Source organism: Coffea eugenioides, chromosome 1 (genome assembly GCF_003713205.1).
Source record: "Coffea eugenioides isolate CCC68of chromosome 1, Ceug_1.0, whole genome shotgun sequence".
Classification (NCBI taxonomy): domain Eukaryota; kingdom Viridiplantae; phylum Streptophyta; class Magnoliopsida; order Gentianales; family Rubiaceae; genus Coffea; species Coffea eugenioides.
In genome coordinates this window covers 47,548,207-47,684,193 of record NC_040035.1, presented here as the reverse complement: position 1 = coordinate 47,684,193, position 135,987 = coordinate 47,548,207, and the positions used below count along the sequence as shown (strand labels likewise).

The window sequence follows — 135,987 nt, the reverse complement described above, 5'->3', positions numbered from 1 at the left end:
ACACTAGATCAGCTTGAAGTGCTGCAAAGTGATTTTGACAATATTGAACCTTACAAGAACATTTGCACCCTTTACTTCTGAGATTGCACAAATATATTTTCAGCAATAACAATGACCAGACACCAAATGGATGCAGTAAATCTCTAAACCCAGCCTTTCCTCTTACTTTTCCCACACAATTTATACTATCAATAGCTGCACTGACATTAGAAAAATAAAAGAATGAGGATTTCAAATGAAGGAGGCTCCTCATACAAGAATCACATCTTGCTCCAGACCTATATATCAAGTCCCTGCAGAGAAGCTACTGCAAAATGAAAATAGAGATCAAGAAATGTATTACATCCTGGGACATTAGCAACTTGTAAACACTGATCCGCCTTCAATTCATGTGAAAGGAGTGAAACAACATTGTAATCAGATTGAAATTTTTCAGCAAGACAAATATCCTAACGTAATCCAGGACACCAATGTTGTAACCATGTTTTAACGAGACAAACTCTGCGATGAACAAACTGCTGTTATAAAATAAGTTGGTACATGTTATGAATACTATAGGGCTGCCAAAGCAGTGCAGACAAGATTTTGTAAATAATTAACTACCCCATTCTAAAATAGAAGCAAACTAACTAAACTCCACAAAGGCATTTGAACTACATAACCTGATATCTCCTTGGAAAAAAAATATGCACTGTTTTTGTGGTAAGCAAGTAATTGATTCGTGAAGTCTGGAAGCTAATTGTTTACAGGGTCTAGTTTCATTGTAGATCAAAACTCTGTGCACATAATCAATATCAAAGAGATTGAAGCTTAGTGATAATCTTCCTGTCGCTCCAAGCATTTCGACATCAATGAATGCAAAATGCCAAATAAAAAACTCTGATCGTCTTGTTTCTTAAAGTTAAGTATCCTGGTTTTTCGCAGGTGATACTGAAAGCAAAGAGAAAATCCTTCTTTACGATGTGAGCTAATCTTTGCTGCTTTTAAACTACATGGAAAGTCGACTGTCTAAACACTTCTGACCTGCTGCTAGCAAGTCTATGTTTGGGTACAATAAGCATCTCCTTACCTATCATTTAAGTCATACTCCACCCATGCCAGACCAGCATGACTTGTTTGTGATGTAATATGCCAGCCAAAGAAGCATGAATTAGATATATAAAGAAAACAGTTTATGCAAATTCTCAGGCACCTAATAAACCACCAGAAGAAACAAACCACAACAAATGGACAATAAGAGCAAAAAAGTAAACAAATAAGGTGAAGTGGTATCCCTGTGCATGTGTGTGTGTGTGTGTGAGAGAGAGAGAGAGAGAAAGAGAGAACCTGAATAGAGCTCATTTTACTACATAACAGGTATGCATATGATACAGTTTTGGCGGTGAGAATGACCTAAAATTAGGTTCCTATTAGTTGATTCATGCAATCTATTGATTAAAACAAAATGAAGTATCAACTGCAAGAAAGAAAGCTGAAAGCCTTCTTGTTACATGAACTAAAATAACTCATTTAACATGACAAAGTTCTCTGGCTTTCACTACACTCTGTGCTCCTACAAATGCAGTAGTTAAGAGGATCAAAATAACAGTGGTAACGTTTACTGAAGAAACAAGATGTAATGGCACAACAGCACAACAGGAACAGTCTGCAAAATATCAGTGAGCATATGCAGATTCAAGACAAAACCGACTTTGGACATGACAAACCAATGTCCTTAAACATAATACTGAGCCAACTAAACCAAACATATCATGCACTTCATTAGAGTAATTTAGTACTTGGTACATCAATTAGGTAGATATAGGTTATCTGTACAGAATTCATCTACCAAAAAATCAGAGAGATGCATGTAGAAAACATCATCTACCTAGAAATCTAACTAGGCTATAACTAGTGATGCTGAAGAGGCTTAAAACGTGGTGTAATTATTGCGCTCAGATAACACATCATTTACCAGGGTCTCATTATTTAAAAAGGAAAAAAAATAAGGCAACAACACACACAAGCAGATATGAGAAGTGCATTCAATCAGTCAGAAAGATGCAAACCATAATCTTGATATACACCTTTGATTTTCCATTGATTCATCATGTAAGAGTCCTACTAATGAGAGTCACACACATGTTTTCTGGGCCTAGTTTTATCCTTTTCTTTCATTCTACTGAATAGATTACACAAATACAGAACAATTGTTCCACCACCCTGCCAACTCTATAAATACCAAAGACTCCTATGAAAAATATGATATATCTATGGAGGTTCTGTATTTCTATTGAAGAAACTGATACAAATGCCAAAAAACAAAAAGAGTGGGTATGGGGGCACGATAGCTTGTGAAGGACGTAGAACAAACAAAAAAACTTGGAATACTATCCCAGAAAGTAAAAATGAAAAATGAAATGGAATAAAGCAAAATCCTTTAGAAAAGAAAAGCTCTTGATGTTCATGACTTGCATGGTAGGCAACCAAATTAGGAGAGAAACTTTAAAATTTTGATAAGCTAGAAGCATGTCCTACTCATTCTACACTTGACTAGGTGACAGTTTTTCACTTCTATAAGACGTCATTCTTTTGGCATGAGAAAGATGAGTGTACCAGCTGTATTCGAGCACAATGAAGTCCTACTGAACATATGGTGATGATCCTCCAAAGGCATAGTAGTCTGTATGTTTAACTAATAGAATTTAGAAGGGGCACCTGAACTAGAACTTAAGATGTGCAGAAATAAAACACGGAAGTCATTTGTACTATTAGGAAACTAGTCCATCCATAAAAGGAAGTGCAACAGAGATTTACTGGCAAGCTACGGAAGCTAAGACAACAGGCACAGGATGTTGTGCATTTTCTTAACAACTTGTCAAGAGGACAATGTGAAGCTGCCTTAACATCACACTGTTAATCGAGCCAAGTCGAGCCAAGTCGAGTATTTGATTCTCGAACTCAACTCGTGCCTCTATCGAGCAACGCTCGAGCTCACTCGACTTAGTGGATGAGCCTTGAAGTGTGCTCAAGATCAGCTCGATGAACAGGACTTGTAACTCGAGCTCAAAATCTCAAACAACTTTTATTGTCAATTTTGGTGATATTCATACAAATGCAACAATTCAATCACACAAGTTTTATGAAATGACATATATGCCATTTCTTATCAAGCCGAAACGAACTATTCGAATAACAAACAATTCGAGCTGGCTCGGCTTAATTAATCGAGTATATTTCTAGCTCAAACTCGACTCGTTTACTGAAATTAATGAGTCGAGCTCGAGCATTATCGAGTCAAACCCATTTGAGATTTCGAGCTACTCGTTTCATTTAACAGCATTAACATCACCCGAATATTTCAGAGGAATTTTCACAAAGTTTCCAATTGGTTTTACTGAAAGTTTCTGCTTCGTCTGTGACTCCCCGGCAGCATTTAATTTAAAACTGTGAAACCTCATATTGATAAAAACTCAAATGACTTCTCTGGAGGCTTTTGATAAGCTAAATGTCAGTATGTCACCCTTTTCCTTTTTCCCATGAGACAGAAGGAAGTTCAGAACTCAAACTACCTCTGGTGAGTCAACTTTGTATTTCAGCTTCAGCCTTGACTGCAGTAGAGAGTTCTTCAAAAGGTAGGAAATTCTCTGTGAGAAGTAAATTAGCACCCCAGTTGCTTGATTAGATTACAGTTCCATTTCGTTCACATTCAAGGGCATCAAAATAACTAGTGTCTTTTAACGACAATGATTCTGAAGACCAGCAAATGCAAGTATACAACCAAACGATTTACCAGATGAATTCTGCACATATCTCAAAGTCTTTCATTAGGTCCTAAGCTGCCTGAACAGATGGATCTGGTTTCCGGATGATTATAGCCTCCTTGAGTGTAGTCCCGCTAGCCATGGATGCATATTAGTATCACTTTCATTAGCCAGAGACAGATGAATTAGTAAAACTTCCTTCTCACGTCGTGCATGGAATCAGCTGTAAAAATCTACAGCACCCAGACATGATACCTTAATGCCCAGGGAATCAGTGACAAATATTAGAGAGTAGCATCCTCCACAAATAGTAATCTTCCAGATGTGAATCCTCAGAACACTGACACTTCCATCAATGTTCAGCAAGCAGAACTGCAAAATATCAATTTTCCGCAGCCCCAGTTATTTAATGAAGGTTTCTAGCTCAAATAAAAATGTGAATGCATTGACTTTGTATGTCTAAAATTGACAGGGATTATCTACGCTCATTCCTCTTAAACAAAGCAGAAACACCGGATAAATACTAGGCATTGTGCAACGATAGCAGAAGTAGTATATTTTCTTTAGGCAACAGCAATTATGATGCAGTTAACTTGAATCCACTGCAAGTGCCAAGACGACAATAAATGCAGAGACAGCATTACCCAACAATCTACTGCTTGAATCGATATCAATAGTATTAATAACAGCCAAGTCTTTGTAACCATCGAAGAGTTCCAGCAATAGCGACAGCCCATTGCAAATAAAGGAGCAAGTAAAGCAGAAGCAGAATTTGATGGTCTATGCGTATAGTATGACTACTGTAAACACGAAGACAAGTGTTTTTTAGTTTGATCACCTGAGAAAGATATGCTGGTTGTTTATGGCCTGCGCACATTTTTTGTTGTGTTCAAGCTTTTATCCTTCAACCATGGGGGCCATTAATAGCTCTTTCTAGGGTCCCATATATAGAAATCCCAAAATGACTCTTACTGCATTTCCTAAAATGCATGGCAAAGTCGGGAACTGTCTTTGGCCCATAATGTTAATCGTTATTTTGGGGAAAGTTGTAAAGAAAATACTAGCAGAAACAATTCCGATGAATGATATATGATCAATAAAAATACGTGTCTCATACTCACTCAAGCAAAAGCTCAAACCCGACTGCAAATTACGCAACGCAACCACCAGAATGGCGTACATGGGACGCCTCTGCTTTATTATCTTAACCCGTAATTTTTACAATCTCACCGGACCATCGCTTCAATTCAACCCACTTCCTAACTTGTGCTGCCCGTAAACCCTAATCACCACTTTTGCCAAACCAAGTGCTAGTAGCTCCCAACGATTTTTGAAGACGACTACTGAAAGTGAAATAGTAAACGAAACGATAATAATATGAGCAGAACGCCAAAAATGTAATGTGTGGAACCATAAAATGCTACGAAAATTCATCATCTCACTAAAGATTCAACATTATCACTACACCTAAACCCATGTTTCAATCCCACCGTCACCGTGACTACTATATCAGCCAAAAAAAAAAAAAGAAAAACTAAAAAAATTAAAATGAAAATGTTAACCCCCCCCAAAAAAAGAAAAAAAAAACCCGGTTCTGTAATATTTTTCCTACGGGCGCAAATACGCCCACAAACATGACCACATTTACATCTCTAGCCCTACAACAAACAACTATTTTCTCCTCTCTCTCACTTCCTCCCCCTCTTGGCCGTTGCTTTCTTCGCCGGTGACTTTACTGTCTTTGGCTTGACGCTCTTTGCCGGTGCCTTCTTGGCCGGCGCCTTTTTTGCCGCCGCCTTTGGAGGTGCGGCTTTCCTCCCTGGAGTGGTGCGACTTGACGTCCGGGCTGCCTTCGCCGGCTTCTTCTCTGGCTTTGACTTGGGAGCCTCCTTGCGCTTCGCTGGAGTAGCCTTGGGTTTGGAGGCAGCAGCCTTGGGCTTTGCAGCAGCAGCAGCCGCCGCCTTGGGCTTGGCAGTGGGCTTAGCCTTAGCAACTGGCTTGGCCTTTGGCTTTGGCTTGGGCTTGGGCTTGGGCTTTGCTGCAGCGGCTTTAGCCTTTGATGAGGCCGGAACAGCAGCCTTGGCCTTTGGCTTCGCTTTTGCCTTAGCCGGGGCCTTCTTGTCCTTGGTGGTGGCAGCCTTGCTAGCCTTGGCCTTGGATGCTGGTAGCGGCTTCTTCTTCACCGGCGCAGTTGCAGGCTTGGACCGAGAGGGCGGAAGCTTGTAAGAGGCCTTGACTTTCACCAGCTTTCCGGACGCCACAAGCTTCTTCAATTGAACCAGCAACAGCTTCTTGAAGTTAGAAGGAAGGTTTTTCTGCTTATCTTCGATGAACTTCGCGATGGCATACTGGCTAGAACCTGTTTTCTCCTTCAACGTAACAATCGCATCCTGGATCATCTGCAAGGGACAAATTCGCCATAGGAGAAACAAATGTCAGATCTAAAATCACGAAATTGATTCCCCCACCCCTTCCCAGGTCAAAATCAAAACAAAAAGCCAAAGGAAGATCTAGAAGCAATTAAAGGCTTATAGTGATTAAAATGCACCACGGTACCCAAATACGGAAAACAAACATATAGGTATACCTCAAAGTAAGGAGGATGGGTCGGAGCACCGCGCTTCCTTGGAGCAGGGGGCTTCCTAGCCCTGGGCTCTTTGGCCTTCTTGGACTTTGCGGCCTTTGGGGCAGGATTCTCCTCCTGAGCGGCCTCGGCCTCCACCTCCACGGCTGCGGTGGTTTCGACCACGGTGACTGGTTCCTCGGTGGCCATTCCCAGATATCGGGAAAACTAGGGTTAGGGTTCGGGGAATTGGGGAGAGAGAGGACAAAATTCGATCTAAAACGATGAATCTAAGATGGAGAGAGTGGAATTGAATCCAGCCAACTGATACTAGCAGCCAGATTGCAGGAGAGGAGAGGTGAGGTGTGCGTCAAAGGTGGTAAAATGGGAGCATATAAATACAAAGTGTTGAAGAGCTCATATCTGATAGCTGAGGGCTGATTGGCGGAGAGGCCTTTGACGCGGATCGAGAACCTTGTGAATTTTTGAATTTAGACCCTCGGATTAAATTTCATCGACGGCTTAGGACGCGTGGTGTGCTCAGACTTGGATTTGGGATTCAAAGAAACCTGCCTGTTTTGCATTGGTCCGGTGAGTTGTGTTTTTGTGCTCCATTGTTTTGGGCATAACTTGAGATGAACTCGATGGATTTTGATGAGATTTTTTTTGAACGTTAGGAAATTTCATAAGCTTTCCGGAGAGCATTCACGTTCCCCGTGAAAGTAATCCGTTGAGGAGATATCTTGCTCAGAAGCCAAAGTGGTCGTGACCAAGGTTTACCTGGAGTGTATTGTGATTTTGGAGAATTATCAGAGAATGTTTCAAGTTAAATTCCGATTTCAAGATCAGGTTTGGTACTCCTTTAACTGAGGAATCCGTGGAATCAAGAACTGTGAATAACCGATAACATTTTGGTGGAAAATTATTCGTTTGGGCGTCATTCAAGATGAACACTTCTACCAAGTGTGTGCATGCATCGAGTTGTACCGAAGCATTTCCCATGCACTTTCTTGTAACATTTTGAGTCCGATCCCATACTTTTTTTTTCACAGAAAATGTAAATAGTCATCGCTAGATCAGTTCGTTAATCTTCATCACCCAACCCATAAGTTGAATCTTGGAAAAAAAAATTTAAAAATTTTTTGTTCCTTGTGTTATGCTTTGCTGCAATGTTACTTAGTTGTGCGACAAGAGTGCTCTGCACACAAGAAGCTGGTTCTTGCTGCTCCAATGGCATGGTTTATCTGCTAAATCTCCTACAATTAAACACCAAAATCTTGCAATAGATCCTGCTGCTGGTTGCTTTTGTGTTCGTTGATGTACTACTATTTGGTACGGTGCACGTATTTCAACAGCATTAGTCCGAGGAACGAACTCTCATTAGCAATACAATACAATACACAGGCATGAATTGTCCCGTCCAAATCAAATTCCTTTGATATTAACACCAGATTACTAGTACATCTATTCATCAACTTTTTACCAAAATCAAGACTTCATAATTCTGCTACCAATAATAATGTAAGTAGCAAAAGTTCACCTATTGGTAGCTTTTGTTCTAGGGGAAAAAGCTCTCATCTCATGTTGAACGATTCCGTTTTCACTACTTGCTCCTCTCGAGTGACAGCATAACTCCACAACATGTATGTATCATGCAACAATCTAATGGCGTTGCTAAGCGCATTCAAGGTTTTCCAAAAGAAAGAAAGATTTTTTTTGTACATGCATGGTTTTATTTTGCTAATAAAGACTATTACTCGTGGTAAAAAAAAAAAAAAAAAAAAAAAAGCATCAGCTTTATTGCTTATGGTTCTGTGAAACTCTCTTGATTACGAAATCAAACTCAAAATTTTGTGCGTTCTGAAGTTTGTTAGATGTCTGCCATAGCACTTAAAAGAAGAACCAAAAGATTAACGCAGCAAGTTTGGATAACTTCAAGTGGTTGGTCGTGGTTGGGAGTGCGTGCAACTTTGCCTATTAGTAACTAGTTAGCATCCATTGCACAAAATCACCAAACTTTCTAACCTTCATTTGTTTTTTACGTTAAAAAAAAAAAAAAGAAGAAGAACGAATGAATTAACGTCAAAGCAGTAAAAACTAAAACTTACGTAGATATCTATTTGAGTTTTAGTCAGTTGTTTCACAAGTGTAAAACTTTTTTAACTTAAACCCCAGTTTGTTTTAGTTAAACTGTGTAGAAAATCCCGACATTAAATGACAGCATTTATGCGATGATGACACATACTTGATTTGAGCAGTCAAACAATGCAAGATGCTTTTACTACAGGTTTCAGCAGATCTACTCTACTGGAACCTGAGATTATTAACTTTTAAAGCCAGTCTATATAACGATTGTTTGGTTTCCTAATTGGTTTGTGTGTCATTTCATGTGGCAAACTCTCATGAACTGGACGCCAAAATACTGCTCATAACTGTTAAATTACTCATCTAATAGCACAGAGCACCTGATATAATACTAAAGACTTGAATTTGGAAGCCAAATCTGACCCTTGAATGGCTATACTAGTCATCGTGAAGTTTTTGGTCTGTACTGCAATATATAAAGTGACTTCTCTTTCCTTGCAATGCCTACATACCATATTCCTTCCTTCCATGAAAGGGGTTTTTCAATAGGCAAATCATGGTAGAACACCAGCTAAATTTCTACATGAGCTAAAAAAGGTGCTGGACGTAACATGTTACACAATCAATATGAGCAAAACTAACATGAGTTAAGGCCAGTATTAAAAGCTTCTTGTTGAAATAGTAAGATGCATATTATTGCCATAGACTTGAAACAGAGGAATTAAGAACATCCTACCAAAACTCTTCATAACAATGCCATTGACGACATCAAGCAATAGCAATCATAGTGGTTACGCTAAAGGATAAAATGAGTATAACCCATGTTCCAAATTGTTGGGATCAACTAACTACATAGCTTAGAACAACAACTTACGGTGATTAAAACAACTGGCTCAAATAGATCTTAGAAGGCCAATAAAGTCTTTAGCATGCCCTAGAATCGCAATGAATGGTGTGGAAATCAAGAGCAACTCCTGTGTCGTGATAGCTTGGAGTGCTATGTCACCTTGTAAGTGGAATAATCGATTTTACCCTACACTACACTTGATTCCAATGAGCACAATATAAATGTTGTATGTACAAAGCTATTGTTCTTTGTTACATATTACAATGCATCACATTCCTTGTATTGCATAAACTAACATTTTTTCACTATTACTTTGTCAAATAGATGAAGAAAGAAATCAATTTTCTTGAATTATCAAACATCTGCAGGATGAGTTTTTGGTTTGATTCATCATATCACCTGTTAGTATATCTTTCTCCCACATTCTATCACACATATACCGAGCAGAGCATACTTCAAGTGTTTGCAGTTGAATAGACAACAACATATGTATTTCTCATCAAAATTTTGTACAATGTAGGTTATAGAATAGAAACCTTTCATATTAAAAGGATAAAGGCAATTTCTTAAGCATAAATGATCATACTCGAGTATCTAGTTTGAGAGGCAAAAGATAAAAAAACTCAAACATTAAGGACCATGGGTGTAATTTTCACTCTGTTTTCTAAATATTGTGAACATTACCCTCAATGTGGATGTTTGCTAGAGTTAAGCACTAGCACTTTTTTCAAATTTGGGTATATTGCCGCAATTTCAGAAACTCATGGGTCAGTTTTCTTAATCGTGAATTTTACAAGGACTTTAAGTTGGGGCCTTGCTGGAAATTTCTTTGACGGAAAGTCAAAGCTACGATAATTTATGCTACCTTGTTGAAACAATTACGCAGAACCCAAAAAATTTAAACCCCCCGTTGACAGACCTTGGGTGTGTCGCGAGTTGCTGGACTTGCAAACAGTATTGGGTTGGACAATGAGGTCACGGGGATTGATGTCATGTTTGGGCCTCACTTAAGTTTTTCTATATGTAGAGTCACTGTCATTAGTAGGGCAATGTGGACACACCTTTATTAGTAGGTCTTAGGCCCATAAAAATTTTTGAATGGACCAGGCGAAATGGCTGAGAGATTTAGAACTGGGTCCGAGGTTCCTTATGAATACACATGCCACGATTTTGAAGTGGGCTTGATGTTGAGGTTTACATTTGTGGGCGTTCCTTATGAATACGTGAATTTGTAGGCATTTGTGGGCTTTGATGAAATGCCGCGCTCACATTTGCCAGGAAACTCTGGAGAACCTCAGATGACTTTAGAGTTTAGACCAACTCAACACCGAGAAAAAAGAATAATTCGAAATTAAAAATTTGTACAAGGACCTAATTTTTGTTTGTTCCGATTTCAAACATAATGTGCTCAACAATTGAGTACTTAACTGTTATGGGGAAAAAAATCAATCGACTACTTGACACCTCATTTCAGTTCTAGAAATGGGCATGTGATACCCATCCATGAAGCATTTGACTAACCAGTTTCATATTTGCGAGTTAGTCATTTTCTGATCCTTACTCGTTTTGCATATGAATCGATATCTGACTGTCTAGTACACACTAGGAGAGGATCGGATTGGCGGGTCCTTGTCCCTCCTCTCTTACCATTGACCTTTTTTTTTAAAAAAAAGGAATAATGTATACTAATTTTGTTTTATATTTCACATGTTTGTCTAAATTTCAATAAATATTTTACGAAAAAAGTTTCGTACTCGTAAAGAAGCATCCAATAATAAAATTACATGAAAATTGATCGACCAGTCTCCAATACAACTCAAAACAATATGAATTGTTCCTCAAATTCAATGCTCTTAACAAATGCTTATACGCAAAGCATGAAGATTTAATATTAGGCGTAATTAACTAAATAAGATAAACAATGTCCTAGATCAACTAAACTTTGTTCCAAAAAAAAAAAAAGGTTATGACCTTGTGTACAAATTATAAGCTCTCCTAATTGGGTTATAATTTGATCAACGAAATTATTTAATTATATTTAAAATTGACATTTTTGTGCGCGAGGGTGTGCATATGTATATTACTGTAAACTCTGGTAGTCTGCCTGTGATACTATGGTGTATTAGATCGAGTAATGGTTGAGTTGTGGGTAATTTTATTTTACACGCTTGTCGGACTGGCCGCTGCGGGGTGGGTCCAGATAAAGAGGCGTCTGACCGTTTCCACTTAACTGCCGGCGCGCAGATCCACGTGCTCCATCCGTACTGCTTCGTTTTTTCCTACACATGCACAAGAGGACCCCACCCCCAAACACCATTCATCACTCTCTATCTCTCTCTCTCTCTTCGCTATCCCAATTAGTAGTAATTAATATCTTGTCCAAGTGTCCGATGGCTTGACCCGCAGGACGACTTTTTTAGCTGCCATACGCCGCCGCTTCATTCATTATCTCCCTCGCCGCGGGAATTTTGTCAACACTCGTTCCGCTCGACGACTCTTCTGCCTCATCGAATTAAACTACTCAATTACTACTACTGCTTGTAATTTGAATTGAATATTAGAAGTATGACAGACAACGTAATTTTTATAACTACATACATATATAAAATTTTATTAATAGTTATTAATATCATACTGAATTTTAAATATTTGCGAAAGAATCTAAGAGTTAAGGAATAAAAATATAAAAAATATGGGGATAAGAATGTAAGGTAGCGGTGAATTAAGAAAAAATAGCAGCTAAGAATAAAATGCAACTTTGAAAATCACACCATCTATCACATCTCTATTTTCCTTGTAATTTGTACTTAGCACGCATTTAGTAGTGTTATTCTTTGATGAGAATTTTTTTTTTTTCTTGGTAGTTGTTAAGTTAATTTTTGCGGGTGGTGGTATGAGTCCCTACTAGATAATTTTTTTTCATTTTTGTGCTCTTGCAAAAGAAAAAAAAGTTTTATTTGGATTGTGATTTTCGACAGAAATTTTTTTACGTTTTCGTGAACATATTTTTCAATCATTTTTTTATCTCACATGTATCAAATCGTTGTAGTGCATTTAAAAAAAAACTCTTAAAAATGACAATCCAAATAAAATCAAACAAAAAAAAAAAAGAGATTTAACTAGCACCTCATAATGTTTGCATTTACTATTCAAACTTATATCCAGCAACCTACAAATAGTTTTCTGCTTCACCTTTCATTATTGTCATTTATTCTTCACGAACATATTATTTTAAATCTTTTTTTTGGTTTCCATAAGTTCTAACAAGTAATAATAGCATAAAAATAAAATATAATAGAAATTTCATGCATTTTACGTTGTATGTTTTTCTATTATATAGTGTTGTTTCAACACATTTTGTTTTTTTTTTTCTACTTCATTATTAGTTATTTGATCTTTAGAAAACAAAATAAAAATAATACAAGGCAGCGAAATGGAGCCGGGCCGCCAAATTTTGATTGCACTGGCTCTAATACATCAACACTCAGCGCGTATAAGAGATGCAATATTCGTCATTATGACAAATGACAACAACTAATACGGTGATCAGAACTTCCTATACTTTGTTTTGACAAAAAAAAAAAAGAACTTCCTATACTTTGACTGAATATTGTATTCAACCAACTACTTTAAAATATTGACAACGTGCTTAAAATCGAGATAACAACACCATTACTGAATCGAGGAGCGTCAGAGGACCGCGCAAAGGGACAGGAACAGTTAATGACCAGCTTAAGCTTCCAATCAGGCATCCATTAGCACCACGTTTCATTAAGCGTCCGCGTACTTTTACGGGAATTGGAAGACGGAAACCATTGACTCGCTGGGAGTTGAGAGGTGTAAACTACCGAATCATGCACGTTTCCAATGCCAGCAGCCCAATACAAGGAGGGACTACAATACTACTACTACTACTTACTACTATGGCAAATCGACTTGGGCTGATTGCAAATTTTGAGGTCCCACCCTTTTCATGATTGAACGAGAGCTTAGATGGGATCCCCAACACCATGACGTATTGTCAAGCTCTCACGAGAACGAGAGCAGTCATTTTTTAATTACTTTTATATTTTACATATACTCCCTCCGTCCCACTTTGATAGTCCTGTTTCTTTTTTCACACAGTTTAAGAAAAAGTAATTAACTTTGTTGGAAAAATAAATTTAGATTGCTATTTTCTTAAAATACCCTCACATTAAATAGAGTACAACTTTATGAGAATTTGAATTGATGGCAAAAAAAGAATCAACTCTCATTAAATGGGGTAAGTTTATAGTAACAACAACTTACATTGAATAAAGGCATTTTAGAAAAATTAGAATATAACTACATTATTCAATTGAAAAGTGGACTACAATTTGGGACAGACGAAAAAGGAAAACAGAACTATCAAAGTGGGACGGATGGAGTATTATATTAAAAAATTTTACAATATTTTTTAAAAAAATTATTTCAAATAATCTACTTCCCAAGCAGCTACCTTGAGTCAACTCAGAGCCGTTGGACTAGAATTTTTGGAGTTAAACTTGTTGGTAAGGCATCCATTAATTAGCAACAGCCGTTGCAGCAGTAAAGTCAACTAACAGCAAATACTAGTGGCGCCAAAACGTCAAGTAATTGCCAATGATGACGTAAATGTAGGAGTGGTACTGGTACTTACTGATACCTACTATCTTGGGATTCACATTTCACCCGTGCGTAGAGGTGAAAACTCTCAGACAAGACGGCAGGATCGCGGTTATAACTAAATGGCTGCCTATTCAACGGCAACATCTTACACTGCAACCGTGCAGTTAATGCTATGTACCGGTTCAACAGTTTAAGAAAAAAAAAAAACAATCCAATGGTCCAAAACCAAAGGCCATTCCCCCATTCGTACTAAGAAATTCATCGCCTGAAAAGAAGAAAAAAGGCAACAAAATACCAAAATCATAACCGCAGAGCTGTCGGCGTTCTTAAAGACAGCTATATATACCTCCAAACCCTATCCCACTTTTTCCCTCTCCCAACTTTTTTTTTTCCCATGGATGTCGACAACCTCCACCAACAGCACAACAACGCCAACGCCACCGTACGTGGCGGCGGCGGCGTTCAGGTGACTCCTTCGTCTCTTCGAGTTGTCAAGGAGTCTCACTTCCGCGGTGTCAGGAAGCGTCCGTGGGGTAGGTACGCTGCGGAGATTCGCGATCCCTGGAAGAAGACTCGGCGGTGGTTAGGGACCTTCGACACCGCGGAGGAGGCTGCTTTAGCCTACGACGAGGCTGCAAGGAGCCTCCGTGGTCCTAAGGCGAAAACTAACTTCGGCAGCCCAGCTCTTACTCCCATGTCGTTTACGCCGCCGGTTATGGTGCAAGTCCCTTCCGTCAATCCGACGGTTTTAGCTGAAAACTTTCCGCATTGGTGCTCGCCGGCGTTTTTTGCCACAGATGAAGCCGATCGCAGCCCGGAGAGGGGCGCTCGGTCGGAGTACACTGGATATAAGCTAGAAACTATAGGCGTGATGATGAGCGAGAGAGAAATGGATTTCAAGGGTGAGAAGAAGCCTTTTCTCTTCGATCTGAACCTCCCGGCACCGCTCTTCTGATCGGCCGACGGACGGCTGTTTTTGCAAAATGGATCGACTAGCGACCTGGAGAACAAAAACAAAAGTAAGAACACTGAATATTTTTTAAGTGTTCGCCGGAGCAGAGATTACGGTTCTTTTCTCTTTTGTTTAATTTAGCCTCCTTTTCGGCTTATAGTGTACAGTTTATTCCAGTGGTTTTCCGGCTCCAATTCTGTCGTTGGGCTTCTCTTATTATTTTGGTCGTAATTAATTCTAGAATTTCCTTCAATCGTATGTATGTTCTTCATGCATATATATTTTGCTTGAATCAGGTAAAACTATTTTATAGAGATATCAGTGCATGCTTGAAGAAAAGCCCAAAAATATGAAAGGTCTTCGTCGTCGATCGGATAATAAGGGCACTCAACGGGTGGTTTGGATTGTTTTGTTTGGCCAAACCCCAACAGGAAAAAAAATGCAATATTGAATATGTCGAATTACTATAGGATTAATTTTTTATACACTGACAATGTATATAACATTATTATTATTAGATGCATGATAATTTATTTAATTTTAAATTTTGTTCAAGTGTCATGCATCTAATCGGAATAGTGTATACACTGTCAGTATATATAAGATTTATTCATTACTATAATGAAAAAATTTTCACCTCTTGGGCTGCTCCGTAATGAAAATATCTGTTTGGATAGAAGATCATCAAACAAAATTTTTCTAAATAGTTATTGGACCTTTTTTTTTAATAATGTAATGTAGTATATGAAATACAAATATAGTTGAAAAAGATAAAATAATAAATTGAAAATGCATTTGTGATGTGAACAAATAATAACCAATCCGAGCAAACAAGCTACTTAATTCCCAAAACAGAAGAGAACAAAAAGTAGCTGTAATAACTGATAACGTTTGGAATCGTTGTCTATGTTTTCATTTATTGGAGTATTATGGAAGCCAACGCTGGAGTTTTACGAAAAAGCTGTTCGTGTCCGAAGCCTTGCGGGTCCTGAAGTCAATAATAATATGTTTAGCTGATTACGGTTATCGAGATCTAAACCCCGGGCCCTTTAGGATCTAAATTTACAAAAAAGAAGAAAGATAATTCGGCATTCAAGTCCAAGAGATGTGACAAGTTACTAATTATAGATATATGAGATTATTTGAAATATTATTTAAAATAATTATTGTAATATTTTTTTGTGATGTAATATATGTGAAATAAAAAAATAATTGAAAAATTAAAAAGATGTATTAAAAAATTGTGTGTTTGTGATATAGACAGATAATTTTTAACCAAACAAACCAAATGACTATCCAAACACACTTGGTACCACCATTGGACTGTGATTTTTCTGTAAAATCGTTATGATATATTTTTCTACCAAAACTCTCCAAAATAGTTATCCAAACAGGCAATTGGTGCACCATTCGAGCATGGGTAATGAAACAGGTAGAAATTGACAACTCCTTGATGGAAATTAATTTGAAAGTTTCAGCCCACATAGCAGGTCGGCAACCGGTAAAAGCCTTTAGTAGTAGCTTTTTTTTTTTTTGTTGTTGTGGAAGGGATAGCTTCAAAAACCCTTCATTGAACTTTTTTGACAAATTTGTTTGGCTTCCTGGAGATTTCAAATATTACACCTACAACCCCTATTTTGACTTTTAATGCAACAATGACAACCCATGTCCATGAACAGCTAGAAATTGGCAACTCCTTGATGGAAATTAATTTGAAAGCTTCCGCCCACATTAGCAGGTCAGTAAGTGGCACAAGGCTTTCGTAGTTTTTTTTTTCTTTTTTAAGGGAGAAGGTTTTTGACAAGTTTATATTGCCTCCCTTGAAATTTCAAATATAATACCTACAACCCTATTTTGACTTTTAATGTAACAACGTCAACCCATGTCCATAAACAATTCATACAAAATGCTAAAAAGTACCTTCATTCCCAACCAAAAAAAGGCAATTCATTAAATGGTGAAGAATACAACAAATTCAACCAAAAAATGACAATTCATTAAAAAATGAGTAAATTTTATATTGAAAAATTACTCATGGCATGGTATAGCGAGTTAGATACATTTTACCTAAACCATTAGAAGGATTAATATCTAAACATTGATGCCTAAAAATACTTTATTTTTTACTTTTTTTTTTGTATAAGGGGGATGGGGGTTCAAATCAAGACCTTTTACTTATACTTTCTTCCTCCAAACCATCAAACCTATCCCTCTTTCCAATGCTTGAAAATACTTAGGATAACAAGAATTTGAAATCACAAATTCAACTTTTTTTTAAAAAAGGCTTGAAATTGTAAAAGAAAGAAAAAGAAAGGGACGCATTCCCTATTGGCAATAACAAAGTCGACCATACTACCACACTTTTTTTGGCAAGTCACATTGTCAAATTCAATAGCATTTAAAAATTGATATCTTAATTTGATGAACAAAATTTGATATTTTTCTCAAGTATTTCTTTGTGTGAAATTTTAGTTATTTAATTTTTAAATTTTCCTTTTTTTTAATTGCTTTTGTTATGATGTTAGCCTATAATAATTTGTAAGATCAGATCATTTTCTTTTTATTACATTTTTATAGTCCTTCTTTTTTCAGTTTAATCTATTATGTTAGTATGCTTGGATGTTTAAGAATGAAAATGCTTTTCAGCCTTTCGTATCATTCACATATATCAGCTGACTTTGGTACATATAAAATTCAAGATAATGTAGGTAAGTGTCATATTTAAAACTATTGGGGAGTCGAGTAAAGTTGTTGGAAACCTCGAAGGAGATCTCTGAAATTATCCTCTTTTTTTTTGGCACACCGAAACTTAAGATCCACAATGAAGGGCAAAGAAAATCGTAGCATACAGGTCCGTGAATTGAATGGTGGAAAACCCAACCAAGAGGCCCAAGACGCCAAGTCTGATCTCACCCTTCTCACTAGAAACATTCACGACTTAATCAACAGAAAATTATGCTCTCATTGGGACGGTTAGTAGGATCGAGCCGGCTCGAGATCGGCTCAAAAATTTTTGAGTCGAGCCTTAAGTTTAACTGGATCATATAGAATTTAGAACTTGGAGTTACATATACATTTGGATTTAATTTAATTGTGGGTCAAGTCTAAGCTTCACGATAAAGTACAGCCTGAATAATTTAATATATAAATATATGTTATATGTATAATAATGTAAACAGTATATAATTATGCATATTAGTATACAAAAAATTCGATAAATTTTTTTTGTTGTTTTTAAAAAAGGATCTATAGTGGTTGCTCAATTATCTCCTCAAAGACTTTGCTTGTGACCTCTCAATTACAGGTAAAATCTCTTATTAATTAGATCGCGCTTCATTGTCACAAAAAAAAATTAATGGCTTATATATTATTATTATATATATAGCTATGTTTTAATTGTGTACTTGAAGGGAGCCCGAACAAAACCCAAAACTCCAAGATATATATGTGAGTCGCGCAGCACTAGCTGTACTTGACCTGCCAGTGTGACATGGGAGTATGGGACCTCACTGACCGCCTCTTTTCAGTGTACGTAACCCATGTCTTGGAATGCAACGGAAAATGTTGGTCCAATTTTCAAACCAAATTTAACAATACTCTGTCTGGCTTTTTTTTAATCCTTTTTAGGCCCCCTGGAAGCAAGCAGTGACTAATTGGTCCATGACAAGAATAAACACGCGCATGATGAAAGCGGTCGAGTAGGTGACTATTTTTTGGGTATGGAGGAAGAGATTTGGGGCATGGATGAAAAAGACATCATCCCACGCTCAAGCGGGAATGAAGAAAAGAGGACGGGCGGGCATTTTTTCAGAATCCACCCCCGCTAATTAGCTGACAATAATAATATTCGCAGCCTGCAGACTAAAATTGTCGCCGAAAAAAAAAAAAAAAAAAAGGAAGAAGAGAATCCAATCCCACCCCAAAGCCTCCGGATTTGGTCCCCCAACCCCTCTTCAAGAGTCAGGACTCTTGGAACTATGAATATAACCGCACACTGGAGAGAACAGAAACGTACAATAATCTCGTATTCGAAATGTAATGTGTCCTAATTAATTAATTTGGATTGGGATGTAACCAACCAACTTTAATCCTCGCTCGCTCAAGAGTTGGTGTCGTCGTGCTCAGCGTTCTCACCTGAGGCTGCAGAATGTTGGGGTATTCCACTTCCATTCCACCTGATATGACGGCACCACAAACAATGGATATCGTAAGAAAATGCTTTAGCATAATGCCAATTCCACCTGGGTACAATTAAAATATTCACACATATCATACATGTAACTTACCTTGCCCCACAACCTAACTCCTCCTCAATCATCCAATTCAGGCATTTGAACCTGACTATGACTAACCATTCGCATACCAACCAACCATCCATCCAGCTTAGACAAATTCAAACATCCTTCTTCTTTTTTTTTTTTTCTCTCTCTCTCTCTCTCTCTCTCTTTTTAAATTAATAAATTAAAACTGCATAAACAAACAAACAAGCAACCTGGCTGGCATCTTAAAAGTTATTTTTCCGGTTCAAACCCGACATAATAATCGTCTGCCAGCCTCCTTGTTTTTACCTTCTCTTTGGATGTCATCGGGGAATGGAACGGAGGAGTGAGGAGGACTCTTTTGGGCATGCAATCAATTATCAGCTGTAAGGACTGCTGAGAACTAGCAGCATCTGCTAACCTCAAAACCTTCGCGCACTAGATAACCCAAGAAATAAAATACTACTACAGCCAAGTAAAACCCAACCTAGGCAGAAATTTAACATGAAGATTAATTTTTTGACAGCCTGAATTCCTTGAACACGGAGATCTTATCATACAGGACAATGGGCTATTGGTAGAAACATCGCAAATTCTCAGAAACTCGTCAAAAGAATCTGCACTAATGTATGCTCCCAGACCTAATAAGGTTCAAAATCTAACTTCCTTTTTTTTTTTTTTTTTTTTCACCAGACGCTCGCTCCCCTGTACCTCAAGCTTGAACAAGTGCGATATGATATGTAGGGGAGCAATTCGGGACAACCAAAAGCTGCATGACCACGGCAGGATAAGCTTGAACAATCTTGCTGGAGTATAACCATAAGTCTCACGTATTTGCTGATTGTGATGGCAATCTTGGATGGTTATGTTCTCCTTCGTAGGTGACAATCAGCATTGAAGGCTCCTCCAAGCATCTCTCCACATGCTTTCTGGCAGGGCAGCCTCTCATGCTGCTGCACTTGTAGTATCCCCTGCACAGAGATCAGCTAATGTTGAATCTAGGCACTTTGGAGATAAACTCCTCTCCTCAGCCCTCCCACATTGAAGGCCGAGATAAGGTTAGATGTTAGGCTCATAAAATAATTATGTCACGACTTCCAAGAAGCTCTCAAGCACACTAAGAATCAGAGAAACATAAAACACGAATAGGATTGGAGAAGAAACAAATCCTTTTGCCAAACTAAAACTGAATCAGAGACGAGCAAAAATTCCTGGCACTATAGCGTTTTCACTTCAAAATTCAAAGTGGATGAGATGCAATTGCAATTAAAAGCTAAACTATATATCACTCCACCGAGAGGGCACAGTAAAGTAAGTAGGTCAAGAAGCATAATAATCAATCACTGATGATTTTTCTATGGATTTTACTGCAAGTCAAACCAAGCTCCATCATGGAATAGCAGAGACTGGCAATGTACCTGGGATGAGGTGAACCTTTGATTGGTTTCTGGCCATACTTCCTCCAAGAGTACTCATCGGGAGGGATATCCGCAAGCTTGTTACTGATAGCAGGTACTTTGATTGATCTCTTCACCCTGTGTTTCCTGCTTAGGGAATTAAAAAAAAAAAAAAAAAGCGAAGACAGTGACCATAAATACCCCAAAAAAGACATCAAAATGAAATTTGAAAAATCCAAGAGGACGGAAAATAACAACCTTTTCTTTGAGCAGTGACACCGTCCACTGCTTCCACATTTCACACTCCCATCCTCTCCTCTTCCAGAGCATCTTCTTTTGTGCTGATATGTACTCTGATCAGCAGAGCGGGAAGCCCCAATTAAATGGAAGGCATTCCCGTCCAAGTTGGCAACACTCCCATCAATGCTCAAAGAAGATATGAACGACCTAGCGGATGACATGGTAGGAGTGCAGGTTGAACTATCGAAATTCAGGCTAATGCCGCTATTGCTACGTCGATACATCATATCAGCCTGCTGTTTCAACTGTTGCTGCTGAAGCTGATACCTCTGTTGTTGCTGCTGGAGGAAATGGTAGTTAGGTGGTGGTGTTTGTTGGGCAAGCTGAAGAGTATTTTTCCCATGCGAGATGAACTCCAATGAAGGGTTTCCCAATGTAAGGCTGCTTTTGACATTAGAACCCGAATCTTGAACAGGGTTGTCAAGAGAGTTGATGCGAAGAAGCTGAAGGGCTTTGGGTTGATCATCCGTTCTGCAAATTGAGTTCTCAAGGAGGATGCTTGGGGGAAAAGGGGTCTGAATTTTTTTGACCTTTCTGACTCTGGCATGACCCAAAGTAGAATTGAGAAGAGAAACAACTTTCTTAAATTTACAGACGGCCTCTCCAGTTTCCACCGCTAAATTCCTATACTGCTTCTGATCTTGGGGTTGAGATATCAGACTAAGAACTCTGTAACAACTCTCAATAGCTGCCTTATTAGCTTCTTCAACTTCTTCCATAACAACGCTCTCAACCCCAAAACAAGAGAAAAAAGCGAGGGGGTGGAACGGGAACCCTAATCCCCAAAACCCGAAAGGCCTAACAAGCCATACAATCAACCTACCCCTATATGCCAACTAAAGACAAGATCTTCATTCATCCAGTACAGGGAAAACGGTAGTAAAAAACAAACCAACAGCTAGCAGAAAAGGAATGATCGACAAAAATAAGAAATGCTTCCTCAGTTAAATCACATGTAACTAGCACACCAAGAAAAAGGGTTCATCCATAACATTGAAGAGTACCCAAAAGATCTGATTCAATTGGGCAACTAAAAGTCAACTGGAAACGAAAAAAAGAAAAAACCACGAGGGAAATTACCATTCTAGCAGAGACTCCATGAGATATGATAAAATCCCCAAGAAAGGAATGTTGAGAAAAAAGGGAGATCAACTGACCTTGAATGGGAGTATTTTGAATGCTGTATGAAACCCTAGATTCTTCAATATGAGTTAAAAGACTTGATACTTGAAGGGGATGCAATTGCAAGGAGAAAAGGGGGAGGGGGGAGAATGAAAGTGAGAGAGACAGAGGTTGGAAGGTGTGAAAGAGAAGACTTTTGCTTTGCCAGGGAGAGTATTCATACAACTCGAAAGAATACAAAAGACAATCTTTTGAATATTAATTACTTACCTTGGTCACACAGGGAATAAATATTAGTATTGTAGTAGTAGTAGTATCATTATTGCCTTTATATTTAGAGAGAGAAAGTACAGTGACCGAGCATATACAGACAGAAGTCATAGAACAAACTGCTACAATTACACTGGTTAGTGAGTGAGTCAGTGAGTGAGTCGTATTACTACCGTTTGATGACAGAGAAAGGTGACCACTGAGTTTAACAAAAAAAAAAAAAAAAAATTAGAGAGAGAGGGAGGCAACGGAGGAAGCTCTGAGAGGAGGCGAAACTGCCATCTCTGTTTCAGATTTCAAAGTGGGTCCCGCATTTGGACCTTGCTAATACCACTACGTACGGTATAATTAAGGGTTCATTGCATTTACTCCCTTGTAGTTTGATCAAACTACCAATTAGGCCCCAAGATTTGGTCAAATAACAGATTAGGTTAGGCCCTAGAGGTAACTTCTGTTTCCATTTTTAAGCCGTTGCAATGAAAAGACCGGATATCCAAGTCTACCTAGTAGATTTCTTGAAAGTTTTGAAACAAACAATCAAGGCAATAACTATTGGGCAGCAATAACGTCGAGATTGCCATGCTTATTGCTGCTACTTCACCGTCCGTCAACAACTGCCACACATCATTGGCCATCCATCGGTTGCACAATATTGTAAAATTTGCACCCAATCTCTTTTTTTTTTGTTTGTAAATTGCAATTTTTGGATAAAACTTGAGCCAAAAGTCAACATAATTTGTTAAATGAGTCTAAAACGATCACTGCTTTTCTTTTTATTCTCCTGCCAAATCAACAAGAATATATGAAGGATTCATGAATCAACTCATAGACTCTAGTCCTCAAACCTATCTAAACAATTTCAAATACAAAAACTGTTTTCCCCTTTCTCTCTCCGATTCATGATGAAAGTTCCAAATTTCCACCCTCAATTATGCCCAAAAGCCCATCAATAAAGCTTATCATTGCACCTTATTTCTTATCAAATCTTTGCCTCAATTTCTCAGCCTCCAACTCAACATTTTGCCATTCGATTCCTAAACTATACTCCAACTAAACCAAAACATATACCTCTAGCCATATTTCACAACTTTCGTCAGATTGATTTTGTGATGTGAAAATTAGTATGCGGTATTAAATTGATTACATTTGATTTGCAAGACATGCTTGTTAACTTTATCTCAATTGTTCTTGGGCTCACATGTACTAGGGTTATAAAGGAAATAGAAAAGGAGAAGGATTTTGAGATGGAAAGAAAGAGGTTGTGAGAGATAAAAAAAAAATGACACTGTAATTTAATTTATTCCCCTTGATTTTTGTTTTTTGCCCTTTTTGAGAAAACATAAGAGGTAGGGTATTTTTTGGGAGCATCATAACATTATTCCATCATTTCTACATGTTACTTTTCTAATGAGAAGGGGGTAAATGTTATTGGACCATCGAGTCAAAGAGGATTGCTCGTAATATTTCAAACTTTAGGGGGTGTAAAGGCGTTTGATAAAACTATAAGGGATATAAATATAATTAATCCCAAATTTAGAGGAAAACCATCAAAATAAATGAAACAATCTCCATCCGTTGCACCACTTTTACCACTTCCAAGTTTCAATAGGACTCGTGTCTTGTCCTTTTGCTCCGAAAAGCATCTATGACTTTTGAATCCAATGCCTGCATTATTCTACTCGCACCATATTATTGTTTGGAATGTGAGTGCACCCGTCATCGTCATCCCTCGCATAATATTATTCATGCAGGTTTGTTGGGATAGAGTATTATTTTAAATAATTATTATAATATTTTTTATGATTTGATGTATGTGAGATAAAAAAGTAATTGAAACACGTGGCTGCGATGTGAGGGTGATTATCATATAAAAAGATGAGTTGAGAAATGTGTTTATGATACAAGCGAAATATTATTTGACATATTTGTGCTTTCCAAACACTCTTCGTGCTTACGTATATTGCAATATTTTTCTTTGTTTTCATTTTGCACACGAACTCGTCCCAGTAAAAAATTTTTTTAAAAAAAAAATCCCAAAAACGAACGATCTGTACCAAAATACCTATCAATGCAGTAAATTTGCAGTTGGAAATAAAAGTTGACAAGGGTTTAATGCGTTTCACCCTAAATATAATTCAATCAATTCACACAGATATGGCATTACTCATCATAAGGAACTTCCAGCAAGCGGCCACGGTTTTTTGAAAATTTTAAGTTGCTTCATAAGCGAAGAAGTCCATTCCATATGAGAAGGCCTTCGTTTTCTGCAATTAAAAAGTAGTAGCAGCAGTAGCAGTAGCAATTGACTAAAGAAGTTAGCAAGGGACTGTTTGTCTATCTTATCTATGTCTATATATAGATATCTATGCATAGATATAGATATGCCCGCAGTCTCCATATTTCTACTGCTAGTCCACTAACTCCATTCTCTCTCCTCTTTTTTGTTCCCTTGTTGATGGAACTAGTCGATCAAAAATTTGTTTTTCCTTCCCTGTTCTTCCAATCAAACACTGCTACAGTACTACTAACATTTTCAGTCAGCTGGTTGGGGTAATTTGCTTTTTTTAATTTCCAAATTTCCATTTGGCTGGCACGTTTTTTACTTGAGAGACTCAATCCACGCGTGAAGACATTACTCGCATAAATATGTATTAATTTTCTATACACTGTGAGTGTATATGCTTTTATTATTAGATGCATGACACATAATTCGAATTTTAATTTTAAAACCTAAATTTTGCAGATGTGTTGTGCATTTAACGATGACAGTGGATACACTGTCATTATATATAAAATTTACTCTATAAATATTAGTAACACAGTCAAGAAACTTTTAATAATTTAACTATCTTAGTTGCCAGAAAAAAGACTAAAGACTAAATAAGATCATTTTTTGTTTGTTTTAAGCTAATAAAAAAGATCAAATCATCAAAAAAAAAAAAACTAAATAAGATCAAATTAAAGTCATGGATTATTTCATGACTAAAGACTAAATAAGATCATTTTTTGTTTGTTTTAAGCTAATAAAAAAGATCAAATCATAAAAAAAAAAAAACTAAATAAGATCAAATTAAAGTCATGGATTATTTCATGACTTTAATGCTGCTTATGGATCATGCGTATGATAACACATCCGAGCCGTTGTAAAATAGAGAAATTAGTAACATCTAAATAATGCACCCTTTAAGGTGCGTGTATCTCACCTTGGGCCGCCATTGGATTTGTATTGTGCAGCCATTGGACACCGTTATGATCTTTACGTTCCCAGTGCTCACAACGATTTCTTTTTATCAAGTCTCATCGGCGCACCTTATCAAAATGTGCGCCAAAAGTGGGACCAGTTTCATCACAGCCCGAGGAGCATCCCATCGAGCCGTTGCAAGAATTTAGCCACATGAGATTCCCGCTCGCTAAAGCCGACACGTGCATCCGATATTGTTTGAATGGTCAAGATTTAGGCACGTTATCGTGCACTGGAATTACACCTGATTTATACACGATCTGTGGAGCCCCACATATGTGGGAATAGTCGTTGACTTAATCGATCGTCTCCTGCGTGCGTGATCGTGCGTTTTGTGTTTGAGTTGTTGGCACCGATTGGACATTGGAGTGGAATTCCTGGTCCTATTTAATAGATGTTCTTTTCGGTCCATTTATTTGGGGGTGGGCTGAAAGTGGACAACCATAGTTTAGCAGTCAATGCATTCTCTTCGACACATTTAATGCACTTCCAATTTACGCCTTCCTCATTTGCTGAATATGGATACGAGCCGCTATCCCACTGTAGTGAAACAAATCAACATGGGATAATATCAGAAGCCTCCCCTGAAGTCTCTCTTAATAGCACTTGATGCTTTCGATGTTTTGAAAAATATCACTTACCGCCCTTGATAATTATAAAATGACTATGTATTACCCTCACTTCATGCATAACACACATAAAGAAAGTAATAAAAGTCGCCCATTAGTTTCATCTCTGTTCCTCTTCTAGCCATCGCCCACTAGTTTCATTTATTTGCCTTATCGTGGTTATCTTCTTAATTTCCGTCTAATCTGACTATGAAATTGTGTTGGCTCCCTCAACTTGAGATTTTAACAATTCAATTTTGATTCTTTAACATGTGCAAGCTATATTGAGAGTAGGAAAAAAAGTGGCTGATAATACGATAACAAGGAAATGGAGAAGAAAATAAGAAACAAACACTATTGGTGGCGGATTAGCATAATAGTAGGTTTTGTAGATGGAAGGGACGATTGCATTAATGGGTGAAAAGAAATAGAAGAGAATGGAGAAGATAAAAGATATTTGCATCAAAGGAGGTTAGTGTAATTTTCTAAACATGAAAACAGCAAAGTGCAATTATCAGAAACCTCTTTGAGATTTCTAAAATTATCCCAATTATCTTTGGGAAGATGACAGCGAATTACAAAGGAAATTTTCATTTTGCACTTTTGCACTCATTTTGCATTTTGCATTTTGTTTGGATACCTCAATTATCCCAAATAATATTTCGCTTGCATCATAGACACATTTTCCAACCCACCTTTTTATATTTCCAACCCTTTTATCTCACATACATCACATCACAAAAAATGCTACAGTAATTATTCCAAATAATATTTCAAATAATACACTATCCAAACACTCTAGGCAGCCAAAAAACGAGAAGAAAAGCCGATAAAAAGGAACATCCAAAAGCGACATTTATAATCTCATTATAATCAAGTTGACTAAACAACCTATCTACACAAAGCAAATCAAGGTATGCTGTGTAATGCAAGAGGCATAGACTTCATCAGGTTAACTTCTTGAACTGGCTAATCAAGTTAATTTTGCAAATGATTAATTAAAATGGTAATTAGTTGAATCAGATGATGACAATAAACTTTGAAACTTCTAGGATTCACTCAAATTCTATTACACTTTGCTTTTGTCCAAAATCTTCTATAGCTGCCAAATGTATCATTGTTTCCTTCCCCTCCCTTTCTTGGCTGGCTGTGCCTCCATATGTTCTTTCCCACTAACTTCTGATATGTCAGCTGCAGAAAAGGAAAATCCATCAGTTCCTTGAACAAAATGAAAAGACATCTAAAAAAGATACTAAAACGAAATCTGAAAGAATCTCAACCAGCAGCAAAAAAACACGGTGGAGAAAGAGGTAATCTATGGTGAAAAGGTTACTTTAGAGTCGAGAAAATATTAAGACAAGGTGGTTTTAAAAGTCCAACAAATGAGAAAAGACTTCTTATCATTCTCAAAGAAAGATGCACTTTGCAACAGTTTTTAAGCAAATACAATCAACATGATGCTGGCACTAAGACATCATTACAACTTAAATGAGAGCAACAATACCTTCAGGTCCACGAGCCATCAATGTGAAGAATATGTTATTGAGCTTCTCCATCTTCTTGGCATCCTGTGCTTGGTCTGTCTTAAACTTGATGCACTAATTAGGAAGTAAGAAAGGAAAAAAGTCAACATCACAAGAGGAGATAAACACCGCAAAAACTTTAAAACCTGAATTTACAAAAACTTCTTCAAAATGTCAAGAGTTATAACTTGTATATTTGATTTAACATTCCATAATCTTCCCCATAGATTAGTGAAGCCCCTTGAGATCCTTCCTTTCCTTTGTTTTTTTATTGCAAAGTAGCCTGGGATGCCACGCATTCTGGATCTAGCGATCATTTATGCAGACATTCAGAAGAGTAAACTGGAAAGTGATTGTTAAAATGCATCTAGATCACTGCACCTAATGGAGCTCATGGTTGAGAAGCAGGGTATGCTGCTTCAGGTACATGAGCAACCACGAACAGTAGACAAAGCAATGATTCAGGTTTTCACATGCTCTTTAGAACAGGCACCAACATTTTACTAATCGCATACATAAACAATAAGAGCAAACATCAGGACGCCCATATTAAACGGCCCCAGAGGAATGTAAGAAGCCTTAACATGCATAAGAAATGGGGCGGGGCAGATAGTTAAACACAGATGCATAACTTTTGAGCCTACTTTAAAGCATGCCTCTTCAGAAATTTCTTTAAAATGCTTCAAATTAGATTCCTATGGGGAATTTAAGAACAAAATCAACCAGCTGTGTAACCTGAAATCATCTTTTCCTTGTTCTTCTTTTTTTAAAGCATCCAAAAAGTATATAATTTAGATATGCAAAACCAGCATCAAAAGATGCATAAAAGACTATGGATGAAGATCTTAAATGTCCCAAGCATTTGCCTGTAATATATTTTGCTCTGACAATCTTTTACTCCAACAATTACTTCTAGGCTGTTTTCGGTTTGGCAGCATGCAGAAACCTATAATCATTAAGGACATACAGATACTTTGATCCTAATATTGAGCATGTGAACTGACGATCATATCCATAGAAATGAGGGTACATCATAACAAGTAGAATAGATTGCATAATCTATGATGCATCGGTATTTAGGAGATAATTAAGAACACATTTTGTTTTTGACTTTAGCAAGACATTGGCATGATCAACCATGTAGTTCTTATTTCCACGCCAGATAACAGGAACTTACCCAAAACTAGTACCACAAGGAAAATTTTCCCTCAACTCCCTGATGTTTTATCCCACTTATATTAAGATGCCAACATGAAAGCAATTCATGCAGTCAAGCATCACAGAAATGGCCTTTGGGACAACTATGTCTTATTGAACAATATTTGGGAAAGGCAACACATTTCCTTCCCTCAACCAAGAACCAATTAAAACCTTTACATAGGACTCTCAGACCACTCTGACAAAAAATCGTACTCTACACATAATTTAGTCACATAAGCAAATTCTTGAATGCATTGGAAAATATGTACTTCTATGCAGACTTCCAAAAATAAAAACTGCAAGCCACTGAATGGACAAAATCGTATACCTGGAGATGTATATTCATTCAATAAAGACCAAAAGATAAGCAACTCCCAAAGGTTTGTGTAATAAACACGAATGACACAGTCTGAACTGAAAGCATACCACCCTCATAAATAAACAAAATTCCATGGAAATTATACAGGTAATATCTTCTCTAGAAAAAGAAAATTTCAACCCACCTAGTTGCACATTAGAATAAGAGTATAAAACGGGCTTCAGTCAAAACCCATAGACAGAATCAAGAAAGAACAATCAATTATTAATGAAAATCCCTCCCACACGAAGACAGGAGCTTAAAATCCTGCCTCAGTTGTATCAACTAACTCAGCGTTACTCAAATTTCCAACGCGTAATACCACATCATAATCTCTGACAAAGAATCAGGAAGCAAGAAAACCATTCCGTGGATGAAGAAATCAATCAAACACCTAAACTTCAATTTCAACCAAACCAAACAAAACTATTCCAGACGAAGCTTGTTGTAGTACCGAAATACGAAGCATTTATTGCAATAATCCAATTAAATAGCTAAAACTGAAATAAATTTCTCTTTACCTCTTTATCGTCTGTGACCTTAAGGACCAACTTTCCATCACAATGCCTGTATTTCATCACGTACCGCGTCTGCATTACAAGGAAATAAAGTCAAGTTATTGCTCACCGAAAACTTAAAACCTAGACAAGTAAATTTGGGATACAAACCATATCGTGTCCTTTGAAGATTACCTTTTCGGGATCGGCACGAAACAACTGTACGGACCTTTCCACGAAATCGTCCCAGGAGGTTAGGTAAACCATTTTTTCTATATGATTTGTTTTGAATGTAAATACACAGAATAAAAACGGAAGAAGATCAGAAGCCGGAGAACGTAGTTGTTTAGTCGTCGATTGGCCGCAGTAGTTCTCGGTCACTGGAGCGGGGGAGCAAGGTTTTGAGCCTTTTCTAACTCTGGCCCAGGGGGGTTTTTATTAGGTGTTTAGGGTCCCGGTGGAACCGTGGAAGATAACAAGGGCAAAGTTGTCCACGGGAAAATCCCGGTCATGTCTCTCTTTTTTTCCCACTCTGGTATTGATTCTATTGACAAGGTAAAAACCTCCTTTTCTGAGTTGGAAAGTTGGATTGACTACTGATAAGGCCGCAGCATTGAGTTGAGTAATGCATAAAAGTGACTGCGCAGTAATTTAGCAGTTACCTCACAGGGAGTTGTGCTCTGAGTGCTGAAACGACGTCCGAATCACATCAGAGCCCAGGGGTAACGTGTCATAATGTACCCGAGTCTTTGAGACACCGTCACCGTCACGTTAGCTTCTCACTCCTTCCCCAGCTTTGGCGCCTTCGTTACCTATACATTTATATAATTTTGTAGTTGCTCTTCAGGCACTTCAAACAATGTCCTGTTTGTTCCATTCGATATGATCAGCTAATCTTCAGGATATCTTGCGCCTGTCGAGACAAACGCTGCCTTAAGAGATCATAGCACAATCTTCTTCTTCTCTCCATAAAGGCAGCAGCAGCAGTGGTTCATTTCATCAGTAGTTCGAGTTCTTAGCAAACTCGTGAAACCATGGCAACTTCCAGAGGCACGTCTTTAGTTTAGTCTCGCTTACTACTATAGTACTACTTAAAGCTCTAAAATCGCGATTTCAGACATTGTATTGACATGCATGTGGCGTTTGTTTAATGTTTTCTGCAGAAGCAGAACAACGTAATCGAGCTTTTCTAAGGGCAGCTTTTGACGGAAATCTCACACTACTCAAGAGTAGGCTTTACTAGTGTTTTGTGTTTTACTTTTTATTTTCTTTGGTTCTTTTGTGTCTTTGGCGAAACTGTTGTTAAAATCAGGGTTTAATCGGGAAACTATTTCTATCTGGTGAAGCTTTTGGGAAGTCGCATTCTGGATTTAAGGACCCAAACGGCCGAACGGCGCTTCACCTGGCCGCTGCCGCAGGTAAAACGGAGATATGCGGCTACTTGATTGACCAGTTGAAACTCGACATGGATGGGAGAGATGATGATTTAGGTTAGAGATTTTTTTTCCTGGCCCTCATTTATTTCATTTTCAATTTGATTGCTTTTATTATGTGCTTGATTTTCTTAGTTCAAGTCATCAAGTCTTTAAAATTCGTTGTCATTCACAGGATGATAATAATAAAAAAAGAACTAAAAGATTTTGTTGTGTGACTCTGTAGATGGATACGGAGTTGGTAAAACTAATTCTGTTACTCTCAGATGTTGTAATCCCCATAGCTTGAAGGAACTTGAGATTTTCTCCTGCTTTTTTTTTTTTTTTTTTTTGTCTTTAAAATTTTGATGTTTAATCTGATCTCTCTTACTGCCTATGTGGCACAGGTGATACACCTTTGATTCTGGCAATTGTGGAAAATCATAATTCAACCGCTGCCTTTCTAATTGAACACGGTGCAGAGATCATGAAAAGTAATTATAAAGCTTTTACTCCCCTGCACTACGCTGCTGAAGAAGGTTTTGAAAGCGATTACAAGTACTTTTTAATTCTTTTTTATTAACGGCCATTGCACTTCTCGTAGTGTTGGTAGCTATCCACGGCCTGGATATAGAGTTTTAAGTGCTTTAGGTGTTATTGGTAACTAGGCAATACGTGTGTAGGAAACAAGGAAATACTACAACTTTTGATCTCCAAAGGTGCTGAAATTGATAGCAATTCTGAATCCGGGACACCATTGCAATGTGCTGCACTCTCTGGAAAAGGAGAAGCTGTGAAGATCTTATTAGATAACAAAGCAAATGTGAGATTTACAAAGTTTGTGCTGCTTATTTTATTCCTTCCTTCCCTTAATCAGCACCTTTGTATTTTTGGCCCAAATGTTTCTGGATTTTTTATTTATAATAAGCTTTTGTCGGATCACATCAAAATCTCTACTCCTATGTTCAGAAGCATTTAAACGGTAAATTTTCAAGTGTATTGACTTTTAGCTTATATTCATTTCCCTATGTTACTGACATAGAGAGCAAACTCAAGCGTTTTTCACTGAAATTGGTAAACACACAGTGATGCTGCTGTGTCCTTGAGAATACTAGTGCATGTTCTTCTTAGCTCCGCCCAGTTTCCATGCGACTTTTTATTATCTCTATTACCATGTTTTATTTTATTACTCAAGTGTTTTTTTCTGAAGCATTGCTTTTGCAAAAATTATTTAGAAAAAACATGTGCAATCCACCTTCTGCAGACTTTTATCTAAGAGACTACCTTTTGCTATTGTTTCCTTTAAAACGTCACATTCTACCGTCTGCACATTTCATAAATATTACTAGATTTCACAGTAAATGCAATTCGCTTTTCCCTATAACTTTGGTCAACTTATTGAATATGCATTTGCATATAGAAGTTTGGAGATGATTTGGATCTTTCATTCTGGATATTGTGGTTTTATGGGTTTTTAAAAATGTTTGTGTTTTTCAAATTATCTGTGCTTATCCAGTCTTTACATGTTCTTTGTGTGAAATCAGGAAGATTAGATTTGTTAGGTTCTTTTGCTTGCACAGTTTTTGCGTATAAGTTGTATGGATTGTGACTCAATTTCATTTTACATTCATAATCTTCTCTTAATGTTCATATTGTTGTTTTGATCTTTTGTGCAGCCAAATTCGGTTACACAGCTTTATTTTCCACCCCTGATGCTTTCAATTATTGCCAGGTCGTTCAATTGCCTTGACCTGTTGCTTAAGGTATATGTCCAAGTTTATAGCAAATGTCTTGACTCATACACTGTTTCTTCATCGCATTGGTTATGGTTGCAAGCTATAGTAAATATGAAAAGGATAACAACGATGGAAAATCCATTTGCTTTGAAGTTTTTCCTTGAAGTGTAAGATATTGAACACTTGGACCGTTCAGTTTTTCTGGAATTGAAGACGAAAACCATAATCAAATATGGTATTCCTATAATTAACTATTCCTCTGGGCAATTGCTGATAGTTTTGTTGTGTGCTTCAGTAAGCTGAAACTGAGAGTACATGTCACTTTTTACTATGCCTTCATGTCAAAGTATACAATTGTCTTATGCGCTTTTGTTTATCTTTATTGTTAGTGATGCTAATTGTGATTTGACACGAGGACGAGATTGTTAGGAATTGTTCAACATGTTACATAAGTTGATTGCTTTGATGGCAATAGTTCCAGTGCACATAAGGTGGAGTATATTTTATTGCCATTAGTTTCAGTGCATGTAAGGTGTAAGTTGTGTGTACAAATGTGCAAGTGACTGATTTCATGTACTCCAAAATCTTCTTTCATGCTTGGATTTCTTTTTCTTCATTGGTACAGTTGAAGGTTGATTGTTCGAAGTTCTCTCTATATTGCATGTTTATGTAATCTTCTTTTTTTTCATAATCGTCATCCAGGCTGGAGCTGATCCAAACCTTGGTTCATGTGGAAAGACTCCTCTTATTGCAGCAGCTTGTGAAGGGGAAACTGAAATTATCAACTGCTTGTTAAAATCTGGTGCAGATCCCAATGCCAGAGACAATGTAAATTGCCCTGTTTTCCCCACTCCCAAAACTAGCCTCTGTCTCTCTTTCTCAGCTGTTTTTTTAACTCATGTGTCTTTTTTGTTACTAGGTCTTAGTTTTATGCAAGAGTTGAAGATCTATCTCTTATCATTGCTATGGTCCATTAAGCTTGTTTTGTGTCTTATTGTTACTGACGGACATTAATTCAATATTGTTGATTTGTGATATATATGTTTTTCTATCAATTTTTTTGGGTAGTTATCTATTCATTTATTTACAACAGTTATTTCAAGTTTCTTTTCAGAATTGGGTATTCTTGGTAACCAAATATGATATGCCTGATTCTGCGTTTTTTGGTCATGTTTGCTATGTAAAGTGACTGATTTAATTCAGCTGAGTTGTCTGTGGTTCTGAGGAGACTTTATGAATTTGAATTCTCTATCTTTGTTCTTTTGTTCAATTCTGGAGAATTCCTTCTTTAATTGCCATGTCTGATTTCAATTTCGTAATATGAATCTCTTTAGTCTTGTATTCTATTTTATAGATACTCAAAAATATTGTATTCTGTAATTACTCTGAAGGAGAGTAGGAAGATGAAAGTATGATGAAGATTTTCTGGAGCAAACAATTTCATAAATGCTTTTCAATATGATTATTATTTAGCTTAATTCAGAAGAATGAAACAATTCCTGGATCTCTCTGCCTATATTGCAGTGTGGTGTGACACCATTAGAACATGCTGCTATGCGTGGAGAACATGCAGCAGTTAAGGTTCTATTTCCCATTACTTCTCGGATTTCATCTTTTCCAGACTGGAGCTTTACTGGAATAATGAAGCACATATGCTCTGCAAAAGCTAGGAAACAGGTTCTCATGTTTTATGACTAATTATTCGGATGTTTGCGTTTAGGTTTGTGCCCCTGTTAAACTTCCTGCTTCAGGAGCATCCAAAGATTGTGTTCATCCATTTTTTTTGGGTCTCTCTTAACCCACTGAATATCATCTCATCCTTTATATTTTTCTTCAATAATCCTGGCTTTCTACATAACGGCTGAGTATAAGAATGGAGGAGCATTTATATTTATTTGTAAATTAGAATTTAGAAAATTTTCTTCCCTATGTAAATTGAGGATATCTTAAAAATCGAGCATTTTTTAGTCTGGACCTCTAATTCTAGTGTGCTTTTTATTTCTTCAGAGAGACTGTAGGAGAAGAGAAGTTTTTCAAATGTCAAAATCTAAGGGGGAGGATGCATTTAAAAGAAAAGATTACTTGGATGCAATTCATTGGTATACTGAGGTAGGCATGTTGTCTCATTTCTCAGAGGCATTAATTTTGTATTTTGAGGGGTTTTTTTCTAATTGAATTCTGAAGAAACGTACATTTTTTTTTGTTTCTTCAAACTTCATATGATCCTCTTGATAGATGGTTCCATATCTGTTGCAAAGATTGCATTTTCATTCTTCTTGAGAAACCATAATGGGTGATGCTCTGTCACTAAGTGGATTTTGGCGTCACTTGCAGGCTAACCTTGCGGATCCTGCTGATGCAACAATATATTCTAACCGAAGTTTATGCTGGGCGCTCTTGAATCAAGGCAGTCATGCTTTATCTGATGCTGAAATGTGTGTTAAGCTTCGGCCTATGTGGGCTAAGGCGCACTACAGAGAAGGTGCAGCATGGATGCTTCTTAATGTATGCTGTTTCTGTGTGCTGCGATCTTAGTTTCTGAAAATGGATTTTGATAAGTATGGTGTGATAGATAGTGTGAATATCTTTATTGGCATGCAGGACTATCCAAATGCATCCCAATCATTTTCTGAGGCTTTGAAGTTTGATCCTGCTAATAAGGAAATTCAGAAGGCACATAGGTAAGACTGTTTGTTGTTTTTTGGTTCCTCTTGAAATTGGCAATTAGCAGCTATTGGTTCCTTAGGATACTGACTTACTTAAGTGGCAACCTGACGTTCCCTTTTTCTATACTGTTGTTCTTATGCAATGCCTTCTCTTGGCTTGTAGTCTAATGAAGCTGAACATTTGTGACAGGGAGGCTGTCGAAGCTGCATTCGGTATCCCAGTGTCAGAAAATATGAGAATTTTGCGCATATAGCAAGTCCATTAGAAAATGGTTATTCGGGGGACTTGTAATATCATATTTTGCTATATACTATCTTGGAAGTGATAAAACTCAAATAGTAATCTCTCTTGGTATATAACTATATAGCGTAAATAGGCATTCGCTATATCTCCTTTCTTTTTGTGCTCATGGTACTTTTGTTCCCGAATGTACTCTGGTGGTATTTGCATATGATGTTTCTACATCTTTTTACTTCAGAATTTCCAGCCAGTGTATATTTAAACTATTTTTTTTGGACAAGCTTCAATGCGAAGTGTGCTGCTACTCATCAGTTGATGGCAAAGTATTTGCTGCCTTTCAAGATGCTAATGCTAAGTATCTTCGAAACCAATTAGAATTTCACAACTACTGAGGTGTTACCTCTTCCTTTAATTAACCGGGAAGGGAATGGAGGAAATAGGTGAGGACGTGGTTTCTCTCCCGGTCTGAAGGTCTCGTGATCAGAGCAATGGAAGACGTCTTAATTTCTGTTGCTCATGAGTTGTTCCACGTTCTTTCTTGCTCGTGAACAGCTTTGCATCTTGCTCTTTGCTTTTGTCTCTTGTACTGTATATTTCTCGAGTGTTGAAGACAATACGAGGGATTTTTTTTCCTGTCCCTTTCATACCTCCTGTCGTTCCCTACACTCTTCTTACCTCCCAAATTGTTAGGTTTAAAATTTGAACTTGGCAGCAGAAATGTGGAAAGCTCTTAGGGTCTTTTCCTGGTCATTGGGGTAACTTCAGTGGTTAAAGAATTAGGCCTTATGTATGCACATGAATATTAATCACTTCGGAATGGTGAACACTGCAGAGTCTGGTTTAGAGAGAGGCTATTTTTTTTTTTTGTTTTATTTGGTGGTGACTAATTTAAGAGACTTGTGATGAAGAAGTGGACAATGAAGGCTAGATTATTAATTGGCTAGGCTCGTGTTACGGCTAACAAACCCGAACGTTTTTATGTCAGTAGGAATCTGGATACGACGTACTTGTTTCCCCCAGTGTCGTACCCTTTTGTTGTCTTAAAAAATAGCCACTCGTTACTGCTAAAACCAAACCAAATAAATGGTCAATGAAGTATAATTTAACGGCATCTATATCTATATCTATATAAATTTGAGAAGGGATTTTTAGCAACAAACCTTCACAAACCTTCCCACTCTCAACTCTATTTTTCTAGCATTTTACATTTAATTTATTTCGTAAAAAATATCATGGGCACGTTACACCCCCCACGTTTCCCTCAAATAAGAAATTAACTCCAACTAACACTCCCACGTTTCCCTCAAACAAGAAGTTAACTCCCACTAACACTCCTTACACACCTTACTCCAACTAACACTCCTCACCCACCTTCCCACTACAATAAACATTTTCGCAGATCATCTCCATGAAGTCAAGGTATACTGGTTTCAAAATATATATGTAATTCTGGCAGATTTTAAATATCGGCTTGCACCACATCAGTACCAATTATCATTTGGAAACGATACGAATATAGTGAATATTTTAGATGATTGTGGAACCATACCCCGTTTCAAGTTTAATCTGGTCAAACTAAGAGATACAGAACAACACATGGACAATGATTTGCAATTGATAGGTATTTCATTCTTAATTAACCATACTTATATTTAAGTTGTATATTTGAACTGGTATTACTTATACTTTTTGATCTTTTGCCGATGTAATTGGTTTAGTTGTATCTGTTGGTTCAACACTATCAAACATCTATCAATGATAAAACTAAGTGTGACATACTTTTACTTGACAAAAGGTTAGTTAATAGATTCAATATCTTTAAAATATTTTATATTCTGCAAATTTTGATTTATACTTACCAAAATTCTCTAAATGAAGTTTGACAGTAGTTCGGTTGACTTTATGTGATAAATTTGCAACTGATGATAGTGAACACTTGCCTCAAACTGTTACAAAAAACAATGTTTTGCTAGCCTATGGTATTTGTGTGAGAAATTATAAAGGTAATTCAATTTATTTTCACTTTATTTTATTTAATTTTTATAGTTTATCAATAATATGCACATTGTGCAGGACCATCACTTTATACTATTCGAGCAAGCAAATTGTATGTCAATTACTACTTGGATTTAGCTCAATACCTACATAGTTGGTAAGTTTTACAAATACCAAAATATTAAATTATTAATAATATTTCATACCCTTACGAATATGTATTTGAAAAATGTGCAGGTTTGAGAATGATAAATGTGCTCAGAAATTAGTGACGTGGTTGCGGTCATGCAATTTTACAATGTCCCAAGCATTGTTGATATCAAATGCTAAGAGAATATCGATATCCGAATATGCAGTTCTACCTACGGTACAATTCCTCTCAATTAATTAAGTAATGAACAAGTATCTACATGTAGTTTCGAATTAATAATTGTAATTTATACATTCTTTGGATGGTTATAGGTTAAATATTTTCGGATACTTGCTTACATTCAAAGTATCAACATAGATAATATGTTCCATGAGTTATGCAAAAATTGTGGACAACCATGTCAATCTCATTTTGCAAAAATGGTGTGTATCCATTGTAATGATGTAGTCGACATTATTGTTAGGTAATTATTTTCATATATTTTGAATTTTAATATAATTTTTTGCATGATACATCACAATTTCTTTTTAACAGATATAATGTTAACATAGAAGTTAGAGATTCCAGTGGTAACCTATACCTCACTCTTCAAGACAAGCATGCACGATTCATGTTTCGTTGTAATGCTTCTTATCTTAGAAATTTAAAAACAAAGGTATACATTATTTATATGTATATATTTTTATATAATATTATTTACAAACTGTCTAAAACAAAATATAATTTTAAATTATGTATGCTTTTAATTGTTAGGAAAATAGAGGTGCATTATTCGACTAACACATTAATTCATGCAAAAATCGTGCATTCTCATTTATAGTACAAACTTCACAAAAATCAACAGAATTAATTAAACCGCCAATACTGGCGTTCGTACTTAGAGGTGATTGGTGTGAAGAATGTTCACACCTTTGTAGAAGATTATCAAATCAAAGGCAAAATGTTTGTAAGTATTTCATTTACTTATCAAATTAAATATTCAATTATATTTAATTGGACCCTTATGTCGCTCAATTTATGATATAGACTTCTATTTTTTTCAGGATCCAACATTCATCAAAGTGATAGTTTATAAATAATGGAGATGTTTTATCATATATTGAACTATTGTTACAAAGTTTCATTTTTTAAAATATACTTTCATGTACCCGTGATTATAATATTTTACTATTTTTAAATTCCTCCATAGATTGTAATTTTTTTCAAAAATATAATATACTGTGCGTAGCACGGGTATTTATACTAGTTTATATAAATTTGAGAGGGGATTTTTAGCAACAAGCCTTCACAATCCTTCCCACTCTCAACTCTATTTTTATAGCATTTTACGTTTAATTTATTTCGTAAAAAATATCATGGGTACATTATACCCTCACGTTTTCCTTAAACAAGAAGTTAATTCCAACTAACTCTCCTGACACATCTTCCCACTACAATTAAATCTCTTCCAATCCAATTCCATGATAAGATTGAGCAAGATCTCTTTCCACTTGCTGTTGGTATCCTTATTAGCCCACGCGTGTCAAATGGTCGTCATGCCACTACTGATTCCCATAAAGGTAATTCAATTTATTTTCACTTTATTTTATTTTATTTTTATAGTTTATCAATAAATATAGCACATTGTGCAGGACTGTCACTTTATACTATTCGAGCAAGCAAATTGTATGTCAATTACTACTTGGATTTTGCTCAATACCTACACAGTTGGTAAGTTTTACAAATATCAAAATATTAAATTATTAATAATATTTCATACTCTTGCGAATATATATTTGAAAAATTTGCAGGTTTGAGAATGATAAATGTGCTCAGAAATTAGTGACGTTGTTGCGGTCATGCAGTTTTATAATATCCCAAGTATTATTGATATCAAATGCTAAGAGAATATTGATACTCGAATGTGCAGTTATACCTACGGTACAATTTCTCTCAATTAATTAAGTAATGAACAAGTATCTACATGTAGTTTCGAATTAATAATTGTAATCTATACATTCTTTGGATTGTTTTAGATTAAATATTTTCAGATACTTGCTTACATTCAAAGTATCAACATAGACAATATGTTCCATGAGTTATGCAAAAATTGTGGACAACCATGTCAATCTCATTTTGTAAAAATGGTGTGTCCCATGTGTCCATTGTCATAGTCGACACTATTGTCAGGTAATTATTTTCATATATTTTGAATTTTAATTTAATTTTTACATCATACGCCACAACATTTCTTTAACAGATGTTAACATAGAACATAGTCGAACACATCATTAATTGATACTTGAGTGTGAAGAATGTTCACGCCTTCGTAGAAGATTATCAAATCGAAGGCAAAATGTTTGTAAGTATTTCATTTATTTATCAAATTAAATATTCAATTATATTTAATTGGACCCTTATGTCGCTCAATTTATGATATAGATTTCTATTTTTTTTTCAGGATCCAACCTTCATCAAAGTGATAGTTTATAAATAATGGAGATGTTTTTATCATATATTGAATTATTGTTACAAAGTTTCATTTTTTTAAATATACTTTCATGTGCCCGTGATTATAACATTTTAGTATTTTTAAATTCCTCTATAGATTGTAATTTTTCTCAAAAATGTAATCTACTGTGCGTAGCACGGGTATTTATACTAGTAGATAGTAAAATATGGGACGGATATAAGACTAGGTATTTTGGCTGGGCTTTAGCCCAATTACTGAATACCATTTTAGCACACACTGACCCATGAGATGTTGTGCCTCAAGGAAATTCAGTTCCTGTACCCTCCACTTCACAGGCCGATTTGTCTCGGGCTTATACCGCAGACAAAAGTCTCACAATCCACAACCACAGTTACCTCATGAGGTCCGGACCCGGGATCAAATTCCATTTCCCTCCCCTTTCGCTCCATCCCCTTTGTTGTTCTACTAGTTCCTATCTAGCTATACGGAGGATTCGGAGTGTCTGAGATGCCGGCGGGCTACGATTCCTTGCCCTCGACGTCCTCCGGCGCCGGCATGTTCACTCGCGCAAAATCCGGCAGCCTATCATTCTTCGCCACTCGACGGCCATGGCGAGAGCTGCTATCCCATCCATCCTCCTACTCTCGCCCGTATCCACTCAGCGTGCTCACATCTGGGCTGAGACGCAACCTCAACTACTTCCGCGTGAATTATTCCATGATAATCTTATTCATACTGTTTGTGAGCCTGCTGTGGCACCCGATTTCGCTCATAGTGTATGTGATCCTGTTCGTAGCGTGGTGGTTTCTCTACTTTAGCCGGGACGAGCCGATTCTGGTACTGAATCGTATGGTCGACGATAGGTTCGTCTTGGCGGCGCTTGGAATAGTTACGGTGGTGTGCTTGGTGTTGACTCGGGTTTGGTTGAACGTGTTGGTGTCTATCTTGATTGGGGTAGCTGTTGTGCTATTGCATGCGGCATTTAGGGCTACGGAAGATCTGTTTCTGGATGAAGATGAAGCTGCGGAGGGGGGTTTGATATCTGTGGTTCGCAGTACTGCTCCACCTTCCAGGGATGCCGGTGGGTATACTAATCCATTTTGATTAGGGGTCTCTAATAGTATTAGATCCTCCTATTATGTTCTGCTGGGGAAATTGATCTTTCGTCCCCAGCAGTACGTATTGATATCCATCTCGTCTGTTAGATGTTGTCAGCTAAGAATTTTTACATAGGGTTGATAGACTGGTTAATTTTTCTACTATCTATATATATATATTTTGGAGGTTTTTATCTGCGTTTTAGTCGTGTAGTTGTGATTCTGATTTCTTGTGTTCCCAGAATTATTAGGAAGCTACGAGGCTATCAATTTTGAGAAGCTATATTATTTCTTCCATTAATAGGGTCTTCAAAGTATAAAATGGCACACAGGTATATTGTGTAATCGTGTTTTAGTTGCTGGTTTTCTTCTTCGGGAAATCTACAGAAGCAAAGGAAATGGCTCATTTTAGTTCTTCGGGATGTATCTTTCGTCTTTTTCCAATTGCTTATAAAATCTATCTGTACACGCTTTCTGATAAATATCTAACTGGGATTTAAAATTTTGCAAACGAGTGACAAGTGTTTTCCCGTTTAAGCTAGAAATCCGTCGGCCCGAAACATGAAGAAAACCACCCCGATGAATCAAACAAGTTCGAAAATGAAGAATCAGATCCTCAGCCGCTGACTACAGCACCACTTTTTAGGGCAAAATGAGTTCTGATCCTTCCATTCGGGTCCCGTCAAAAGCATTACGTTTTGCACAGGAATGATTTTATTTGCAGCTCAGACGAGTACGAAAACTGAAGAATCAGATCCCCAAGTCCCTGACTACTACTCCATGTTTTAAGGAAGGGCAAAATGAATTCTGATTCTTCGTTGCGGGACATAAATGTCCCAACATCAAAAGCACTACTAAGTTTTGCACAAGAATATATACGTCTCTGAAACTGAAACAATTGCATTGTATTTAAAGGTACACATACAAAGGAGCGACCAAAGAAATTGGGTAACAAGGAAAAACAAAAACATTCGGAGCACTGTCAAAATTCAAACATGATAAACTATTAACAAACCGTTTAACAGCCAGACATCTCAACTGCAGCTCCAGCCCAACCTGTTATCCTATTAATCATGACATGCCACAGGGACGCACGGCCGAAGATAATTTCAGCCCATTTGAGGAAGGAATGTTGATTTATCTGCTTATGAGCTACTTCTCATAGAGTGCTGGGGTTCTTAGTAATATAACTGCAACATGCCTCTGCAACAACTTCTGCTCATCCGCAAGGAAATCTGACTTCTACCTTTAATATCTAATAACATATATATTATGAAAATGCGAGAATAGGATTAGGCGGTGGGTATCTTACGACCATAGGCCAATACCATCACAAAATCTTTAGCTGATGACCCAATTATCGCTGGTACTCTCTCTGATGTTGTGTTTTGGAGCCAGAAGTCTACTAGTTCATTCAATGGCAGTGTTGGGACCAATGACTGACCCATACACCTAATCTCAACCTACAAAATAGACAACTCAAAGATCAGCATAAACAAGAATTGATAGTATAAAACTTGAATCCAATGTCTGGAGTCTGAAATAAATCTCACGAGTCACAAATAAAGAAGGGAAAAAATTCTGATGTTACTTGAGATGAATTCCTGAAAGTGAGGGATTCCTTGAATAAAAAACATGACAACAAAATTACAAGATCTTGCTCTAATTTTCCTTGCATGAGACATCATGTAATCCCCTAAATAAATAACAGTCGTCACAGATTCTTAATTGACCAAGAATGATTTCCGCACCTCATCTTCAGTTGGAAGATCTAATTTCCTCATTAAGTACTTTTGAATAAAAGAAACTGTTATATTCCCATCCCTGCAAAGAAGTAAAGCACGTAAGAAGAGAATATATGAAAAGGATACAGGATATTTGCTGGAAAGAAATTTATAAGAGCTCAAAACTTCATAAATGAAGTGTAAATGCCTTTTAACTCGGCTGTTCATCACAATGGTTTGGCATGTCCAAGTAACATCCCAAGATACAGCCATGGACCTGATTGAGTTTCGCTTGATCAAATGAGGACACAGAGATCCTTTAACATTGATGATTTCTAATCTAAACAATTCACAAGAAAGTTGCGAGTTTGATTTTCAGGAGACAATAAAGATGGTCCTGGCACCATGACACCCCCCATCATGGACAAACTTCTGACATCAACTTCCAGCTCATCATACGAGGCAAGCACCATACTGATATACACAATGTGTTGCACAATAGCAAATTACTTGGGTTACACAAGGAGACCAGAAACTGAAGGCTTAGTATTTACAGGATATTTAAGATATTCGCATATTCTGTAGCAGCAAAACCCTGACCACATAAACTTCCTCCATTTTGGCCATTTCCTAGATACTTGCTCTCTCTCTCTCTCTCTCTCTCTCTCTCTCTCTCTCTCTCTCTCAATGTTTGAATAGTTTGTTTTGCTTAGTGGGTTCTCCATGCACATCTGGTATGAAATAACCACGCCATCTGACAGAGATAAGGACCAGATGGACCACTTGAAACTCTAATTGCCACCACATGACCTTTAAAGAGAACACAAACCTTTACCAGGATTTCTTGATTTCAGAACCAGTTCAGATTTCATTTCCAGAAAGCTTCAGCTAAACTCCAAGTCAAAATAACCTCGTCCAAAGCAGATACCGAGTACATACACACGTGTTCAGCAAGACATAAACTGAAAGTGCATTTTTATTTCAACTAGTTCCTCCGGCTGCATATGGATTTTTTATTTTCAACCACATTGCAGAATTACATAGAAGTGTACTCCTCCTTTTTTCCCCATTCTAATCCATCAAAATGCAGTCAATGCTGGGAGTAATTATCTAACAGTCAAATTCTCCTACATGCTTTGCATTGGAAGAACAAGAAATAGGAAGGGAAACTGTAGCCACTGCAAGGCGACCCTCAGATGATCTATAAAACATGTAGTCTTAACCTTACATCTAGCAGATAGACAGCCTTATGACTACAAAAATTGATCTCTGAAGGTATAACAAATTACACTCAGAAGCAACAGATTTTAAGTAACGATAATCACATTAACCAACAGAATGACATGAAGTTACAACGACTTACTTTATTCTTAAGTAACTTGCAGAAATCTGGGGCAAAGAAGCATCTGCATCCCTGAAAAAGTTTTTTTATAGAGTTAGGATGGCTTATGAACCAGTTAATCATATGCAATATCCAAAAGCTAAAGTTCTAAGTCTTCTATAGATTCTCACTGATCTTTGGTTGCCACAAGTGAAAACCATATTGGATTAATTCGCTTCTCACATCTAGCACTGACACCATCCAGCACAGCTTGAGGTGTAACATTGAAATCAGCAAAGGCAGGAGCCTTCTTTTGGCGAATTCTTCGCAACTTTTTAGGTCTTTCTGAATTCAATGCTGGAGACTCATTAGTGTTTTTTTCATCTTGGAGTTTTGATTTTTGTCCAAGCTCTTTGCCTTTAGATTTGCGGGCATGTCCTTCATTCTCACCAGAATGGGGAGGTTCTGATTTGGCAGCAGATCCCTGCGAAGTGAACTTTGAAGACTTACTCCTGTTTGCAACTTCCACAAGACAATTTAAAGGTTTCCATAGATCAACTTTCCCTTCCCATGTTTCAGCACCATTCTTTGTTTCTTTATCAGAAAGTGAATGGCTAGATGGGTCGCCATTGGAAGAATTCTGCAGAGTGACTCCAATAAGAATAGAACTTTTTTGGACATGAGTAATGTATGCCTTAATAAAATATAGAGTAAACAAAGCATTTGACTTTTGCAAACAGTATCAAGCTTAAAAAAATCTGTCATTACCTGCCTAATATTCTGCGTAAATTTATTCAGTGTCTCAGGTGAACTGGAGCTCTCAGGACGATCTTCACCAGAATCTTCCTCCTTCTTGACAGGTTTCTCTATTGAAAAACTGGAACCTCTTAATGATTTTCTTGCAATAGATTTTGATCTTCTTCCAGTCATACCACTTTGTGCTGATACCCTAGGAGTGCTCACCACCAATGATGAGAGTGATCTCTCCTTTCTTCTCACTGGCAAAGTGACTGAAGGTGGGATTTCTGGTGCCTTCACCTTCCTCCTCTTGTAAGGGAAGATCTTTGCCCTCACATCTTGTAAATTGTGATCGGGCCTGCAAAGGAGACAAACAACATCCAATATTATTTACAAAAATATCTGTTTTCCCAAATTTGTCAATTTAAAATGTCGCTCTTCTGATAGCCAACTTTATGACTGCTTTCTGGCTGATAGACAAACCAAGCTCTAACACATAATCGTGAGACAAACACATGGTTGATGAGTACTTGTGGTGAGAAACACCTTTTCTTTTACATCTTTCTCGTCCTTTACATTTCAAAGTACCAAGGCAATAATATTGTAGTAAAACTGACTACATGTGGATTAAGTGTAAGCACAGGCAGATGGGTTGCATGAAAGTATGCAAATTTATGTCCAAGCCAGACACATCCCTTACGAAAGCTATATACGCACATGATGATTTAGTCAAATCAAAGTCAAAGTGCATATCAGCAACACCCCATATAAAATGACCTCATCTCTGTCCACATGCCTCTGTGTGTGTGTGTGCACAGACAGAGAGAGAAATGGAATATCAAATATCACCTTCCCATCCAGGAGCTTAACCATACCTATCATCCTCAATTTTGTTATTCACATCTGATAGGGAAGTCCGTAAAAAGACTATAACATATAAAATATCCATAGGGAAGTCCAACTGTCACTGAAGTATCATGGAAGCAAAAGTAATTTCATCAAACTAAGATACATACACTTGTTTTATAATAGAACTCTGGAATAATTTCATTACATGGCTTCTTGCATACATTTTCTTTCCATTATCAATTTTTTTTTTACTTTTTCCTATTGAAGACCAACATCAGCAAACAACAATTTGGAGGCATGGAGCTTGTATGCTAAGACACTAAAGAGCTCATAAATATGCTTAACATACACATGCGCACAAGCACGTAGGCATCCGTGACAAAAATATGTATACGTGTAATATCTGCACACCAGAGAGAGAGAGAGCAGGATATTCAATTTTGTATCTCACCTCAGCTTCTCCAATGGGACACAGCCTAAGTCGATATTGCAAATTGGGCAGCATTCTAATTCCTCATCAGATAGCTTCTTATAAATACACTTCCTGCAAACTGAACAGAATTTGCAAGAAAGAAAATTAAGAAAGCATTTGAAATCCATAAAATTGCCAATGAAATTTTTGAAACTAAAGTCCACCTAAAGGTGAAAGGCAAAATCTAGTACATATGCCCCAGCAAACATCAGACTCGACAGCATGCTAAGATCTGAAAGGAACAATGATGACATTCGATTGAAGGACTGGAGAATTATTAGAATTACCAAGTCCAAACAAAGGCCAGGTTGATCAATTAGTTTGTAATTGAAACAGAATCAGGAAAACTAGCCGAAATTTGGGTTGAGAGATAAGAGACAATTTCAGCAAACTAGCTCCGGCTTAGTCGATCCAACTGCGAAAACGGCACCTAAAGCATTTATTTCCTGTTGCTACAGGGACCATCGATTGTTCAATCATATAGGTTACTGCCAACAACGTTGATACAGACAGATTTTAGGGAATTGCAGGCAAAAGAGAGAAGCGCATCACCGTTCAATAAGGAAAATCAAATCAAACGAATGGAGTCGATATTTGTTTGGACACTGGATGGGCGAAAAGGAGAGACAGCAAACAATCTAGCACGTAAAGATGAGAAATTAGCATGACCCAGGTCGTTAAAATCAGATTTCAATCCAAACCCAGATAGATCAGATATAGCCCAACTTAAGCGACTCCAATTTTAAAAAAAAGAACTCCAACGCTTAAAAACCGAGCGGAGAAAACATAGACGAGGAGTAGAAGAATAATAAGTACTGCTAATATGTATGCGTGCGTGTGTGTGAAAGAGAGAGGGAGAGAGGGAGTCAGATAGCAGTGTGTAATGAGTAGTAATGGCTGGGGAGGGAACGGGAACGGGAAAGGGAAAGCAGCAGCTTACACGTATGAAGGCATTCGGAAATGGTCGTGGCATCGCGGAAGAGCTTATTGCAAAGAGGGCATGTCATGCATGCCGCAATCATCTCCCTCTTTACTTTCACCACCTGATTCGACATCCCTTCTCTTCCTCCCTCTTTTTCTCTCTCCCTTTTTATCCCCTTTGTTTTATCTTTCTATTCTATCTCCCTCTCTCAAATTTTACTACATAGATATCTAGACTTGGGAGCGAGCTGGTCCCGTCGCTCGTCGGTCGTCAGTCGGGTCGCCGTATACTGCTACTACTCCAAATTTACTGCTCACCAGAATCGGTGCATGCAATTTATCTCCCCAGGCCTACTTGAGCCACCGCATCGCATCACTCTTCCAAATTTACGTTCATTCCTCCTCCATCTATCTGCATTCAACCCATAATTATAATCCCCAAATAATTAGCACCCACGCCACAACAACATCCATGCTCACAAATTTATACAACATGCGCGTGCGTGTTTTGTGTGAGAATGGAATATGTATATATGTACATATATATATTAATAGTCAGAGAGAGATAAAGAAGAAAGATACTAATAGAAGATAGGAAACCGACCTGTGAATCTGGGGGAAAACGGCGGACAAATTTACAAAAGAAGAGAGGGATTGAGAGTAAGAAGATGGGGGAGGTGAGATTTGGTAAATCGGGGATGGGTTTGGATTGGCGTTAAGGGGATGGCATAATACTCCTCGTCGTATGATCCATCTGGGTCCTCTCTTTAACATAAACTCTGGGTTTGGGAGTCGAAATCGAAGAAGAGAGAGAGATAGATAGAGAGAGAGCGCGATGAGAGAGAATGAGACAAGAGGTGCGACTCTACTCGGCTTGCCTCGCGTTCACTATAGCGTAGCATGAAAAACCCAATTTACTACCACGCCTACTACTTTTTCTATTGAGATAATTTCAAAAACCTTTCCTGGGGTTTTTGATAATTTCACTGGCCTCCCCTAAAATTTATAAAATTATATTTATCTCCCGTAATAGAGTTATGGACCCAGTAACTTACCTCATATGAGGGGAAATTACTCACATAACTTAAGACATTAATTATGTCTTATTAGAAACTAATATCTAACTATTAAGTCATTAAAGTAGTAATTAATTATTAGTAACTAATTAATGAAAATAATTGTTGAGAATTTCTTTAATGATGAATAATGACTTACAATTAAAAAATAATGCTAATTAATATATCAAATTGCGCTATTTTGTGATTGACAGAACCTGATGATGACTAGAAATTAGTTATCCACAATGCGATAATAAGAGTTTTGATTGAAGAAAAAAAAACACATGGCAAAAAAATGTTATCCATGAGAAAATTTTCTTTAAAACTCTTAAAATTGTGATAGTTGTAAAACAATTTCATGGAAGTAAATGAGAAAGAAGGGAAAATAAAGGTAAAATTCAAAATATTTTTATGTTCAAAATCACAAGAATCATAACAAAACTCATATTAAGAGAGATGACGAGTCTAATTTGATGAATCTCGTGATCATTAGTGTAGTTTTGTTATTTATTTGTATTGTCAAATGTGTTGAATGTGAGCTTTTTGAGTACTGAAACATGTGTGTTAATTATTTCTAATTTTTAATTATCTTTGTTATTTTACTAATACAACTTATATACATACATAAGGGGTATTTATGAAATAAAAGTTTTATCTGTCTTCTTAAAGTATTTTGTTAATGCTATTTTTTTTATTTGAACTAATTTTGTTACCAAAACCTTAATCTTATGGGATGTTTGTGTAACTTTGTAAATCTCAAAAGAGACTAGTGAAATTGTTAGAAACCTCATAGAAGATTTTTGAAATTATTCCTTTTCTATTTATTACTCTTCTTCACCTTCTAGCAATATTTCAACTCTCCCAAACATCCCTTCAAAAAAAATTAATAATAAGTTATTATCGACAAAAGTTTTCATGTGCAAGTGCACAAAAAGCCATTAGATAATTCTACAATATCCATATAATGAAATAAGGTTTAAGCTTGGAATTGAAGTTGCAAGAGTGTATGAGCAATCTCATGTGTCTCACATAAGCAAGAAGTTACATTATCAAGTATGGCATTAGAAGGAATAGCCTAAACAAATTTGCCAAATTTAGAACATCAATTTTGCACCTTTTATGTGTACCTAAAAATGATTTCAAATGTCATGTGCCAATCACACATAATGATTACCAATTACACTAATAACCTGTATATTCTAAAGTAGCACCAAAACAATTCAAGTCTTGTTTTTCATGCCACCTCTTTACTTCATCAAAGTGCGATCTGAATTAACTTTTCTCCTAAGGGAAGCAAGTGTAATTTCTTGAACCTAAAAGGTATGTTGATGCAATTACTACGTACTTTAAGGGAGGTTTGAAAAATATTCCAAATGATTTCTCATACTAGTTCGTGTTTTTTCCTTTTATTTTTTTTGTGAAAATTTTTTTATTTTAAGAAAGTGGGGACTCAGTTATAAGACGCGCCGGGTGGGCGAATTCGTGAAAAAGAGAGCGGAGAGAAAGGTGCGGAGGGAGGCTTGTGTTTCGCGTGTAATGGTGAGAGTGAGACGGCTTGTTTTGGCTTTTGGGGAATAATTGCGTGTAGGGGGGCAAGTTAGCCTTAGTCTAACGTTTACGTCTGTAATGCTGACTAAAATAAAATTGAAATTCTTGTTTTTTCTCTTTTTATTTTTCATTTGTTTATATGTTGTATTTGTTGAATATTATTTTGTTTTGACTGCTTTCCCCGAAAATTTATTTCAAGCAACATTGCACAAAATTTTTTTAAAAATTTTATTCATAAAACCCCAAAAATTAAAAAAAATGGAAAAAAAAAACATAAAAGAAGGTTCTGATTCCTGACTTATGAAGTGGGGAATGGCGCGGGCTGTGTACTTACGGAATTGACTTGCTCGGCTGCAGGTTCAGGCCACCGGTCAGGGTAAGGGTAAAGCCTAAGTTGTTTTTGGTTACTACTCTGCTGCTACTACTCACTTCCCCCATGAGTACAACGCTGTTACCGTTACGTTCATGCTACACCTCACGAGTGTATGATCATTATTTTTGTCCGTTTTGTTCCTTTATTTATAAATAAGTAATCAATAAGGAGGTCCTCCTCCAGGTATTATTATTATTATTATTATTATTATTATTAAGGGCATGATTGTACTCCCTCCGTCCCACTTTGATACTCTTATTTTCTTTTTTTCGTCTGTCCCAAATTGTAGTCCACTTTCTAATTGAAGAATGTAGTTGTATTTTAATTTTCCTAAAATACCCTTATTCAATGTAAGTTGTTGTTACTATAAACCTACCCCATTTAATGAAAGTTGATTCTTTTTTTACCATCAATTCAAGTTCCCATAAAGTTGTACTCTAATTAATGTGAGGGTATTTTAGGAAAATAGCTACCTAATTGTTCCAACAAAGTTAACTACTTTTTATTAAACTGTGTGAAAAAAGAACTAAAACTATCAAAATGGGACGGAGGGAATAGTATTATTGTATTACTGCCATCGTGCACAAATTTGGCGTAATTCCCATCCACTTACTTACAAGTCAGTGTTTTGGTTGAAATAGATGGTAAAAGTGATTGCTTAATTGACTCAGCTCCTTGATTAAGAAGCATTTATTACTGTTCTCCAATTTCATAGTTAGATTAAATGCTCAAGTTATTCAGCCAGTTCTACAAAAAACACTACTGCATCAGTTCCCAAGGTAGATAGACGTGTTCGTAGAACAATCTTAAAAAAAAAAAAAACAGAGTTATTAACTAAATTTATTTTTACGATGAGAATAATATTTTTATACTAACTAGACCAAAGGGATATTCTGACACATCTTTTAAATTTATTTCATCATAATTAGGATTCAAACCCTCATTCTACCGTCCGAAAAGGGACTTTGGCCGCCACTCCGTGATGGAGTTTTTAACTGAATGCATATTTAGAACTTTTCATATGGAAAAATGGCCATCCGGAAGGAGCAAAATGGTGTTCGAAAAAAAAAATGGTGCAATCAGATAGAGAGGATGAGAGTCCGGTCCTTTTTTCGGAGCTAGATTTGTGAAAAAGAAATAAAAAAGTATTTTATGCTAAGCTTTTTGAAGTCTCATGGTTTGAATGAATTAATGATGGGATAATTATAGAAGAGAAAGAAAGCGCAAGTATAATGTGTTATTTCTTCTGGTATCAAACCGTTCAACGAATTCTTTTTTTTTTCGGAAGCAAGTGCACTACTATTCTAATAACGAACTCCAGCCCAGTAATTAAAGGTGGTTGGTATGGTGAAATAGACCGAGATCAATGAATTGGGTAAAGCAATCGGGCAGAATGCAAGATGCAAAGCACGTGACTTCTTTCCTTATTCTTTATTTTTTAAATTCCCCCAAACCGAATCAACAGGCATGAATTTGACAATATTGATATCACGAATAAGGTGAGAGATGAAACGAAATGCTACTAATTAAGTAGATGCACTAGCTCTCGGGATGCAGCTCACCTAGTCGCGTCGTCTGTCTTTACAGCATCAACTACGGTTCGACTCTCTTCGAATTAACGTATTAGGCATCTTAAGGGGCCGACCCTGCTCAGTCGCAGGGGTTAATCTGGGTGATTCTAAAATACCCCCGTGTCTATAAAAAAAAAAAAAAAAAGTAGATGCTACAATACTAGTAGTACTTGAAAAAAATCCGCCAGTAATTCATGGAAATTGATATATACCCATATAGAGGAGAGAAAGACGGGTCTAGACTCTAAAGCAAGGTAGCACACAGAATTGAAATGTGGATTGGAGGAGACAATTGACCCGTACCCCCCTACCTTACCTACCTTCTTGAAATAAGTTTGGCTTCTATTGTTTGGAAGTCGTTAGCCCTTGTGATGCAAGCATGCTAATTGCTAGCTGCCCCATTTTCATTTTGGAACCGTCCCCCCCTTTTGTTGTGGTCAGTACACTTTATCTTGGCTGCGAGGTAACTCCATTTTTTTTATTTTTGGGGTCAAACAAATAAATCTAAGGATAATTTCAAAACCTCCCCTGAAGTTGCACTAGCCTCTCTCTCGAAGTTTTAAAGTTTTCAGAAACCTCCCGTAAATAAAACAAGTCAACTTGCAACACGTCAAGCCGAATTCGGAAAAATAAATAATAAAAAATTAGATTAAAATTAGAGAAGACAATAATGTGATTTTAGAATTGCCCCTCACATGTTACATTAGTTATAAAAGCATAAATTGTTATTGAAACAAAGTCAACAATGAGGAGATGCATGTGCAAATGCAAAGCATCAATCTCAAACATCTACAACTACTTGCACGGCTCTCTTTGTAATAGCTACTTTCGGGATGTTTATATAACAGTAGCAATAAGCAATTGGAGAGCAAATTCCAGAGAGTTTAGATTCAGGAATTGGGATGAAATCGCTACAAATATAATAAGAAAACCAGAACTAGAATGATAAAACATGATCTTTTCAAGCCTTTGAAAAGGCTTGAACAAATATTGCAGTTGTAATCGCAAGTTAGAAAATTTTTTTAACTCTAAACTATGATTATTTAGAAATTGGCACCATTTTTCTCTTGGTAAATTAGAAATATTTTTTTAGTTTTAAACTATGTTTATTTCTAATTATTAGGTTAATTACTGATTTAATCGATTAAATCTACATAGTTGCGAAATGCCTTGTAGGCCATAAGGTTACTACAGTCATTTCACCGAGCCTAATGTAAGCATAGGGATCCAATTTTATGATAGGGGAGGTTTCTAAAAAATTTTAAACATTGGGGAGACTTGTGCAATTGTTAGAAACTTCAGGAGAGGTTTATGAAATTATCCCATAAATCTATCCATCATCTCTTTGGGCACTATACATACGTGTCCGTACACTGACAAGGATGCAAAGATCAGTTGGACTCACCAATTAGACCGCAAGCACCCTGCCCTCTGATTACGGCGTCTGGGCGCTATTCTCCCTTTTTTGTTTGGCCGGCTGAGTAATCAGCTTGGGTCTGATTGCTCCCATCTTTTTTCTTTTTTTTTTGACGACAGTTTTCTTTTCCTTCATTTTTTTTTTTAAATTTTTTTTTTGAAACCCATTAATGGTATCGGTAAAAGATGCTTGGAAGTACAAGTTTACTTTTCTTTGTTTTGCTAAATAGATTGAAATATTCTAGATTAAGTTCCCATTGTCAGAGTCCTAACACAGAACAATAGAAGTGATGGGATGGGACGGGACGGGAGCTCAGAGAACCCAGATGCGCAATGCAAAATGTCTCCATTTTCCGGCCACAGTACATTACATCAGAGATGAACCCGGTGCAGTCCCAGTTCTGTGGCCGCTTCTGGACCGTCGTCTCGTCGATCTTCACAAGCAATTCATCATGATCCGACGAGACCCTTGTGCCTGGCGTAGGAAATTAGAAATAGGAAAATGCAAGCACAAGCAATTCCAGTGAGGATGACCACCTGGATAAAAGGATATTACCAAATTAATACTAGACGATGAGATGCGATCGATCACATGCTAGCTAGTCTGAAGAGAGATGTACAGGCGGTACCTACCCATTTGAACATATAGCCGTGATCCTCTTTCCATGTATAAGGGATATTCATCCCAAAAATGGCAGCCACCAAGGAGTACATCGATAAACACACCGTGCCAGAACTCAGGAATAACTCCAGCTGCAGTCACCACAGAAACTGCAATCAGATGAGAACCACTTCCATATGCCATGCTTACCTTCTTGTAGTACAAATTTTGCATATGGTACCTGAATCAGCTGATTCCGGTGGTTATCGAGCTGCATCAACAGATCCATTGTCAATATATGTCCTACAACCTACATGACATGCTACATACACACTACTATAATCAAAATCACCTCCAACTATTCTATTCTACTGCAAAATTATTACCTGAATGTTAATATAGTCCTCGGTGTCGTCGATGTACTCCCTCAACTGCAAAAGAAAACTCATTTCTTAGTGTTTAATCTATCGTACAAGCTCTTACATAATCCATCTCTCTGCACCTATCCAAGTGATTTAACTTCTCCCCTTCCCCCCCCTCCCCAAAACAAAAAGTGTATATAACCTTATGATAAAGGGAAAGATGGAAGAAAGATATTCATTAATCAATGGGATTCATGTTACATAAGTAAGAATTGCACTTACTGTGGACAACTTATTCATCGTGCTCTCTATCTGCATGAAGTAAGCCTGCAAATACACTTCATGCATTCAGCACATGAATAGAGAGAGAGAGTAGTTTAATTAAAAGGTGAAATGCGGTCACAGCTTACACATAACCTCGAGCAACATTTCAAGTTCTTCAACATCATTTTCTGTTGACTGAGTAGTAAAACCACTCGTCCTACTAGCTTTAGATATCTTCGAACAAAGTGTTGGAGAGGCAGGGAACCAATTTGGAATCCCTTGACCTTGACCGCTCGCTGGTGAAGAAACTCCGCCTAGTTTCCTTGACAAGTACAGGTCTGCCATATCATCATCGTCATCTAAAAGTTGCTCCAGTTCATCCCTGACCTGGATATAAATATTCTCGTACCGGTGAGACCCAAACACAGCAGTCACCAGGTCAAAAAATTTTATCCAAGCGGAATATTTGGCATAATAGAAAGCTAAATAAAGCCCTTTTTTTTCCGACCTATTTGCATAGTCACTAGCATTTCTACCACATGGAATATCTATAGACTAACCGCAATGACAAACATAGATGATGGCAGAGAATTATGTGCTTTTTGATAGGAATGCCAAGTAGCATTATCTCAAATGCAACTCTAGACGTCAGAATGGTAATCAATGACATGTGGGGACAAACAGGGCAGCTGGAAATGAATTTGAACCCAGGAATGGAAAGAAAATTTCAGACACCCATGCAAGCCCAGTACAGCTCCTTATAATATTCGGGTTAGAGATAGGGTGAAGACTGAGAAAGCGAAAACATGCTTACTTTCTGAACTCGACTGGTCAACCTTGTCATAGCACTCTTCAGTTTCCTCACACGGTCCAGATTGCGGCTACTTATCTGCAAGATAATAATAATGTCATTTTTTTTCTACATTGATCAGAATGCTATTTAATGTTTGTAGCATGCCGCATAGATAATAGATCTCTAGACATTGATCAGAATGTAGTTATGTAACCCCTAGAACATTACATTCCAAATTGCACGAGAACCAGAAAAGCCACACAACAGTTATTGGAAGTTCAACAGGGTAACCAATTAATGATTTCTTTTCTTGACTTAATGAGAATATCCCATGATCCAGTCAAGTGCAAGGACTTAATAATCAACTACATGGCCCATTATTGATAACAGTAGGGTCATGTCTTTCTAACCGTAGAAATTCCAATATATATTCGTGAAAAGACAAGAAGTAAATAGAAGTTGAACTCTCATAGTCAAGAAATCTTCTTGTTCCGTATAACATTCGAAGCTACAAACAGCTTTTTAGTAGTATATCATTTGCTCACCTTGGATGTCAGCTCATCTAAAGCTGGGTAAGCAGCAGTCTCCAGTTCTCTGGTACGCGCATCAAGGAAACTACAGATGCCTTCTAGTGCTACTTCTAAGGCACGAAATTCAAACGGGAACTCTAGAAATTACAGTAAATATCAATAATGACTCCACAGAAATCATTGAAATAATTCCCAAATAGGATGCAAAAGGAAAAATAATAAAATATCAACAAATTAATATTTTTAAATACTATCTTCACTTCTTGAAAACTGCAAGAATTTTTTTTAAAAAAAACTAGCTAGATAAGCAGCCTGGCAGTTTTATTGTTATATGACCTGATCACAATATCATATCAAGTTTTGAAAAGAAAGAAAAGAGTTATCGTAGTACCAGTTTCAGCATCAGTTTCAACTTCGTTGCGCATTTCAGGGCGGTCATCATCTTCTCCTTCCCCTCGGCAAACAGCCATAGGCAATCTTCTTTGAAGTTCTTCCACAATAGGCACCACATTATCATCCAGCGGGTCACGTAGCAATACCTACCAAACATTTCAACTGCAGCTTTTCACTTCCTTTGTTCTAGAGGAAGTCTCATGCTTACATTATGGTTAGTGATGTTTTGGCCAGCATATGGGACCGGACGTGGCCAAAAAGACTGATTCAACGAGGGAAATCTAAGTTGGGCACTTTCTAAAAATGGAACAGAATTTCAAGCTCACAAGAGATGAGGCAGCTAGCAGAGCACCCCCCATATGATGTTTAGATGCTAAGTGCTCTTTTAAATAAAGAATCCAAGTATGTCAAATCTAAATAGTTAGAGAAAATTGATTACCTCTTCGGTTGTAATAATTGCTTTGATGTGCTGCGAAAGAAAGTTGAAGAGTTGGGCATCAGAAATAGAAGCCAGTAGCACGTTATATCAGTAGGATTGATCCCAATTCCTAAACACCACTGTTGCAAAACATAGAAAAAGAGAGAGGGAGTGAGAGAGAGAAATTTACCTCCAAATTGAGAACAATAGCCTTTTCCCTGCCTAGAATAGTAGAAGGGTAAGACAGCATGGGATCCAGAATTCGAAGATCTCTGGCGTTAATTGGAACTCTTCTCATGATAGACTGCCTATCCAAATCCAGAATAGTTCCCTCTCCGCTGCTGTCCAACAGCATCCAACTCCTGGAAACACCAGTTTTCTTCTTTATAGTATCCACCGGCACAACAGTGCCACCGTCCTGAGCCATAGCCCACTCAAGTCTCAACCAATGATATACATAATCCCAAATAATCGAGAGAAACTGTGAGGAGAATCAAGACGAAATATTGCTGATATGTTGGGTGGGGGAATTGTCTGGGTGGTCAAAAGGAGCCATTGATGGTAGTGTTTAGCTATAAAGGGAGGTCCCCCAAATTATAGAGAAAATTTTACTTAGTTTGCCAGTAGTAGATGAGTTGTTGTCACTTTGCATGGTTTGGGTGAGTGGAGAAGAAAAGTTTTACGGACGCACTGGCGGGGAATAGACTTGCAACGAGACAACAAAAGAATAACCGTCGACACGCCTTGGGTTCCTTTGGAGTGGATGATTTGGAGAGAAAAGAAAGGGAAAGCAGAGAAAGTGAACATTTCCTTCGTTTGTTGGTTTTAATTAGGAAAGAATAGAAGAGAAATGGAAGGATTCAAGAGGATAAATAGTAAGTAAAATTTTTCCTCTCAAATTGGAGAGAAATGGAGAGAAAGTTTGAGAAAGCTTATGAAAGTTTTTTAAAATATCTATTTTATCCTTAAAAATGTCTTAAGCAAATATTTAATAACTTTTATATCCAAAATCATTCCACTAATTCTCAAAATTTCCAAATAATATAACAATCCCTTCTCTTCTTTCTCTTCTCTCATAACTTAAGTTTTCCCTTCTTCTCTTTTCTATCCTAAATCCCAAACTTAGCCTAAATTATGTCGTGGAGGGCAATGCTTTTAAACTCATATTGGAAAACTCTGATTGGGAGAGTGAATCGAAAAATCTTTTCAGTTGAATACTGGTTCAAAGATTTAATAATTTTTTAAAATTTATTTTAGTATTAAAATTTTAAATAAAAATAAATTATTTATTTTAGAAAATAAAAATTTAATAAAAACTTGTTAAATCTCCTGATTTTTTATCGATTCAACTGATTTTTTAGATTATTCATTGAACCAGATCGAAGGCACACCCTATCCAATTTTCAAAACATTAATGAAGAGTGACTCCAACCGATCACCTTTGGATTGTGATATTTGAGATTTGAGGTTTTCTCTTTTGTTCGAGGGCACGCCATAGGAACAGCAGCAGGAGGGGGCAAGGACAGCTCAAGAGAATGTCTAGTACAACAACCTTATTAATTCCCCTATTGGATTGGGATTCAAATCCTCAGCAATCACATATGCAATTGTGGCATGCGGTTGATGACAATAGATGAGACAATGGCCTTGTTTTTAGTTGCTTTAGATTTTTTCAAATCTTATTATAAAGTTGGTTATAGACAATAATTAAAAATAGCAAAAACTACTCTTTGGGTGATTATAGATTTTAGTTTTTTTAGTTATTAAAAAATCTATAATTAGAATACAAAAGGGGTTGAGAATATCAACAAAAATTGATTATTCAAAATCAAAATCTATAATCAGTCAGAACAAGCCCATTGACAGTTTAAATTGACGGAATTAAATGTAAAATACAAATTTCAATGGGTCAAAAATGAACTGTTGTATTTATTACATGCTGCTAAGGCGGCTTGAGGTTTTCTTCGGCCCTTTCCAATTCACGCCATATGAGCGGATAGGGCCTGGTCGGTCCCATTTGAATGGAGGGGCGAAGAGCCTGTTCTGAGTTTCATCAATCTGGGCCTTCAAGAGGCTAAGCATTTGTTGGTTTTGTAAAATGCAAGCGGATTCGACTTTTGGGCCTCTTCCAAATTCTCAGATATCCGTAATTCTTTCTTCTTTTATTGAATAAAACTAATTGATGAATTTTACTTACTCGCAAATATTCTCCGGCAAGTACCATAAAATAGCATTCCAAGGGCCCGGTGGTCACCACCAAGCCTTTAAAAGTCTTGGTAGTGTGGTTGCCTCCTTTAAAAAATTGTCACAATGTGTGACGGTTTTAATTGGTCATCGAACCCAATGAAGTCTTTACTCACATCGAATCTTCCTCCCCCTCTCCCTTCCCCCAGATTAGGTTGCGACAGGAAAAAAAAAAGAGAACTTGTTTCAATTTCTCTAGTACATAGGGGAAAAAAAAATGGACCGGCTGCATCTCCAATAGTAGTTCGAACTTGTTTTTTGTAACCTGTTAATCCAGAAACCATCTAGTTTGCGATACAGAAGTCATTAATTGTGGTCGCATAGCCACAATTTGACATACCTAAGACTGACGTAATTAGTAAGTAAGAGAATGGGGACCCAAAAGTAAAATAGGGAGAGAGCATTATAAAGATCCATGTTTGTTAGTGTGTGTTTCTTGTAATCCTGAAGTCAATATCTAATTATGGACCGTTTGAGTGTGCGTGTGTGTATCATTTTATTCGAGCCAACTCCGGAATTGCTGCTAGTGCGGCAACCTTTGGGTCCAAATAGTAGTTGAGAATTAGAAAATGTAAGTTGGAAAACAATAATGTGTATTGTTCTGAATCTCAAGTTCTTCACTTTTCCCCGTGTATAAAGTTTGCAATTTTCTCTTCAAAGAAAAAAAGATTTAATTATAAAGTTTGCAATTCGTAGTTCGAGGGAGCAAGATCCTGAAGAATGAGCCAACGCAGCAACAGCGTATAGAGCCTTGGCGGCCGGCTAAAGCCGCGATTTAATTATTTCTTTCACACTTTTCCCAAGTCTTTGTTTTTTTTGTTGGACACAATATACCTACATGTACTCTGTACTATGAGAGGACCTGAAGATATTTAAGAAAAATTCGGAGAAAATTGAATCATCACTAAAATTTATCTGGATTTGCTTGAGAAAATTTGTCTGAATTTTGAAAATGTGGATAGAGAGATATGATTCTTTAATCTACACCTAAATTGAGTTTTAAAACTTTTTTTATGATTAACTACCGTAGAAGTAGTTGGTTTAATGCGACTATGCCAGAGACCACCGGATCATGGTGATGAATGTTCATTTATTCTTCCACATGTTTAGTTCTGCGTGATTAGCTAAAAAAACAGTCCAGCATTTTTTTTTTGATATGCAGAAGGCCGTTCTCTCTTTTTTTTTTTTTGAGAAAAGGAAAAGTACAGAAGGCCTTAAATTCATATAATCCTAGCCAATCATCATCGCCTGGCAAATAGTGAAGGGGAAGCATAAGAATTAGGGAAGTAGTGACAAGTGAAAACAATCCAGATGTGATGGTCTAACAGACATGTCACATTTTCATAGCCAACCAAAAGGCGAAAGCTCCCCAATGGGTATTTAATTAGGTAGCTCGACTTGTAAAAGTCTGAGCAGTGTTTTTTATATAAATATAAAAAAAAAAAATTTGAAATGACAAATCAATTGCGTGAACAAGTGTCACGTGAGATTGAGAGCCAATTAGATTAACACTCAAACTCGTAATGATTGAGGACTCACTAGCGGAATCGAGGTGGTGGAGGCAGGTCAACCTTTTGATTAATTATACTCCGGAAATAGTGCGAGAAGAGTGCAACTAATTGTGGGTCCCGGTATCGCACTTCCTAAACATGTGATTGCTCAGAGACCTTAATCAATTCGCAGCTTTTAACTGTTTCTATGCCCTGTGATGCTCATAAATGCGTGGACAACAACGGCCTTTTCTTTTCTTTTTTTTTCCTTCTTCCAAAAAAATTTAATTAAAAAAAAAAACAAAATAAAGCATCTCGTGCATATGCATCGCGGCTGAACCATGCTTGAAGCCATCGCAGAACCAGAGCTAAGGATTTGGGAGGGTAAGATTTATAATAAAAAAAATTGAGTAGCCCCTGAAGTGTTATTTTCGTTGTTCATTTTTAGCCTCCATCCATTTTTTGTCTCCAAATGATTTTTGAATAATTAAAAGTGCATAAGTTAAGCACTTCTAGTCATTCTGGACACAACTCCAATTGGAATCAAAGGGCATTGTTGTTTAACATCTGCCCTTTTCCTTTTTCTCCATTTCATGCATCCCATCGAAAATCAAGTAAATTATTCTAAAGTTTAGTTTGCATAAGGGGTGTCAATTGGACGCTTATGAGGTGTTATATATATTTTTTATACAATTAAAACTAAGTAAAAAAAAAAGTATTCAAATGCAAGCCAAAAAAAATGTGTTTTTGTCCTTTAATATGATAATTTTAGTAAAATGAACGCTTACTAGCAGGCAAAATAATAGTGGAACAACTATAGATTTAATTAGCATAGATGTCACAAACTTATGAGAATTTTGAGAAACCGTCTCTTTTAAGTTAGTTCCATAATCAAATAGCTTAACAAGTAATAAGGTGTGTCTAAAGGATGTTCATAGGGTAATGACACTCGCACGTTAAAATGAATTTCGGACGTTGATATTTTTAAAAATTAATATTAATTAGGAAAAACATATAAATGTAATATAATAATAGTTAGCGTGTGAATTTACGTGATATGTTATGTATCATTTAAAAAAGTTCCAAATAATATGAGACGGATATGGTTGAGGTAATGATGAGAATCATTCTATTATGCATTACAAATTTGGAAATGTATAAAGGAAAACTAGCCTTGTTTGGATTGCTTGTTTCCGTCGGAAAATATTGTCGTTTTCCGTGATCACATTTTCCTATCACATTTTTCTCTCACATATATCAAATCGCAACAGTAATTTTTCCATGAAAAATCACAAAAAATACAATCCAAACACAATCACAGTTAATCTCCGACATTAATTACAAAAAATATATGAAAGCGAAAGAAGAAAAATCGTCCATAATCTGACATTTGATGAGGAATTAAAGTAATATAATAAATGCAGCATCCATGATGTCCCACTGTGCCCCATCATGTCCATACTCATGGTATCATTATTCCCATTTCTCCAAGCAATAGCAAAAACGGACGCCAGGAGGGTTCTCACCCGGGAAGGAGAAGGTATATAAGACAATTCTAAAGTCCAACTGCTTACTGCCAATGAAAACCCAAATCCGCCCGCCCCTATAAGTAAGTTAAAAAATTAAAACAAAATCTTCAAACTCATTCCTTTCCTCCTTTGCATTCACGAACATGGCACCTCCTCTCTCTCCACCTTCTCCGCGTTCCATCTGATATTTTTCTCTGTTCTTTTTTTTTTTTTTTCAAGAAAAAAACTGCAAACACAAACAGACCGTACTAGTCTAAATATTATCTTTACCTTAGCGATCCACAGAATTATTGAATACACGAGAAAAACCCCAGTCCTTCTCCTCTTTAACGTCTTCTTCAACCGCTACTTGACAGCAGTGATCATTGTGCTCGACGATCTTATCATTAAAGTAGCAGTAGAAATAATTTTCCAATGTTCGGGTTTAATTACGTTTGCTGATATTGATGAAGCATTTTCGTCGATGCTCGAGGATTTTGATCCTCTCCTTGCTCGTCGTTACTGTCTTCATTCCAATCGGTTTACTTTCTCATCGACTGAAGCACCTCAACGCCGACGGTGATTATCATTCTTTTCATACTTAATTACTAGCGGTTTTTTTTTTTTTTTTGATGTAGAAATACGTAAATAGAGATTTAGTCTCGGCTTGTCTTAATGATTTCTATGCTTTGTTGTAGCTTCCGGAGGATTTGAAGATTTGTCGATAATTGTATGTATACTCCTTTCTTTGTTTTTTATCTCCTTCTGCAATAACATTTTCTTGAGACAAAATAATTTACTAATTTTGGAGGAAAGTAAGAGGAAAACATCACTGGAAGCATAAAAGGAGTCTCCTCTGTCAAGTAGATTAGGTTCCATTTTTGTTTCTAATATTTATTGTTGTAAGGCAGGAAAGGAGACTTGGTGGAGCGGAATTTCTATTCTTATATATCCTGAGATTCTCTGCCAAATTAATTGGAACTAATTTTATTAATTTAGTCGCGAGAGTTTGATTTTTCTTAGGCGAGAGGAGATTTGCTAAATTGAACTAACTTTCCTTCTTCATATGTATTTTCTGAACACTTGTAAAAGGAAATACCAACGTCATAGGCTTATTTAAAAGGAAATCAAGGATAATTTACAGATTTTGATCCTTTTTTCACTGCGAATATTTTCTCAGCAGCTTTTCTCCGTGGGTAATGAAACATATGCTGTTCTTTTATCATTCCTCAAATTGTGATTAAATATATTTTTTTGTTCTTTTATTATTCATCTTGTTCAGAAACACAGGACAGAGGCTCAAAAACTTAGTGCAATTAAAGAGGTAGTCGTTGCTGAACGGATGTGCTTTTTACTTTAATTTACTTTCTGTACTTTCTTCTGCAAATTTTTTACACGGAGACTATTTACTTTCGTGGCTTAGGATGACAATGAATTTGTTAAAGTGCCAGTTCAAGAGGTTTACAAATACTCAGATCATATTTCTGCTGTTAGTTTGAGCTCTCCTGGCGAGAACAATAGTCTTAGTGATCCAGGAAATGGTGTAGGTGTCACTTATTTGTCAGAAAGAAATGGTTGGTACTGCTGAATTTTCTTCTACTTGTTTTTTGTTCTCTAATTGCTTCTTTTGGATCAATGTGCTTATGTTATGGTCACATTTCAAGTTCAGGAACCAGTGATGAAGCAAAAGAAGATTATCATCAAAGTCAAGAGGAGAAGTCACTGTCAGGAGTTAAGGTATTATATCTGCTTGATATCAACTGGCATAAATCTATAAAGCTATTACTTGGAGTGTGGAGTTTCTGTCATATTTCTGTTGGATACAGGGACAGCTAATACCGAGTAAATCTCCGATGATGTGTTTAAGTTTCAATAGTTTAGCAGAATGAGTTCTTACTGCTGCTGCTGCCTTTTTTTTTTTTGGGGGTGGGGGTGTTAGAAACAAGTGTACGGATTGTTCTGAATGTTTTGGCTATACATGTGCCATTGGAAAGATTTTTGTTCTTACTCCTGTTATTGATCCAGGTGTCTCTTGAAGTTGTCCACTCTGCACATTTCATTAGTTACATAGATGTACTTTTGTATTTTTTGGGTCAAAGGAGAGGCATACATGTTTTTTCACTCAAGTTAAAAGCTGGTCATCACCTTGTTTTCTTGAGTTAAAAGTTTTGACAACATTTGCTCTACGAGTTATATAAAAACTGGATTTATTAGTTTTCAAACAGCTTAGTTGTGCTTTCTGTCCTTTTTAAACGACACGTAATTTCTGATTCTCATGAACTGCTAAGATATCTGGAGCGTTTTCTGTTATATATATATATATATTAAAATGAGGAGTTTTCTGTGCTTTGTATGTTGTTTTTTCAGTGGTTGACGGGCGGATGACGGAATGGAGTTGTGTGTGGATTTATCATATGAGTTTATGTATTTGCTATTTTGGTTGAATAGAAGTGATTTGTGTTGAGATAATAAGCTTTCAAAATCAAGGACTGAACTCTCCTATGTAATTTCTTCTATATTTTATCCAACTTCCTTTTATCTGCTCTATATTCGATAAGAAATTCCTTTTTTCTCATCAAGCAAAAAGAGACAGCTTTCGGCAACAACTTGTTTTACTCCTTGCTCTCTACTTATCTGTGTGGTTGCTTTTTTGTAGGATCGATCAACACCAACAAGGATCCAACAACATCAGACTGTTCAAGTCGGTTCTCGAAGGGTACATGATGAGAAGGTGAAACAGATGAAAGACCAGGTGATTAGGGCTAAGGCATACCTAACCTTTGCTCCGCCCAATAGCAACTCTCATTTTATAAAAGAGTTGAAATTGCGAATTAAGGAGTCGGAAAGAGCAATTGGTGATTCCACCAAGGATTCTGATTTGTCTAAGAGGTAAATATTGAATTCCTTTATTATTTCTTTGGCCTTTTATTCCATTTATGGGAAATTTTATTTTTGATACAGCAGAAACCTTTTTGCTTATATTTCAGAAAAATAGACTAAAGCAAGGAATTGAATGCTACAAGAGTCAACCTGTATCATACTAGCCAAGCCATGTTGTAAAAATACAGCTAAAAAAACTATTCTTGGCAGAATATGCATTGATCAAAATTTTTATGTAATTAATATCCAAGTTGGATCGAACCTTCTGAGTTGATTCATCCAGATACCAATTGATGATCATGAGATACTCTGATTTTCCATGTCAACATGCTTATATTATTTATAGTGGATTGAAAATTACCTTAATCTTCTACTTTGTGGAGCTTTGTATATTAAAGTGGTATATATTTTAATTCTCAGCAATAAGCAGGCTAGTTGATATTGATTGTTAATCTCTGAAGTATCTAATCAGAAAACCACATGCTATCTTTTGAATGGGTGAAAGTGTTTTAATGCTTGGGTCATCTCAGGGCATTGCAGAAGATGAAAGCCATGGATGCTACCTTGCTAAAAGCAAGTCAGCTTTACCCTGATTGCTCTGCCATGGTGAAAAAACTCCGTGCCATGACTCACAATGCTGAAGAACAAGTTCTGACACTGAAGAATCAAACAACATTTCTTGTTCAGCTTGCTGGAAGGACTACCCCAAAGGGCCTGCACTGCCTCTCCATGCGGTTGACTGCTGAATATTTTAGCCTGCAGTCTGACGAGAGGGAGCTCCCTAACCAACATAAAGTCCATGATCCAAATCTCTTTCACTTTGCTGTTTTTTCAGACAATATTTTGGCTTCTGCAGTGGTTGTCAACTCAACTGTTTCAGTTGCTAGGGTGAGCTTTCGTGCGTCAAAAATTTTGTACAAGTAATCTTAGTTTGCTCAAAATGCATACATGCTCTGTCTCTCTCTCCCTCTCTCTCTCTCTGCACCACAGCCACACCTGCACCTACGTGGAGGCAAAAGAGAGGCTATCAGGCATAGAGTTGGTGCATTTTGAAAGGCAGAATGGGCATATCACTAAGGACATTTGCATCCTTGATCTCGTCATGAAGTTGTAGTTCTTCTAGTAGATGTTCCTTGGATGAATGCTTTAATCTAGGGTAGACAATTGTATTTCACCTTAAAGGCCATATTTCTTTATCTGATACTCTAGAGGTTGAATTTGGTCTCCAGTATAATTTGTTCTTAGTTAGCCTTTTTTATGTGAATTATTGTGTTGAATGAATCACCAAGGTGAGTTGTTTTTTCTAACGTGTGTTCATATTTAGCACTGCTTTTGTTGCTTGATTGTGGTATATGGTTGTATTATTTAAGGAACTTTTCTATTAGCAGGAAGAAATGGCACTGATGTTTGAGTGGAATCATCCAGTTATGATTTGTTGCTAATGTTTGGAAACTACTACTTTGTTATAGTTTATTGAGCAAATTGAATTTCATGTACTTTACAGGAACCAGAGAAGGTCGTTTTTCATGTAGTGACAGATTCTCTTAACCTCCCAGCAATGTCAATGTGGTTCCTGTTAAATCCTCCTGGGAAAGCAACAGTCCAGGTCCAGAATGTGGACAACTTTGAATGGTTATCGACCAGATATGGTGCTGTTTTGCAGAAGCAAGACTCCCTTGATTCAAGATATACTTCTGCGCTGAACCACCTTCGTTTTTATCTTCCAGATATTTTTCCTTTCCTGAAAAAGATTGTGCTTCTTGATCATGATGTGGTCGTGCAAAGGGATCTAACTGGTCTTTGGAGTTTAAACATGAAAGGTAAAGTTAATGCTGCTGTGGAGACTTGTCAGGAAGGCGAGCCTTCTTTCCGTAGGATGGACATGTATATTGACTTCACACATCCCCTGGTGGCCCAAAGGTTTGATGCAAATGCATGCACCTGGGCATTTGGGATGAACGTGTTTGATCTGCAAGTATGGAGGAAACGGAATTTAACTGGGGTCTATCACAAGTACCTGCATTTGGTAAGGAGATTCTGTGCTTCTTGTACTGTAGCTTGCTTATGGTTTTTGTTGGCTAATCATTCTTGTCAGACATGGTAGCTCGTGGACTATTCATCTTTAGTTACCCATCTCTCTCTCTCTGGGACATTAGTTCAATACATTTAACCTTCCTGCCCCCATTTGTCAACCGCACTCCCATTCCCTTTTGGCCACCAAAAGGTATACCCGGGAAAAGGACTTTGAGACTGCAGGCTGTTGGTATGGAAGGATCCAGACAATGTTGTTTTCTGTTCTTACATATGAATGAATATATTGTGATGTGGATATTTATGATATAGCACCAAATCTTAAGCACTTCTAACGCATGTATGGCTATTGTTGATGCAGGGAAACAAGAGGCCAGTGTTTAAAGCTGGTAGTTTGCCCATTGGTTGGATGACTTTCTACAAACAGACAACAGCTTTAGAGAAGAAATGGCACATTCTTGGGTTGGGTTACGATTCTGGTGTCAGGTTGAGTGACATTGAACAAGGAGCTGTTATTCATTTTGATGGAATAATGAAGCCATGGTTGGATATAGGTCTTGATAAGTACAAGCAGTTTTGGAAGCGCCACGTCCTGTACGATCATCCGTACCTCCAACAGTGCAACATCCATGCGTAACCGGATATCACACATTAAGTTCTGACCGTCTTTCTTAATCACGTGATTTGCTTCACAAAAGGATACAGGTCCCCAATTCTTTCTTAATTCTTTCATTTTAGCCTTGTAGATTTGAACTCTATTTTGTTTTTCCAGGCTATAATTTTAGAGAATTGAGAGTAGTTGAGCAATAATAGGATCCAAAATTTTTTTGTCTTGGACAACTTGTGTATATAGCTGATTCTTAAAACGATATCACGTTCATTGCTTCTGAATTTCGAGGCTTACACATTGTATACGCAATAATTTTCTGCCACTTTAATGCCTTCCCATTGAAGGATGAAATTCAACATTTTCTCTGCTGCTGAACAGGGCCACTGCATGATCAAGTAGATGCTATCGCGAAAACTATAGAACCTCGTGGAAACCCTATATTCTTGCAGAGTATATACATACATAATTAAAAAATACAGTTTCATTTCGAAAAAGGGCTATTGAATTAATTGAACAAGGAAACACGAAAGGAATTCAAGTGGAAACTGCAGCTACAGAAAAGAAATGCAAGCGCGTGATGGGTCAGAAAAGGAATGGTCAGTTCATAGCTGCATGTTGTTCAAGTAAAAGATGTTGTTGCCTTGCAAGATGACACGAGGCATTACAATTTAGATCACATAAGAAAGATTTTCTTCTTTTTGTTTACGAGTGGTGGTGGAACAAGTTCCAATAGAGTACCCAATCCAGAGGGGCTTTGGACTAGATGGATGTAACTAATTTGAGCATGGGCCTCAATGAGTGTAATCCCTAAATTTCCCATCAGAAAATGGGAATAGTTGGGTATGAATGAGATTTTATTGAGACCCATTATGACTCACAGGGGCTCAATGGATAATTAAGTCTACTGGGAAACAAGACAAGGTCTACCCATTCATAAACTAGGGGCAAAAAACCCCACATAAATGGTTTTTCCTAAATTTCTCTTCTTTTTTGGTATCCTTTTCCATTTGGTTCGTTGCTTCGGACCTTCAATAGGCACAAAATCGACGCGGGGATGTGCCTAGGTTTGGGATATGGCCGGGTGTGCCATGGACTCAAGGAAGTTCGGAACCGAAAGGCTGGATTCCTCCCAGCGTGCGCGTGTGTGTCCGTCATCCTTTTTTCAAACATTGATTGGGGTTCATCTTTTCAATTTTCCTTTTTGTTTTTATTTTTTGGCAAGTCGATTCGTGTTTTCATTTTACTTTTCCTGTTAAAATGACTTTTTATTTCATATATAAAACCATAATTTTTTTCAACATAGTAACAGATAATGTCACACGTGGCAAATTTTGGTTGGGTTTTTATAGATGAGGGGCTATCTGCGTATCCATGCTGTGTGGTTCAGCCGCGGGCAGACCTGTAAATGACAACCTGTTTGCATCAATGTTTAGTAATAAACAAAACTTGATACGCCTGCTTGCAACTTATACCTGAGTCCCAGTGCAACTGAGAGGTCTGATCATCTCAAACTTCCCCTGTAAAAGAAAAGAGAAATGGCCTCCATCACTGCTTATACTACAACCTCGTCAGTGGCATGTGCTGCTCTTATGCCCAAGGCATCCATTGATCGTCCCGCGTGTGCTCTTGGTAAGGTTCTTTGCTTCCCAGTCCTCATTATTAATTTTGGTCACATCTCCGAGAATTTTGGTCGTATCTTGATCCTGATCAACATTGAAAAACCAATTAGTGAGTTTAAGGTCTCCAAAGTGTACCGTGTTTTCTATTTCAAGTCTTGGTTTCATTGCGACTTGCGAGTCTGAAATTTGAATCACATTTAAAAAGAAAAGAAAAGAAAAGAAGAACTAGTGAATTAGTGCATCCATATTCTAGCTTTCTTGGAAATAATCTGTCCAAAAAACGTAAATTAACCATAAGCCTTTGCGTGGCGTGAATATCAATGGATCAGGATTGCCAGCGATGACAAAGATGGGAAAGGTGAGGTGTTCCATGGAGGGAAAGTCAGGAGCGGAGGAGAACGAGTCAAAGTTGGGGATGGGTGCATCCTTGATTGCTGCAGCATGTGCTGCAACCATGTCAGGCCCGGCCGTGGCACTGGTGGATGAGAGGATGACCACAGAAGGACTTGGGCTCCCCTTTGGCTTGAGCAACAACCTACTTGTTTGGATCCTTTTGGGTGTCTTCGCTTTGATTTGGTCCCTCTACGTTGTGTACGCCAGCACCCTTGAAGAGGACGAGGAGTCTGGATTGTCTCTATAAACTCCACAACTCTGGTCTTACCAAATTTGTGTAATACTACTTCCATTTGATGGTGTTTCTGTAAAACTTTTGTTTGGATTGGTATTTATTTTCCCAAATATATTTGCTTACGTCATTATTACAATTTTCAATACACCTTTTTACCTTCTCAATTACTTTTTTATCTCACATACATCACATCACAAAAAGCTACAGTAAACATATCTCAAATAACTTACAATCCAAACAAACTAACAGTATTTGAGTTGCCATCTCCTCCTAGCCTTGCTATCATAAATTCATTTGCCTTTTTGTCGTGGTTGTCAATCAAAACCTACTAAAAAAGCTCGAGTTACTGCCAAAGCTAGCGGAGCTAGAAAACTTAGTGGAGATGGAGTGAGAGAGTAGCGATTAATATTTTTTTCCCTTAAAGTAAAACAATCAAGAGCAAAAGTTTATTAAGGAAGTGAATAATGAACACTGGTTCCAGATATTGCAACTGGCAAGATTTAATCTTGCGGGGATATCCAAAAAAGACTTCTTCTGCCGGAGAAAGAAAGGGGTAGTAACAAATGTGATATTCAAGGTTCTCACTGAATGCGACAAATGACAATAACAAAAAAAAAAAGGTTCTCACCCCCAAATAGATTAGGATAAAGTAGGATATAGATAAAAGGACAATGACTCAAAAAAAAAGAAAAAGTTTCTCACCGAATGCAGACTTCGTCGCAAATTTCAAACCTTCCAATTTTATTTGTTGTGATGGCAGAACAATTTCAGCAATTCTTGTATCAGGACAATCAGCGGCCCGGGCCACATGGAGTTCGTATGCAAGTTCTACACATACTTGCACTATATTCACTTAACGGGCCAGTGGGTAGCTCGGTTAGGACTGATCGTTTGTCTTTATAGCAAGGTTTTAGATTCGACACCCACTTGCTATCGTTGCTGAGCATTTTTGGGGTGAACTCTGCCAAGTCTAGAGGGATTAATCTGAGTGATTCCGGAATACCCCTCCAAACCGAAAAAAAAAAAATTTCATTTAACGGCTTTTGATTTTTAACCAGAAAGAGAGAAGGGGGGTGGTGGAACACTTAAGTGGCTTTCAATTTTTAATCACAAGAAAAGAGAAATAGTTGGGTTGGATGGTAAAATAAAAATTAAGACTTCTCACTTATTTAAAAAAAAAAATCATGGAAGAAAAACTATGTACATCTACTTACAAGCGCAGAAGCAACAATCATTTGGTCTCTTGATTACTACCGAGAGTTAAAGAGTTTAAATCTTATCTCCGACCATTATTTGTGATTTGTCACTTTTAATGGCTTTCTTTGATGAAATTGTAAAAATGTTATCGTTGCAGCAAAAAAAAAACTTACAAGTGAAGAAGAAAAAATAAAGTTTACACTTATTAATCTGAACCGTCCATTGAAACAAATCAAAAAATAAAAGTTCAACCGTCAATTGCTTAACAGTGGCAATTAACCCAGGTTGTAACTTTTGATTTTATTGCCTCGCTTTACTGCTGCTGCTGCTTGAAGTTCAGGTTCAAGTTCAAGAAGGCCAGCCTAAACAAACAGAAAAACAACGCTTTGGAAGAATAAAAGGGCATTTGGGTTCCTTGAAGGCTTGACCCCCAACTCTGCAGTCTGCCCGTTCTCTATCCTTTAGGAAACCACTCAAGGTGAGTTGGTCAAATCGCTATATTCTGAAATTAGAACATCATGTTCGTTGCTTTTAGCAGATATCCGTGCTGTTTGCTCCAGTCACGAGTTGGAATTGCGTTTAGATGGTGACATTGATTGTATGCTTTCTGCTTGAGTTGAACTACGAGATGCCCAGGACATGTTCGATTGTTTGCCAAGTACATGCTGAACGTGCTAACTCATCCTTTTCATACCCTTTTCTCGTTAACTTCCAGAATCTGCCTAGCTGTCCTCCAAATTCTCATTCCAGTAACAACTCACAGTTCATTGGTCAAATCATGTATTGAGGCTTAAGCGGCCGGAATGTAGCATGGCTTTTCTCTTTTTTTGCCTTTTATCTTTCAAAAAAGTTCAGAAGTTTATTGCATGGCGTTTCTTGGAGTATCAATCATGCATTTACGTGTATGGCAGGTTTATGTCTTTTCTGTATATGATGAACTCCGCTAAATATTTCTCATTCTCCCTAGGTGGAAATTGCAACATTGGATCAACGTGAAATGTTCTGCTTGAGCGAGATTGAGCACACGTTGCGATTGCCTCCCCATCTCCTTAATCTTCCTCTTGCCGAAGCTATTAAGGGAGAACTCGAAGGTCTGTTTCTAGACAAGGTATGATGGTTGCTCTCCTTAGTTCTTCCTTTACTAGTTTTCCATTTTGGTTTCTGGTTTTGGACTACAAAGCATATGATATTTTGCATAATTACCTGAAGTGCCTCATGTTATATGTGGTGTTTGTTATCCAAGGTTATTGCAAAATTGGGGCTTTGTATATCTGTGTACGATATTAGGTCAATTGATGGCGGCTTTATCTTTCCGGGAGATGGCGCTTCAACTTATACGGTATTTCTATTGTGATATATATTACGATCTTTCTCTCAGTAATTAGAGGACTGTTTTTTATTGTTACTATCTGGTCTAGGTAATATTACATTAGCTAAAGAAAATTCACACATACGCATTACTTTTATCATGCATACATCTACAACAAAACTGTACGCATGCATGCTTGAAGGTGCAGCTCAAGACAAATAAATATTTCATTGTCAGTTTGTTGGACAATCCAGTATTTAATGAACTAACAAATACAGGATCTTGGTTTGTGTCAGGTGAAGTTCAGACTGCTAATGTTTCGCCCCTTTCTAGGAGAGGTTATTTCCGCAAGACTTAAAGAGTCTTCCTCCACCGGTTTACGCTGTATGTTTTAAGATTACTTTATGCATATTGAGCATACTGATTCTTGGGACAATTTTTCCTATTCTCAGTTGTTTTTCTGAGCATAAAATAGGCACTTGGAATAGTGGCTCTAATAACAGAATAGAGTCTATACTGTCACAGCAAGTTGAGATCTTGAAGGCTTTGATGGAGCATTTATACGTTGTAATGTGCCGCTGAATGTATATTGGCTTCATTTTGGTAGTAAATGAACTCGTCGAGTTTTTGAATCTCATAGATATTTTCAATCAAATAATCATCTTAAGGTATGATCTGCTTGTTTGAATGAAAAGCATGTCATTTTACATCTTGGTTGGAGGCATTCCTTCAGCTATTCTCTGTGAAGATCAATTTTATTCTTAGGGCTTCTGTTTTCTGCAATTACTCAGGATCAACTTTTCATGAGTCATGACTAATGACTTGGAATTTGTGCTCACAGTGTCACTTGGATTTTTTGATGACATATACATACCTAGAGCTTTGTTACCAAGTCCCTCACATGATGAGCCTGATCCAGAAGATAAGTGAGCATATGATCTAATTAGTACCCTCGAGGACAGTATTCAGTTGATTATCTTCAATACCATGAATTCATTATGAAGCCTAACTCCCCTGCATCTGTGTCAATGCCCATCACAGGAACCAGGTCAGGTGGATATGGGAGTTTAATGAACAAAATTACCCTATCGATGGCATGGATGAGGTTTCTTTTGTATTTTGATGGTCATCACTTGCCGAATATTGGTCAAAACTCATGCAACACACTTGAATTTGATTCTGGTGGTTGACTGCAGATTAGATTCCGGGTTCACAGCATTCAGTATCCTTCACTACCACTGGAGCAAGATGATGGTTCAAAACCTTTCGCCCCTATGCTGATCACTGTAAGGAAGCCATTCAACTTGGATTTTTCTATTACGGATTTCATGCTGGTGATTTTCCTTTTTGGTTTACTTTTCGTACCTTGATTTTCTTCTATTTACGGCCAACAATTTTCTCCAAAAAAATCCTGTCTTTTGCACATGCAACACATGCAAGTGACCAGTGGATTTGAATATCGCTGTGTTGGTATTAACAGGGATCACTTGATGCTGATGGTTTGGGTCCCATTGCATGGTGGGTTTAACATGCTCTGGGGTGGTGATCTTTTATTGTTAGAAGAAGTTAACACAGTCAGTTGATTACTCAAGCAGCAAGCATGACCCTTCTTATATCTCTACATGAGGACATTGAACAAGAGTGCTTTCGTAGACCTTTTTAATCTCTTGTCATGACAGTCCTTTAAAGCTGTCTGTCCAGTTTTCCCTTGTATTTGGGGTTTGTGTTAGGCTCGAGGGAAAGATTACTTGCATTCATAATTGGGGTTGCAATTCGTTGAGGCAGGAAAAGCAAAATAATATATCGTTTACTACGGAAACTCTTAACCAGAAGTTCGTATGTTAATTGTAAACTATGGGATTATATTTCGCGTTGCTGTAAGTGGTTTGATTTTGATCACTAGTTCTGGTTCATTTCACGTCTCCATGCAGAGTTTTGTTTTCTTGTTTCTGTTTTTGTTTTTTCCAGGGAGCAGAAAAGCAGGAAAAGAAAATAATAACTAATAGTTTTATAACCAAAACAGCATAAAAATTGGTCTATAAAAAATTATCTTTAATTCCTTTGTATGGAGTGTTAATGACAATCTGCCCTAGAAGTCTCTTCCAGTTGAATTGCTGTTGCCTTGGCTATTGTGTTTCTCCATTAACATAATTTTCAACTTGATTGGCATGAGCCTCAGGTGAGGGTGTTTCATGTTCATTAGTTGAGAACTTTCCAAATCCTCTTGGAACCCCTTCAGTTGTATCTTGGAACTTGTCGAAATTGTGGTGAATTTATTGAACAGGGTTTTTTTTTTTTTTTTTCATAAAATGCTTATCTAACCGAATATGGATAAAAGTAAATTTTATATACACTGTCACTGTATGCACTATCACCGTTAGATTCGTGATACATGTGCAAAATTTGGATTTCAAAATTAAATTTTGTATAGTTATCATTCATCTAATATTGACAGTGTAAGAAAGATTAATACGATAGATAATGTATATGATTAAGATTAAATTTCCTTTCATTTTTTTGGCATTAACTAGCAGAAGAAAAATTAAGCTGAGCATGAGAGTTGGCTTATCATACCAAAATAATGACGGTCTGTTTCGTTGCATATGGAGATCAACTTGATCACTGTGTGATGTTACACTAGTAGAATGTATTCCATATGTGTGAAATTTAGATTTTTAAATTTAAATTTTGTACATTTAATCATATTTGTGGGTGTAAATCTATTAGTTTATTCATTGTTAATGTAGATTTGAAACAAAAAAAATCTTGTAACATGTATCGAAAAGCTTATAGGACTAATTCAATGTTTGCCAGTAAAATAAAATGAAGAAAAAATTACTTGAACAGTCATTAAATTTTTTGAATAATAGAGTTTTAGCTACTTAACTTTTAAAAAGTATGTATTTATCCATTAAACTATTAAATGTATAAATTTCGGGTTATTTCATCTGTTTTTATCATTAAATCTGTCAGATATAAGATTAGATTCGCACGAGTCACAAAACATAATCAAATCTAGCAGATTTAATGGTGAAAATAAACAAAATGACCCAAAATTGATCAGACTTAATGGTAAATACATGGTATTAAAAATTGAGTGACTAAAATTATAATATTCAAAATGTTCAATGGCTGTTCAGATAATTTGCTCAGAGTGAAAACGTGAGCACAGAAGTGGGATATGATTATACAAAGAAAAGAAAAAATGAAATTGAAAGGCTGGCAAGTATAAATTGGAGTTGTCCGCCACTGTCGCATGAGAACCTCCTCCTTGGGAGTTGGGAGCAAGGATAGAAGAAGAGAAGAAAAGCGGGGAATGGCAACATCTCTGAGTACACCCAAGCTAGGCACTACCCTCACTTTCCAAACCCTTTCGCTCTGCAAAAAGTTCCCAAATTTTCCCTCCTATCAATTCAGAACCCTAGACGTTGGCGTTTTTCTCTCTAGCGGCCGATGGAGCCACTCCTTTCTACGCTGCCGCCCCATCAGCACCACTACTCCCCGGGCCGAATCTACAAATGGTGCTGGCTCCGAGCCAGATCGTAACTACGACTTTGACCTCTTCACCATTGGCGCTGGTAGCGGCGGTGTCAGAGCTTCGCGCTTCGCTGCCAATTTCGGGGCTTCTGTTGCCGTTTGTGAGCTTCCTTTCTCCACTGTCTCCTCTGATATCACCGGCGGCGTCGGCGGCACGTATAGTTCCTCAACTTTTTCTTCTTATTTTCCGCTAAGCAATTTTAACAGCGTACCATCTTATGTCGATTCTGGGATCATCAAAGTGCATAGGCTAGGCTGTTTTTGAGTTGTCAAGCATTTTATGCATTTTAACCAAGGGTATGGTTGATACTCTTGTTTAATTGATTTTTTATATAAAAGGGCAGATTTTGATTACATTTTGTAGATGAGAATGGCTGTAATTGTCACAAGTGTGTCTAGCCGATTGACCATAAATACTTTGCTTGTTTCCTAAATATTCCTGGTTAATTTCTCACTAAAGGTGTGTTCTTCGTGGATGCGTACCGAAGAAGCTACTAGTCTATGCGTCCAAGTATTCTCATGAATTTGAAGAGAGTTGTAGTTTTGGATGGAACTATGAAACTGAGCCCAAACATGATTGGAGTACCCTGATTGCGAACAAAAATGCAGAATTGCAGCGCCTAAATGGCATCTACAAGAACATTTTGAAAAATGCTGGTGTCCAGTTGATTGAAGGACGAGGAAAGGTTGGGTGATCTTCCGTGCTTAGCTCATTTTTTTGGAGACATTGTTCCTGTCAGACACTATGATTGTTATTAAAAGGAGTAAAGAACTAATTTGGATGGCCTTCTATGCGCAGGTTGTGGACCCTCACACAGTGAATGTCAATGGAAAACTCTACTCTGCAAAAAACATACTTATTTCAGTTGGAGGACGCCCATTTATTCCAGATATTCCTGGAAGTGAATTTGCTATTGATTCTGATGCAGCCCTTGATTTGCCATCAAAACCCACAAAAATTGCAATAGTTGGTGGTGGATATATAGCTGTTGAGTTTGCTGGCATTTTCAATGGCTTATCAAGTGAAGTCCATGTATTTATAAGACAGAAGAAAGTCTTGAGGGGCTTTGACGAAGAGGTGAGGACATGGCATTAGTTTTGGAGCCTTTTATCTGTACTTCATCCCAACATATTTACTGATATAGCAGAGCTCTTCATTTTTGAATTTTGCAGATCAGGGATTTTGTTGGAGAACAGATGGCATTGAGAGGAATTGAGTTCCACTCCGAAGAGTCACCTCAGGCTGTTGAAAAATCATCAGATGGCACGTTCTCTTTGAAGACAAACAAAGGAACAGTGGACGGTTTCTCTCATATCATGTTTGCAACAGGACGTAAACCAAATACAAGGGTTAGTCCTTTGTTCTGTTTGACTAACTATTCTATCTGGGACTGCAACCTTTGGGAAATGGGATGGCATTATAGTTTGGATGTTGCCTGTTTGTTGTCCTTCTCTGGATTATTTTTGTTGTTCTGTTTTTTTGATCTCTGTTCTTCATAAACATGGATGCTTGCAATGGGAAGAGTTGAAACCTTTACTTTCGGGAAATCAGCTAGCTTAGAAGTTGCATTAGCTAGCTGTGAGTGGAATTTAATTTAGATGTTAAGCTATTGACTTGCATGGCAGAATTTGGGACTGGAGGATGTTGGAGTCAAATTGACAAAAAATGGAGCAATTGAGGTATTTTATCCATGTTTTCACTGTTTTCTTGCCCCCAGTATCATATGCCTATTCCCAAGTGCATATAGGTAATTCTTGGTTTCCTCATTAGGTTGATGAATATTCCCGTTCGTCAGTTCCATCAATTTGGGCTGTTGGAGATGCTACTGATAGGGTAAATTTGACTCCAGTCGCCTTAATGGAGGGTGGGGCACTGGCAAAAACTCTTTTTGCTAATGAGCCAACAAGACCAGATTACAGGTGCTCATCATGTCTTGTCTCAATCTCTTTGGTGGGTTCTGAATGTGAATAATCCTCGGAAAAAAGGCATATAAAGTTGATTTCTGTTCGTGCTACTTTGGTACTGCTATTGCAAATATGCTGTGTGCCTCTCTAACCAGGTTTTTCTTTTCTTTGAGCAGAGCTATACCATCTGCCGTGTTTTCACAGCCACCAATTGGGCAAGTTGGTCTCACTGAAGAACAGGTTGGCAAATTTTGAAATTACGTGCAAAAGCTACGATTGTCTGTTAAATGTAACTTGTTAAGGTTTTACAGGCCATAAAAGAATATGGTGACGTTGATATTTTCACAGCAAACTTCAGGCCATTAAAAGCAACTCTCTCTGGTCTTCCAGATCGAGTTTTTATGAAGCTTATAGTATGTGCAAAGACAGACATTGTCCTGGGGTTGCACATGTGTGGAGATGATGCCCCAGAAATTGTGCAGGTTGCTGTCATCCTTTGGTTACACCCGCTCATCTTGATAATATGTTTCATAGAGGATCTATGGATGATATAATGTGGTTCTTGTATGAAACTCCAGGGTTTTGCAGTGGCAGTGAAATCTGGCTTGGCAAAATCAGATTTTGATGCAACAGTTGGTATTCACCCAACAACGGCAGAGGAGCTTGTCACAATGAGGACACCAACACGAAAGGTTCGAAGGAGTGTGCCTGAGGTCAGTCTTTGGCTATACCTTAATCTGGATCAAATTAACTGCCCTCCCTGATCACCTTTTTATTAGACAAAGCCCTGATCGGTTTAATTAACCTCAGATATTTGAGATATTTACCTTCCTACTCTTGCTAACACTCTGTCTATTATGTAAAAATGAAATTTTGAGTATACTGTTATTAAACAAGAAATTTACCAAAAAATAAGTATCTTAAAATAACAAGGATCCTCTTTGTATCGACTCTAGAGATCCCTCCCCCTTCCCCCTCCACACCAAAAAAACAGTCTTGGTTTAGGCATTATAATTCTAGCAGCTGTTTTACAATGAAAAATGAGTATCTTAAATTACAAGGATCCTCTTTGTCTCAACCCTAGAGATCCCTCACCCCTCCCTTCTCCACACAAAAAGAACAAAGTCTTGGTTTAGGCATTATAATTCTAGCAGCTGTTTTACAAGGAGTATCTTAAATTACAAGGGTCCTATTTGTCTCAACTCTAGAGATCCCTCCCCCATCCCTCCTCCACACAAAAAGAACAAAGTCTTGGTTTACGCATTATAATTCTGGCAGCTGTTTTACCAGAATTTACGTTTGGCACCAATTAGTTGTTACATTTTTCTTGTGCAGTTTGCTTCCAGCCTAGAACCAGTATTTTTCTCATTGCTGCTGCTTTCTTCTGAGCCTTAACTTATACAATTGAATTTATGTTTTCATCCCTCAGGGAAAGACAGACTCCGAGATTAAAGCCGCTGCTGGAGTTTGAACTAGTTGGCCAAGCAATTTGTGCGATGCATAACATTCAAAGTTTGGAGGGGTAAGAGCATGGTTAACAAATAATCTTTTTGGGTTGTTGATGCTACTTTTTTTCTAGTTTAACCTATTCATGTGTTTTCCTGTTTCCGCACCTGTGTTTCTTTTATTTGTTCTTTTTTTTTGGGATGGAAGTGAAACATCTTACTATTGAGAGAAAAGGGTATGGTGTAGACATTTTTTGTCACTTTTTGTTTTTCCTTATTTACCCTCCCACTAAAATGCTAATTAGCAGAAACCTCCAATAACCACCAATAACTTCTTTTTCCTTTTCTGTTTAACAACACAAAAAAAAAATTCACATTACACAACCTAATAAAACCTTTTAATAACTGCTTATTGTTTTTCCTTATAATTTTTTTTAATTTGAACACGCAAAGGGCGTGCATTTCCCACTAGTTACATTTAAAAGAAGCGGCAAAGCTACTGTTTTAAATCATATCTATCATTTTTCCAACTATGCATAACGTCATGACATTTTGTTGAATGTTGAATGGTGATCATTCTTGAAAATGCTTCTGTTCTGCTATTGATTTCCAGCTGACGCTCTCAGCTGATTAGGGAATCCAATTTTTCCAAGTGGTTTTTTATTTTCTTAGGTTGTTTTGGAAGCTAATTGAAACTCCTCACAACCTTTTGAATGGTGTAAAATGAGTGCAGCTAGACAATTATACTGGAAAAGTTGTTCCTGCTCTCTAATTGGGATTACGTCATGTCATTGTCAAAAACTTATGAAAGTAATGTGGTTCATCTTCTTTCACTTAATTTACCCGCATCCAGAGGCCACTTCGTTATTGCGGACAATAGTTGTTAAATGGAATTCAGGGTTAGGGAAGGAAAAGGTTCAACATCTTCTAGTGTCCTTGATCAGAAAATATTGATGATCACTTCTAGGTCGTTATGGTGTAGGAAAATGGCGAAGATCATGATGAATATCAGCACTCTAGCACCTTCTCCACTATGTTTATATACTCGAATGAATAATAGTTCTACAAGTGATGGATTTTATTTTTTTTTCCTTTCCATGTCCTTGTCATTCTGGAGTTAATCTTTCAGACAAGGAAACTTAACAGTGCCTGGTGGATATAGAAAGTACGGAAGTCATTCGCAATCAACAGTTGGCGTGGAAGTTTTATGCATGGCAGATCCGTGAGATCTCCCCTACATCACGTTGTACATAAGATGTCCCTGACATGATATTATTATTGTCTGGAGCAGCCACGATGGTGGTGAAGTCAACCGGTGTTTGTAGATTTACTTTGTTGAATAATTTGCAAGATTGCCTGCAAATAGAGCAGTTAATAGGTTCTCTTCCCTTTGGTGATTGAGCTAGGAACGAAATTTATAAAGGACTTGTTAAACCAGATTTCGTGAGTGTATAAGAACGGTTCTGTTACAAGTGTTTCTTTTATATTTAGTAAATTTTCTAGTGACGGAACGTGATGGCGTAACCTATTGAAATGTGGCATTTTCTGGCAGGGCTCATCCTTGGAGTACCCCACGGAATTGCCTAGAAACAATAATGGCGGTGTTCCTTTATATAGGCCCTAGATTTTCAATTCACGTACCATGACATGAGAAATGTACGCTAATATGTATTTGATCATTTGTTCTCGGTAGTGTCTTTTATAGTGTCCTTTATTGGTAAACGAACCCATGCAAGCCCACGACTGGTTTTGAGGTTGCGGGATGGATCAAACTGGATGATGTCCACAAACTAGATGTAATTACTGGCCTTTGACAGGACGGGCTTTATAAGGCTCAAGGCAATTTTCAGGTCGAGCGATACCTCAAATTGGTGTTTATTCGTGGATTAATTTGACGTACACTGGTTAAGATAAGATTATACCTTTTCAAGTATGCTACTGCATCTTGAACAAGATTTTATTCAACATGCGATCATTCGTGCGATTTGATTTTCTAACGCTGGAGGAAGAGCGGCTCATCAAGAATTTAATCGAACTGTGAAAAGATCACACTCCGGTTTGAAGAATCAGAGCAGAACTTTTTCATTTCTCTCCTTTGACAAGTCTCTGACCTCCGAAGGCTAATCAAACTCCGGCAAATTATACAAACCCATGCTAATTTGGAAGACGGCTAAGTTGGCTGAGATGAATGTGGATGTCCCCGGGGTGATCATCGAGCCTGGGGCGTTCTGCTTGGACCCACCGGCCCTCCCTGTTTCTTACCATCCCTTTGTTCTCAACTTGCCTCCAATTCGGTGGGATACAGTGGTGATCCTTTAAGAAATCGCACGCCTTATTCACCAGAGCAATGTCCCTTCCACTCGCAAGCACAAACCTTTGCCCTTTTCCATGGTATCTGCATCACACAGTAGTATTTGCGTAGGCAAAACGATGTGGAAAGCTTAAAAAAAAAAAGAAAAAAGGAACTAGAGCTTGCCAAGTTTTTCCAACCCCAAAAAAATAAAAAAGCCAATAAAGCTATGGTTCCACCAGGTCAAGACGCAAATAAAGATGCTTTAAACATGGATGCCTGCAATCTTTCACTTTCAATTGCCGGACCCAGATCGTGAAAGCCCTTTTGGACGATATGATATACTACTGCTCTAATTCTTTGGTCCTCCGATTGATTGAAAATGAAGTGGTTCTCATCTGAAATGGCATGCATCTATGCCACGACAAATAGCAAATATTATTAATATCATTGCTAAAATTTGGCTCTTTTTGTGTCTTTTCCATTTACGATGACTTCATCCCTGTATTTTGATTGTTATTTTTAAGACTCGACAGAAAAATAACCAGTCAAATGTGTATTTCCACGATAGGGAGGACTTTTTCACCCTAGCTGGACTAGCCATTAGTCTCTAGTCTTGTCTTGGCCGCATTGGTACGTTGTTTAATCGCACCATGAAGTATGAATGCATTATTAAGGATCACAGCAGGTGGAAACTAGAAAGTGTGACTCACCCATCAAGCAAGTGCAGATGAGCCTCCAAGTTATGGGCACAGACGGGATCCGTGGTAGGCTTGAGAAAGGGAGAGTTGTTGTGATCCAGGGCCAGCTCCACACCAACGTGCGAGTAACTCCACGGCAATCCCTCCGCCAACTTCATAACCACCGGCGGCACATTTTCGTTGAAAAACAAACCGGGAGACTTGGGCACCACGTCGTGAACATTGACCACCCTCAGGACTTTTAGCCCGAGCCCTTCCACTCTTTGCTTAAACCTAACATTCCCGACTCTTGGGCCTGAAAACGAATACACGCAAACCGGCACTCCCCGACTGTCTCGACCAACGTTTATCCCCGTCTCAACGATGTCGTATCCGCTCAATGTCGCCAAAGCACTCCCCAAACTGTGCCCCGTTATACTAATGCTCAGTTCCTCCTCCTCGTCGGAATACATTTCTATCAATCTTTTGACCTCGGTCAGAATTTGCTCCCGTGCTGAGAACTTGCAGAAGCGGCAGCTCTCGTCCTTGTCAGTATAGAGATCCAGGAATCCCGACTCAACCTTCACAGTTGGATCGGGACACGGAATTTTATCAGATGAAATTGGCCTGAGGAAGTCCATCATGTCAGCTATCCACTCCAGCCGGGTGACTGTTCCCCTCCAGGCGATGCATATGTCGCGCCGCCCTAACTTCCTGGAGGTTTCGTCGTTGGACACCGCCACATAGCCTATCCAGTTTGCATTCTTGCTCCAGACTTTAGGCCATCGGGATTGCTTGAAAAAATTTGGGAGATTAATGTTAGATGTCGCGTAGAGGTAACGGGTGACGTCGTACCCGTACTGCAGCATTTCCAGCTCCTCGAAGAACTTTGTGCGGGTGAATTTGCAGCTTCCGCAATATATGGAGTAAGGATCAAAGTCGAAAGCATCGTAACAAGCCTGGGCCATCTCTCCGTAACGGATTAGCTCAGTGCGTAAAAGTGGATCCATGGGATCAAGCATGCCGACCCAGTCATTTTCGCCGTGCATGTCCCTCCAGCAATCCGCTAATTTCGTTCCAATCTCGGCAGCGAGTTGGTTGTTAATGTCATGACATTCGTCCAGCAAACTGGTTCCTTCTTCCAACTCTGTAGCGACGGATGAGAAGTGCGATTGATTAGTTTTAGAGGTGGCTCGTCCGAGCACCAGAGATGCGAGCTTATGATTCCTGTAGCTGGATTCTTTGCGCTGATACTGCAGCTGCTTTTTGCAGAAAACGGAATAATAAAGTGAAAACTGTCGTGGAGTTTCAAAGGCAGCGAGCTGTAATACATCTTGCTTGAAGGAAACTGGAGGCGTCTTGCAGTTGCATAGGGAGAGAGCCATACTTGGCTGATGAATATTCAGCCTCAACAAAAAGGATGATGGAGCGCGGAGGAGTAATCAATACTACTACTAGTTTTATACTACACCTGATATGGTTGGAACTTGGAACTTGGAAACTGGAATGGCTGGCTGGATGGGGTTTGAGTACACTTCAGATCAGTGACACATAAATACAAATAAAATTAATTAGTGTCTGATCGGATTCTATGCATACACATATACATATACATACATACGTACGTACGTAGGCCAATCCTATGCAAGTATACAACTAACGTAGTCTATAGCATTCATCATCTGGTTGGATGATTCTCAACGCTTCAGCACTAATTATCTCTTTATAATTCAAGTCCTCGTTTGGAGTGAGACTCTTCCATGATCTTCAAGAATCCACCGAGGTATTAATTAGTATCAAGGAAAATGCTCGTTAACTTGCTCCCAATGTCGAATTTAACTCTAAAAGAGTAACTTTACTACGCGCATCCATTCCTATGGAGTCAACTTTAGGAACATGATCCATATACCATTACAGACTCTTTTGCGATCAAAGTTGCGAAATCCTGAGGGTTTATCACCATGCTGATGCTGCTTGTCATTTACGGAAGGTCGGGGGATGATTAATTGTGGTTGCTCACGGTCATGGTCCTCCCCCAGCTAGCCCATAATGTTTGCTGGAGCATGCGTTGGACCTCTACTATGCACTTTCTTTTTTCTGTTGTTTGATGGCTATCTGTCCACCTTGTCAATGAATTAGCTGACAACACTTTCTGAGGAGATGATTGAATCCTCAATGAAGTTATTAAAGCTGATATCTCACCATTCTGTGTGTTTGTATATTGTTTCGACTACATGTAAGATCTCACCTGATGCCTTTTTTAAGATTTTTTTTTTTAAAAAAAAATAAAGCAAGTAGAAATTTCCAATTATAATGAATCAGATATAAAGAAAAGAAATTAGCCTGTTTGTTGTGTATTTCGCTATGATAGCTGGAGTTTAATATATAAAAGAAAGATTTATTCTGGCAATTTAATTATCCAACCGAAAAGAGAAATCCTCTGACTCCAAGATATTACTAAGGAACATCCAACTCTTCAGTCTTCATTGCATGTGGTTATTAAGTTTCAGAAATCGGAAGTGAACAAGTATTTGTTTAGTAGTAATTTTTTTGGTCCTTTGGGGAAGTTCAATGGTCAAGGAAATGAGACATGTACCCTGTTTAATTTATTTGTTTGATGCAGCACATGGTTCCTCTTCACATTTTAATCTAAAAAGATTTTTCAAAAACTTTTTCTACAACTTTTACAGTAAAATTTTAAAAAACTTTTACTTGCCAAACGAGACCTACGTCTCTGTACGAAACATCCATCTATCTTCATATATACTACTACTTAATTAGTATACATGAACACTGCCAAATTAATTGCTTGTTGTTCCGAGGTTAATTAATTTACGCAATCGATGAGGTTGGTCTGCTGTTGCTCTCATTCTTCGTTTTTAGATATATTTGAATGAATGATTGAAATAGGTAGAAGCAGTACGTACGTCCGAGACTAATACAACCTTGCTCTGGTTATAGAAAAGAAACACAACCATCCACCATCCCAGTAGTTGAGAAATGAGAAATGATATGCTGACCCCCCCCGGCAAAAAAAATCTAAAGGTGATTAAAAGAATTCAAGAATTGGAGTGAAATCTTCGAGCAGGCAGCTGTATATATTCTCGTTCTTGCGTACCACAAAAGCGAAAACAAAATAGTGAAATTTTCTGCTTAAGAGTTTTTTTTTTGGAAAAAAAGTATTGGATTGGATCCAAGGAGTTGACTCGTTAGTTTGGACTTTTCACACTATATCCTACGTCCTCAACATGAACATTATTACTTGTTCAAAAAAAAGTCGGTCTGCCTGTAAAGTGTGTCATGAACAACCTCTTTTTCTTTTTTTAGTATTTTATTTATGCCATGAGTTTGGCCTGCTGTTTAGAAATCAATTGCGTTTGATAATAGGTTTTGTCGTCTAAGACTGTTAATACTACTAGCTTTTCTTTCCTTTTTTTTTTTCTTCTGTGTAAGTATTCATTAATGCTAGCTAGCAAACTTTGCCCTTTTACGTTATTCTATTTTTGGCCTAGCGATAAGCACGGAGCACAGAGCACGTCTATCCGGTAAGTAATTGATTTCATTAGTTTGGTGACAGCTTTCAAGGATTTCGAGTATGAATATTAAAAAAAAAAAAAAAAAAAAAGACAGAAGAGAGACTGTTTAGAGAAACCCCATGTGGGATTTCAAAGTTAATCTTGTTGTGACGACGAGGATAACATATTTTAATTTCCTCAAAATAAAATAATTCAACTCCCTTTGGTGCTATACGCTACAGCCAACCATGTGGGCGTAGTAACATCTGACAAAAGAAAAAGAAGGAATCAGGAAGCAGAAATTAGGCGAGGATGTTGTATGTGGTTATCATGATCAGAATCGGAGTGATGGTGGTGATCATAGAGTTTGGGGCGATCAGGCTGCACCCATCTCCCGTCTTTGTTTTTCACCATCCCTTTATTCTCATTCTGCCTCCAGTGCGGCGGAATGCGGTGATGATCCTTCAAGAAGTCGCAGTCTTTGTTCACCAGTGCAGGATCTCTTCCGGTTGCCAGCACAAATCTATGCCCTTTTCCATGGTATCTGCACCCACCATCGATCAGAAGTTAACTCGTTCTATGAAATCATTTATTCCCGCCCGAGTACTGGGAAATGGCTTCTTTTTCTTCTTCTATAAATTTTTTTTTTTTTTTTTTAAAAAGAGAGAGAGAGATTTTGAGTACGTGAAGGAGGAGAGACTAACCCGTCGAGTAGATGCAGGTGAGCTTCGAGGTTGTGAGCACAGCCAGGGTCAGCATTTGGTTTCAGGAATGGCGAGTTCTTATGATCCAAGCCCAGCTCCACCCCCACGTGGGAGTAACTCCAAGGCAGGCCTTGGGCCAATTTCATCACCATTGCCGGCACCTTTTCGTTGAAAAAAATTCCAGGCGATTTAGGCACCAGATCATGAACATTTACCACCCTCAGCACCTTCACCCCCAGCAGTTCAAGTCTCTCCTTGAACCTCACATTCCCAACTCTGGGCCCTGAGAACGAAAACACGCATACAGGGATTGCGCTGGTATCCTCCCTTACATGTACGCCCGTCTCAGCAATATCATATGCACTCAACACCGCCAGTGCACTGCCCAAGCTGTGGCCTGTAATTGTCATGCTTATTTCCTCCTTGCGGTGCATATTCACCAGCCTCTTTAGCTCGCCCAGAATTTGTTCTCTTGCTGAATACCTGCAAAATCGACAGCTTTCGTCCTTGTCAGTATAGAGATCCACAAAGCCTGATTCCACTTTAACCTCTGGATCAGGGCAGGGAATCTTATCTGCAGAGATTGGTTTTAGGAAGTCCATCAAATCTGCTATCCATTCTAGGCGCGTCACCGTCCCCCTCCAGGCAACAGTTATGTCGCGACGGCCTAATCGTTTTGTTGTTTCGTCGTTTGACACGGCTATGTATCCTATCCAATTAGCGTTTTTGCTCCAAACCTTAGGCCACCTCGATTTCTTGAAGAAATTTGGGAGATTAATGTTAGACGTAGCATAGATATACCGAGTTACCTCGTACCCATGCTCCGTCATCCCCAAACTCCGGAAGAATTTATGACGTTCAAACCTGCAAGTTCCACAGTACTTGGAAAAGGGATCAAAGTCGAAAGCATCGTAACAAGCTTGAGCCATCTCGCCGTACCGGATGAGCTCAGTTCGGAGCAGTGGATCCATTGGGTCAAGCTGTCCTGCCCAATCATCTTCTCCGTGTATATATCTCCACGCATCCGCTACCGATTGCTTCTCCGGCAACTTCTCAGTAACGTCATCGTGATTTTCATGAAACTCATCAATTGCCTGTGACAAGCAAGGATCACTTGGTTTTCCTATCAAATTCAAGACGCACCTTTTCTGATTTCCTCTTTTCACCAAGCCCTTCTTGATTTGAGATGTTTGGCCAAAATGCACACCTGCTCCTGCAGGGACATTCTTAACATCAGTAGGCACGCAGTGCCCAAATTGCAAGTTTTTAGAGGAAAGGGATAAATGATGCAGAGAGAGGGCCATTGCAAGCTAGCTCGATCAGACTCGAGCAGAGAAGTTGGTATGAAATGAGGGTCGAAACAGCCAAAGGATATATTATACGGCTGTAGTGTACATACTTGGCTTGGGAGTCAGCTGATGAGCTTGCGTACGAACCCTTGGACGTTGGACACCCGATTTCTTCTTTGACTGAATGCACCGTTAAAATAATCATCTGCATGCGCCTTGTTCAGGTGCATCGATTCCCACTGGCCGGACCTTGAAAAATTATTCAACGTGATAAAAACTTATTGAGCGAAGTACATGATTTGTCCTTTAAAAAATACTCATGTATCTCGTGTAATGAATACTTGCATACTACGTCATTTTAAGTGGTTGTTGAACTTCGATGCCATACATGTGCACGTAATTGGCTGGAAGTATCATCAGATCAATTTGTGGCCTGTGCGATGGTTGGTTGAGAAAAACTTAGGAATACAAACGAGTCGAGTCAAGTCTCGATTTAATTTTATCGAATTCTCAATATAAAGTTCGAAGTCGAGTTCAATCTCAAAATTGAATCGAATCGAGCACGAGCTTAAAAAAATAAAAAATTTATTTTATTTTTTAAAAAATGAACAAAATAGTAATTTTTCTTAATAAATAATAAAATATTATGGATATATATATAATTTTATTATTAAATAAAATTTATATATAAAATCAAGTTAAATACCTTTGAATTCGAGTTCGAACTTGGGCTCTTCTCGAGTTTAACGTTGATCGAGTTCGAGTCGAGTTTTGAATCGAACTGTTCGTGAGCGGTTCGACACATATGTAACCCTAATTGAGATAATAATTCAATTATAAACTACATAAATAAGGACAATAGTTAAACAATCTAAGTAAATCTGATCAAAGAGATAATCATTATTGCTACTGATATTTCTGTGCTAAAGCTGTGTAGCTGTATGCCTTCTGAAATGTAAGATTACGTGATTTCTCTTTTAATTTTTCTCTTCCCCTTCGGAAGTAGTCAGAATGTACTTAGTATGATTAGTAGCAGTACGTATTTACTCGTTTCTTATCATCCAAACAATTGAAGGAAATACATTTGCTTTTCTCTGGTGCCGGGGTAACTAATGATTTTAAGTGCAACTGGCTCGAGCTTTTTTTTTTTTTTTTTTTGTCGACACAGGGGTGTCCGGATCAATCCTTACGGGGCCCGATTAATCCCATGCGGCCCGAGCCCGACGCCCCAACCCGGCCCGAACACGTTATGCGCGCGAGGAATCCAGCGTAACGGAGACTCGAACTTGTGACCTCAAGGGTCACTGGTGAGAGGCGCTGCCGCCAATGTTTTGAAAACCGGACCGGACCGGCCGGTTCGACCGGTTGAACCGCGAACCGGCCATGGCACCGGTCCGGTTCTATGCTCTGGTTGACTTTGCCAGAGAACCGGTCAAACCCGGTAAAAACCGGGAAAACCGGTGAACCGTGTTGAACCGGATCGAACCGGTTTTTGAGTTTTCCTTTTTTTTTTTTTTTTTTAACTTTTTGCAAAATGCTTCTATCAAGATTTGAACTCAAAACCTTTGTAATAGAAGACCAATGTAGTAACCATTGCACCATCACATCTTATTTGCTTTTTTTGATAACTTATTTATATAAAACAAACATCTATATTTCATTTTTCCATTTTTCTTACAAAATCTCATCCTCTCATGACTCTTTCTTTTTAATCTTCAACTCTTTCTTTTCTCCCTCATCTTTTCTTTTGTCACTCCATTTTTAATCAAACCTCATTAGTTTAATTTATTGATGTTTTCTTCTATCTTTTAATTTTGTTTTTGCCCATTAAATTGGAAAAAGTTAAAAAAGAATTATTTTTCTTTAACCCAAATTATTTAATGCCACAACCACTCACTTTTATCTCATTTTTTGTTTCTTATCAAGTTTGCATTTCTATTTTCAATTCTCTTAACTTCTTTCGAACTCCAAACTTTCTTTTTTAAATTACAATCTTTAAATCTCAAAGACGTAAATTAAAATTTAAGTTCACAATATCAAATTCTCATAGACGTGAATTTGTATAATTTCAAAATATTGTGATATTTTTGGGTTGGATTTAAGATTTTTTTGGTAGATATAATTGAAATTGAGATGAAATTTATTTGTTTTAACTTATAATTTAAATAATTTATTTTTGAAAATCCAAATTATTCAAAAATAGTGAACTTTTCATCATATAAAGTTTTAAATTAGTCCATTGCATGTCTTATTTTGTGCATATATATATTTATATAAATTATTTTTAAAAAAATTCATTGAACCGAGGTTGAACCGGTCCGACCGATTGAACCTCGACCCTTTCACCTCACCGGTTCAATTGACGGTCCGGGTTTTAAAACATTAATTTTCTGCATTGTCTATATCAATTGTGAGGTACCAAATGCGAAGTTTGGTTTTCCTTTTTTTTTTTTTGAATTTTGTGGATTGAAAATTTAAAGTGACTTCGCATTCAGCAAATGCGAGCTCAAGAGTTCGCATTTGTTGAATGCGAAGACCCCAAGACAGAATTCTACACTCAAAACGCCTCATTTGCAGAAATTTTTTAAAATTCATCATCATTTTGGAAATTTCTCTAGGTAGGTGTAGCTAAACTGTGAACAACCAACCACCATGCTGTAAAAATTGGATAGTTCGATCTATAGTCATTAGCCCTCCTAAAAAGATATACTAAGGACAAGGGCAAGCGAAATTAAGACGCAGCGAGTTATTGCAAAAGCCGGCAGATTCCATGGTCAGTCAAAGATTACCCACGTGGATTTTTCCCCCCCAAAGCCAGGTGCATGCAGACTGCTAGACCAGACTAGTGCGAGCAGAAAACGCTCCTCAAAAAAATAAAACTTGAAATACAAAAGGCGCCAAATCTGCCCAAAACTCCCGCGCCTTTCCGACCGCAACCGCGCCATTTCCTTATTTCTTCGCCGCTCCCCTCTTCTTTTCCCCCCCTCCCCCCACCCCCTCAACCCCAAAAAACTCCCACCCATTTATCTTTCTCCAGTGTAATTAACACATACGCATAAAATTCTCTGTCGGCAATTTGTTTGATGTTAAGGTGACCATCCACCAAAAAAAAAAAAAAACCACGAGAATGCGCGGCCCCCTGCCCCACCCTGTCACTCCCGCTCCCGGCGGAGGGGCCGCCACCCCCGTCTCCGAAACATTCCAAGAAGTTCAGCGTGGCGGGAAAAAGCGGGGCAGCTATAACTGCGGCCGCTGTGGCCTCCCTAAGAAAGGGCATTCTTGTCATATACCCAAAAACGCCACCACCACTACTCCCACCGCCACGCCCTCAACTGACTCAGCCGCCTCCTCCGTCGCTATCCCTTCTCCTCTCTCCACTGTCCGTCCTCCCCCTCCCCCTCCTCATCGCCAGCATTTCTCCAACCTCCGGCGAGCTCTCTCCTTCGACGATGATATTGATGCGAGGGACTCGCAAGACGAGGGAGAGGATGAGGAAGAGCACCAGGAGGACGAGGAGGAGCTTCTGGAGCTGGAGCCCGAACCGGATCTTGCCGGGTCCGGGAAGCTGCCGATGAGCTGTCTGTGGGAGGTGTTGAGGAGGCTCCCGCCTCCTGCACTGTTGTCGGCAGCCAGGGTTTGCAAAGGATGGAGGGACACGAGTAAGCGGCTTTGGCGGGCGGCGGAGGAGCTGAGGCTTAGGGTTCCAGCTAAGGCCCAAATTGGATTCGTGGGATCGGTGTTGCACAAGTGTCCTGGACTTGTTAGACTCTCACTTAGAATGGAAAGGTTAGGACTTTCGGATATAAGTAAACAAGAACCAGATCTATGGATTCATCAAGCACATCACTTATACAGGAGAATTACAAAATAATTTTTAACTGTTTGATAAAAGATTTCCCAAGATGATCTCAAGACAAATGACTGCTATAAGATACTTGACATGAATTAAATGTGGCTAACCAATGTGCAAACTGGTTTTCGACCTGTAATTGCTGGATCTAATGTTACATATATAATTTCAACCAGATTTTTCAGATAAAATGCGTGAATATTAATTTAAGTTTGGCTGTTGATCAGTGGGTCCTTGTTTTTGTTTATGCTGTTACAGTGATGTGGATGCCACAATGCTTGCCTGCATTGCATTCTCGTGCCCTAATTTGGAAACCATGGAGATCTTTACATCCGATACATCAATTAATCGGATTACGGGGTAATATAGCTTACCGCTTTTGGTACATGCTAATTCCTTGTCTTCATCAGTACTAAGGAAATTTTCTACCTTTTAAGCAGTTGTTTGATCACAAGAATGTTAGCTCTGGGCTAGTGGCTGTGCATTAATTTTCTGATCCTTGATTTAATGAGGCCTCTTGCTCAAATGCATAGTTTTATTCTATTATATCTGATTTCTTGGAATTTTATTCATCTTTCTGATCCCTTGTTTTGGTGCTGTATCGCAAATGGCAACCGATTTATTCCCTGTGCACTGAATATTGGCCTTCCCTGTATTTTATCATTTAGAGTATTGTTGTTTCATGTCAAAACCTCAGATCCAATTGATGACCTATATACTGTTGCACTTACCCCAACAGAGGGGGTTTGATTGGGAGACAAATGAACTCAAATGATATGATCCTTGTTCAGGGATGAGCTGGGTCGTTTTGTTGCTGATAAAAGATGTCTTACCAGTATCAAGATGGAAGGTTGCTCTAATCTTGGTGGTCTTGTTCTATGTTCAACCAGTCTGTCAACCATTTGGCTTTCAGATCTCCAATGTCTCGCTAAGATTGTAATAACTTTCTGTCTTTATCTCCACATTTAGGTTGATAATTACATAAATGTTACCTTAGCATTTGATGTGTATTAATATGTTTTTTCCACATTGGAATGTTGTACTTTGTTCAGGTATTCAGTTGTCCTAATCTGACAGAGATTTCCTTGAATTTCTCTCGCCAAGAGAATGACAGCACTGATCTAACTACCATGGTCAGTAGTTTAGGAAGAACCTGCCCGAGGCTAGAAAACATTCACATTGCCTCACTTCGACTCTCCCATACTGTTGTGCTTGCTCTCACTGATGCGAACTTGAGGTTTCTGGCCTGCTTTCCTCATGGATAACTTTTTTGTTTTCCTCATCATTCTGGCCCTTTTTTTTTGTTTAAATTTGGCTCAGTAACACTTGCATCTTCATCTTGTGGAATATAAATTCAAGTACAAACTAACGAAGTTTAAAGAACTGCGAATCTTCAGGGGATTGCGGATGCTTTCACTTGTGCTTGGGTCAGAAATAACTGATGCATCAGTTGCAGCAATTGCTTCAAGCTACTCAAATCTGGAATTGCTTGATCTGAGTGGGTTAGTAATAATGTACTCTGGCTTGCTATTTCTCAATTGACTCAATGATGCACATATGTTATAGAACTCTATTTGCTTTTGGGGTTTGATGCAAATTGTTGATATAAATTTAGATACTTGGTCTTAAGATCGATTTGTGTTTCCTTGTGTTAACTTTCTGATTTCAGGTCTGGCATCAGTGATAGTGGCATCGGAATGATATGCAATGTCTTCCCAGAAACATTGTCTCGACTTCTTCTTGCTCTTTGTCCAAATATTACATCAAGTAGCTTCAGTTTCCATATGATCCCAAATTTGTGTTGTATATCCTATAATTATGTTTTGCTAAATCTTTTATCCATGCTATCTTGAACTTAAAGGTGGGATCCAGTTTGCTGCAGCTCAGTTGCCACTTCTGGAACTAATGGACTGTGGAATGAGCATATGTGATCCAAATTCTAAAGGTTCATCCAGTTTAGAGAGAAATGAAGGCGATTTACAGAAAACATTAAACAACACTATGCATATTATTTATCAGAAGCTAATTATCAAGCACAGCCGGTTGAAAAAACTTAGCTTATGGGGTTGTTCTGGTTTGGATGTGAGATTTTCTAATCTAATGAGTTTGTTGTGTTTTCTTGATATAGTTTCACGGTTAGGTACTGAACATATGGAAGTCTAATGCAGGCATTGCATTTGAATTGCCCAGAACTTAATGATTTGAACCTTAATTGTTGTAAAAATTTGCATCCAGGTCTGTATTCTGATCTTTCTGTTTCATCAACAATTGTGATTCATCTTTAACTGTAATTTTAGAAATCATAGTTTCTTTAATGCAGAGAGGTTGCTACTTCAGTGCCCGAATTTGGAAAGTGTGCATGCAACTGGCTGCCAAGATATGCTGGTTGATACCATACAGAGTCAAGTAAGAAAGTACTTGGCAGTCTTTCTTAAATAATTCAAGCCTGTTCTGAATTAGTTACAAATGCAGTCTGTTAATAATTTTTGTCCGCTTAACATACTGTTCTGGATAGTTAGACTGTCAGACGATTCACCAAAATGCATAGGTTCCCGTTTGCCTCTCGTTGTCATTGTTCCTACCAATTCTAAAGCGTTATGTTGGCGTTCTTTCTGCTGTAGATGTGCAGTGATTATACAGCTGTAGATAGTCTTGTACCCTGCAAACGCTTACCTGATGGCTCAAAAAGGGTTCAAGCACCACATTTTAGCCCGAAGGTAATGTCACTGCCTTCCCTGCATGGCTTTGCTATTATGATCCTTAAAAAGTCTATGAACACGGTAAAAAAAAGAATTTCATTCCCAAGCGCTGCAATGCTGTTTACTGCATATAAAATGCTAAATTTGGGGAATAAAATGGCTTTGCGTGCAGTCTTCTGTTCCTTTTAGGTTTCATTATACGACAATTGAGATTCCAAGCTTCTACTTTCTCTAAATCACCTAGAACACCATTCAAGCTTTGTCATTTACATGCCTGTGTTCTTTTTCAGCCATCCGGGGATGAGAAAATTTGGAAGAGGGCCTCAAAACGTCACTGTACTGTGTTTCTGAACTCATGAGTACTTCAACTGGGAATTGTTTAAACTCAAGACTGGTATCATTCTTGTTTTGTTGTCAAATTAAGATGGCATGTTGGCCAAGCGTCCAAACGATCTGTAACTGGGCTCGTACAGGCGCTAGAGGCCAATGCTTTGCTGTAATTTTTTCTCATTAAAACAAGTTGAATTGTTGGATCTCAAAAATGTTAGGGAAAGGTACAGTTATGGACACTATTGCAGGTTATTCCTGCCCATTTTCGAATAAATCTACTAATAAGTTTATGCAGGTTATATTCAGAAACAGAACATCAGCCTTCAAGTTTTCTGATCCACATATATCGACTAAAGTTTGACGTCAATGAGCCAAGCACTTTTATGCAGCTTGAATGTAGTAGAAGTGATTTTATAAAAAATGCCAATGTACCTTTTTCTAAATGATTTACAATAATATTGGAGGAAAGGCCTCCAAACAGTACGTTGCTGTTCCTCGAAGCTTTAAGCAAGACGTCGTCGTGCTGGACGTCAAATTGGCATTGAAAGAAAACTACACTCTCTGGCATCTGTTTTTTTGAAACCATCTCTTAATGCTCCGCCGTGGGACAGTTGGGGAGCAGTAAACTAGTAATAGCAGCCTCATAGGCACCCGACAAAAATTTGAATTAGTTAGTTTTTTACGTGTCTCTACGGGTTTAGTGACACTATGGATTCAAGGCCCCAGCTGCTAACTTTGAAGCGGGCGGGCCGACAGTATTCCATTTTGAAATCGGGCCTAGAAAAGTTTCTGCAAACCAAATTGGGGCCGAAAAACTCTAATTTTACTTTGGACTGGGGCAAACACATGCTTCCCGGACTCTAATTCGGCAAGAATCAGTTGCCCATGTGCAGATATGTCTATTAACATAATACCATTTGGTAGTTTGATGAAGACGGAGGAAAAAGACAGCGCGATTTCATGGTTCTGGTTCCTTCATGTCAAATATCAACAACGCTTTTAGATGAAAGTCCGGAATTGGCCCAGTAGCCATTTTTAAGGCGGCATGTTGGGGGAATGCGGGTTCTTCTATATGCTGTATAAGTTCTAAATTGGAGTTGGGAAGAGAGAGGGACTGCTAGAACAATACACGAGTGACTATTTTGCATGAGATGCAGAATTGTGACGAAATTTGGTAGATATGGAGCGTTGTCCGACAGATTTATAAAGAATCAATCGGACTAGATTGGGGTGGCGACTGCAATCTCTATGCAATTGAGTTGGAAGTGGAGTTGGGGGGAAAATGGAGATAGCTGCTTCTGCTTCTTGGTATTTGTTTGGTACAAGGACCGGTACCCAACAATTCTGTCCACCTTCGCCCTCAGGTCCTTCTCCGCAGTGGCCTCTTTGTTATTATATGCAATTATCATATGTATGTCTACCCATTAAATTTTAAGCTACAATATGTCTACAGAATCTTGGAGTTAATTCTATTCGATTTTAGTAAATACTACTACTACTACTACGTTTCGTGCAATGTGCTTCTGGTAATGCTTTCTTGATAAATTTTTTCCGGACACGACTCTTGTTCTTGGTGATGACTAGGCTTGCTCCTGATTGTGCAGAGGGACTGCTGTTGAAGAAGACAAACTTTAATTATTTCGATCGAGGTTATGTATCAGGTTTGCCTGCACTTAGCAGAAACTATTCTCTGCTCTTTCATCAAACTGGACTCCAAATTCACAAGAAAGCTCATTTTCAGGTCAGACTATTCTTAGTTGCTTGCTAGCGTGTCTGAGTTACCTGATATTATTGCTACCTTAAAGTTGATCCATAAAATGTCATTTCCTTTTTCAGGTTTTCTGTGGCAAACAGAGGGAGACTCCTGTCATAGAGGCTGCGTATGGTTAAATATTGCATTATATTTGTGTGGAACTGTAATGTTTTTAGTGTCTGGTACTTTTAAGATACTGTCATCAGCCTGGTCCTTCCATTTTTGCCAGGAATCTTGTAACTCCTTTTGAAACTTGAAAGTTCCACCTTACTTTCATGTGTGAAATTTAATTCCCATCTTATAAGCTGCTTGATATCATAAATGATAAACTGAAAGCTGCAAAATTTAATTTTAGAAACTTAATTCCATGTGACAAGAATAGTTGAATTCCAGTTGCAGAAGGTGACACTGATTCTTGTCGAGTTTCTCCGTATTTGAACTGCCATCATGTAATCATGGCTTTAGGATTATCAGTTAATGTGTGTAATAAATGAATAGATACTAAAAGAGTCATTGTAGGTCTGGGAATTTAGTGGCTCTCCCTACATCTTACTGGAAAATCTATTGCTATTTTTCTTCGGAAGTTGCTAGTTTAGTATAACAGATGTGTGTGTGTGACTGGTATGCAAACAGCTCGCTGCTATTGAATATTGTGGGTGGTAAATTGTACTACAGTGACTGCACTCATATCTCTGTATGCATATAAGCATTCCCTAACCCTATACTTTTGTGATCTCATTCAGGTGCATGGAGGACATATATGATGCTTTAGCTGAACGTCTTGTTCCCACTGCTGCAGCAGCTTCAACTTCCAACTACAAGTGAGTTCCATCTTTTTGAATAAGGCCAGTGGTGTTCTGCAGCCTTTGACATTTTAACATTCCTAATCGACATATACATGATCAGAGAAAAACTCTGTAAATCAAACTGCATTATCTGGGAGGGCTTTCCTGTGAGAAGCATTGCCTTTGCAAGGAAGCTTTTTCCATTAGTTGAGCCTATCATGTTGGGGCTAGTGTATTAGTTAACAAGGTGAATGTTACGGATGAATTTTCCCGGTGTACACATGGTTGAATATGTATGGATTTTGGTAGTAATCGAACCTCAGTTTTGGCAATTTCTGTTTACTAGACACCTCATCTGTCTATGCCATAACATCTATTCCTAGCATCAAAAGAAAGTGTAGCCTTTTCCTTTCCCTAATCCTAATATTGTTACTTTTTCTCTGTTATGGAGCATCTCCCCCTCACAGAAATCTGTAGAAACCTTACAGGGCATAAAAGAAAGATTTACATGCTTTCTACCAGAATATTGTTATGATTGGGTGCAATTAATATTCTTCTCATGAATACTAAAGAGAGTGACTTGACTGAACAGATAAGAAAAATTCCAGACCAAGGTCCTTGGAATGGTTTCTGGCTTCATTTTTTGAAGAACCTGAGCTCTTCCGCACTTTACAAACTTTTAATGTGTTTAAACTCCATTTCTTTACCTTATCATGTCCCTGTCTGTCCCCTGTATGGCATGCAATTTATACTGCAAATACCAAAAGCTGCTCACCTAATTATAGTTTTGCAACAACTGAATCTAGGTCTTTGTTCGTTTTTATTGCTGATGGTAACTTCTTTTGCTTTGTTATCCATCTGATTACTCAACTTACAATCTTCTCTCTGTAGAGATTAATCAGCTCAACTCTGCAGGCACATAGTTGGTCTGGCTGGTCCCCCAGGTGCTGGGAAAACTACTCTTGCTTCTGAGGTGGCTCGACGTATCAACACGTTATGGCCTCAGAAATGCATTTCCTTTGATTCTCAAGTTGATCCTTCAGAAGCAGCTATCATTCTTCCCATGGACGGTTTCCACCTTTATCGGCACCAGCTTGATGCAATGGAGGTCAAACTTGAATAATACCCTTTAGTTTTTATGAATAATATCATTTCCTTCACATTGTTATGCAGATTGGCTTTCAGATTTTAAAAATATCTGTTCACATGTATAATTTTAAAATCTGAGTCTAGAACCTGTTCGAAATAAAATGAGCCATTGGATTTTAATTATTATTTCACTTCACAATAGTTGGATTTACATCTATACTAGTGTAGGTAAACATTACTCCAGTTTTTCTTTAAAAGGCATTTATATTGGTGAGAGATGTTCAAGACTAGGTTGGAAGAAAGATGCTCTGGAGGATGACACTTTTCCAATAAAATTTGTATTCTGCATTGCATACAATTAGATGTTACCTAAACAAGATATTATTGAAAATGGCTGCCACAAATTCTGTTTTTCATGGCATTTCTGCTGCACAGGGTAGTAGCCATTCATCTATCAAAAAATTCTTGAATTTGATAAATTCTGATTATCTGATTGCTGATTTTTCTTGTTAGGATCCAGAGAAAGCCCATGCAAGAAGGGGAGGTGAGGTTTGTGCTCTCATAATGTGCTGAAGTGTTGATAACATAATGTCAAACACAAGTTTTGATAAGCAGTAGCCTTTTAGATTTCAAAGGACACGGTTCTCCATCTCTCAACTCTAGTTCAATATCATGCTCTTATTTCATTATTATTTTTGTGTTTAACTTCTCAGTATCAGATGGATCCATCTTTGTTTCATGGTGAATGATGTTATCTCTTAAAGTAATATGGGAAAATATCATCATATGAACTTGATTTTAGCCAGAAGCACACTCGAGTACATGCAAAAGTGATGTCATGCCAAAACTGTGTTCGTGGACGTGCTAAATTCTGAATAAGGAGTCATACTTAATGAAATATAGTTGAGTTAAATTAAGGATATTCAACCATCTTCTTGACATGAAAAGATTTCGTTCACAATGATTGCATTTGCAACAAGATTGGAAGTGGTGATCAGTTCGTCGATGGAAGCAGCATTTGGTTGTGTTGTCTTGTTTTTGCCTTAAAATAATAGTGAAATGAACATTAGTACTTTTCCCATTCCCCTCCACAACCTCCCCCCCCCCCCCCCCCCCCCCCCCAAAAAAAAGAAAGAAATTAGTTTTTTTATTGCTATAACCTTTTATCTATTGATTTGTTTGTCAGCTCCATGGACTTTTGACCCTGGACTGCTTCTAAGGTGCCTCGAGACTATGAGAGATCAGGTAACTAGAAATTGATTTTGCAGCATGTATGCTTGTATGACATAACTCTTCGTTACTGGTTGTTTTGTACTATGTGCAAATTTCAATTAGATACACACACACACACATCTCTTAGTCAATTTTTCTTTTTCCTCAGGGATCAGTTTATGCTCCATCTTTTGACCACGGAGTTGGCGATCCTGTTGAAGATGACATCTTTGTTGATGTTAGGTGGTTTGCATTCCTTTTGCATGTCCATCAGAAATTGCATCTTATATTTTGCAAATATTTATATGATCATGTGACTTGCAAGTCAGCGCAAAGCAGCGGTGTTTGGTTGGTCAAGGTTGAAATACTTTTCAACATGTTTCACAGGCATTCTACTGTGCATCACATATGATGTACTTTCCAGTTCCGTTATTTGATGTTATATGTATTGATTCTCCTGTGAACATGTGACATATTTGTAGAACATTTAGGTCAAGTCACTTGTATAAATGTACTGAGTCTCCTATGACACGGTGCTCCAAATGTTTCTTTGCAGGCACAAAGTGGTGATAGTTGAAGGTAATTATTTGCTGCTGGAAGAAGGTGTATGGAAGGATATTTCAACCATATTTGATGAGAAGTGGTGGGGGCTGCATTCTTCTGTTACATAAATAAAGAAAATGATGATGTCTGTGTTATTCCTTAATCTATAGTAGTTTCTTGGAGAGCTAACGACATGCCTCTAGATCTCAACCTTAATCTTTGTTTAGTAATCGCCGATATTAGGTTGGGGGAGATGTGAGGAACTACAGGTGGTTAGAGCTCTTATATATTCTCATAATGTTGTGATCATGTGTCATGTGTGGTGAAATGTGATCAGAAAAATGAGATTCAATAATGTTTTCCGTCCTATACTAACTTTGTTGGATCCTAGGAAGTAACTTTTGCTGTCCTACGTGTTCCAAAGGTTTGTTGATGTAGACATGGAGATAGCAATGGAACGGGTTCTAAAGAGACACATATCAACAGGTGCTTTCAGAACCTTGTATCTTGACTGTGCCGCCGTATTCTGCATAACCTATGTTGGCTATGCTTTCTGCTTAAATGGATTACTTTGACATGATGACTTATTGATTAAGTTTAAACCTTCTCCTGTGGCCGTGTATAGGAAAGCCACCTCATGTTGCTAAATGGCGGGTAAGTGTTCCTAGTGTGTTCGAGTTTTGTTGGATGCTCATATTGCTGTAACTGTTGGAGTAGAGTATTCTTTACTACGAAATTGTGGTGCAGATAGATTACAACGATCGACCCAATGCCGAACTCATTATGAAATCAAAGAATAATGCAGATCTGATCGTGAAGTCCGTTGACCTCTCAAGGTGATCTCGTGCCTCCGTGTACAGGGACAAATGAAGTTTCAAAATCTGTCTATTTTTGATGAGGCGGCAAACTTCTGAAGAATAGTAGTACACTAGTACTTGTTTAGCGCACATCGAAAGGTCGCATGCTTTCTGATTTCTGAAGATCGCTTCTGAAGAAGCAGGAGCAAAGTTCTGATTTTGATGTTTTCCCTTTATTTTGGGGGAGATGATGTTGTTGTTGTTGGCTATGCACAAATTAATACGAGCATATTGCTGTCGATAAGTACATTGTGTCGAATTAAATAAATATGCAATTCCTCGAGCAACTATAAAAGGCTGTTTGTGTTTTCTTTTCAGAAAGACAATTATTATTATTATTATGTTGATAGATTAGTGGGACCCAAATCAAAGGATAGCAGCATGCAATCATGTGATAGACTAGATTGCATTTAGAGATGTAATCCAGTCGAATCGAGTTTGAATATGGCGATACTCGAGATCGACTCGACATGCAAGAAAGATACTTGAGCTCGATGCTTTCTTACAGAATTCGAACTCGACTCGCATGAGCTCAAGTTAATGCGAGTCTTATCGAGTTCAAGTTAGAAAATTTTATTTTCTTGATAATTTTTGATCGAAAAAATATTATTGTCCTTTAAAAATTTTCATACTACTTGGAACATTACGTAAATTTAACAACTTTTTTAGGTATAAAGGTAATTTTATAATAAGAATATATTAAAAAATTAAAATTAAAAAGCTTTCGAGCATTGCTTTTGGATACTCGAACTCGACTTGCTTGGCTTATCGAGTCACTTGAACTTGATCAATCCGAGTCCGAATCAAGTTTTTGACCGAACTGCTTGCGAGTTACTCACAAACAGTTTGGTTTAATTACAGCCCTAATTGCGTTGCGTTGCATTGCATTGAGGAAGGCATGCTGTCATGCTGTACAAGTCGGCTCGCATATGAGACTGTAGAATTAAAGGAAGAATGAATATATGGGGCGACCTTAAGCAATTAAACTGCAGTGAGATGAGATGGGGCGACCTTAAGCAAATAATTAAAGGTAGACACTAGACAGAGAGAAGAACTGATCAGAAGGCATTTTAAGTTAATAAAAAAAAAAAAAGGAGGGAAGCCGGTATTTTGTCATGTTTCAGCCAAAACTACTGAAGCCGGCAAAATCCACGTGTGGCGAAGGTCCACAACCTTGACGATGAAAGCTAAAATGTCACACGTGTGATGTCTAATTTGTCTGCACAGCAAGGCACGAACCTACACATCCATCCAATTAAGTACACAACACACTTCTGGCTTATACATGCTGGGACCAAACAGTGGAAACAGATCTCGTGGCCTATTTTGCCATCCCAAGCGACTCATTATTTACCTTCCCGGAATCCTAATCCAGTTATTGTATATTATGCGAAGTTAAGACGTCTGCATCACTTTTTTGGAAGTTGGAAGTGAAGAGGCGATTTTTGGTTGGTAGCTGAACCGACCTGAATCAGTCCTCTTTGAGATGAGGTGAGGTGAATTCGTGTGTCCGAAGTCGACCTCCTTGTCCGAAGTGAATGGCGGGGCTTCTCCCCTGGGATCACTCCGACGATCAAGTTAGTATGAGAACGAGAAATATGCTAGAGTATGAGCAAATGAACAGTGTATGCTTACTTGTTGGAGTGTGTGGGGTATTTATAGAGCGAGAGTGGAGGGCAGGACGGAGGTCTTATGTCGGTGGGACCCATGCCCTGCCATTACGGCTCTGTTCCCTGTCAGGGGGCCTGACTCTGACACTGTAGCCGCCTGGACAGGGTGACGAGGAGTCCTTTGCAGTAGTCATTAAGTGCGACAGTGCTTTTCAGATAAAGCACTGTTCCCGGATGATGTCAGGTGACTTGCCTCATCCGCGTGCAGCTGAGGTGGAGGTGCCGAGGTCACCTACACGGTAGACTAGGGATCCGGCCGAGCTTAAGGGATATGCCCGAGGCACGGGTGAGCTCTGATGTCGGACGAGGTGAGGTCACCTCGGACATGCGGGGTGGCCGAGGTGAGCATCCTCAATAAGCCCCCCAAGCCTCGGGAGCTCCGGGCTAGGGAGGTTCCGAGGCTTCCTTGTGCCGAAGTCGTAGAGAGCCGGAGTCCCGAAACTGCCCCGGAAGATGCGGGGACGCGACACGTGGACGTGTCAGTTGACAGGATGTGGTCACTGGTAACCGTCGCGTCGTGAAGTAGTGGGACGTTTCGTGCAGAGGGTGTCAGCTGAAAGGACGGGGTATTAATGAGGAGAGAGGGAGGCACGACGTTTTGAATTCGAACGTGGCCGTCCTTTCGCATTCTTGCCGCCTCTTCGGATTCTCCCCAAACCCTTATAAATAGGGGGGGTCCCCCTCATCGCACTTCTCACACCTTTCATTTTCATCCGAGACCCGCAAAGTTCGCGAGCGTAGCCGAGGTCAATATAGTAGCCGAGATCGGAGTAGTAGCCGAGATCAGATCCGAGGTCATCCACTTCGTCCAGTTCCGTAGGCAATAGTAAGTACCCTTCTTCTTTCTTATTTCGTCTTTCACCCATGGCCAAAACGGCTAAGACCCACAAAGAGACCATAACTCCGAGCCACCTGACCGAGGTGAGGCCGGATCCTGGGGAAGAAGCGACGACATCTAGTTCGGAAGGGTCGACCCCGAGTTCTGAGAAGGGATCAACCGAGGCGGGAGCCAGTGGGGCAGCCTCGGAGTTGGAGTCATCCGAGATGAGCGAGGGTGGTTCCGAGGTGGACTACAACGAGGAGCTCGGCGTCGAGACACCACACGACGAGGACGCCCTGGAGCCTGTCGCTCCCGAGGACCTAGCCAACATCGACTTCGGCAAGATGCCGAAGTTTAGAAGTCGCATCCGAAGAGATAGGGCCGTGAAGGTGATGAACAAGTACCCTTTCCGGTCGGGGTACGAGATCATTCCGGCCGGAGCAGATGACTCAGCCGAAAAGCCCCCCTTGGGCACAGTGGCCATCTATGTCCAACAGTTAGAGGCCGGGCTGAGGATGCCCACGTCAAGGTTCTTCAGGGACTTGCTTCGTCACTTCGGCGTGAGGATTACCCAACTCACCCCGAACGCGATCCGCATCATTATAGGGTTCGAGATGCTGTGCCGACATCAGGAGGTGGCTCCCTCTGTCGACCTCTTCCGCCGATGTTATACCCTTAAGGCGCACGGGACAGACAAGGGATGGTTTTTTGTCAGTAACCGGAACAATGCCATTCCGAAGTTGGTGGTCGGTTCTCCCAGCTCGATCAAGAATTGGAAACGCGACTTCTTCTTTGTGTCCGAAGTGGACTTCCCTAGAGGTTTCTGGTGGAGGCCAATCAAAGCGAAGGCCGATCCTTCCGCTGGGGATGCCAAGGAGGAGGACTTCCAGAAGCTGATGAGGTCGGGACTTCGGATATACAGTCTGGACTACCCCGAAGCCGTGCTGGTTGACGGGGGAATCAGCCGAGCTTTGCTCAGTCCCGACAGAGCTCCCTTCACTTCCACCAAACTTAAGATTCCTTGTAATTTTCTTTCATAACTTTGCTTTCACTTCGGCTAAGACATATGATAATATTTGTTTTTTGTGCAGTGACTAAACTGTCCGACATCGTCGTATCGGGCTCGTCCGAAGTGGCCAAAAGGCAGAAGAGGAAGAGCTCTGATGAGACGTTGGCACCTCCGCCGAAGAAGAAATCGCAAGGGCAGGCTGCCAAGACCTCGGCGGCCAAGAGCACTCCCACCCCGGTTGGTCAAAGCAGCTCGGCCACCGCTGCTACGGGGTCCACCTCGTCCGTGCCAGAGGGAGTGCCTCTTGGAGTCACCACGGCACTCCCACCTCATGGCCGAGGCAAGCAGCTGAAACCCCCGGTCAATGCAGTGTCGGGGACCTCGCTATGGAATCGTTTCCATAGTCCCCCGGTGTTTTCTGGGGATGAAAAGACGCACCCCGCCGGGCACTGGTGTCCGAACTGGAAACTTTCGGTCAACGACAGGTGCAGCCATCCTCGGGTTGCCCAAGAGTTGGTGATGCACTCCCCCCTACCAAGGGACTTGGAATTTATGAAGAAGTTGACCCCGGCTGAGATGGTTCAAAGCCTCATGGTGAGCACGGCTTCCACCTCAGCCTTTGTGGCCGAGATGACTCACCGGTACTGTGCTCTAGTCGAGGAGCAGGACACCGGCAAGTTGCAGAATCAAATCTCCAAGTTGGAGAAAAAACTGTTGGTGTCCGAGTCTGAGAAGGCCGAGCTTGAAAGGCGGCTTAAGGAGGCCGAGGTGAAGGATGAGGAGGCCGCGGCTACTATCAACAGTCTCCGATCGGCCCTCGAAGAGGAGCAGAAGAGGGGGGACGAGGTGAAGGCGTCCCACGAGCAAGCTCTCGAGGGTGCCGGAGCCTCGGCCGTAGACGCTTTTCGGAAGTCCGAGGCCTTCATCAAGGACCTCGGCCAACTACTTACGCCTAACTTCATGTTTGGTTTCACATCGGCCGTTGACGAGGCCGCAGCTCACCTCTCCTCCGAGGCCTTGGAGTCCTTAAAAAACCATACCAGCTACAATGAGGACTCCAAGGAGTTATGCGATCGGATGGCCGAAGGCATTCAGGCAGGAAGGAATTTGGCCGAAGTCCAGGTCGAGTTCAACAAGTGGCTGTCCGAACTCGACGAAGTGTTCGAGGACGTGGAAGTGGAAGAAGCTGGAGGAGAGGACGCTGAGGGAGACGAAGCCGGAGGGGACGTCGGCAAAGAGCATGGAGATGAAGTTCACCCCAAGGAGGCCGAAGAGAAGGATGCCCAGGAGGGAGCCAAGACCGGGGATGGAGCCGAGACGGGGGTCTAGGCTCGCGGCTTTAAGGGGGTGGCCGAGGTGGAGAGTGCTTAGTAGCATTCGGACCTCGGCCTTGTACTTTTGTAACGCTCTTTCTTATTGAATGAAAGCATATTTCTTCTCGTCTCAGTGCTTTAATTTCTTGCTTTGACTTCATCCCTTGCTTGTCCCCCTTATTTTTTAATAGCGTAACAACGATATTGAAGAATAACATAATAACTGAAGTCATTACTTGATTAAAAATTCAGGCGTAATACAATCTGAGGTTCTCGGCGTGCCAAGACCTCGGCACTAATGAGCCATCTCGGTAACTCAGTTTACAATACCCCTTAGCGTCAGATTCCACAACTCGGTAAGGGCCTTCCCATTTCGGGCATAATTTCCCTTGCGGTTCAGCTCGGCTGACTGAGTTTTTTCTAAGAACCAAGTCTCCAGGTTGGAATCTACGATGTCTCACGCGGGCATTGTAGTAGTGTGCCAGTGTGTTCTTGTAAGAAGCTATCCGGGCTGAGGCGAGATTCCTTCGTTCTTCGACGAGGTCGAGGTCCAGCTGCCTCTCTTCGTCGTTCACCTCGGCGGCATAGGCTGCCAGCCGAGGGCTGGGGGTAAGGATCTCAGCCGGGATGACCGCCTCGGCGCCGTAGGTCAGGGAGAATGGGGTCTCTCGCGTCGCTGACCTCGGCGTGGTCCGATACGACCACAGGACACTGGGGAGTTCCTCCACCCAAGATGACCCAACTCGGTGTAGTCGGGTCCTGAGACCATGTAGAAGAGTCCGGTTGAAGTTTTCTGCTTGACCATTGGCCTGGGGGTGGCCTACCGAAGTGAAGTGTTGTTTGATGCCGAGGTTCTCGCACCAAGTCTTGAACGGGTTCTCGGCAAACTGTCTCCCATTGTCCGAGATGATGACCCGAGGTATGCCGAAGCGGCAGATAATGCACTTCCAAAAGAATTTTTGAATGGCCAGCCCTGAGATGGTCCGAAGTGGCTCGGCCTCGACCCACTTGGTGAAGTAATCCACAGCGGTTACTAAGAATGTATAACCCCCGACGGCTTTGGGGAAGGGACCTATGATGTCTGTCCCCCATTGCTCAAACGGCCAGGGTGAAGTGATGGGGACCATGAAGTTTGAAGGCTGGTGGTGCTCGGGTGCGTGGACTTGGCAGGAAGGGCAGCCGAGAACGAGGTCCTGGGAGTCTTGCCGAAGTGATGGCCAGAAATATCCCAGGAGCATAGCTTTCTTAGCTAGCATCCTGTGGCCGATGTGAGCCCCACATAGGCCCTCGTGGATCTCGTGGGGGACCTCGCGTCCTGCCTCGGGGGTGACACACCTCAACCATGGGCCGAGGTAGGAGCGCTTATATAGTTCTCCATCGCGGAGTGCATACCGAGCGGCTTTGCGTTGTATCTTCCTTGCTTCAGCTCGGTCTTCGGGAAGGACTCCTTGACCCAAGAAAAGGATGAACGGGGTCATCCAAGTTTCTTCAGAGTGCACGGGGCAGGCCACCTCTTCCACGTACCCTGGTTCACTCAGGACCTCCACCAAGACGGTTTTGCTGAGGTCAGAGAATGAAGTGGAAGCCAGCCGGGATAAGGCGTCGGCTCGCTTATTCTGGGACCGAGGGATCCTTTGGATTTCGAATGACTTGAAGTACGCGGTGAGTTGGTGAACTTTGGAGAGGTACCGTTGCATGGTCTCATCCTTGGCCTCGTACTCACCAATAACTTGGCGTACCACGAGCTGGGAGTCACTGCGGACGTGGATTTGCTGGGCGCCGAGCTTGCGGGCTAGCTGGAGTCCAGCGATTAGAGCCTCGTACTCGGCTTCATTGTTGGTGGCCGGGAAGTCAAAGCGGAGGGCGTAAGAGCAAACCTCCCCCTGAGGTCCTTCCAGGAGCAGTCCGGCTCCGCAGCCGTCTCCATTAGAGGATCCATCGACATACAATGTCCACAGGGATGAGGTGGACACCTCGGGTAAGGCTGAAGTGGACTCCGGACCTTCCGTGAAGGTGAGCTCAGCAAGGAAGTCAGCTAAAGCTTGAGCTTTTATGGCGGTGCGTGGCTCGTAGGACAAGTCATATTCTCCCAATTCGACAGCCCACTTGGTGAGGCGACCAGAAGCTTCGGGTCGCACCAATATTTGCCGAATGGGCTGGTCGGTCCTGACCGAGATGGGATGGGCTAAGAAGTAGGGTTTCAACCGCCGAGCTGCGTGGACGAGCCCCAGCACAAGTTTTTCCACTTGCGTGTATCGGGTCTCCGGCCCGCGGAGGGCTCGGCTGACGTAGTAGACCGGCACTTGGGTGCCCTCATCTCGGATGAGCACAGCGCTGACAGCCTCGTCGGCTGCGGAGAGGTAGAGGTAGAGCTTCTCCTCGGGCCGAGGTGAAGCGAGAGTTGGTAGGTGATGCAAGTACTGCTTCAGCTGGTCGAAAGCAGCCTGACACTCCTCAGTCCAGGCGAACTGGTCAGCATTTTTCAGCACCTTAAAGAAAGGCAGAGCTTTCTCAGCTGATTGGGACAGGAAGCGATTCAGCGCGGCCAGGCGTCCATTCAGCCGTTGGACTTCTCGGATGTTCCGGGGTGGAGACATGTCATGAATGGCTTTCACCTTGTCGGGGTTGGCCTCGATTCCCCGGTGGGAAACCAGATACCCCAAGAATTTTCCCGAGGTGACGCCGAAGACGCACTTCTTGGGATTCAGCTTCATCCTCGAGTCTCGCAGGACACCAAAGACTTCCCTCACGTCTGACAGAAAGGATGAAGTGGTGAGGCTTTTAACGAGGATGTCATCCACATAGGCCTCCACATTGCGGCCGATCTGATTCTGGAAGAGTCGGTTGATCAGCCTTTGGTAGGTCGCCCCGGCGTTCTTTAGCCCGAAGGGCATGGTAGTGTAACAATAAGTACCTCGGTCGGTGTAGAACGCCGTTTTCTCTTGGTCCTCCTCACTCATTCCTATTTGATGATACCCTTTGAAGGCATCTAGGAAGCAGAGGATTTCATACCCCATCGCCGCGTCGACGAGGGCGTCTATCCTTGGCAGAGGATAGCAATCTTTGGGGCAGGCCTTGTTGAGGTCGGTGAAGTCAACACACATTCTCCATCCCCCGGTGTCCTTTTTTACCATGACTGGATTGGACAGCCAGGTGGGATATTGGACCTCGTGGATCATCTTGGCCGGCAAGAGCTTGTCGACCTCATCCGATATGGCTTGGCTACGTTCGGGGCCGAAGTGCCTTCGTTTCTGTCGCACAGGTCGGGCCTGCGGGTCAACGTTGAGTTGGTGAGTCATGAGCTCGGGTGGCACTCCGACCACTTCATCCGCGGACCACGCGAAGACGTCTCGGTGGTCTTTGATCAGAGAAATCATTTCTTCTTTCAGGGGTGGGGGGAGTCCCGCCCCTACCTGGACCACTTGGTCAGGTTTCGCTTCATCCACTACCACCAGTTCCACTTCATCCCCTGGCTCCAGCCTGTTGGGCTCTTCTGCCTTCTGAGGGTCGATGCAGTCTATGGAGAGGACCGCTGGCCTCTTTTCTTCTGACCTCGGTGAGGGCCGGGGGGTGACTGCTGCTTGAATGGTGGCGAGGTAGCACTCCCGGGCGGCGCCCACATCGCTGCTTACCTCGGCCACCCCCGCAGATGTTGGGAATTTAAAGCTCAGGTGGTAGGTGGAGTATACGGCTCTCAAGGCATTGAGCGTGGGCCGGCCTATCAGCATATTGTAGGGGGAGTCTGCTTTGACCACTGCAAAACTGACAGGCACAGTTCGGCAGCGTGGATGACGCCCGATTGTTACCACCAGGGTCAACATGCCTTCCGGGTGGACGACGTGTCCCCCGAATCCCACGAGGGGAGTTCTGACAGGAGTGAGTTGCTCCCTTGTCAGCTTCAAACTTTCGAAAGTCCGGTAGTACAAGACGTCTACCGAGCTTCCGGGGTCTACGTAGACCTTTTTGACTACGTAGTTGTTGGTGAGGACTTCAATCACAAGAGCTTCATGATTGCTGGAGGCCGCAGGAACGGGGTCAGCGGGACCGTAGGTGATGACCTCGGACAGCCGAGAGCTCGGCTCGGCCACCTCCATCTCGGCCTGGCGGTAGGTCCGCTTCCGGGAGTTCTGGCTGTCTCCTCCCGTTGGTCCTCCCGCGATGGTGTTGATCACCCCTGCGATGTTGGGGCCGTAGCCCGGTGAGCCATCGCGTGGTGGCTGCTTGTCCTCCCTACGGTTTTCGGGACCTCGGCAATGCATGTTCGTGTCCCGTCGGTCGTCTCGGCGGGGGCCTCGGTTCTCCCGGTGGGAGACGCTTCGGTTGAAGCCTCCATCCTTGCGGACGAATTGCTTCAGGTATCCCTGCCGGATCAAATTTTCGATTTCCCGCTTCAGGTCATTGCAGTCTTCAGTCTCGTGCCCTACATCACGGTGGTAGGCACAGTAGAGGTTCGAGTTCCTCTTATCTCTCCTCCCCGGAATTTCGGGAGGGTTGCGGCCGAGGTGATTCTGCCTCATCACAGCCAGGACGTGGGTCCGGCTCGAATTGAGGGGCGTCAGCTCGGCGTCCGAGGTGGACGATCTGCCTTTCACGATCCGGTCGAAGACACTTCGGCGGTCTCGGGGTTGGTTTGAAGTGCCACTTGGGCCTGGTTCACCTCGGCCAGTGTCTTTCCTCCTCCGGGGATCTTGCCCCGTACGAGATGCTTGGGCTTCTCGCTTCATGCGATTTACATCTTCACTTCGGATTCCCTGGTCCACTCTTTCCCAGAGCTCCCGGAGTGTACGGGGGTACTGCCGATGGATTTCGGTGTTAAAGATCCCTGCTACTAACCCGTTGGTGAAGGCAGCAATAGTTACTTGCTCGTTCTGGTCAGGTATCTGTACATTCTCCTCGTTGAACCTTTGGGCGTACGAGCGAAGTGACTCGCCCTGACCCTGTTGCAGGTTCAAGAGGTAAGCTGAAGTCTTTGTTATTGGTCGAGACGACACAAAGCGGTGGATGAACCGGTCTATCAGCTCATCCAGGGAGGAAATGCTCCCCGGTTCTAAACTCCAGAACCACTTCCGGGCGGTCCCGTGCAGGAAGATGGGGAAAGCCCGACAGATCACGGCGTCGGGGACGCAGTAGAGTCGGAATGCGGAGATGAAGGCGCGGAGGTGATCCTCGGGGTCACCTCGGCCGTCGTAGGTGTGCAAATTTGGAAGCTTAAAGTTTGGGGGCACCATCTCCCCATTGATGTCATCAGTGAAGGGCGGAGCCCTCATGTAGTCAGTAGCTAGGCCCCCGGGGCGCCGAGGTGGGTCCTCGGCTCGTTTTCCCAGTAGTCCCCGAGAAAACGCTCGGGAGATGGAGGCAATCTTGGAGGTTGCCTTGGATGAGACTCGCCTGGAGGTGCTCCGAGATAGACGCCCATCTTCGGAGTCCTCGCCTGAGGGCACTTCAGGGGACTTCGTCGGTCTCCTCTTGGAAGACTCGGCTTTTTCTTTCCCCTGCCTTTTGAGGTACCTTCCTAGCTCCTCAAAAATGTTAGGGTTGTCTGATACAAACTCGGCCATCTTGGCGATGGCGTCCTCATTGTTGGGCTGGGTCCTTTGGGACCCTGGCTCTTCAGATATGCGGTCTTGCTGGGCACCCGAGGTCTGCCCAGCCCCAGTTGAGGGAACTCTTCCGCTTCTGGAGCGCGTGGATCTCATTTTAATAGCTATCTCGTTCCCACAGACGGCGCCAATTGAAGAGGTGATTTTTGGTGGATAAGTAAGCCGACCTGAATCAGTCCTCTCTGAGATGAGGTGAGGTGAATTCGTGTGTCCGAAGTCGACCTCCTTGTCCGAAGTGAATGGCGGGGCTTCTCCCCTGGGATCACTCCGACGATCAAGTTAGTATGAGAACGAGAAATATGCTAGAGTATGAGCAAATGAACAGTGTATGCTTACTTGTTGGGAGTGTGTCTGGGGTATTTATAGAGGGAGAGTAGAGGACAAAGCGGAGGGCTTATGCTGGTGGGACCCACCCTCTGGTCATTACGGCTCTGTCCCGTGTCAGGAGGTCTGACTCTGACACTGTAGCCGCCTGGACAGGGTGACGAGGAGTCCTTTGCAGTAGTCATTAAGTGCGACAGTGCTTTTCAGATAAAGCACTGATCCCGGATGATGTCAGGTGACTTGCCTCGTCCGCGTGCAGCTGAGGTGGAGGTGCCGAGGTCACCTACACGGTAGACTAGGGATCCGGCCGAGCTTAAGGGATATCCCCGAGGCACGGGTGAGCTCTGATGTCGGACGAGGTGAGGTCACCTCGGACATGCGGGGCGGCCGAGGTGAGCATCCTCAGGAAGGACATACATTCGTACAGGTCCGCCTTACGGATGAGGTGTTTATGCATAAGTGGCGGCACAGATGACAGAACAGATGGAAGAGGAAGAACTTGTAGCTGCAACTGCCCATGATATGTAAACTTGGACAAGATTTTCCAACCTTCCGTGTCTGCAATGCAATTGAAGTTGTGGACCCTTTTGCCAATTGCCATGGTCCTTGCTCCGCATGCAAGTCTTGCAAAGGTTACAGCCTGCACGAATGACGATGAATCGAGTTGGGCAGCCAAGAATAAATTGATCACCTCATCCTCTCCAACTCCACTGCCACTAGATCTAGCTATACTTTGTTTTGCTTTCCAAATCCATCAGCTTTTGCTTGTTTGATGATTTATTCAATTCAATACGAACGTGGAAAACCATCCCGTATTGTTCTGTTCGCCATGAAGTATAATAATGTAGGGCTCAAATCAATCAAATGATAAACAAGTTCGAGCAACCCCATTTCTCCTGTTTTTAGATTTCGGATGCTGCAGCTGGTTAAGTTATCAAGTTGAGCAAGTGATATATTCATAGTTTCGTTCGGCATTTGAGATTGAGACAACTTTGATTACTGTTGGGCAGGGGCGGAGCCAGAAAGAAATTTCAGTGGGGGCAAAAATAATACTAAATTTTTTTTATTTACTCTTTTTCTAGTTTTTTCAGCAAAAAAATAAATAAATTCACCAACAAGTACAAATGATACGTATAATCCATGAAAAACGTAAAAAAATAAACTCAAAATTATTAATGTAATAATAATTTTATTTCAAAAGCAAACTAAACTATTTACAATTGCTCACGACGAGTTTTCATATTTTGATAACGGTTTACAACTTTCTCATTTTGAACTTCACGAAATATATTTTTCTCAATATAAGTAACTAAACAATCATTCATCCAAGTGTCTCCCATTCTATTTCGTAACCGATTCTTCACTATATTCATAGCTGAAAAAGCCATTTCTACTGTAGCTGTAGCAACAGGCAAAATCAAAGCTAACTTTAAGAGCATATAAACCAATGGATACACAATATCTCTCTTAGTTTCTACCAACCTTTGAGCTAGATTAGAGATTTTCCTTAAATCGAGAAATTCCTTAACTGATTTCAAGTCATTAGTATAAGTATCCAATTCAATGTCAAGTGCAAGAATATCCAACTTAGAAAATTCACAAGGATAATGTTCTGCAAAACGAATCAACTTTTTCTTGTCAAATGCTGCAAAGGAATCACTTGGGTTCAAGCATGCCATACAAAGAAGCAACTCCATATTGACTTCATTGAACCGATTGTTGAGTTCTTGGAGTTGTAAATCTATCACAGCACAAAATAGCTCAACTCGATAGTGGTGAAGGTTTGTAATTTGTTGAACTTTTCTTCGAGATCTCCCACTATTAATGAATATTTCATCCATTTTCGGAATGATGATCTCATGTTTTTCACAAAACGAACAAACTTCATCAAGCAAAAAATCCCATCCATCTTCCCTAGTAGCATGTAATTGTTGCTTGGAAACTTTGGATGATAATCCCCAATTTTTTTTCTTTGGGCTGGATCAGCAGGTAATTCATCGAAGTTAATCCCCAAGCAATTTCTTTTATTGTCATTTTTGCACTTTCATTATCCTTGGCTTCTTCTTCATTAGATGACTCTTTTTCCATTGATTTCCTCTTGAAATATCTCTCCATAGCTAAAGAAATTAAAATCAATATATAAGATACTGATCCAATTAAAATATTAAATGTACAATAAAATCTATCCAAAAACTATTTCACAATTTAAAGTTATTTATTCATTACTAATTTAATATATCAAATCAATAATCACAACATATGAACCTAATCAAGTCAATTAGATAAAAACTCAAAAGAATCCATACAAGAATAATTTAAAAGTTAAAATATATGTCAAATGGCCCTTTATTCATCATTACATTAACTCCAATATAAGAAACTAATCAAGGAAAATAAAAATAAATTATATATCCATAATCCATAAAAGCACAATTTCACAAGTTAAAATATTTATCAAATAACCCATTTATTAGTCGTTACATTAACTAATCAGTTTTCAAATTTATTTAAAACAGTAATAGTCTCATGCTCTAGAAATATATTTGCCAACAAATTTAAAATAATAATAATAAGAAGTAATTGTTTAGAAGTTAGAACTTGATTTTGATGGTCAGATGGTCTTCTAAAATTGGTGGAAAGAATTGCAAATCAGTGGCAGAGTTGTAGATGGTCTCTCGATTGTGGCTTTGTTGGGGTCTTGAGGGGAAAATAGGAAACCAGAAATTAGAGGTCTAAATTGGGAAGGAAAATTGGGAATAAGAAACCAGAGGACTAAATGACGGAGAAAGGAAAACGGACTAAATGACGAAGGAAGAAAATTGGGAATAAGAAACTAGAGGACGAAATGACGGAAGAAGGAAAATAGGAACCAAGAAAGAAACGTCGGGTGTGGAATAAGAAAGGTGGGAAGTGGCCAAGTGGGGACAAAAAAAGTGGGACCAATAAATTGTATATTAAAAAAGAGAACTGTCGGTGGTTGTGGCATGTGGCGGGGACAAATTGGAACAAAGTAGAAAATAAAATTTGGGAAGTGGCCAAGTGGAGCATAGTCAAAACTATGTTAAATATGTATATATATTATAAGGATTTAAGGGGGGCAGTGGGGGCCCGTGCCCCCACCTTAAATCCGCCCCTGAGCATAAGGTCATGTTTTGTTTGAGAAGCGGTGAAATACTAAAACTCGATAATTGATTAGGTAATAAATACTATATCTATTTAGGCACGTCTGTTATATATGTTTTTATGTTAAGCAAAAGCAGACCATTCGCCTCTGTAACCAGAGTTGTTTCTTTCTGCTCATAAGTTGCATTCTGAGAATGAAGGGTTTGTCTAAATGGTGGTCATTCTTCAATTCTGCCGACTGCAAATGTGTAACATGTATATTATTGATCTTTTCTTTCCCCTTCGCCTCCTTTACTCCTAGGAACTAGACACTCACTTCCATTAGTCGATCCTAGACAATATGGAAGAGTGAGTGTCGCTATTCCTTTTTTTTTTTTCCCCCCTCTTTTTAACTCAAGATTTTTCTTATTTTCTTTTATAAACTCCCAATCTAGGCACTGGATATTATCTTGTCTCACTTGAGGTCCATGCATGAATCGTCATACAGAAGACAATAATAAGTTTAGTACTACTTTTTGCACCATTTCTTGTGTGCGTAGCTTGAGCGTTTTACAAATTTTTTTAGTCGCAAATCTAAATGTGATTGTACTTCCTGTTTGCCCACCATATGGTATCTACCATGTGTGTTTCTAGAAGTAATGAAAATCGAAAGTAACCAGATGGCCATATAAAAAGCATAAAGTTGCACCTCCATGAACGCATAATAGCTTTCTTGAATAAACACGAGTGTGTGAGTCCTTTCATATCAATTTCAAAATGTCTAAATCTGATTATTAATTGCCTTAGAATTTTGAAGCCGGGATTTCTTGATCGACCATAGAATGCCAATCTCTTCATTCATCCTTCCAATTTTTTGACAAAAAAGGAGAAAGAAAAAGAAAAAACAAGGATGTTTTGCAAAATAGGAGTAAAATGACAGAGAATTCCTTTATCAGATCAGTACTGTCGGTAGTCCACGAACTCATATAGTACTTAAAGTGGTCCTAAGTTCATACCACTCCTCCAATAACCTTTCGTATGTATGGTATAGAAATTGAAATTTCAACCATCCGATCGAACTAAGTCAAGCAGATATTGGCATATTAATATCACATTGATTTGGTATACTGATGAATTTTTCATATCCAACATTCACATTAGTTAGGACTTAGGAGGCAGTACTGTTTGGTCGTAAGGAAAAGTGGGAAAAAAGGAAAAAAAAAAATGAAGTTACAATTTTTTTTTGCACTTGCCGGTGTGTATATTTCTTGCAAAATTTATAAATATGCAGGATATCAAAGGAAAATAGTTAGTTGGATACATTACTCTAGAACAAATATCATCATTTATTAACTTTTAAAAACTTCCCATATTTTCTTCCTAACCATTCATACACGATAAGGCGACTTCTTTACTTCATTTTCTTGCATTTCACTTTTCTTCTATGGAAACGTACAGTTGTTATCCAAAATCAACCAGCTGTGATATGGCCTCTCCATCGCAAGTAGTTTATCTGTTCCTGCATGACATTTACTCCAGTTTTATTTGTTTGGATGATTGGAACAAAAAGTAAGTATACTTGAATCTTTGAAAACAGAGAGCATATTTTGTTTTCAAGATTATTCATTCATTCATTCGTTCAAGATTATCCGATCCGAGTTTAAAAACATGGATTGCGACTTGGGAGTGTCCACGAAGATAATGGAGGTTGGTTGGAGGATTATGATGATGCATCATGGATCCCAGCCACAAGTCCTGAGCTTAGCCATCCATTCTACTCCCACCATTCACACACAGACGAACCAATCAACTTTCTCATTCGACAGGGTCGGACCCCACCTCACATGGTCGGCTCCTCTACGTTGCCCCGTGATCCAAATCCAACGCTCCCTGATTTCCCCTACAATAATTGGAACGCATCTTGGCAGCGGATCCGTCGAGCCACGGCCTTGAATGCTGGCGGTTGGGGTTGTCCCTCCAGTGTTCCCCGGTTTGCCCGCACAAGACCCAGAACTGCCCATCATTTGACAGACAGTCAGAGCTGTTACTCTTTGGATACGGACACAGACATAAGAGCCGGGATAGATAGGTCCCACAAATAGTGCGATTTCATATTCGAAAGCGCCTCAAGAACTCAACGCGTCTCCCGAAACTTTAGCACGTGATGGAGGAAGGCGTGTTAACTGTCAAGTTAAGAAACGAAAGCGTGTGGGGGTGTTGTCAGTTTCTTCTAGTAATCTGTCCAGAAATTCATGCACAGACTGAATAAGTCACCTAGATATTGTCTCGTCGGTCTCACCCCACTCTCAAAGGCTCAACTTATAGGAGTAGTACTTATAAAACTTGGGACTTCTTCTCCATTCATTTCTCAGTTCTCACAACTCGCATCTTGCAGCTTTTCAATAATTGTTAATTGGAGGAGCAACCTAGACTCCATTGAAGAACCTCTTTGTTTCTTGAGATACTCATCTGTCGAGGAGGAAAAGCTTGGTTGTTGTTTGGCTAGGATTTTTTTTTTTTTTTTTGGATTTGTGCAACACATATTATATTACGACGATAATTTCTGAGAAAATGGAGATGGGAAAGGCAGCGAATTACGAGAACGAACTGGCAACCGAGTTGAGATTAGGTCTGCTGGGGACAGACCATCATGAACCGGAGAAGCAATCTTTCCCTTCCAGCCTCGTCATCAAGAGCAACAAGAGATCTTCATCAGAAATGGATTATAATTCCTCTGACAAGTGTGACCAAGATTGTGCTCCGCCTCCCAAGTAAGCAGAATACATGTTACAAGATCTCATCATGCATGTATTACAGCCTACTGGGCGCGTTTGTCTTTTGTCTGCATGTGTTTTAGTGGATGGTAAGTAATCAAACCTCTTTTTTTTTCCCCAAGTACTAATCGATGATGAAATGAATCTGATAATTCAGGGCACAAGTAGTTGGGTGGCCACCGGTTCGATCTTACAGGAGAAATGCTCTCCAGCAGCAAAAGAAAACCGAGAGTGATGTTTCGGGGATGTACGTGAAAGTGAGCATGGACGGAGCTCCATACCTCAGGAAAATCGACCTTAGGGTTTACAAAAACTATCCCGAGCTGCTCAAGGCTCTAGAGGTCATGTTCAAGTGCACCATCGGTAAGCACACGCCCTGCCCTGCTTTCTTTAATTGATTTTAATTTTTGTTTTTTAAAAAAAAGAAGTATTGGTTGAGTGGTGGTGTATTGTGGGAGATCAATTGTTAAAGATCTTTTCAGGCAGCGTGGTTTGTAGTATGATCTGCATGGCTCCTATGGTTATTTTATATGTGCGTGTGTTTTTTTATATTATCAGGTGTGTATTCAGAAAGGGAAGGATACAACGGATCTGACTATGCACCCACTTATGAAGACAAGGATGGAGACTGGATGCTAGTTGGAGATGTTCCATGGAATATGTTCGTCTCCTCTTGCAGAAGGCTGAGAATCATGAAAGAATCCGAAGCCAAAGGCCTTGGGTGTTTGTAGTTGCAGGACGTACGCCGGCGGATAAATTAGAAGAAACAAAATTAACTACTACAGCCGGCCCGGCATATAGCATAGTAGTAGTAGCATTTGTCACTGCACCCACGTACTCGCAAATTAAACATGGACTACTGCTACGGTGCTACCACCGCCAGGCGCCACCAAAGAATTCTCCTTCAACCAACGCCTTGGGTTCTCCAAGAAAAAGAAAGACTCCTCGCTCGCTTTCTAGCTTAGTCATGATCAGATTCAACACAGATCCGCTCATCAGATCAGGTGTACAGATTTCGATCTGATGGCTTTCTTTGTGACTCTGGATTCCTAATTCTTTAGTATCCCATAGCCTTGCAGGGTGCATGTCTTTATGGGCTGGATTTAGATTACAAGTGTTCCAAAATTAATCTCTCCGCACAAATCGATCAAGAGTTTAGTTCTTCTCGAATTCAGTCATTACGAATTATTCCGTGGACCACGGCTACAGGCCTTTCGATGGTCTCCAACAATGGGCTTTCAAGGAGCCCAATCACTTGTCTCGAAATACTGCTGCTTTTCATCCTTCAAAAGCCCAAAAATCATCAGTACCACGTACTGATATTAATTAAAGCCAGTAAAGAAGAAGGGAGAGCCATGACATTCAAACTTAAAAAAGAGATCTCTCCATGCAAAAGGCTATACGAAATCTAAAAATCGGGCAGGCAAAATTGTTATAAAATCAGCATAATGAGCACTAGAAAGCAGGAAAGTTATCAGCAGCCGTGATTCAAATGTTGAAACTTCAATACACAAGACATGTCGAATCATCATCACCTCAAAAGCACACGCATCATTGTTTTTTTTGTCCTCCTTGTTAATTGGATTCATGAGGAATGCAGAGCATCATGGCATTTGTAAAGAATACTATTATGCTTATGAAGACACCACACAACATGCTACACTAACACTAACGCAATGCAACTAGAAGATACGCCCCCTCTTTCTTTCTGACTAAGATTGCCTTTGTTTTTCTTCCTGTTGTCTTGTCCCACCATTCTACTGGATTATGAGTTCATCTATGAGTGAGTAAACATTATGAGTTAGTACATGCCCTTGAAACTACACGAGTTCTTATATTTCTCACGACCACGTCAACAAGATTTAAACACTTGACTTTTTTTTTTATATGTTAGGAAATGCTACGTCCTTATCAAGAGTTTGAGGCCCAAATCGACAGACCAAACAAAAGCCCAACAATTTCCATTGGCCAGCCCATGTGGATATAGGCCTCGTGGATGACGCGCGAACGCAGCACTCTTTTTTTGGTCTGTCACTCTTCCTCTCCAAAGAAAGAACCTTGCCTGAGAAAACTAGCTAAGAACATCTCTCTCTCTCACACACACACACACAGAATCCCATCATCAAACCCCACTGTACCAGAAAATCTTTAATCCTCCACACCAGACTTCTTTCCCAGTTCCATCCATTCAGAGCTGAGGGAAAATGCTGGGCCGTCTCGCCGCTCAACGCTTCCGCGAGATCCGTCAAGTTTTCCGTCAAATCCCTCAGGTTCTCCACTCCCACTCTCCCATCTAATTTCGCCTCCTTTCTTTTTCTTATTTTTCTTTATTATATATCTATTTTATTTCTGTTCATTTCGATCCTCTTTGGTGTTTCTCCTCCAGGCTCCTCGATTATTCTCCACTGCCTTAAATTATGTGAGTGCTCACTTTCATTTCTATCGACTTTTTCCCTGAAAAGAAAATTAGATTTCATTTCTTTAAATTTGGAGTCTTCTAATTTAGTAATTGACGTTGATTTGTGAAGCACCTGGACACACCTGATAACAATCCGGACCTTCCCTGGGAATTCAAGGAAGCTAACAAAGCAAAGGTTAGCTCTGCAATGCTTATTTCCTCGCATTGTTTTATGATTATTATTCCCACTCTTTTTTTTTAATAGGTTTAATACATTATAGAATCGATTCTTATCTGCACGCACTTCCTGTTAGAAGTCACTGGGGCGGTTGTTGTCATAAGCTGCGCTGTTTTTATAGTTCTCAATTGGATCAGTTACTTACTGCACTTTGTAGGTTTCGTATCGCTTAAGTTTGGCATTTCTGCTCTCTAATTAAATCGGCAAATGCAGCAACATTAGGGTTAGATTACCATGGTTGATATCTCGTTAATAGGACACTCATTTAGTCACTTTATTACTTGAGAAATCGGAGGACATGGTCTTGCCTTCACCAAGTATTGAATTACAAAGATTTTGATTAGCGTTATTTTCCAAATATGGTGGCATGCTTCTAGTATTGAACTACTGATGATACTATGTTTGCCATCAACTCTATTAGCAATTAGGCTTCTCATGAAAATCAGGTTGGAAAAAGTCTTTCCTATGCGTAGCTTGCTGTCTTTCTTTTCTGGGATCTTTAAGAAATTACACATCCTCTTAACAAAATAGTTTCCAATATGCATAGGTGAAAGAGATATTATCCCATTACCCATCCAACTACAAGCAATCTGCAGTTATTCCTTTGCTGGATCTTGCACAACAACAACACGGCGGATGGCTCACTGTTTCAGCTATGAACGAAGTATGTTGCTGTTGGTTGATCTTCCATTGGTTTAACTAGTTGATAACTCTTCATTGTTGCTGTCATTAGAGAAGCATTACCAAGTGTGCTGAATTCTGCACTCATATGCATATGATGCATACAGAAAAATTTAACAATTTGTGTCAGCATGTGGACACTAGGAACTTTGGAATGGAATTGCGTATTAGATGTACTTCCAGACAGCCGATTGATGAACTTTGGAGTCGGTTTTCATACTAAGTGCTTCTTAAATGTAGCTAATCGATGTTGATTTATTGTGTTGAATTGTTCGAGAGAATTATTCAAAAGGTGCAACAAGTTACTAAACTGGGGAAACCTTAATCTTTTTCTACATGTAAATTGTAATATTCCATAAAGACGCTCTATCATGCAATGGCAGTTGGACAGCTTTTATTTTTAAAATTTTTTTTCTTCTTTGAACAATCTTAAGCCTCTGTTTGGGTTTTGTGCTCTACTGAGTGATAAAACAATGGTTTTTTGAGCACTTATATTAACTCATGGATGGGATTGCTTGACCACTCAGCAATGACCAATATGCTGCTCATATTGCTTAATCTGTTTTGAGTGATAAAGGTGGCAAGAATTATTGAAGTTGCACCAATTCGAGTTTATGAAGTTGCAACCTTCTATTCAATGTTTAACCGTACAAAGGTGAGAGGTTACATGATGTCACCATAATTTACTATGAGCCTGTGTTTCTTATGCTTCAGCTTGACCCAGTGAACTGCTATGTTACCCTATCAGGTTGGTAAATACCACCTTTTGGTTTGCGGTACAACACCTTGTATGTTGCGTGGTTCAAGAGATATTGAAGATGCATTATTAAAGCACCTAGGAGTAAAACGCAACGGTAACTTTGTTGGAATGTTCTTCATCGATTGTCTTGTATACTGAATGTTATTGAAGCTATATGTTCTGGTTTTCATTTGAAGTTGCTATTCATCATTTGCAGAGGTTACAAAAGATGGTTTGTTCTCTGTTGGAGAAATGGAATGCATGGTACATTTTCTTCTCTGTCCTGTTCTGATCAGAAGATTTGTCATTTTGTTTGCTATGAGATATGGTCTGCTTGACCAATTCTAGGCACTGGAGGGGATATGCATTAAAGAATGTGTCTCTACTTTTCTAATATATTTTGTGATGAGTGAGCTAAGCTTGAATCAAATAACTGTTTTACACAGATTGGAGTGCATTAGCAGAGAGAAAACATACCTGCTATTCTCCTCTGGATTTTAAGTAGCATGCTCTTAGACTGAAAACATTGCATGATGCAGGTGGTGATATACTTGCATATCACAATAGTAATGAACATGATGAGTGCCACCTTTCCATTTGGGTGTGATTATTCCATGTATTTGTTATCCTATTCTCCATCAGTGCATGGAGAAGAGTTAATTTTCTTACTGTTACCAGTGTGATTGAACAAATCCAGTTTGGTATGGAACTTGATGCTATGTAGGTTTCATTTCCATAGGGATGCTGTGTAAATGCTCCAATGATTACTGTGGCTGACTATTCCAATGGATCTGAAGGATACGCATATAACTATTATGTAAGTAGATATTATTCCTTTTATATATTATGGCTTTTACTAGAAAATCTGATTTCATTTGGACCCTTGTGTCTTCAATTTCTTGGTGTTATTGTGTGTGTGTGGGGGGTAATTGCAGGAAGATGTTACTCCAAAACGAGTTGTTGAGATCGTTGAGGCATTGAGAAGGGGAGAAAAGCCACCGGTAAGGAAATAAATTTGCCAGCATATTATTTGCTTTGTTGTTGCATCAATATATATTTTATCAAATCATGCCATTTGTACTTCAGCGCGGCACACAAAATCCAAAACGGATCAATTCAGGACCAGAAGGAGGGAATATTACGTTGTTAGGCAAGCCGAAGGCTCCACCATGCCGCGATCTTGATGCCTGCTAAATTACCAGGAACTAATAATAACAAAAAAATGCTTGTTGCGTTTAGTACCATCCTTCAGTTATGCTGTCTCTGGCCTATTTGATTCAAAGATTTCCCTTGTTTACTTCCAATTTTCCTGCCAGTTGGGAATCTTGTGGATTTAATCCTTTCATGGTTACAAACCCTTTCTGCTTTTTTATTATGTACCAGATGCATAATATGGATGGCCTTTGTGTCCACATTACCTTAATACTTTCGATTGGTACACTTGAGGACTTAAAAAGTTATCACAAAATGTCTGGTTAATTGTAAATCTCTGTTTAGATGCACTTACGATTTCAAGGGTTTTTGCGTGCTCTTTGGGAGTAATTCCTTTGCTATTGATATTGAACTTATTTGGTTGATTGATGGACTTTTGTATGGGTGGCAGAAAGCAGCCATGGTCATAGTATTTTTTCCTAATTCTCTGTCAGGTGAGCTCATTTTCAGCCGAAAGCAAAGCCCTTAAAACGTTAGACAGGGAAGCGGCATGCGTCAAGATGTATGAACTTCCCATACAATACGGGGAAGCTCTCATTCGAACCAACGTTGCGAAAATATGTAACCATTAATAGCGTTTGGTGTCGAAGCATACAAGTTTTCTAGCGCTAAAAGGCTTGAGCAAGACAGTGTATGAGAATATAAGCCCAAGTTTTGAAAGTGATTCTGCAAGCCACACGCGGTTATTTCATTTTTCTTCTCCGCTGGCCGGTTCAAGTCCTTGCTTCACGTCTTACGATAAAGATATGTTGCTGGACGTCACACGAAACTTGACAGTGAAATTACAGGCTAGGCGCAAGAGTATGGGAGCGTCACCTCCTATCACAAAACTGAACCTCGGTTTAACTATTTTCTGCCTGCAAACCGCTTCTGGAAAACGAGATTTTCACTCTCAGAGCTCTCGGCTATTTGCATCAAAGATGGAGTCATGTTAGTTGGCAAGGCTAGAATAGCAATTCGAATATTCTGCCACGTTTCATTATAACGAAAAGAGAAACCATACCATTGTGATTAATTGAAACGTTATCACTATGGACAATTTGCCGAAACCCATCAGTTCATGCGTACCAAGTAGGTGACCCCGTGGGCTCGAGACGTCTTTTCCATTTTTGCTCAAGCTCTTTCCTACCATCCAACAATAATATTATATTTTCTCAATAATGATTTAGCGAAATCAACAAGAAGTCAAAACCACTTTCATGAACCAACCCACCCACGCCACTAATAATTTTGGTTGGACTACAAATCCAGCTTTCTGGGACAAACGAGCATTATCCATTCTAACTCGAAATGCCATTTGTGCTGAAATCTAATTACATTAGTACATAAATATATGTGCATCACGCCTTTGAAGGGTCCCAACATCCACCATCAAAATGAGAGTCCCCACTATAAATGTGCTTCCATCATCCACCACTACTTCCAGGTCACATCATTGATACAAAAAAGCACAGCATATCAAGAGAACTTTGACAATTTCTTCACTACATGAATCTAGCAAGACACTAGGGGTGCGTTCCTATTACTCTACAAATAACACCAGACTTTCTCCAGAATAAAGCTACAATAAGGCAAAAGGTGGGATCATGGCATCTGACATAGATTTCAATTAAAGGAAGCAAAAGTTGATTTTCATAAAGTCTGATCTTACGGACGGGGAATCAATTGGCCACAGCAAACTTTGTTTTTTGGGACTGGGATGTTATGACATTGAAGAGGCCTACGGAGGAGGATTTGTTTCAGGCTTGATAAGGTTGGAGGCATCTGGTGGTTGCGTGTGGTATATAGCTGAAGCAAGAGATATAGGCATTATACAGAGTGCCTTGGATTGAAGAAACTGCATAGCTGCCCCAACATTTTCTTCCATGAGTTTTGCTACCTGACGTTCAGTACCATCATTTGACCACTTGTCCCAGGCCGGCTGGGGTCTTCCACCTTCGCCGCTCTCTTCCTTCGTAAAGCACATAAAACAGATAAATGTGTAGAATGGAACCAGAGGGCACAGCAGACCAAAGACAGTTGTTTTATTACCTCAACTGACGATATTGGAATATCCGTCACAAGTGGTGCCACTGCGCCAGCTCCCCCCAATCTACTCATGCTCAACACCTGTACGGTCATCAACAAGGAGTTATAACTCCTTTTTCAAGTGCAGCTAGGCAGAAGATGCAGATGCTCTACAGATTTAGAGTCTTTCACAAAGATTGAATTTTTTAAGGCAGGGAAGGGAGGAGCTCCAATGGATGTCAAAATGGATTCTCGTAAACAACAACCTATATTGATTTCAGTGCTAACTCAGAGTGTGGCAGTATCTATCAAAAGGTATCATGCCAACCAGTAAAAAGACACAAGTTGCATGACATTCAGATCAATTTATAAATCTGCCAGTCAGACCACAGTTTAACCAACAAGAGAAATAATGCATCTTAGAGCATAGCTGCTGTCATCCAAAAAGAATATCTATAATGTTACATGACCAAAAAATTGCATCCGATCTGTATGTTAACAGAATAGTAATGAACAGGCTAAAATCAAGATTGAACTGTAGCACTCCTCCAACGGCCATAATTATATAGTGAAATAGGGCATAAAAGTCCACAAATAACTCATAAAATAAATAGATAGAAATAACTGTCATAAATTACACAAATACGGACAGATTGTAAGACATTACTTATCTGAAAAGGGTCATTAAACATGAAGCCCCAAAAGAAGTTTAAATTTTCTGAATGATCACCGAATAAAACAGACATCATCTCAGAAGAATTACCTTCACCTGAAGTCTCAGGAACTTCACGTAATCTACAATTTCATCAAGCATTGCTGCCCTGTCAGTCTATAAAAATAAATCAAAATAAAACTATTAACAAGGCTGCAAAAGAAATTCTTCTTTTTTTCCTTCTAAATCTCAGTATCTTGGACAACCAAGAAATATTTCTGAACTATGTTGGAGCTCAAGTGTTGCTATTTTCAGATCCAATATCAAAACAAGGCTTAAAAGTCTGGGAATCCCACAAATGGGAGGTGTAAAAGCTCCATAAAGCTATTACAGCAACAGATTGTTGGACAGGCAACTTGGCAAAGCTAAATTAGATCAAGTATTTTTGCTCTATGTGTGTCCCTAAATACTTAGTATAAGATTGCCGATTTCTGAAATTTTCATTTCCTGGAAGACATAAGAAAGTCCTTTCAAAAGATCAATTAAATCTACGCAAGCTGAAGCTTACAGGAATAAGAAAAACGAAATACTTCTTCCTAAAATAAATGACATCCAAAGAAAACAGTCATAGATTATCATTCCTACGCCTTCAAACTAAGGTAAGTTATTTGGTGCTTCTACGAAAAACCAAGTGCACAAGGTCCCACCATGGCCAGGATGTAGGAGGGGTAAGGAGTACGTGATTTAACCCGTACACACTTTTTATACTAAAAAAAAAACCTTTCAGAAAGAGGTTTGAATGGGGTTTAGGCAGATAATAGTGTTTGGTTTTTATCTACTTGACTTGCTTTTTAATCAAAATAAAATTCTGTAAGCTGCATGGATCTGTTTCTCTACCACTCTATTGCTTAGAGTCCCTAGGTTCCCTCAGAATCAAAAGCATCACTGAGATGTTGCAACAAAGTATACTCACCTTATTGACACTGGGAACCAATTCTTGCAAAGCTCTAATTCTTTCTGCTATTCTTTCTCTGCGTAGCTGTGCCAAGCCAAGAAAAGAAGATGGCCTGATGATATTAACAAATGAAGAAACGCAAAAAAGGGCTTTGAATGTTTGCCCCAGAATGGTGTAGGAAATAGTAAAAAAAAGACATCACCACTCAAACATATTGCAAACTTCTTCAGCAATTGCAGCTAAAATATGATAAAAATTACTCAAATTTGTCCATCAATACTATTGACATAATCTTCTTCCCCATAACAAAGAGGAAGTATTCATTTTGATGGATAGATGCAAAAGCTCGCATCTAACCAATCACAAATCTACAAATAACGATTCTTGAATTAGACTTCAATTAGACATTCAGGAGGCATACCCTCTCAGCTATACTGTGAGGATCTGTAGCCTGACCTCGCCTTGCCCGCACCCTTGGTCGAATTGCAGGTGGATGTGGAATTACAGGAACTGTCGTTGGCAATGGCTGTCCATGGAAACCCTGGAAGAAAGAGTACTATAATTGTCACAAATGATGATGCCAAATTGCATCACCTTCAAAAGGTTCATGATTCATGAAGTCATACTTAACTCAAAAACTAATACAAGATAGATCAAAACCAAGAAGCAGAGATCTGCAGTGCCTCGAAATTTTAAACATCTTCCCTTAAAAAAATGATTGAGCTTTTTGTTATTCAATTTAAGAAGGTAAAAATCTGCCTATTTCGCAACAAAAAAGGCCACAAGCATACGTGCAGACACATCAGGTGCTTTAAAGTCTTATCAGGCAGTCAATACTGGATTTTGCTTTACAAAAATCACTTGAAAGGCAGAAATCAGTATGTGAAGTACAAAAATGAAAAAGAAAATTTAAAGCATGCCTGGAGATAATCAAAACTTCATTCCCGCATCGGAACTACACCTTGTTTACATTAAAATTATCAGCCCAAAACAAACATTGCCAGGAATAACACTTTTGGAATTGTGTCGTCCCACTGAAACCAAACACTAAGCTCTCGCCATTAAACCTCTGGCGCAAGAATTTGTTGGTAAACGAAATCAACGAGACAGGGTAGAACTCTAACAACTTTTGGCTACCAGTAGGCTCCTAAAAGTTATGTGCATGAGCGTCTAAAACACTCAATATCCATAATTGCTTGTAATATTCATAACTACTCCTTTTTTTTCACTTCACCAAGCAAGGAACAAAGTTAGAACATCTCAAAGAGAGAACTTACAGGTCTGACGGAAGGAGCAGCAGGTCTGCCATCAACGGCGTCGTTTCGGAACCTCTTCCCGCTCCCGGAGGCTTCTTCCATCTTCACAAACCCTCCCGCCTTGCCTTGCTCCAAACTCAGCCCTAAAGGAAAATTACCCCCGTGAAAGGTACCACCAGTGCCAACACCGAGTCCAACTCCAACGCCGAGGCCGACACTGGCGAGGTGAGAGGAGGCGTCGCCGGAGCTGAGCTGGAGCATCATGGGAGGCGGCAAGGCATGGGCGTCATTCCCGGGAGCCAAGTTGGGGTCGGTTGGGGCTGCAGCTCCGGCATAGGCAGGAAACCCTAGGATTTGCTCAAGGAAGTCGTCGGAGGGGCCGTCAGTGGGATTATTAGCCATAAAAGTGAAGGGGAGAGCAACAAGTGAAGAAGGTGGAGTGAGAAGGATTCTCCGAGTTAGAGTTCTCCTCCAATTTCATGGACTGCTATATATACATATATATATATACACACGAATTCCGGTATGTGTAAAGAGCGACAATGAGAGCGAGAATGAGAGAGCAGTTGATGGAATTCAACTTTCTACTGATTACTGTGGGGGAAGAAGCGAAATAAAGGGGGCCGGAATGGCTTTGCTCTCTTTCTTCCTTTCTTTGAACCTTTTTTTTTTTTTTAATGCTCACGAATGGTTTATAACAAAAGGAGCCCTTTTTAATCAAATTTACATGCCTGTCCTTTTATTACCGCTACACTAGGAGACCAGGACCACTACCACTTTCCTTCCTCATGTTTTTCCTCGTGTATTTAGCCTTTCTAATCGATCCGCTGCTACATTTTACACAAGATGCTGGGCAGGAGTACAATTTTTTAGCCTTTTTAATCGATCTGCTGCTGGTTCATGTTTGTTTGGATGAAGTATTATTTGAAATAAATATTGTAGCACTTTTTGTGATGTGATATATACGAGATAAAAAGATGATTAAAAATATAAAAAAATAGATTAAAAAATATGTTTATAATGCAAACGAAATATTATTTAAAAATACTTAATATCCAAACCAGTGTTTCCAATTTCCAATGAGTATTTAGTGTTGAGGGGGGAAAAAAAAGTTGTTAAGAAAGAGGTTTTCTCATATCAAATCACGTTCAATGTTCCGAAGAACTTTCAATAGTTTCTCATAGTCAAGACAACTCCAAAGATAATTGGCTATAAAAAAAATTTGATTTGTATATTCAGATACTCCCACAAAATTCCGTTGCAATCACAACTTTGGAGTCCGTTTGAATTGCAATTTTTTTGAAAATTTTGTAAAAAAAAAAAACATACTTTTAACGATTTGATGTATGTAAAATAAAATAGTAATAAAAAATGTGTTCATAAAAAACATAAAATTTTTTTAATTGAACCATCGAGACTTAACTCGACAGTTGAACCGATCGGCCTAATGATCCAGGCATTAGATCAAGCCGAATCTCTATTTTGACCGGGCAAATTCGGTTGACTCGATGGTTCAATTGAAAATCCGCCCGACATTTCAAATGATCCAATTACCTTTTTTTTTTGTTTTATTGCGGGCCTTTATTTTTGAAACAAAATGTATATATGCTTTTGATAAAATTTATACATTGAATTTTCATTTAAATATATATAGACTTTACCACTTGTTTAGTTTTTATTTGATAACTAAAATTTTTTTTAATAAACTTCTTTATATTTTTATTATACAATTAATTCTTTTAACTTTTAAACTGACAATATTTGATTAGTTAGAAAATTAATTTATTTTTAAATTAAAATAAAAAATAATGCTAAATTTTTTAAAACAAGCGATATAAATTTTGTTTATAATTGACTATATTATTTATTTATTTAAAAGTACGATAACATGTAATTAATTAATATCTATATATTTATTATATATCTTTTTAAGTATAATAATTAGTATCTAAAAACACTTTATTATATATTTTATGTATATTAAAATTACTATTTTATATTTATAAATATTAAATTAATACTCACAAATTCGACCAATGATCCGCTAATTGGTTGAACCAGTAACCTAGTAATCCAATTCCTCTGCCGGCTTCCTCACCGGACCGAGTTTAATAACTATGTTTGAGTCCATTGGATTCCATTTCCTAAGTCCAAATCCCCCCAATCCCAAAAGCAAGTTCATCTTCAACCTTGTTTGGCTGCCTGTATTCTACTATACTACATATTCACCATCCTCTTTCTTCTTCCACGAGTTAAAATTTATTTATTGCACAAAAGACATATTACAACATAAAATAAATGGCGATAGTCGAACCAATTTCCACAATGTCAAAGGCAATTAAAATCGCTTTCAACACTCTCAGCAATCGACCAATGGGCCACGACAATATCCACTACCAAATGCAAAGCTCACTACACTACAAAACAAGTTGAAACCCCAAGTGACAATTGCAGACAAACATGAATTCACAGTCAAAAGTCCAAATGGACACAGCCGTATGGGTTTCGATGTTCAGTAGTATTTGGAGTGCCTTACCTTCTCTCTCAATTTTTTTTTTTGGGTTTTAGGTGGGGGGAGTGGGGAGAGGTACTACGTGCACACCACACTCGTACGTACACTTGAAAAAAAGAAAACCGGCCCAGAAAACAGCATGCTTGGAGCTTAAAATATCAGGTCATAGGTTGATATGGGAAGTTAATATCAAGTCTTCTGCTTGAGTCGCATCGTGTCAGATCAAATTACACCAAGAGGAGTCAAGCGGATAAGATAATACAGTAATATGAACAGAAAAGAAACGGGGAATAGAGATGACATCAAATAAAATCACATATTAACCTCAAATGAAAAACATGCAAACAGAATACATTATGTGAAACCATACTAAAATTTTCCAGTTGTTAGGAAGAAGATAATTTGTAGCCAAAAAGGTAAAAATAGAAAAAGAAGAAAGATTAAAAAAAAGAGGCTTGAAATGGAAAACTAGCTAGTTTGGGAGTTTAGAATAGAAAAGAAAAGAAGAGAAAGAGTAAGTTAGAAAAGAAAAGAAAGGATGGGAAATGATCTAAGTTTCTATTAGGAGTTTTAAGAAAAAAAAAAAAGGTAAAGTAATTTTCTTTTATTTGGGAGTTGAATACAAATGAAAAGAAAAGATATTTAAACAAGTTACTTTACAAATATATTATTTTTATAAAGTAAAGGGAGGTGTTTTAGTGAGAATTTAGTAGCGAAGAGACTTGTCGGAAATTAAAATTTTTTGTATCCAAATTTTCATTTTCAGAGTAATTTTGTCATATCCAAAAAATTACTTAAGACTTCCACACTTTCCTTCCCTTTCTGACCAATTTTGGGCAAAAAATTTTCCTTTACATGAAGGGAAATGAAAATCTTTCTAATAAATCTTTCCTTTTCCTTCATATTTTTGCTCCAAAACAATGAAAAAACTTTTATTATCCTTTCAAAACTTTTCTTTTCTTTTCATTTCCTTCCACCCAAACTAGCTTGATCTGACTGCATGCTTCTTTTTTCCAGGTAATTAAGCCTAAAACCCAAAAGTTAGTAACAAATCAACAGGTTTTGTTATCATTTACAAGAAACGCAGAAAGAACAACAGTATGAAAAATATCTGCGAAACACCTACAAGCGAGAAACAAAAATTAATCAGGCCTCAAAAACAATCCATACAACAATCAACCGTCCGCCGTAAACCCATCAAACAAACTACGAACAAAATCAAACGTCGAATAACTGTATACTCAATCAACAACTTTCACTAGAACACGACCAAATTGCTGGTGGTTTAAATTCGATGACATAAGCTTATGACCTCGAGCCCTGACCCAAACAATCACCTTCCAGTTTGAAAGGCACAAAAATTTGCACCAGGATGGAAACAAGAAAATCAAGATTTTAGTTCATAAGTACAACATTGCTTCAAATAGCATTCAACCCACAACCAAGTGCAACTGAGAGCGGTGATTTCATTTCAGAAAACGATACTGCAAAACTTATGTCCATCGGGTTAGGTCCGTACAAAACAGCGCCTTAGTGTTTCTGTTTAATTAAGAAAAGCGAGCGCCACAGAAGCTTGAGGACACAAATCTCACCAGCAAAAGTTGCCCTGCCGATTTGGGGCTTCACCAAAAGGATGATCTCTTGCTCCAAAAGTGAGACCCGTGGTGAATTTAAAAAATGGTGAGAATCCTGATGAAGACGTAGAATCTGTTGTGAGGACGTTAAATAATCGGGTTCGGAAGACAGTACTGGCTTGCAGTTCTCTCTAATTTTCTGGGGAGACGAGAAAATAGCGAAGGGGTAGGATTGTCCTTCGATGTTTATTGGCCATTTATACTAGTGAAAATAAAATTGTAAATTAATTATGACATTTGAATCCTTATGCTATATGATAATGAATGAGTTGTGGTACAAAAATTGTTATGTTATGTGCCTAAAGAAAAACAGTACTCTGTTTATGCACAGATTTGAAAACTAAAAATCAAGTGAGAACCTTTATTTCAACTCGTGAAAGAAGCTTCCATCTTAGTGTCATTTTTAATACAACTTCGAGCATCTGGTAGCCAAGTTAGGAAAAAAAAAATATTCAATGGCCGCACAAATTCATTAGATTTATTTTAATTTTATTGCAAGTAACAATATAGTAATTGACTGGTGACGTGTAAATGAGAGGTAACAATAATAATAATAATTAAAAACAAAGGTAACATCAATAATGTTCACATAATAATAAAACATAGGTAATCAGTAAATAAATCAATAAAATGCAAAAGACCAATATAATGCTCTACAACCCATTAATTACTATTATTATAATAATTATTGTTGTTTGTGTATAAAAAACTTACAAGTACATTGAACTACCTAAAGTATTCAATTTGTGCTTGTTGTTATCATTTTTTTTAATTAAAAATTGTTATTACATTACTCATTGGTGCATGTAATTTATTTTGGTCACATACTAATAAATTTGTAAGATGAAATAAATTTTTAAAAAATTGCATGCCTAAAAATAAAAGTTTCCTGTGCTCAATGGGGCACGTGCCTCGAATGACTAATAATATATGAATCTGCCATTTGGAAACTCAACGACTACAAATTTACTTAATACGAGTTCCACGAATTATAGCAAATTACCGATGAGCCAAAAGGGGCAATTTGTGTAATTAACCTCTTCCATCCTCCATTCTTATTTAGAGTTTTCACCCGTCTTGAGGTTTTTGGGTATCCTCTATACCCGGCTAGCCATATAAGAAGATAGTCTTGAGGTTTTTGGACCTGAGCCATATATAGTTACTTACTGCAGAAGCGAGTTGACAGTTGCCAAAATCAATGTGATGATGGCCGTCTTTCTGGCACCCCCATCACATATAGAGCACGCCAAAAAAAAAGAAAAAAAGGCAGCACTCCGGAATCAAATAGATTACCAGGTGCCAGCTCGCTAGTGTTTACTTCATCAGTCTTATCAACGGACTCCATTGGACTGGCATCAACTTCACGTCTAGCAAAGTATACGTCAGTTAAGAAGAACCACGCTAAAAATAAAAATGCGCAGCCATAATTTCAAAATCAATTTTCCCAAGAAAGCTAATATCTCAGATTTGATAATATATTTCTCCAAATACGGCATAGAAATTATATGTGGCAATGGAAAAAAAATTAAAAACCAAGAGAGCAACGCAACTGACAAAATACAGGAAGGTTGGTGACCCTAACCTTAAAAACAGTTCAAAAATCAAAACAAAATACCTTAAGCAAACATCATATTTGTAAATTCTGACAATGTTAACATTAAGAACTGAATACAACCCATACTAAAATAGTAACTAACTGACAGGTAATTTGGACCAACTAATAGAGGAGTGTCAGAGCAATGTCTTCATTTTTCTCGCGTAAACATGGAAAGATTCTAGACAATTCTATGATGTATAAGAACAATTCAATGTCGCTCATGATACCAGATAAATATGGCTTAACATGCGAATGAAGGAACCAATTTAGTGGTGCTCATATTCTCCTTAAGAATCTGTAAATATGCTATTGTTGAATCTTGCTACCAGATTGGACACCGCCTAGAAACTTGTTCATTACATGTGATTCCAACCTGCAAGTTTGATATATAAGTTAAAGCATGCCCCAAGTGTACCATCCCTGAAAATTAAGGGGAGTGGAGTGCCATGCCTGGTTGCACATTTATAGTAGATCGTCTCAGGAGAGTTGTACGTGCGTGCATTTACAAACATCCTCCTGATATCCGCAACAAACATATCAAGAGTCACGTAATACAGCTCTGATTCTACCCGTTTTGCCATGGCCTTCAAATCTGCAAAGACAGCAATGTACACTGAAGACTCGCAACACTGAGAAATATAATTCTCCAAAGACGGTACAGCAGTTGTAACAATACTAGATGAAATTGCTTTTGTCAACAACTACAGGCAAGTGCAACAAAATGTACAGGGTTTATTAATTAAATACAAGGCTTTCTACTCTATGATATGCCAGGACAAAGAGAAGCAAGGGAAAAGACGGAATGAGATGAAAAAAGATGTCGACCTTCCTGATTCTATATGAACAGAATGACTGCCAGCCACACTATTAACATGGAAATTGGCCATGGAAAATGATAGTAGCTACCTCAAATTAGTCCACATCTGAGAAAGGATAAAGCACAATCACAAGCTTTTTAGTAAAATTTCAGATTTAAATTGAGTCATGAAATATGATGCTTTCCACTATATCTATCTAGCATTAGAGCTGTACAGCTATCAGAGAATCCTAGGTGAATTCACCAGTGATCAAGCAAATATACATGTAACTGAAGAAGCAGGTCAATTTGTATTTTAGAAGGAGACAAGAATCAAAAAACTGAGAGTAAGTATAGAAGAAAATATGTCAAAAGAGGAAGATACTTAATGCAAAAACAGTTACCTATTTGATCTTTAATGATGTCATAATAGTCAGGCACATCTCTTGCATCAACAGGTTCCTTAAACGGCCAAGAATCAGGATGGTCATACATCACCTGCTAAAAAGAAGTAACTAAATTGCATACAATATGAAGGAAGGCACTTGAAAAGCGTAATCTGCAATATTCTCTTTTCTAAGTATGATTCCCCTTGTTTAGGAGTTATATTTTCATTTCATTCTGGGAGGGTCAGTGGAGAGGGAAAAGATGTTGAACTATTTCCAACCATGTTTCTGGCATGACGATAGTCATACCATCCATTGTGAAAAGAGAAAATGGTAACAAAGCCACAAGTCTCTTCTCGTCAAATGTTATACCTTCCTGAGAAGGGGAGAAGAGGAAACTCTCCCATCCATTCCCCATTCCACAAAAGAGAAGGCACAGCTGATCTTAAATGATATCACAACAGATTTCACAATGAAGACAAAATGGAATCTTAGAGCATCCTATACTTTTCAAGAACCAAATGGCAATTAAATAATGACTGCTCTAAGCCGCTAATTTGATGTGAAAGTTCATGAAGTCACTCGTACATTTCATTGAAATGCATAAATGCCAATTATTTAAGATATTTGATCATTAACACTAAGAAAATACAAAGGATTCTCTCATTATGTTTCAATACACTTCGCAGGATCCTCCTATACAAGTTGACTTCACAAGAAAGGAGCTATAACAGCATTAAAAATTTAAACTAGTTAAAGATTTTGAGCAACCAACACTTAAAAAAACAAGTAAAGAATCTTAAGAGAATGACCTTTACAAGTGACCGCATAAATGTAGTCATGGCCTTCTGATGCGAGACACCATCTGTTAAGGAGCTAACCATCTTATACTGAGAATGGCCATACTGATCAGGAGTCCAACCTGCATCTCCTATCACCACCAACAAGTTCAAAGTAAGGATTCTGAAAGGAGTACAGAAAACCGTGCAGTAGCATTGTTAAAAAAAATCTTGACAACAGAACAAAAATGGATAGAGAAGTAAACTAGCAACCTGGTCAGAAGAAAGGACAGTGCGGCAATTTCAGTATGCAGATAACATATGATGCATGCTTGAAATTGGGAAGTAACATCAATGCTGAGTGGGAGACGCACACAATAAGTTGGGGAGAACTTTATTTTACTAATTTCTAAAGCAAATGATGTTATATCAGAAACTGCTCAATTTTGCGCTTCATCAAAATCTTCTAACAAAATAGGAGATGCCAGTTAAAATGGATTTTTTATCAACAAATGTCACATCAATTTGACAAACAACCATGAACTATTTAGTAAATATATCATCAGACAATTACTTGGAGATAAAATATACAATCACTGAAACATTCAGGTTTCCTACTTTAAAGAAAGGATGTTGATGGCCAAGGACCAAAATAATAAAGACAGGAAGAACTTACTCAAGCCAGGTATATCCTCAACTTTGATAGCCTTCTTGGGGATACCAGCTTCCTTCTGCATAAGTCAATTTAGTCATGAATTGTTCCAGAGGTCTGAAAACAAATAGAACATCAAGTTTTGCATTGACAAAGACATCAGAGTGATCAATTTTCTGAATCTAA

General features: G+C 38.9%; 21 protein-coding genes across 31 annotated transcripts in view; 11 read left to right on the top strand and 10 right to left on the bottom strand.

Moving 5' to 3' along the window:
* Window positions 1-5,141: 5,141 nt before the first annotated feature.
* On the bottom strand, window positions 5,142-6,686 carry LOC113760971 (histone H1). Its single transcript, XM_027303748.1, has 2 exons — window positions 6,331-6,686; window positions 5,142-6,142 (listed from the first exon to the last, which is right to left on the bottom strand). The coding sequence occupies exons 1-2, from the start codon at window positions 6,514-6,516 to the stop codon at window positions 5,432-5,434; spliced, it is 897 nt and encodes a 298-aa protein (XP_027159549.1). The 5' UTR covers window positions 6,517-6,686; the 3' UTR covers window positions 5,142-5,431.
* Window positions 6,687-14,253: 7,567 nt separating this feature from the next.
* On the top strand, window positions 14,254-15,036 carry LOC113750127 (ethylene-responsive transcription factor 12-like). The gene has a single exon (XM_027294072.1). The coding sequence runs from the start codon at window positions 14,262-14,264 to the stop codon at window positions 14,820-14,822; it is 561 nt and encodes a 186-aa protein (XP_027149873.1). The 5' UTR covers window positions 14,254-14,261; the 3' UTR covers window positions 14,823-15,036.
* Window positions 15,037-19,498: 4,462 nt separating this feature from the next.
* Window positions 19,499-22,121, bottom strand: LOC113764599 (probable WRKY transcription factor 21). The gene is made up of 3 exons (XM_027308549.1): window positions 20,734-22,121; window positions 20,497-20,622; window positions 19,499-20,049 (listed from the first exon to the last, which is right to left on the bottom strand). Exons 1-3 carry the CDS (start codon window positions 21,492-21,494, stop codon window positions 19,905-19,907), a joined length of 1,032 nt encoding a protein of 343 aa, XP_027164350.1. The 5' UTR covers window positions 21,495-22,121; the 3' UTR covers window positions 19,499-19,904.
* Window positions 22,122-26,846: 4,725 nt separating this feature from the next.
* On the bottom strand, window positions 26,847-30,026 carry LOC113780624 (signal recognition particle 9 kDa protein). Its single transcript, XM_027326409.1, has 4 exons — window positions 29,790-30,026; window positions 29,619-29,687; window positions 27,521-27,614; window positions 26,847-27,207 (listed from the first exon to the last, which is right to left on the bottom strand). The coding sequence occupies exons 1-4, from the start codon at window positions 29,859-29,861 to the stop codon at window positions 27,131-27,133; spliced, it is 312 nt and encodes a 103-aa protein (XP_027182210.1). The 5' UTR covers window positions 29,862-30,026; the 3' UTR covers window positions 26,847-27,130.
* A 602-nt stretch (window positions 30,027-30,628) lies between these two features.
* On the top strand, window positions 30,629-35,826 carry LOC113773918 (inversin-like). The gene is made up of 12 exons (XM_027318516.1): window positions 30,629-30,644; window positions 30,758-30,823; window positions 30,941-31,084; window positions 31,414-31,545; window positions 31,690-31,829; window positions 32,683-32,769; window positions 33,445-33,570; window positions 34,267-34,419; window positions 34,750-34,851; window positions 35,077-35,247; window positions 35,344-35,423; window positions 35,599-35,826. Exons 1-12 carry the CDS (start codon window positions 30,629-30,631, stop codon window positions 35,660-35,662), a joined length of 1,281 nt encoding a protein of 426 aa, XP_027174317.1. The 3' UTR covers window positions 35,663-35,826.
* Window positions 35,827-40,656: 4,830 nt separating this feature from the next.
* LOC113776416 (PRA1 family protein E-like) lies at window positions 40,657-41,759 on the top strand. Its single transcript, XM_027321566.1, has one exon. The coding sequence runs from the start codon at window positions 40,755-40,757 to the stop codon at window positions 41,349-41,351; it is 597 nt and encodes a 198-aa protein (XP_027177367.1). The 5' UTR covers window positions 40,657-40,754; the 3' UTR covers window positions 41,352-41,759.
* A 459-nt stretch (window positions 41,760-42,218) lies between these two features.
* LOC113772273 (E3 ubiquitin protein ligase DRIP2-like) lies at window positions 42,219-48,232 on the bottom strand. Of its 2 annotated transcripts, none has more exons than XM_027316896.1 (8): window positions 47,974-48,232; window positions 47,389-47,781; window positions 46,428-46,527; window positions 45,158-45,485; window positions 44,581-45,029; window positions 44,432-44,482; window positions 43,096-43,168; window positions 42,219-42,807 (listed from the first exon to the last, which is right to left on the bottom strand). In XM_027316896.1, the coding sequence occupies exons 2-8, from the start codon at window positions 47,501-47,503 to the stop codon at window positions 42,637-42,639; spliced, it is 1,287 nt and encodes a 428-aa protein (XP_027172697.1). In that variant the 5' UTR covers window positions 47,504-47,781; window positions 47,974-48,232; the 3' UTR covers window positions 42,219-42,636. The 2 variants fall into 2 exon arrangements, with proteins under 2 accessions (XP_027172697.1, XP_027172765.1); XM_027316964.1 differs by having other exon boundaries at window positions 44,581-44,873.
* A 5,298-nt stretch (window positions 48,233-53,530) lies between these two features.
* LOC113782400 (magnesium transporter MRS2-I-like) lies at window positions 53,531-57,344 on the bottom strand. 3 transcript variants are annotated; one of them, XM_027328294.1, is made up of 11 exons: window positions 56,887-57,123; window positions 56,718-56,747; window positions 56,277-56,424; window positions 55,901-56,022; window positions 55,377-55,451; window positions 54,716-54,949; window positions 54,581-54,625; window positions 54,323-54,367; window positions 54,178-54,207; window positions 53,969-54,088; window positions 53,531-53,872 (listed from the first exon to the last, which is right to left on the bottom strand). In XM_027328294.1, exons 1-11 carry the CDS (start codon window positions 57,121-57,123, stop codon window positions 53,786-53,788), a joined length of 1,173 nt encoding a protein of 390 aa, XP_027184095.1. In that variant the 3' UTR covers window positions 53,531-53,785. The 3 variants fall into 3 exon arrangements, 2 of the variants coding, with proteins under 2 accessions (XP_027184095.1, XP_027184097.1); XM_027328296.1 differs by having other exon boundaries at window positions 53,531-53,810; XR_003469807.1 differs by lacking the exons at window positions 53,531-53,872; window positions 53,969-54,088 and having other exon boundaries at window positions 54,173-54,207; window positions 54,709-54,949; window positions 56,887-57,344.
* Window positions 57,345-62,087: 4,743 nt separating this feature from the next.
* LOC113779996 (probable galacturonosyltransferase 6) lies at window positions 62,088-67,740 on the top strand. The gene is made up of 9 exons (XM_027325849.1): window positions 62,088-62,517; window positions 62,637-62,668; window positions 63,221-63,262; window positions 63,362-63,512; window positions 63,608-63,675; window positions 64,595-64,827; window positions 65,349-65,706; window positions 66,323-66,844; window positions 67,211-67,740. The coding sequence occupies exons 1-9, from the start codon at window positions 62,406-62,408 to the stop codon at window positions 67,484-67,486; spliced, it is 1,794 nt and encodes a 597-aa protein (XP_027181650.1). The 5' UTR covers window positions 62,088-62,405; the 3' UTR covers window positions 67,487-67,740.
* A 1,158-nt stretch (window positions 67,741-68,898) lies between these two features.
* On the top strand, window positions 68,899-69,834 carry LOC113760799 (photosystem II reaction center W protein, chloroplastic). The gene is made up of 2 exons (XM_027303532.1): window positions 68,899-69,088; window positions 69,408-69,834. The coding sequence occupies exons 1-2, from the start codon at window positions 68,995-68,997 to the stop codon at window positions 69,716-69,718; spliced, it is 405 nt and encodes a 134-aa protein (XP_027159333.1). The 5' UTR covers window positions 68,899-68,994; the 3' UTR covers window positions 69,719-69,834.
* Window positions 69,835-71,232: 1,398 nt separating this feature from the next.
* Window positions 71,233-74,125, top strand: LOC113781443 (DNA-directed RNA polymerase III subunit RPC8). The gene is made up of 8 exons (XM_027327382.1): window positions 71,233-71,381; window positions 71,871-72,011; window positions 72,147-72,242; window positions 72,509-72,596; window positions 73,054-73,138; window positions 73,254-73,317; window positions 73,409-73,498; window positions 73,693-74,125. The coding sequence occupies exons 2-8, from the start codon at window positions 71,901-71,903 to the stop codon at window positions 73,738-73,740; spliced, it is 582 nt and encodes a 193-aa protein (XP_027183183.1). The 5' UTR covers window positions 71,233-71,381; window positions 71,871-71,900; the 3' UTR covers window positions 73,741-74,125.
* Window positions 74,126-75,475: 1,350 nt separating this feature from the next.
* LOC113759922 (glutathione reductase, chloroplastic) lies at window positions 75,476-80,989 on the top strand. Of its 5 annotated transcripts, none has more exons than XR_003467024.1 (11): window positions 75,476-75,905; window positions 76,210-76,435; window positions 76,549-76,827; window positions 76,923-77,099; window positions 77,376-77,429; window positions 77,521-77,669; window positions 77,831-77,894; window positions 77,966-78,136; window positions 78,233-78,367; window positions 79,084-79,176; window positions 80,652-80,989. XR_003467024.1 is itself a non-coding variant. In XM_027302513.1 (10 exons), the coding sequence occupies exons 1-10, from the start codon at window positions 75,529-75,531 to the stop codon at window positions 79,123-79,125; spliced, it is 1,674 nt and encodes a 557-aa protein (XP_027158314.1). In that variant the 5' UTR covers window positions 75,476-75,528; the 3' UTR covers window positions 79,126-79,177. The 5 variants fall into 5 exon arrangements, 1 of the variants encoding a protein (XP_027158314.1); XR_003467023.1 differs by lacking the exon at window positions 80,652-80,989 and adding an exon at window positions 80,262-80,623; XR_003467022.1 differs by lacking the exon at window positions 80,652-80,989 and adding an exon at window positions 80,229-80,623.
* An 81-nt stretch (window positions 80,990-81,070) lies between these two features.
* Window positions 81,071-83,568, bottom strand: LOC113759939 (phospholipase A1-Igamma1, chloroplastic-like). The gene is made up of 2 exons (XM_027302522.1): window positions 82,103-83,568; window positions 81,071-81,494 (listed from the first exon to the last, which is right to left on the bottom strand). The coding sequence occupies exons 1-2, from the start codon at window positions 83,452-83,454 to the stop codon at window positions 81,254-81,256; spliced, it is 1,593 nt and encodes a 530-aa protein (XP_027158323.1). The 5' UTR covers window positions 83,455-83,568; the 3' UTR covers window positions 81,071-81,253.
* A 2,302-nt stretch (window positions 83,569-85,870) lies between these two features.
* LOC113749265 (phospholipase A1-Igamma1, chloroplastic-like) lies at window positions 85,871-87,627 on the bottom strand. Its single transcript, XM_027292954.1, has 2 exons — window positions 86,289-87,627; window positions 85,871-86,128 (listed from the first exon to the last, which is right to left on the bottom strand). The coding sequence occupies exons 1-2, from the start codon at window positions 87,590-87,592 to the stop codon at window positions 85,873-85,875; spliced, it is 1,560 nt and encodes a 519-aa protein (XP_027148755.1). The 5' UTR covers window positions 87,593-87,627; the 3' UTR covers window positions 85,871-85,872.
* A 2,983-nt stretch (window positions 87,628-90,610) lies between these two features.
* On the top strand, window positions 90,611-94,720 carry LOC113779451 (F-box/LRR-repeat protein 17). The gene is made up of 11 exons (XM_027325034.1): window positions 90,611-91,363; window positions 91,686-91,787; window positions 92,219-92,363; window positions 92,480-92,664; window positions 92,825-92,929; window positions 93,097-93,194; window positions 93,289-93,509; window positions 93,596-93,662; window positions 93,748-93,833; window positions 94,049-94,144; window positions 94,417-94,720. Exons 1-11 carry the CDS (start codon window positions 90,705-90,707, stop codon window positions 94,483-94,485), a joined length of 1,833 nt encoding a protein of 610 aa, XP_027180835.1. The 5' UTR covers window positions 90,611-90,704; the 3' UTR covers window positions 94,486-94,720.
* Window positions 94,721-95,382: 662 nt separating this feature from the next.
* LOC113751637 (putative uridine kinase C227.14) lies at window positions 95,383-101,008 on the top strand. 2 transcript variants are annotated; one of them, XM_027295727.1, is made up of 12 exons: window positions 95,383-95,820; window positions 96,061-96,197; window positions 96,293-96,336; window positions 96,953-97,030; window positions 97,910-98,102; window positions 98,597-98,627; window positions 99,270-99,328; window positions 99,465-99,538; window positions 99,852-99,938; window positions 100,263-100,324; window positions 100,464-100,492; window positions 100,590-101,008. In XM_027295727.1, the coding sequence occupies exons 1-12, from the start codon at window positions 95,739-95,741 to the stop codon at window positions 100,623-100,625; spliced, it is 912 nt and encodes a 303-aa protein (XP_027151528.1). In that variant the 5' UTR covers window positions 95,383-95,738; the 3' UTR covers window positions 100,626-101,008. The 2 variants fall into 2 exon arrangements, with proteins under 2 accessions (XP_027151528.1, XP_027151520.1); XM_027295719.1 differs by having other exon boundaries at window positions 100,586-101,008.
* A 4,747-nt stretch (window positions 101,009-105,755) lies between these two features.
* Window positions 105,756-111,203, bottom strand: LOC113773911. The gene has a single exon (XM_027318509.1). The coding sequence runs from the start codon at window positions 111,201-111,203 to the stop codon at window positions 105,756-105,758; it is 5,448 nt and encodes a 1,815-aa protein (XP_027174310.1).
* A 5,640-nt stretch (window positions 111,204-116,843) lies between these two features.
* LOC113781138 (auxin-induced protein 22D-like) lies at window positions 116,844-118,400 on the top strand. Its single transcript, XM_027327004.1, has 3 exons — window positions 116,844-117,304; window positions 117,465-117,670; window positions 117,866-118,400. The coding sequence occupies exons 1-3, from the start codon at window positions 117,105-117,107 to the stop codon at window positions 118,036-118,038; spliced, it is 579 nt and encodes a 192-aa protein (XP_027182805.1). The 5' UTR covers window positions 116,844-117,104; the 3' UTR covers window positions 118,039-118,400.
* Window positions 118,401-119,339: 939 nt separating this feature from the next.
* On the top strand, window positions 119,340-122,869 carry LOC113751125 (NADH dehydrogenase [ubiquinone] flavoprotein 2, mitochondrial). Its single transcript, XM_027295001.1, has 10 exons — window positions 119,340-119,577; window positions 119,694-119,726; window positions 119,836-119,901; window positions 120,491-120,607; window positions 121,202-121,279; window positions 121,373-121,478; window positions 121,581-121,627; window positions 122,103-122,180; window positions 122,299-122,364; window positions 122,450-122,869. Exons 1-10 carry the CDS (start codon window positions 119,512-119,514, stop codon window positions 122,555-122,557), a joined length of 765 nt encoding a protein of 254 aa, XP_027150802.1. The 5' UTR covers window positions 119,340-119,511; the 3' UTR covers window positions 122,558-122,869.
* A 906-nt stretch (window positions 122,870-123,775) lies between these two features.
* LOC113751111 (transcription factor UNE12) lies at window positions 123,776-128,104 on the bottom strand. 2 transcript variants are annotated; one of them, XM_027294983.1, is made up of 6 exons: window positions 127,467-128,101; window positions 126,611-126,730; window positions 126,208-126,273; window positions 125,346-125,411; window positions 124,607-124,684; window positions 123,776-124,526 (listed from the first exon to the last, which is right to left on the bottom strand). In XM_027294983.1, the coding sequence occupies exons 1-6, from the start codon at window positions 127,845-127,847 to the stop codon at window positions 124,296-124,298; spliced, it is 942 nt and encodes a 313-aa protein (XP_027150784.1). In that variant the 5' UTR covers window positions 127,848-128,101; the 3' UTR covers window positions 123,776-124,295. The 2 variants fall into 2 exon arrangements, with proteins under 2 accessions (XP_027150784.1, XP_027150790.1); XM_027294989.1 differs by having other exon boundaries at window positions 124,357-124,522; window positions 127,467-128,104.
* A 5,084-nt stretch (window positions 128,105-133,188) lies between these two features.
* LOC113777644 (histone acetyltransferase GCN5) overlaps window positions 133,189-135,987 on the bottom strand; it is a 7,082-nt gene continuing 4,283 nt past the window's right edge. The window contains exons 8-12 of one of the 2 annotated variants that reach the window (XM_027322808.1): window positions 135,826-135,880; window positions 135,183-135,292; window positions 134,389-134,482; window positions 133,639-133,780; window positions 133,189-133,561 (exon numbers count right to left, since the gene is read on the bottom strand). In XM_027322808.1, coding sequence (XP_027178609.1) covers window positions 133,495-133,561; window positions 133,639-133,780; window positions 134,389-134,482; window positions 135,183-135,292; window positions 135,826-135,880 — 468 coding nt within the window. In that variant the 3' untranslated portion in view covers window positions 133,189-133,494. Of the gene's footprint in view, window positions 133,562-133,638; window positions 133,781-134,388; window positions 134,483-135,182; window positions 135,302-135,825; window positions 135,881-135,987 lie in introns of both variants that reach the window. The other variant, XM_027322802.1, reaches the window with a different exon arrangement.

Bases quoted from the DNA above. Each gene is read 5' to 3' on its own strand.
- LOC113760971 (XM_027303748.1), bottom strand. From the start codon at position 6,516: ATGGCCACCGAGGAACCAGTCACCGTGGTCGAAACCACCGCAGCCGTG. The intron at 6,143-6,330 runs GTATACCTATAT...TGTCCCTTGCAG, and splicing joins CCCATCCTCCTTACTTTGAG to ATGATCCAGGATGCGATTGT.
- LOC113750127 (XM_027294072.1), top strand. From the start codon at position 14,262: ATGGATGTCGACAACCTCCACCAACAGCACAACAACGCCAACGCCACC.
- LOC113764599 (XM_027308549.1), bottom strand. From the start codon at position 21,494: ATGGAAGAAGTTGAAGAAGCTAATAAGGCAGCTATTGAGAGTTGTTAC. The intron at 20,623-20,733 runs GTTGTTATTTTC...TTCCCTAAGCAG, and splicing joins TGTCACTGCTCAAAGAAAAG to GAAACACAGGGTGAAGAGAT. The intron at 20,050-20,496 runs GTACATTGCCAG...ATCTCTGTGCAG, and splicing joins AAAGGTTCACCTCATCCCAG to GGGATACTACAAGTGCAGCA.
- LOC113780624 (XM_027326409.1), bottom strand. From the start codon at position 29,861: ATGGTTTACCTAACCTCCTGGGACGATTTCGTGGAAAGGTCCGTACAG. The intron at 29,688-29,789 runs GTAATCTTCAAA...CTTGTAATGCAG, and splicing joins TTCGTGCCGATCCCGAAAAG to ACGCGGTACGTGATGAAATA. The intron at 27,615-29,618 runs GTAAAGAGAAAT...CTTCCTAATTAG, and splicing joins AGGTCACAGACGATAAAGAG to TGCATCAAGTTTAAGACAGA.
- LOC113773918 (XM_027318516.1), top strand. The intron at 33,571-34,266 runs GTAAATTGCCCT...CCTATATTGCAG, and splicing joins ATCCCAATGCCAGAGACAAT to TGTGGTGTGACACCATTAGA. The intron at 35,248-35,343 runs GTATGCTGTTTC...ATTGGCATGCAG, and splicing joins CAGCATGGATGCTTCTTAAT to GACTATCCAAATGCATCCCA.
- LOC113776416 (XM_027321566.1), top strand. From the start codon at position 40,755: ATGCCGGCGGGCTACGATTCCTTGCCCTCGACGTCCTCCGGCGCCGGC.
- LOC113772273 (XM_027316896.1), bottom strand. From the start codon at position 47,503: ATGTCGAATCAGGTGGTGAAAGTAAAGAGGGAGATGATTGCGGCATGC. The intron at 45,030-45,157 runs GTAATGACAGAT...GTCACTCTGCAG, and splicing joins TTACGCAGAATATTAGGCAG to AATTCTTCCAATGGCGACCC. The intron at 43,169-44,431 runs GTAAGTCGTTGT...ACTTCTTTGCAG, and splicing joins GCAAGTTACTTAAGAATAAA to GGATGGGAATATAACAGTTT.
- LOC113782400 (XM_027328294.1), bottom strand. From the start codon at position 57,123: ATGGCTCAGGACGGTGGCACTGTTGTGCCGGTGGATACTATAAAGAAG. The intron at 56,748-56,886 runs GTAAATTTCTCT...TTTCTTTCGCAG, and splicing joins CTATTGTTCTCAATTTGGAG to CACATCAAAGCAATTATTAC. The intron at 53,873-53,968 runs GTAGGTACCGCC...CCTTTTATCCAG, and splicing joins ACGGCTATATGTTCAAATGG to GTGGTCATCCTCACTGGAAT.
- LOC113779996 (XM_027325849.1), top strand. From the start codon at position 62,406: ATGAAGCATTTTCGTCGATGCTCGAGGATTTTGATCCTCTCCTTGCTC. The intron at 63,263-63,361 runs GTAGTCGTTGCT...TTCGTGGCTTAG, and splicing joins AACTTAGTGCAATTAAAGAG to GATGACAATGAATTTGTTAA. The intron at 64,828-65,348 runs GTAAATATTGAA...GGGTCATCTCAG, and splicing joins GATTCTGATTTGTCTAAGAG to GGCATTGCAGAAGATGAAAG.
- LOC113760799 (XM_027303532.1), top strand. From the start codon at position 68,995: ATGGCCTCCATCACTGCTTATACTACAACCTCGTCAGTGGCATGTGCT. The intron at 69,089-69,407 runs GTAAGGTTCTTT...TCAATGGATCAG, and splicing joins TCGTCCCGCGTGTGCTCTTG to GATTGCCAGCGATGACAAAG.
- LOC113781443 (XM_027327382.1), top strand. From the start codon at position 71,901: ATGTTCTGCTTGAGCGAGATTGAGCACACGTTGCGATTGCCTCCCCAT. The intron at 72,012-72,146 runs GTATGATGGTTG...TTGTTATCCAAG, and splicing joins AAGGTCTGTTTCTAGACAAG to GTTATTGCAAAATTGGGGCT. The intron at 73,139-73,253 runs GTGAGCATATGA...TGCCCATCACAG, and splicing joins GAGCCTGATCCAGAAGATAA to GAACCAGGTCAGGTGGATAT.
- LOC113759922 (XM_027302513.1), top strand. From the start codon at position 75,529: ATGGCAACATCTCTGAGTACACCCAAGCTAGGCACTACCCTCACTTTC. The intron at 77,895-77,965 runs GTTGGCAAATTT...AAGGTTTTACAG, and splicing joins TTGGTCTCACTGAAGAACAG to GCCATAAAAGAATATGGTGA. The intron at 78,137-78,232 runs GTTGCTGTCATC...ATGAAACTCCAG, and splicing joins ATGCCCCAGAAATTGTGCAG to GGTTTTGCAGTGGCAGTGAA.
- LOC113759939 (XM_027302522.1), bottom strand. From the start codon at position 83,454: ATGGCTCTCTCCCTATGCAACTGCAAGACGCCTCCAGTTTCCTTCAAG. The intron at 81,495-82,102 runs GTGAGTCACACT...TGTGTGATGCAG, and splicing joins CATCTGCACTTGCTTGATGG to ATACCATGGAAAAGGGCAAA.
- LOC113749265 (XM_027292954.1), bottom strand. From the start codon at position 87,592: ATGGCCCTCTCTCTGCATCATTTATCCCTTTCCTCTAAAAACTTGCAA. The intron at 86,129-86,288 runs GTTAGTCTCTCC...TGGTGGGTGCAG, and splicing joins CACCTGCATCTACTCGACGG to ATACCATGGAAAAGGGCATA.
- LOC113779451 (XM_027325034.1), top strand. From the start codon at position 90,705: ATGCGCGGCCCCCTGCCCCACCCTGTCACTCCCGCTCCCGGCGGAGGG. The intron at 91,364-91,685 runs GTTAGGACTTTC...ATGCTGTTACAG, and splicing joins CTCTCACTTAGAATGGAAAG to TGATGTGGATGCCACAATGC. The intron at 93,195-93,288 runs GTAGCTTCAGTT...TTGAACTTAAAG, and splicing joins TTGTCCAAATATTACATCAA to GTGGGATCCAGTTTGCTGCA.
- LOC113751637 (XM_027295719.1), top strand. From the start codon at position 95,739: ATGGAGATAGCTGCTTCTGCTTCTTGGTATTTGTTTGGTACAAGGACC. The intron at 98,103-98,596 runs GTCAAACTTGAA...TTTTCTTGTTAG, and splicing joins ACCAGCTTGATGCAATGGAG to GATCCAGAGAAAGCCCATGC. The intron at 98,628-99,269 runs GTGAGGTTTGTG...TTTGTTTGTCAG, and splicing joins AGCCCATGCAAGAAGGGGAG to CTCCATGGACTTTTGACCCT.
- LOC113773911 (XM_027318509.1), bottom strand. From the start codon at position 111,203: ATGAGATCCACGCGCTCCAGAAGCGGAAGAGTTCCCTCAACTGGGGCT.
- LOC113781138 (XM_027327004.1), top strand. From the start codon at position 117,105: ATGGAGATGGGAAAGGCAGCGAATTACGAGAACGAACTGGCAACCGAG. The intron at 117,305-117,464 runs GTAAGCAGAATA...CTGATAATTCAG, and splicing joins GATTGTGCTCCGCCTCCCAA to GGCACAAGTAGTTGGGTGGC. The intron at 117,671-117,865 runs GTAAGCACACGC...TTATATTATCAG, and splicing joins CATGTTCAAGTGCACCATCG to GTGTGTATTCAGAAAGGGAA.
- LOC113751125 (XM_027295001.1), top strand. From the start codon at position 119,512: ATGCTGGGCCGTCTCGCCGCTCAACGCTTCCGCGAGATCCGTCAAGTT. The intron at 119,578-119,693 runs GTTCTCCACTCC...TTTCTCCTCCAG, and splicing joins TTTTCCGTCAAATCCCTCAG to GCTCCTCGATTATTCTCCAC. The intron at 119,727-119,835 runs GTGAGTGCTCAC...TGATTTGTGAAG, and splicing joins TCTCCACTGCCTTAAATTAT to CACCTGGACACACCTGATAA.
- LOC113751111 (XM_027294983.1), bottom strand. From the start codon at position 127,847: ATGGCTAATAATCCCACTGACGGCCCCTCCGACGACTTCCTTGAGCAA. The intron at 124,685-125,345 runs GTAATTCTTCTG...ATGACCGTACAG, and splicing joins TCCTGAGACTTCAGGTGAAG to GTGTTGAGCATGAGTAGATT. The intron at 124,527-124,606 runs GTAATAAAACAA...TGCTTTACGAAG, and splicing joins TTCCAATATCGTCAGTTGAG to GAAGAGAGCGGCGAAGGTGG.